The sequence below is a fragment of the Manacus candei genome, unplaced genomic scaffold (assembly GCF_025592945.1).
Source record: "Manacus candei isolate 608988 ecotype Guabito, Panama unplaced genomic scaffold, ASM2559294v1 h1tg000026l, whole genome shotgun sequence".
Classification (NCBI taxonomy): Eukaryota; Metazoa; Chordata; class Aves; order Passeriformes; family Pipridae; genus Manacus; species Manacus candei.
This window is the reverse complement of record NW_026138074.1, coordinates 3,743,464-3,869,511: the sequence shown is the minus strand read 5'-3', so window position 1 is coordinate 3,869,511 and position 126,048 is coordinate 3,743,464. Positions and strand designations below refer to the sequence as shown.

Sequence of the window (126,048 nt, the reverse complement as noted above, 5' to 3'; positions counted from 1 at the left end):
CCATGCACAAACAATGCGGTGATTGTAATAAATGTTTTGATTATTCTTTGATTTAAGTTGTCTTTAATCAATGGAGACTGCTGAGACTGACTCAGTTTTCTGTAGAAGACCTGCCTTTTGTTTCCTTTAAACTGAGCTAGCTGCTGTATCTGGCAAGCATAAGTAGTAAGTTCCTTTATGCCATCACTCTGATCTGAGCAATATTTAAAATAGATGCAAATAATTATTGAAGTAGTGGGACTAAGAAAACCCCATTTAAAAAAAAATTTTCATGTGATTTGGTGCACTGTGATTAAAAACTCTGATGTTTAATAAAGTAGGTACTTGGGCTAATGCTTTTCCTGCAGTTAGGGAATCCTAAATGCCACTTTTTGGTGGGTATTCTCTGATGTCTCCTACTGGAATTGGACAGTATTAAGGGATGATGTTAATGGGCAGTGCCTCAGTGAGGACATGACTATGGAGTGTCTATTGGCTATTTTCATCAAATTTACAGAAGTGTGAAATTTTGAGTCATCTGACATTTACTGTTCTGTCAAATTTGTTTGATATCATCCAGTGTCTTTGACAACAGGATAAGACCGGACAGAAATCCACACAGGTATTGTGCCTAAACTGTATGCATGGATAATCTTTCTTTCCTTAAAAATATGCACCACTGAGAATAAACCATTTGAACTTTAAAGCAATGGTATCAGAGCAGATTTTATGTGGTTCATTTGATAGCTAAAAGGCTATTTCTGTGCATTTTTCAGGTACCTGAAGGTTCCTTGGGTTGCAAAGGCCGAATATTTAAGCAGTTAGTGCAATACTACAACCATGGTTGACTGTGCATCATTTCTATGAAACCAAGTGCTATAAAAGTGGGACCTGAAACTCCAGCACCTATAAACATCAGCAGTCAACTATAAAACATACAGCCTTGGTCTTGTGGGTGAATACTGGTATATGAAATCTGAAAGGTCATTTATATTGTCATTTTTTTTGCTTGATCTGTTGTATGGTTTATACATTCTCAATGAATATATTGAGAGATACAAATTACCAATTAGGAAGTGTTTTATGGAAGAGTCATTTGAAAGATACATATATTTGGAGAAGATATTGGAGCTGAGTATCAGTATGTGAAGGAAAAAAGTTAAGATTATGTTTAAGTTACTGGGGAAAAAAGCATTTCCCGAGTTTCACAGACCAGCGATGATGTACAATTAAATGTGTTGTTCATCTGAGAAGTGCAACTTTGGAAATGAAAGCCTGCAGCTTCCAAAATTAGACTAATGTTACAGGGAGGCAGAAAGGTGGCCTCAAATTGTGTGTGATATCAGTAATACATTCAAGACTCTGTGCGAAGCAGAATTTTATATTGGAAAGATATTGTCGAGATACGATTAGTGAAAATAGGTAAGTGTTTGTTTATGGATTTTTACCTCCCATAGTATAGCTATGAAGAATTTTTCACTGGTTATGCTTGTTATTAGGAATGATTGTGAGCCATTTCAAATGCTTGGGAGCAAACATTTATTAGTTATACATTCTGCAAAAACATCTGGCCCTTGGGTGTAGTAGGTTCAGGATATGATTATGTTTGCTCTCTGTGTTTGTAATGTGAGTTCATTTACTAGAACAAAGGCAGATGGGGAGCCTACACTGTGGGGAGGCACACAGAGGCATTGCTTGCAAAAATAAAAGTTATTAGTCAGGTAAGATGTTCCATTAGAGAACCTTTTTCATTTCCACCTCCTGGGCTCATATGCACCGTTCATTGTGTTTGCAGCAGGGAGAAAATACTGGTGCTGTGAAATCAGGGAAGGCAAGGGCTCAAGAAAAAGAACGTGATTCTTCCAAACGAATAGTGATTTTGTGTACCTCTACTTAAATGATTCTGTTTGTGAACATTCAGTCTCTTTTCCAGCAAGTCTTAGGCCTCATCCTTGGATGAGGCACCTGCAGCTTTAGGATTTCCTTCAAGCATGTCTAACCTTCCTGGTCTGCTTTGCCCTTCAGGACTGCCTTCCAAGGGACTCTATTAACCAGTCTCCTAAACAGACCAAAATCTGCCCTTTGGAAATCCCAGGTAGTCATTCTGCTGATCCCCATCCTTACTTGTCTGAGAATCAAAAACTCTATCATTTTGTGATCACTGTGCCCAACACAGCCTCCAACCACCACATACCTACCTGTTCCCAAACAGGTCCAATGGATGCATTCCCTCGTTGGCTCACTCACCAGCTATGTCACAAAGTTATTTTCCACACACTCCATGAACCTCCTAGACTGCTTCCTCTCTGCTGTGTTGTATTTCCAGCAGACATCTGGTAAGCTGAAGTCCCCCTACAAGAAATGGTACATAAGAAACCAGGAGCAATATTTGGTGTGAGTTCTAATTCTTCTTATTTTCCTGCTACTATTACCACTGAGTCTTCAAAGTCTAGGAGATGAAGAGTTAACCACAATGGATTCTTGAAAAGGAAAGGACTGGGTACAAAAGCAAAACTGGAAGTACTTTCCCAGATAAGAAAAGGACATGATAAAAGGCTCCTTCTGTCAAAGTCAAGGGGAGAAGTTCATCTGACTTCCTTGAGAGCTGGTTGCAGATCTAAGATGGCAAAGGGACTCACACTTTAGAATGGGAAATCTAATGCACCCCTCTTCTTGATGACCCTTGAAAAGAGGATCCACTGATACAACCAAATCTGATCATAAAAACTGATGAAGTAGGTACTCAAAATCCATGAGACGGAGTGAGTCAGGGGGAGAGGAGGTGGGCAGGGAGGAGAAAAAGATATAGAAGTGCCTTGATAAGGGATACAAAATAATTTGGTATTGTATTGGATTTTGTATTGGATTTAGTGGAAGAGTTTCAGTTATAATTGCATAGTGCCAGTAGCAGACACTGTAATAAAAATTGTTAGAGAAGCGTCAGTGTTGCTCTCTCCTGATCTCTCCTGTTTTTCATGGCTGCTCCTGGTCAGAACACTGCAAATCCAACTCTTGTGAGGTCCATAGGGAGGTTGGAGAGTCGGTGACCCCTGTGTTTGGCAGCCTGATGGATTTATAGCATAAACTCCTTTATATTCAATAGTGTTAGTGCAACAGTCTTCTGCTGTTTGAGGTTTTAAAAAGAAGCTGACCAAAAAAAGGAAGGAAGCTTGGTCTGTCAGTGTTGGTTAGCAAAGGCTGCAGCTGACATGATGCGCATTTCTTGAGTGAGAGTAACATTAGGTATTGTTTGCAATGCAGTGAGAAGGAATAGCTTCTCCTCCCATCAGCTGTACTGTAAAGTATATATCTTCTTTATAGACTGTCTCTACTTTATCAAGCTGGCCTGGTTGGAGGCTTAGTCTCATGTTTTATTCCTAAATATGGAGCTCTTATCATGAAGTTACTTTTAGTACAAAAGTTGGATTTCTTTTTTCTGTACTCTGCTGCATAGGTACAGTTTGGCTAAAAGGGTGAGGGAAGGGTGTTTGGGATTTTGTTCACAAGATGGCACTAGCCACTAAGCAGTGCTACATTCCTTTTTAATCCCAGCACTGAATTAGCTAAATCTTTAACAGGGTGGTGGGGAAGAGCTGGTAATGATTAACTATAGACAAGACAACTAGAGTCTTTTCTTATATGCATCAAAGGCATCTTTTTGCCTACTTTAATAGGTCTTGGATATCAAAGAAAGAAAATCCGTTTGTTTTTAAATAAAATATAATTGTACCTCAGAGTTAATTGTTAGTTAGAGGGAATGTTCTTGGCACAATGTGAGGAGTGTAAGGTGAAATAATATTTCTGTTGATGGTGGCTGAGATTCTAATTGTCTTTACCCATGAGGCAACAATTTGTTGCATTGACCACTTGCTGTTTGTTTAATTTGAGTATCACTAAATTGTTACCTTAGAAACTGCAGTGACTTATACAGATTTCAAAATGCGGTGCCTTAATACAATATTTCTTTAGCTCCTCAAAAATATTAGACAAATTTCTGTTTATATTACCTGCTCCCATTTTCTTCCTACTTCATTTTTTGTTTTATAGATGAACTGCTCTCCAGTTGAACAACCATTCAAGCAGAGATGCATAAGATGCACATGACCAGAGAGGCTGCGTCTCTCTCATTAGTTACTGTGTGAAGTCAGCTGTAGTTTACATTGCCATTTTACAGTTTTTTCTGCTTTAGTAATCCCCATTTTGTCTCCAGCAAGCACATCTCATTTCAAGGGAAAGAGGGAGAATAGAATAAAATTACATTTTAATCTTGCTGGCTTTATATCTATGTAACACACTGTGGTGTGTTCAGTATAATCCATTACTGCTAATAAGCTATGTGTAAAATTGCCTCAGCTGCATTTTATGCAACAGTAATTCTTTCAGATATTAAATATTTGAATTAGTGTAAATGGTAAGTAGCTGCCAGTGCAGAAACTGATTTGTAAGAACATAGCTCCTCTCCTTGCTGTTCTTACACTTTCCCTTCTCTTTATTTAGGACTGGCTCATCCTTTCCTTTTGCTTGAGTGGGACCTGCCAACTCCAGAATAAGTGACTTCATGGAAAGGCTTCTATGAATGAAATCTGTAACCAAGCAAAGTGCAGAGGCTGTGTGCAAGTCCTTCCTTCCCAGCAACTGGATGATAGGCAGAAATGGAACAGACTGAGAGCTGCTTTTTCCTACTTCCCAAGACACTGGTGAGTGGGACTAGTGGGTGTGTTCAACTCAGAAGTGTCACAAAGGACTTTCTTTCCATGGGCAGCCCTTCAGGCACAGTTCTTTCCTAGCCTGTCTCCAAGGGGTATGTCTATCTACTAAATCTTCTTGTAGGCTTTCTTGCCCAGAGCCACCTTATTTGTTATCAGGGGCCTGATTCTACAAAATGCTGAGTTGTGCCATAAGTTTCTACTGACTTTTATGGAGGGACCGTAGCATCCTGCAGTTTTGGGCCTCGAGACATTTCAAGAAAAGAGGACCTACAATAAGGTTGTATAATAATACAAAAAAATACCAGTGAGTTTTAATATTGTGGTACTGGCCTCGTAGTACATTATATTATTCTTCCTTCCCATTCCACCAAACTTATTCCAAATTCCACCATGTAAAAGTATTGTCTGGCCTACTACTTCCTCTCTAAATAGCAAGTGATCAAGAAGAAAATGTGTCATTGTCATATCAACATTCATTTGTCTGTACAGGCTGAGAGCTCGGCAGACCCAGAGACAGCATCAGCTGAAAGTGTACTGGTGTGGTTAGGCAGGACAAGAAGTCTTCCCTGTTTGGTTAACACAGGCTGCTGGGGTGGCACAGAGCTGTGGGACTGGCAAGTTGCCTCCAGAGGTGGAGCAGGGGTTCAGGGTGGTACTCTGGACTGTAGTGTTTCTGTTGGCAGGTTTGTGTGTGTCACTGCCTATGGCTCTGAGGAGCTTTGGCCCATTCATTAGGGAGAAGGGTGAGACTGGATGCTTGCGTTCTACAATGCTGGCATCAAGGTGTTCAGAGCCAACAGCTGTACAGCCTGTAAGAGGGGTACTAAAACTGGCATCTGCCTTTTTTCAACAGGTTAGATGATCCTTGCACATACTTATTGAGACTGCATCCAATACAAAGCTAGAGAAAACACCATAACCCCAGCCTTCCTGCTCACTACCCCTCCAGCATTCTTTAGCAACAGCCAAGATAGTAGAATCACTCAGATAATTTGTATCCAGGATGTGCAGTGCTTTGCTCAGCTCCCAGTCCTACAGTCTCTTCCTTTCTGCCACGTTCTCAGCATGAAACTGGGAACAAAGGGCATCTGTAGGCCTACAGAATGGTTGCTCCCTCCTGTCTTCAGAGAAGTTGAATGGGAGCATGACTGTTCTGTGTTGGAACTAATCGGTGGTCACAGCTGCCTCTGAGACTGAGCTGGAGTGTTGTACCCCTGAGAAACCACGGCACGAGCAGTTGGAATTGGATGCCGTGCTATGTGGTGGCTCACGTTGTGCCAGGCCAAGCAATTAGGGCTCATCCACTGAATAAAGCTGACTGTGACCAGGCTTCTTGGCAGTGTATGACTATTGTACAGCAGATGGTGCATGGAGTATAATGGACTAAGAAAATACTCTGAGTGGGGAAAATGTCACGGCTAAAAACGGCACCACAGCTGACGTTGCTCTGGAAAAGCAGAGGCCAACTGAAAAAGCCTTTTATGCAGACAGTGGGTACCAGCAGAAGATGAAGACAGTCACGAGACATGTTTTTTTTCTCCTCCCATTTTGAATCAGTTGATATGTCTCAGACTTTCAAGGCGGGACCAAATTAAGATAAGAGGGGAGAGTGTGGTTTTTTTGTTTTGTTTTTAATATGGGAACACAAATTGAAAATGCAAACTGAAGCACCAGCTTTTTCCATCAAGGGAGTTAACATAGCCTCTGTTGCATTTCTATACACTGAGTGGGATCTGAAACAAAGCTATCAAAGAAAATGGTTACTAGATAACACAAAACTAATTATATTAAACAACTGTAATTTGCAAAGCAGAGGAAAACACCCAGGCGGTCTTATAAAATTTAAGAAGGTCGAACAATTGTCCAATACCGTGGAGGTACTAGAAATGAAATCTACTGGCTACAAGTAATGCAGAAAGGAATGCCAGAGCTCAGAGTGTGTTGATGCAGAGGCTCTGGCAAACATTGTTAGCCAAGACAATGCAGCATTTGAAAGAAGGATGCAAGAACACCCATGGGTTGTATTGTTTGCTAGTGGAATGCAGTGAGTATAGGTTGGAGTGGTAGACAGTGAGCTTCAGGAAGGAAGGAAAAGACGATAGTGCTGCTGCAACTGAAGCAAATCTCCCCTAAACCAAATAGTTGTGTTAGCAATGAGTTAGCCAGTGTGTCACAAACTGATATGAACCTCAAATATGGGAATATCAACATAGAAACAGTGCTGATATGACTGAAGAGAAACAGATAAAGCCTAAGTGATGATGGTAAGAGATGTGAGTTGACTGTCTTGGTAAGTTGTGAGTGGGCACTATTAGTTTGCTGGGGACAGGAGGTGGGAGGATAATAATTGTTATGGGAAACTGGGACCTAGCTAGTTGCTGACCTCCTCAGATGAATATGCCCATTTGAGAGGCAGGAGGCAAAAAAAAAAAAAAAAAAAGTCATTTGAGAGTGTGTGTTCATAGATCAGCAGTATTTGTACCAAACAGCACCAAACAGAGACAGTCCAACTGTCCCATACCATTAGTGTAGCTCTCCTTGCCCTGAGGCAAAAGTCTGGAGAGAGACAAGCAAATTGATTACACTATGAATCACAAAATCAATAGGGGAGCTAACAGAATGGATACCCATTTGTTCACTTGCTCACTATTGTGATAGGGCAAAAACCCAGAATCATCCGCTTCATATATGAACCCAAAGAAATTTAATTGAGAAAGGAGCATTCCCCATGGCCTAGAAGAAAAATGCTTGAAGATGTCAAACATTTAAGCATGGTGCACCAGCAAAGTTCTGAAAGCCTAAAAAGTGTGCATTTGTATATTTAAACCTGCATTCCTATGGCACTACTTTCTCAGATAAACTGTGGAACTTGGACCTGCACTCTGGTCCTGGAATGAGTGAATGTTGGGATAAGACTTGTTTGTGCATCATTTCCCATCCTCTCTCTTGAAGTCCTGGTTTTCATTAAGAAGGAGAATAGCTGTGCAGGCAGGGGGAGAGCCAGAAAGGTCTCTGTGGGTACTCCCATGTGGCTGTATTATGGAATATACTTATCCTGGATAGCCATAAGAAGCCATTGTTGATTTCTTTGCACTCGAAGGATTGCTTTTCTCAGAGACATTTGTGAGATAGATGTTTTACTAACTGCTAGAAGCTCTGAGTGATCAGGCCTGTGCAGTGTGTGGATGCTGAGGAGTACTGACTGTGCATGGTTGGGAAGGGAAGCAGTGCTGCACTTTCTGTGAGGGTCCTCTGCGGTGTCCCACGTGCACAGGGGTGTGTGGTTGCAGCCTGCAGACTGCACAAGGCAGACCTCTGTGCCTGCTTGGCTCAGGGTGACTTCTGAAGCAGGAAATTGAGCCCATAAGCAAGCCACCTCCTATCCAGCCCTTCTCCCCATTTTCCATAATGCTCTTCTTTATAATTATCCTTCCCTTAAGTAAATTGACTTTCCTGGCTTCTTTTTCCCTTCAGTGATACCAGCTACCACGTAATAACACGTGCCATCTCTTTGTGATAAACATTTCCTTCCTTCTCTACTTTTATTGCCTTTATACTGCAAATATTTGGGGCCAGGTTTGGCTTCTTTTATGTTTATGTGGTACTTAAAACAACAGAACTCAAATTTGGGCTGAAACTACCAGAATTTACTCACCCCCATTCTTCTTTATCATATATAGAAGATAAGTTCTACTGGTAAGTGCTCTGGAAAAAGCACTGCTGCCTCCATTGGTCTTGGTTCCTGATGTGCCTCGTTTGTGAAGAGGATGTGGTGGAGGAAATTGCTCTACACGCAACATGGAGTTAATTGCTCCTTGTTATACTCTTATTCAACATCTCTCTTTTTTATATGTATATTTAAATTTCTCCTTTTTCTATTGAGCACTAACAACAATGTATACAGTTCAGATTATTTTTTCTTTTATGAGCAGTAATAGCCTTCTCTGTCTCCTTGTTATGATGACTAGTGAGTTCAAACAGTTTCACATCACTCTTCACATATAGCTTAGCAGAGTATGTCATCTAGCCTCTTCCCTTCAGCCATTTGTTCCCATCTCAGCAAGTTCTTAGGCTAAAAAGGTTCCTAAATTGCCTTAATTGGTCTGTGAGCCACATATAATGCAGCCTGGATTGTGATGCTGCACAGAAAGAGAGGAAACCTCATTCATTGTAAGTCAGTGTTGTTCTAATGTCTTTCAGCCAAGTGCTGCTTGCAGATATTTATGCAAAGAAAGCACCTGTTCTCTGTAGAGCCAGTCCTAGTGGCTATTTCCCGATTTTGGATCATGTTTCCTTCAGAAAATAGGGGTGAGAGAAAGAGCAGCTCAGCTGAAGAGGAGAAATAAGAGATTTGTGGAGAGGAGAATCATGTTTGAATTCCTGTCTTGGGCATGTATGAGAAAACACACAGAAGCTGGTGGGCTTCTGGTTTGGTTCCAAAACCCAAAGGTTCTGGGATCTTGTAATTACCAGAGAAGCATGGGTAGAGAAAATCATTACCTAGAGAGTTCTTGTGGTAGAGGATCCTCACTATAACATGAACACAGACAAAAGTCAACAGTGGTGCAAAACAACCTGAGTGCTACTGCTAGCTGTGCTCCAAGCAGTTTGCTTTGTTTGCCAGTGGAATTTACACTGGCCAGGTAATTCTTACCTGACTAACTAAAAACTGGCTAGCATATGCATGGTAGTGTCTTACACAGACAAAATCTGTCTGGAGAAACTTAAAAAGCAGCTCCTGTTTCTTGAGGTAGGGGAGGATTAAACTGCAGAAAGTGATGGACAGGCTCACTAACATATGTGCATCACTAAGCTTGTACACTGAGACTGGCTAGGCCTAAATGGTTGCTGCCCTGCAAGGGCATGGACAAGGAAGAAAATGCTGGGTTAAGCAGCTCTGGAGGTATTTTGACCACTCTTGCAGTCTGTTTAGAACATGAAAAAAGGACCAGAGGGAGGTGGGCTCTGGTTTTCCTTGAGGCTGGAGTTTCTTGTCTGTGTTTACTTGCTTTCAGCTCTGTGGTTCTCTGTGCTCTCAGGCAGAGTGTAGCCTGTGTGTCAGGCTGGGCTGAGAACTTCAGGTGACTCCCCTCTTCTTGTGTTTCCCAAGCATCCCTAGCTGGCTCAAGGCTCTTAGCATAACATACCATACAGTAGCATGAGGCTCAAACTCTTAGTATAAATAGTGAGGATTGCTCACTTGGCAAGAGTTGGCTTTAGCTCTCAAGAAAGCTTTCATTGTCTTGCTCTGAGTTCCTCAAGTCCCTACAAAAAAAAAAGTTGTTCAGGTGGCCTCAAAGTAGGGAACACATGCAGTACAGGAAAGGCAAAATCTCAATTTTGCATTTAGAAGAAAAAGTAAGCAAGGAGTGTGGAAATAAGGCTTTGTGTGCAACCTCAACTCCTTCCTCTATGCTGTCTTCCCAATATGCGGCCCACTTTTATTGTTTTTCTTTTTTTTTCTTTCAGTCCTGGTTTGGGCTGTTGTATTACGCTCAGTTTTCATTACCAGAAATACAACATCAGTTCCCAATCCTCTGAATTACAGAGCTTGAAACAATGGCATAAGTAAGATAGTAAGACCCCCAAACCAAGAATCTACTGTAAATCTATTTTAAGCCATTTTGAGGGGAAGAAGGAGGATTTCAGAATCAGCAGAATTCCCTTCCCACACCTGCATTTCTTGTAGAAGAGGTGGGAAATGTACCAGATCACCTGGAGTTGATGAGGGAAACCTACTTAGGATTTCTTGATTTAAAAACTACTGGACTTTTTGTATTGTCACAGAAAGACCTTACAAAACTCTGCTGTGTTTCATGTGTGTCTCTTCTCAGTAATTTTTAAACATGTCCTAAATATAATGCACATAAAATATGTTTTGGATACTGCAGACAAGAATGTGTGCATATAATGGCTGTTAGTATTTGCAGGATAGGAATCTAACTCAGCAGGTGTGCTAGAAACACCTAGAAGAGAGATCTGCTCATCTGAGAAATCACAGAGAACTGCAGACTAGAAAGCAAACTGTGTGGCAGATAAAAGCAACCAGTGCCTTTCGAACTTCGTGATGATTTTTTATTGCTATGTGTAAAACAGCTATGAGAACGTTTTAATGCATCTTTTGGAAGGAAGGGTAGTTTTAAAACTGAAGTTTTATTTCTTTCTTGCATTTATTTTTCTGTCTCTGTGCCTGCTCATACTGCAATCTTCCATTGCAATGCTTGAGGCAGGGGTGGCAGCAGCAGGCTGGCTCTTGGTCAGGCTGTGGCAAGCACAGGAGGAGGTATCTGGCAGATCATACACTTGTTCTCCACCTCTATTTTGAAACAGGCAGTGGGATGGCTCTAGCCAACAACCCTTCAGTTAGACCATGTGGATTTGTGAAAATACCATTTAAAACTCCTGTCTGAAAACCATGATTTAGTAGAAAAGTATGTCAGTGTTCTTACTGAATTATACCAATGTAAAGAATTCTGGCAGTTCTAACAATAACCTTTCTTTACGTATCTTTAAAAAAACCCCTCTACTGTTCCTTTTCTACTTATTTTTCAAGAAGTTCCTAATTGTGAACTACAGAATACAGCTTTCTAGAGAAAGCATTTCTATTTTTCTGCTGCCTAGAAGAATCAATGTTCTTTGTTGTGAAACAAGCCTGTAAATATGTAACTCCTGAAAGCTTAAAGTTTATCTCTTGCATGAGAAAGCAAATTCAGGAGTCCAAATTTCAAAGTTTTCTTTATCTTAAGTTTTAAAGATTAGGATTGTGGAGAAGTAGGAGGATATGAACTAATAACATTTCAGAGGAGACTTCTGAGCTCTGAATTTGGCATTCATCAGCAGTGTTGAAGTTCCTGAAGTTTTTCTTATTTTAAGCCATTTATTTACTTTGTCTGTAGTCAAATTATCATAAAATTAGGAAACACATTAACCACACATCTGTTATCACAGTGGTTCTATCAAAGCCTGATTATAGTAATTTTTAAAATCAGAGCCCGTAAGTGAAGTCTGTAGTATCTGTTTTCATGTGGATAAAAAGCCGCACTCTTTTTGAAGAGAAATTGATCTGACTCTGCACACTTGGATACCAATTAGGAAGAAATTCTCACTGCAAAAGCACAAGGAAGAGTGGGTGGAAGGTTGTACATCTCTTTAAAAAGGAACTGTAATAATACCCTTTTTACAGTCATCTTAATCTTACCATATGAATCACGAGAGTATCTGAACACAGATATCTGAACACAGGCTTCTGGGTGTGGGGAAGGTGCACCTGAAAACAAGCCATAACTGATGAAAGGGTGCTGTGCTGTGCTCTGTTCCAGCAGTGAGATACTCTTAAATGTTAATGCAATGCATTTCTTGCAGGTGAAGGTGTGATGTGCAGTTTTTGTACCCATTTATGTCTTTTTGGTAGAGAACCTGTTTCCTCCCAAAACAGCTGCAGTTACTGAAACCCTGTGTAAAAGGTGTCATTAGCTTAAAAAGAGCTGTTGCTGTATCCTCTATGGGTGTAAGGTCAGATCTATCTTGCACATCCTGCATGATGAGACTTAGGTATTTGAGTCTCAGGTGTGCTCTGCTGTGCTGCCTTTGTGCCCAGCCTTGTGTGTGACTGGGATGGAGGAGAGGTCACAGTGTTATGGTGCAACTGGGGTAGGTTTTGGAGCCGAGGGACCTCTTGCTAGAAGGTGATTTTCTATCAGTAGCTTCATACCCGTGGTTCTTCCTCCATCCTGCACTTGGGAGTCAACTTTGTGCCTTGCCATGAGATGCATCTGGTGATGCTGGACTGAAAGAGGATGGGTAAGGTGCCTGTGGACTCAGAGGGACAAGCAAGCTTTAACGTGTGGGTGGCTTGGCAGCAGTTGTCCATGGGCATACTTCTGTCCTTGGGGAAACATGGGGGAATCTGAGCTAACTTTACCCTTCTTCTGGGTTTCTTTGTCTATACAAAGATGGTTGTACTATATTACATAATGGCTTTTTCATGCAGGCAAGTCATGACTAACCCCCTTACCTCTGTGTCATAAAATTGTCTCTGCTGCTGCCAAGGCTATGGGCAAGCCTTCTTCTCCATAAGTGATCTGAAGGAGGTTACTCTGCACCTTCACCCTTTAGGGCTCCTCTGGCTTCTGTTTCTTCAGGTCTGGCATGTTGAACTGGCTCTTCAGCTAGGAAAGAGGCACAGCTCCGTTGAACTCAGCTCTACTAACCAGTGTGGATGGTATGTATGATCTATTATTATTAGTGTTCCCAGAGGGTGATAGGTGTCCAGATGCTGTTACTGTAGGCAGGGAATAACAAGCCACAGTTTTGTCCTTAATCTGTATCTTTGTAATGCTATTGTGGAGGGAAAAGGTGAAGAAGCATCTTGCCTTCTCTCACTTCTGCTAGTATTTACTCATGGATGTGACAAGCTGTCATTTTCTAGTTTGTGTGAAAAGTGACACTTATTTCCCTTCCCCTCATTGCAACCTTGCCAATGTATTTGCTGCATGCAGATATAGACTTGTGTTCATTTCCCTAGCAGATGTCACAGTGATTCAGTGCAAAATCTGCTCGGGGACATGATGATAATTGAACTGCTCTCCAGCAAGGGGAGATGAATGTGTTGGTATTTTCTGCTTCTGTTACAATAGTAGAGCTTTATATTTCAGATCCTCTATTTAGAGTTTTAACTTTCCATTTTGCTCAAGAAGGCGGTAATGTGTGGAACTGTTTTAAACACTTCAGACTTCTGTAGAACCAAATGTAAATAACTAAAATATCTGATCCTAAAAAATAACAGATCTCTGCAGATTTCTACAATAGGATTCTGAATATCCAGGCATATAGCAAACTGCTATTTCTAAGTTCTTTTAGGCAAGGCTGGATGAGATCTACTGACATACTGATCTGTATTCAAGGTCATGTTTCAAGTGTGCATTGTCTAAAGTGTTTAGGAGCTGACTTTACAGCCAGTGCCATTGTGAAGTGACAGTTTGATATTTAGATGCAAGAAATGTCTATGAATAGAATGTAAATGCTACTGTTATTTAAAGTAGGGTTTAATTAAATGCTGGCTCCTATTAGTCAAAATTTTCTGAGAATGCTTATCCTTTATTTCACTTCTGCATCCATTTACGTGGAAAAATCATTCTCTGCCGAGGAGGTGGCTCAAGAAGGTTTGGTATTCTTATGGTGACAATCCAGGGGCACCACTTCCCTCTTCGGAATACAGGTTGATTATATAGCTGCAGCAAAATAATAGAGGAGCCAAATTAAAAAAGAGTGAAAAGCAGTAACTAGCTGCTCACATTGCTTCTGCTGCTGTGCTAGTTTTTTGATAGCTGTATAATTGATATGTGTGGCTGGGATATGCAACATCCAATTAGTGTGCATGCTCGATGCCTATATATTCTTTCAGGAGTTCCCAACTGCCTGCTATTTTCTGTTGTTACAAGTAGATGCTTACACAGAGTGCATCTCCAGCTGGCACTTGACCAAGCCTTCTCGGGGCTCATGGAAATACCCCTCCTTTAATAAAGTTAATGTCAGTGGAGATTGCCATCTTCAAGCATTTTGATATCCTTGGCACAAAGGAAATGCGGTTTCCTCCCTCTGGAGGATTAGACAGCATTAAAGCTGCTCCATCTGTGAAGATTAACACACTGCTGGGTGGCTGCTTTTTCTCCCCTTCCCCCCCTTGAAGGAATTACTGCTCCAAAGGAGTGCCTGCAAGAGGAGAGCTGTACTGCAGACTGCCTGACATCTGCTTTGTTCTTTTTGCTCTGTCTGCAAGAATGCCTGCATCTGAAAAATCAGTTTCATCTCCTGCTGTTTGGAGAGGATGTTCCTGTGCTGGTATCCCACTGCGCATCCCCGGCACTGTGCAATGGCAGCTGGAGGACTGAGGCCGCTGCTGCAGCTGTTGTTATACTGGGATGCCCTCCCAGTCCTGCTTGCTGGGACTGGGGAGTGGTGCAGATGCCAGACTCAGTTGGAGCAACTGCCCTTTTAGACGAAAGGGAGCAGTTTTTAAATCCAGTTACCTGCACAAAGTAATGGAAGAATTTGCAGTTAGTCTTTCCTAGGTTGAGCATTTTTTCTGTGGCAAAAGAGACTCTCCTTGTCTAAGGAAAATCAAGATACTTCAAACGGTACTGCAAAAATTCTCAAGTCTCTGCAACAGATGAGCAAACCTAACCCCAGATTGGGAGGCAGAATGATGAAGCTGCATCATTTTGACAAATGGCGGTGTTGAACCATGGCTAATGGCAACTGCTATGTAACAGTTTATATATGGAAAAAAAGTCTGTTTTTGAGAGAATTTATTACCATAGAAAGAAGTACTTTTTTTAGTTATGTAACTGATGCTATGGAAATCTTAGTGAGTTTTCTTTTTTAAGGACTGTGCAGTAAGGCCTGGCTCCTAAATGGGTAATTTTAATTCAAAATGAGAAAAGGCCTTTTCCAGAACTAGTGGAATAGAGCAACAATGAAGCATACCAAAAAAGACAGTCCAAAAGAGTGGTTCAAATAAAATTTAAGAAATTATTCTTGGGGTCTGCTTTTGAATTTTGTTGTAAGGTTCTTATGTGACTTTTTGCACTTATTTGGCCTCTTTATTTGTCTTTGTCTGAAAAGCAGATATAACAATAATACAGATCTTCTCTCAATCTCTTGCTCAAAGCTAATTCTGTTGTCATTCTCTGGCACAGCACTTGCTTCTACCATGCAAGGGAGACAACAGCTAGCCTGCCTTGGGAACAGATTTTTGCTCGTATATTGAATTAATATATATAAGCCTAGGTCTGGAACTTGTCTGCAGCTGCTGGTGAAAGAGAAAAATCTGAAGCAGTTCAAAATAGTGAGTCCAGAAGCATGTGATGCAGGTATCTGTAATCTGGTAGCTTTCAATGTTTGGTCTTGTGTTTTCAGAGTCTTCCATTGATAGAGCTCTAATTACTCAGTGTAACAAAACTCTGAAGACCCCTTTCTCCCCTACTCCTGCATTTCTACACTGTACTTCCCAGACATAATGTCAGTTTGTAGAAGCTGTGAGGATATTCTCTAATCCTCAGAAGTCCCCAAAGCAGTGGGCAGTTTTTCTTTTTTACTTTTTTTTTTTTTTCCACAGAACCTAAGCTGAGCCTTCTTGCTGCTGCCTTTATTCCTCCCTAGGTCACTCAGGCAGCCCCAGCAGCCTCCACTTTATGCCTGCCTTGCCTAAGGGACCTGTGGGGAAGAGCTGATGAAGGGCAGGATGGGAGAAGGTCGGCCTGAGGATTGTTGTCCAATCTGGGCTGCAGCACTGAGAGAGTGCTACTCGAGACTGTGTTTTGGTGGTGGAAAGTTGGGGTGTGGGGAAGTGATTGAGAGTTGGGGTGAAACAAGGAAATGAGGGGAAAATTTTCAGTAGGGGGAGCGAACATCAAATTCCACTTCTAGGGGAGGGATTTCCAGCACATAAAATTGAGGCGTTTGGAAGAGTGGGAAGAGAAATTAAGGCCAAAGACAAATTAAAGAAGGAGAGAAGCAATGGCTTAAATGATACTTGTGATGATAGAAAGAAGGGGAAAGTATTATGACTAAGGAAGAAACAAGGCAGAGCTCGGAAGCTGAGGGAGAAATAGAAGTGACAGAACTGAAGAGTGGAGAGCAGAGGTCAGAGTGTGAGCCTATTGTCTGCATTGCAATCTGATGTGTTTATTCAACTCTTGGAGACGTGAGGCACTTGCTGCTGGCAGGGAGGCTTCCCTGTGTGACTGACTTTGGTTTCACAGCCTTGGTGCTGCTCTGGGCTGCTCTTAGACACCAAGACGGAAATGTAGGGATATGGCTCTGCAGCAGCATGCCCCTGCAGGTTATGTCATGGGGAAAGGCAGGAGAGGGAACACAGTTAATCACTACTTCTCCTGATATATAAAGTTGGGTGCTAAAACAGACTCCACTCCTACACACAATGTGCTCAGTCACTCCATTTTTATGTAACAGGAAGCACTGAAAAATATGATTTTGCCAGGGCAGAAAATTTTTGTATTAATGGTAAGAGAGGGAAAAAAAGGCTTTGTACACAGGAAGCATTTCTGTGCTAAGACAGAGCAAAGCTCTGACAGATTTTCAAAATTCAAGTATTTTAAAGATTTGTGGATTTCTATACATATCTGGAAGGAGACACTTGAAGTGTCGACAATTTTGATCTTGCAGGCATCAAACTTAAATTTGTTAAACTGACAATTTTTTCTGTATCTAGATGCTTGATAAGCTCCTTTTTTTTTTTTTTTTTTTTGACACAAAGTAAATTAGGCTATAACCAGCCTGGAAAGGAAACTAAAGACAAGGGTAGAAAAAACATTTCCTATTTCTTCTGTCGCTGCTTGTGGGTAGTTGAGTGTGGTTAGGAAGCTAAGAGACTGTGCAAAGAATTTTCTTAATATCTTGCTAATGAGACTTGGCTGTGGAAGGGTCTGTCCCAATCTGTGGGCTTCCCAGCTGCTTCCCTCTTGGCTGTCAGGCTGCCCTTCTCTACTTGAAAGCAGGAATTTCCCTTTGGATGCCAGCCCCTGTCTATTGTTTCGCTATATATAGACCAGGATTCTGCCTTTCTTTGCTCTTGAGCTGGTCATGATGATAATGAGGTCCCAAATCTTTCTGTAGCCACATGGTCTACTCAGCCCCCTGTTTGGAAGCTCATTTTGAATAGGTAACTGTTGCCCCAATCCTCTGGGCCATCCTTGTAGTTGAAATGTCAGCGCTGTTTCCCTTTGTTTAATCAACCTTTAAGAAAAGGGATTTGTGCTGGAAACCAAAGGAAAAGTTTCCCTGGATAGCCAATGCTAGAAGGAACACTGACATCCTCTGAGGAAAGGTGTTCTGGAAGCTCAAGGTGTTCATGGTGCGTGCTCAGCAGCTTAAAATAGGCTGAATTTCCTGTCTGAGAGCAAGATTAGTGAGAAGCAAAGTCTGTGGTTGAGGAGCCTTCAGCGGTCACCAGGTTGCTTTTGCACAGAGCTGTGCTCCAGCCTGCACACGATGGGTACCTTTGCTCCGTAGGAGATGACTCACTGGAGGTGGGAAGATGGCTGTGTCACAAAGCATCTGTCAGGAGCATTGCCTGTGACCGGGAGGCATAAGGAGAATCTTTCCTGGTGAGCTGCAATGTGCCAAGTGCATAGAGTAACCATGCTGTGTGAAGAAAAGGTTGTGGAAATTGCCACTTTTGGGCAACCCTTCATGGCTCTCTCACAGAAAGTGCAGCAGATACATGAATACCCTGAACCAGACCCCCAGGAACTTCAATACCTCGAATTTCTTGTTTGTCATTGCATTTTCATAGTGCAGGGACTCCTGCCTTCATCTGTCAGTGTTGCATTTGGTATCATGAACAGTGTGGGCTAGTGGCAAGAAACCAGTGAAGGGACTTTATCCTGTAAATTTACCAGTGAGAAACCTACTGATACAGTTAAATAGCCACAAATATGGAATCAGTCTGAACATTAAGCAAAATGAGATATATCCTTGCATGTGAGTAATGTTATTTAAGAATGAAGAGGTGGTTCTTTAAATAAATGCTTTAAATGTGGTTTGTGTAGATGTCTAAGTATAAAGAATAAAAGATGAGGGTGGGTGTTTTTGTACTGAATAGCAATGATGTATCCGCACTGCTGCAAAGCATTTGTGAATTGTTGGGCTAGGCAGATGAGAGTGGCACCTGCATCTCATTTTAGCTCTCATGAGGCAATGCCTCTTGTCTAAGGCCTTATTTTGAGTAAGGACTAATACCTTTGCATTTGATCCTGCTGCCATTGAAACTGATGGGAGACTGCTTATCAAGGAAAGCAGATAGCAGGACCAGGAACCTATGGCAGATATATTCAACTTAAAAGGATGCAGTGTAGGGTTTTTCCCTGTTCAAGTATCAAGCACTGTAAAAGGGATCTTCCTTATCAGTCAGCAGCAGATCTGAGGAAGATTCTTATGTTACTCTGTTATTTTCTAAATCTGCAAAAGCAGCAAACGCTCTATGTTGGCCAAAGGAGCAGCAGGACTGCTTTGCTCCTCTGCAGTGTCATTGCACTGATGGTTTCCAGTGGGAAATTCCACCACCACCAGCCTTGCCAAAGATAGCCTGGAGGAGGAGGAAATGTCCCGTGATAATGGTGGTTCTTTCCCAAAGAAATAACAACAAGCAGGGAAATCCATCAAGCCGTTAGTCATGCATTTTATACACATATATATATACATAGCACAGTGGATGTGAGTGTGTAGCTCATGGGATATAAATGTATATGCTGTAGAAATTGGCCCAGCAGATAATTTTGCTAATAAGCTTTGTATTTAGTTTTTATGAAAGATATTAAGATTAGTGCGGCTAGAAAATAGGTTGTACCTCTTTAAATGAGCCTCCTTTCTGTGAAGCCTGAAGGTTATTTTTAATTTTAAATGGTGCTTGTTGAAAAGAAGTGAAATCAAAGGGTATTTTGGAATGTGGCTTTTTCTTTAAATACATTCCTTGTAGGTGGGAAAGTCTACAATTTTTTGTACCACAGATGCTCAAGCTCCATTAATGTCTTTGTGTGCAAGTTCATAAGGCAATAACATCTTCCAAACTGGTGTAGGAGAGATAATTGATTTTTAGTGCTTTCTAAAATGCAGAGCACAGACATACCACAACCATTGTGAGTATGGAAGCGTGAAAATTTACTTGAGAAATAAGCCAGGGGAAGTTTTGATTCTGACCACTTCTAAAGTGTTTAGTACCCTGCATATGCATTCAGGAAATTTAAAATCTTCCATAAACGCAGGACATAGCTTCAAAAAAATATGTCCTTGCCTCTTAGATTAAATTATGGGGGGCCAGATCTTCAAATGTACTGTGACTGTGGGTGAGATCCTATTTAATGTTTAAAAATGTTTTGAACACGTGCAATATACTTCTGAAAACCAGAAAAGCATATAGGATTTGAACGGTGACAGAGCAATGTCTTTGCTGCAGTTTGGAAGATGGAGATGGTGGCTTTGTTTTTAAACGAGACATTCCCTGAACTAAACTAATTTCTGGTGTAACACTGCAAAAGTCAGTGTGGTAAACTGGTCTTCAGGGTTAATTCAGTTAGGAAACTACATGCTGGATTTTATGCTCATAAATATATTTGGGGAACCATGTTTTATATATATATGTTTTTTTTTCTCCTTAGAATTGGACTGTTTATGCTTCTGTGTTTGTTTGATGGTAAATTATTTAAAACCAAATTGCAACAGTGCTTCAATTGTTGAAGGGAATTGGAAGTTAGCCTCTAGCATCATCATCGATGGAAGCAGAAGAATTTTTCCGAGCAGAACTATTTCTCCAGTCCCCTTGTGGAGAGGGGCAGTGTTCTGTAGGGAAGGCTCTGTCTCTCAGGCTGTTTTCTTCTCAAAGGTTTCCATGAACTGAAATGTATCTTCAGTAATCAAATGTGCATTAATTAGTCCTGAACACTGCTCAATATGCTATCAGTGTTCAAAAAGAGAAGATACATGTTTCTGAGGAAGGAAATTAAACTTTGATTTGTATTTTAGGCCCTTGCCCCTAGCGCTTGGGCAGAAGCAAGCTCTGAGGGCAAGCACGAGCAGAAATTTAAATGTAAGATGAGATTTGGAAAAAAACCCAACTCTTCTTTAAAATCCATTCAGAATCTACCATTATCAAATATATGTAAAATTACACTATCCATTCCCTTTGAATTTTACCCCCTAAATTAACTACAGTAATTAGGATGTTTCCTCAGGCAGTTCTTCACTGATGCATACTTCTTCCCAGCTGATTTTATTTAAAATGCAACTTCTAGTTCCCCAATGGCTATTCAGAAATGTAATACCTAATCTACAAACCATCCTCCAGAATGAGGGAGAGAATTCCTCTCTGTATTCCTCCCTCGAAGTACAGACATTTCAGTCTTTCCTCTGCCAAATGTTGTCTGTACACTGAGAATTTCCATGGGACAAAAAAAAAGAGATTACCTAGTGACTTCCCCCAAAAGTATGACTGTAGCAGTGCTCTTGGCCAGAGCATCACCCTTGTGCAGGAGTTTCTGTGCTCCAGGATCTAATGTTAATGATAAGGCTTGTACCCCAAATGTTTGCTGTCATGTCACAACACAGAGGTGTTGCCTGTTGCAATTGAATTGGTTGTTGAAGCAACTTGGATCATGGCTTTTCCTGCACCAGAACCTCTCCTTGTGCTTTTTAGTTGAGCTGTACCATCTCCAGCACAGCTCATGTTAAGCTGCAGCCCAGCCTGACAGGTCTGGGCTAATTTTCTGCTGCGGCCACTCTGGAATCCCATTAGTGAAAGAGCAAGCTGTTTCTTCCTGCCTTAACTTCAGAGTGCTTTGTTCAAATATTGAATACTTGGGACCAGGGTTTTGAAATATTGATACAGGAGAAAGCACAGACTGTCTCGGTCAAGCCTCGTGCAGGCTTTACTCAGACGCCTTGGCGCATGTAGGACCTGTGGGGGAAGCGAAAAGGTCAGTATGACTGGCTTTCTGGGGGTGGGGTGAGGTTGGGGAGGTGTCTGGCTTTTAACTGATTGTGTAGGAGAGATTTGCTGGGATGAGATCACTCATGATTTGGCAAAGATAATACCCAGATGCCATCATCCGGAGTTGACTTCGCGCATAGTGTTACCTTTAAGCGGAACACAGAATAATAGACTTACAGAACTGTTTTGGTTGGAAGGGACCTTAAAGATCCCTTCCAACTCCCCTGCCACAGGCAAGGATGCCTTGCACTAGACCAGTTTGCATAAAGCCCCATCCAACCTGGCCTTGAACATTTCCAGGCATGGAACATCCACAGCTTCTCTGGACAACCTGTTCCAGTGCCTCACCACCCTCACAGTAAAGTATTTCCTCCTAATATCTAATCTAAATCTACCCTCTGTCAGTTTAAAGCCATTTCCCCTTGTTCTATCATTACATGCCCTTGTAAAAGTTCCTCTCCAGCTCTTTTGTAGGCCCCTGTTAGGTACTGGAAGGCTGCTATAAGGTCTCCGCAGCCTTCCCTTCTCCAGGCTGATCAACTATCTCAGCCTGTCTTCATAGGAGAGGTGCTCCAGTCCTCTGATCATCTTCATGTCTCTCCTCTGGACTTGTGCCAACAGGTCTATGTCCTTATTTCGAAACCCCGAAGACTGGCTGCAGTAATCCCGTCGGGGTCTCACAAGAGCAGAGCAGGGGGGGAGAATCACCTCCCTCGACTTGCTGGTCACGCTCCTTTTGATGCAACCCAGGAGGCATTTGGCTTTCTGGGCTGTGAGTGCACACTACTGAGTCATGTTGAGCTTCTTGTCCGTCAACATCCCCAAGTCCTCCTTAGGGCTGCTGTCAATGCATTCTTCTCCCAGCCTTTATTTGTGCTTGGGATTGTGCTGACACAGGTGCAGGACCTTGCATTTGGCCTTGTTGAACTTCATGAGGTTTCCACAGGCCCACCTCTCATGCCTGTCAAGGTCCCTGTGAATGGCATCCCTTCCCTACAACCTGTTGACCTCACCACACAGCTTGGTGTCATTGGCAAACTTTCTGAGAGTGCAGTCAAACATGAAGCCTGCCAATGTGATGTCCAGGATTATTCCCTGGATATTTGCGAGGTTCTGCTGCCCTTTGCATGTGACAGTGGTTTCAGCCAAAACTATTACATGAGGAAGAGAAAAAATGGAACATGTAAATAATAGTCTTGAGTCTTTTATTGATAATTATGTGTACTGAATAGTCTCCTTTTCCCTTTTTTGTCAAATCTTTTCCAAAGGCCACTTTTCTCTTTATGCTTTAGTGATGTTTGCAGTGATGACAGACATACGACGTGTACATTCTTCAGTGATTTTATTATATGTAAATCTTCCCAGTGTATTAATTTGATATAAAATGATCTCAGTGGCCTCTGGGCTCTGTTAGAGATTTCAGAGCTGTGGGGAAAGGGGCTTGTGTATCCGTACCATCTCTTGCACTACACTAAGCTCTGCGGGCAGCTCTCCCAACTTGCTAAATCCATAGTATGACTGAGGAACAAGACAGCTTGCTTTGCCTTGATAGTAGCAGATTGATGAATTTGGCTGGAGATTTTTTCAGCTGTAACAATCACAGGAATTGTCATGGTGGCAGTGGAAGAATGGAATCCTTTGTGCAAACATCACAGACCCCTTTGGGAGAGCACGTCTGTGCAGGAGCATTTCTGTACCCCAAGCAGTGGGCAATGCTTTGTGTGACATTGCTGTGGGTCAGCCTGCGTAAGTTTTGGAGAAACATGGCACAGCTGTAGTAGCTGTTTTACATAGCCTCGTTTTCTAGAAATGAAAGTGATAACAGCAGGATTGCCAGCATTAACTCTTCCACGCGCAGCTTTGTGTTTTCTGTGCTCTTTCAGGATGATGAGAATGTTGGACATTTGGCCTCTACAGTCTTGGCGTGAGCCACAGCACACTAGGGATGAGAGACGCCAGGGCCCTGGGAACCTCTGGCTGTGTGTACACGTTGAATTCCCTTAATGGACAGCAGTAAGAGTAAACACTTGGCTTTGGCTGATTTGTTTTTGTTTTTGATTTTTTTTTTTCCTTCCCCTTTACATGATTTCTTCTGCTGTGAGAAGTGACGATGTTGCAAACAACCCATCTGCGTTTTTGCAACACCTCCTCTGTTCCTTGATTATTTTAGTTTGTTGGTGTCATTTTGCATGTTTATACTATTTTCAAATGTTTGTGTCACTTTCCTCCCATCTTTTTCTTCCCCTGGTTGCTTTATAGTGTTTGGAAGAGCTTCACTGCTTTTCTTTCGCCTCTTTTTTTACCTTAGTTACCTTAGGAATGTGAATTTTTATCTTATGCTTTGCTGAGATTTTTTTCACCTTCAGTCTCATAAAGGAAGTTTCTTTCTTCACGGCATCTAAACTTTCATTTTATTTTTTCCTGTTATCTTTTGAGGAGCTTTATAACAAAAATAGGGTTAAATCAAAGGTGGAGATATATTCTTCATCTGTTTGAAATGACTTGTTATCTTCCCAGAGGGAGTGAGGAAAGTTCAGTGTGGCTGGTGTGAATTGGGGAATGGCCTTGGCTCAGTCAGTTGCTGCTTCTTGTCTTGTTTTTCCTACATGGGTTGCTTGCTCCATGTGCCTTGGTGGGACTGTCTTCTCTGCATCTTGAGGAGGCAAAAGACAAAGCATGTTGTTTTTTCTTTTCAGCATCAAGGGAATGTGCTTTTAATCTCTCATAGGAGTTGCTGTGAGAAGGGAAGAAAAAGTAATTTCTTAAAATTTTATTTCTTTGCTGCAGACCACAGAAGGGGTTTCAGCCATGCCCAAGGCCAGTAAGGTAAAGAGATGCTGGCGCCCATCCCTGCTAGTACACTGCTCATCAAAAGGGTTGCCCACTCTTTTCCCATTAGTGTTTAGGTACCAGTTTGGGCACTGCCCCTGTGATTAAGGAAACCCTACTCGGAAATGCTCTGCTAGACAGGGGCCATGCATGTACATACTATCGGTGCTTCTTGCAAGAAGTTCCTTTTTACCGACAACAAAGGAATGTGTCTTCAGTATGTCTTTTGCTGCTGCATGCAGTAGCTACAATAGTTGATTGCCTAGCTGCCACACAGTAGAAATCTGGGTTTCATTTGAATTTTCAAGGTTGTTGAAAGCGTCTTTAGTATTTTTCTTTCCTCCCTCTCTCTCTGCTTTTCTTCTCCATAGGCATGTGTGGTGGTTTGGGCTAGGCCTTCCTTGGTGACTAGTTTGTAACCAAGGAAGGGTCCAGATTTACCCAGTATTCCCTACGATTTTTACGTAAGCCAGATTATAAGAAGAAAGGAGGAGAGGCCTTCGTTCTCTTTCCTTCCGGCGGCTTGGAGGTGCAGGTTCCCTGCTGTTGAGTCTGCCGTGTTGGGGAGCGAGGCCTGGTTGGGCCTTGTCGACCTTGGGAGACAGAGGTTGCCGGCGATCGTTCCGGAGCGACCCTCGGTTGTCCCAGGAGAGTAGTGAGCTATTTCTTTGCTAACTCTTTTAGTGGATAGATATTGGGCTGCTAATTGGGATATTTATATATATAATATTTTGGTTTTGTTCCTTTTCCCTTCCCCCTTCCCTTTCCCTTATTTTTTAATTGTATATAAGTGCAAATATATTTATATATCTCATCTTTGGTTGTCTCTCTCTCGTTTCGGGTTTTCTTTCGTTTTTTTTCTCCCTCTTTTCCCTGAGGTTTGGGGGGGGGGGGAACTCTGGTGGTAAGGTTTGGAGACTTGGCAGGGAGCCAGCTTCAAACCATATCACATTATTTGGTGTTTCCGCCCGGTTATCTCTGGTTATCTCCGGTTTGTTTTGGTTTTGCCACAGTTGTTTAGGAACAAGTCTGGGAAGGGAGCCAAGTTGGTGCAAACACTGCCCATTGTTTGGGAACACTACCGGGAGAGCTGCCAAGAGCCTATTGTTTATATAAATATCGCTTTGTTTGGGAACAAAGAGAGAAAAAATATATAAACATGGCCTTTTTATTCATTTTCTTGGTTATTTTGGCTGTTTTTATATATGCTGCTGGGTATCCAGTGAGAACTAACCCAACAAGCATCTACCAATACCTGCCTTTCCTCAATTATGACATCAAAGGCCTAGTGACTGAGGTCCCTGGGATCAAAATTGTTCCCAATCCTTACCTAAATTGTTTGGCAACGGTTCTACTATTTCTAAAAGCCATGGAAGTGGTGTTTAACATTGGAAAGGTGGTGTGGTACTGCTTTTCTTGTTGCAGGAAACGTCGAAACTCAAAGGGATTTGCTGGAACTTTGGGAAGGGCCTTGAAAAAACCAGTCCCTGGATGGCAAGGAATCTGGGTCAACTTTGGTAAATTGGTAGGGCGTGTGACACCTCCCATTAGTTGGGATTTCACACCAGAGCAGGTGTTTGATCCTGATGAGGTGGCACGTCGTCTGGCAGAAGGGTGTTTTTCTTACGAGGACCCAAATATGCAGTTTTTTGCTTTGTACTGGGGCCTGGCGAGTGCCTATCGAGCTGCTGTGGATTATACTCGGAGGACTAAGGTTGAGGCAGAAACTCAAACCCTGCCACCTGAGATACCACTCGCCCCTGTAGTGAAAAGGAAGTCGTGGGTACCAGCGCCCGACACTTTAAGCCTACGACCAGATGGAGAGCAAAACAGGTCAGGAGATGACGGAGAGGGAACTGATACTGATGCCAGTGCCAGAACTCCACCTCCACGAACAGCAACACCCCGAAAAATGGAAACTACAGAGTTGCGGTCAATGACCCCATCAGAACTCCGGGACTTACAAAAAGATTACACTCGTTGGCCTGGTGAGCGAATTCTATCGTGGTTGCTCCGATGCCGAGACCGTGGGGCTAGAGGTCACATGTTGTCAACTGCTGAAGCAGAACAACTAGCTTCCATCTCCGGAGATCGTGAACTTGATCGCTTATTCGCAGAGGAGAAACCCGACCTCAGTCTTTGGGCGCGACTTGTCTTAAGTGTGAGACAAAGGTTTCCATTTAAAGACTATTTACCGTGCCCCGTGAGGAAGTGGACCAAGTTAGAAGACGCCATCCAGTACCTAAGAGAATTGGCATTGTTGGAGCTTATGTATGAGGACCCTCATTACGATCCCGTCACTGATGACCCAGAGGTTGCCATTTGCACAATGCCCATGTGGAAGAAGATAATCCAGGGTGCTCCTGCATCATATGTCCATACCTTGACAGGAGTAATGCTTCCAAACATGCCAGAAACGCCTGTGAGCATGTTGTGTACGGTTCTGCGACATATGAAAGAAACAATAGAATCTAGGAATGAGTTTTCTAGAGACTATTCTGATCCTAGTTACAGACAAAGACCTGAGAGAGATGAGCCTTACGGGCACTTTGATTATGAAGATGACTACGGAGACCACAGGGACAGACGCTACAGAAATAGATCAGCAGACCGGTCTCAACCACGATCTCGATCTTGGTCCCGGTCCCGCTCGCGATCTCCTTCCGTCACACGCAGAAGGAATGAAAACCCTAAGCGTAGATCTAAGCGCAATGAACTGTGGTCCTATCTGCGTGCCCATGGAGAGAACATGAGGAAGTGGGATGGTGAACCTACTTCTAGACTTGAGGCCAGAGTGAAAGAACTAAAACGCAAGGAAGATGATAAGAAAGTTGTCTACGTAGTAGATGCAGACTTCTTTGAAAAGGAACTGAGATCTCCCAGACGCAGAGGGTCTGGAGTCCGTTTCCAGGACGACAGGAAAGCCTCTGCCAAGCCAAAGCAAAGATCCGACAGTGAATGCTCCGACCAGAGCCAATAGAGGGGCCCTGCCTTCTGCCAGGAGAAGGAGAGGGACGAGAAAGACAACAGGGTTTACTGGACTGTGTGGGTTCGATGGCCTGGCACATCGAATCCTCAGAGATACCAAGCTCTAATAGATACTGGCGCGCAGTGTACATTAATGCCCTCAGGACATAAGAGTATAGAGACTGTTTCAATTTCTGGGGTGACAGGAGGGTCTCAAGAGCTGTCAGTGGTAGAGGCTGAAATAAGCCTGACAGGAGACCAGTGGGAAAAACATTCCATTGTGACAGGGCCAGAAGCCCCTTGCATTCTGGGCATGGATTACCTCAAGAGAGGATACTTCAAAGACCCGAAGGGGTACCGATGGGCTTTTGGTATAGCCGCGGTGATTGAAGAGGAATCCAAACGATTATCTGCCCTGCCTGGCCTCTCAGAAGATCCTTCTGTTGTAGGATTACTGCGAGTCGAGGACCAGCGAGTGCCAACAGCCACTAAGACAGTGCATAGGCGACAGTACCGGACTAATCGAGATGCTGTGATTCCCATACATAAGATGATTCGTAAGCTGGAAAGCCAAGGGGTGGTCAGTAGAACACACTCACCCTTCAATAGCCCCATCTGGCCTGTACGCAAGTCCGATGGCGAATGGAGACTGACGGTGGACTATCGTGGCTTGAATGAAGTCACGCCACCATTGAGTGCTGCTGTACCAGACATGTTGGAGCTCCAATATGAGCTGGAGTCCAAGACCGCGAAGTGGTATGCCACCATCGACATCGCCAATGCATTCTTCTCCATTCCCTTAGCAGCGGAGTGCAGGCCGCAGTTTGCTTTCACGTGGAGAGGTGTGCAGTACACGTGGAACCGACTGCCCCAGGGGTGGAAGCACAGTCCAACAATCTGCCATGGACTGATTCAGGCCACCCTGGAGAAGGGCAAGGCCCCAGAACATATCCAGTACATCGATGACATCATTGTATGGGGGGACACAGCGGAAGAAGTTTTTGAGAAAGGAGAGGAAATCATCCAGATTCTCCTTGATGCCGGTTTCGCCATTAAGAAAAATAAGGTCAAGGGACCTGCCAGAGAGATCCAGTTCCTAGGGGTGAAATGGCAAGATGGACGACGTCAGATACCAACAGATGTCATCAATAAGATTGTAGCCATGGCTCCACCCACCAACAAGAAGGAGACGCAAGCTTTCCTGGGGGCCATAGGCTTCTGGAGAATGCACATCCCTGGGTATAGCCAGATTGTGAGCCCTCTTCACTTTGTGACCCGTAAGAAGAATACCTTTCAGTGGGGTCCTGAACAGCAACAGGCATTTAAACAGATCAAACAAGAGATTGCACATGCCGTGGCTCTTGGACCAGTTCGAACGGGACCAGACGTAAAGAACGTACTTTACACTACAGCTGGAGATAAAGGTCCCTCCTGGAGCCTCTGGCAAAAGGTGCCTGGTGAGACGCGAGGGCGACCACTTGGCTTCTGGAGCCAAAGCTACAGGGGTTCTGAAGCCAACTACACTCCTGTGGAAAAGGAAATTCTGGCGGCCTATGAAGGCATACAAGCAGCCTCAGAAGTGGTTGGCACGGAAACACAGCTCCTCCTAGCACCCCGACTACCAGTCCTAAATTGGATGTTCAAAGGGAAGGTGCCCCCTACACATCATGCCACGGATGCTACATGGAGCAAGTGGATAGCCTTGATTACGCAGCGTGTACGATTGGGAAGCTCAAATCGCCCTGGAATTCTGGAGGTTATCACAAATTGGCCTGAAAGTGGGAACTTCAGCCTGGCAGAAGAAGAGGAAGAACCAGTGAGCCGAGCTGAAGAAGCTCCACCATTTGATCAGCTGCCAGATGAAGAAAGGCGTTATGCCCTTTTCACTGATGGTTCTTGCCGTATCGTAGGAAGGAACCGGAAGTGGAAAGCAGCCGTTTGGAGTCCCACCCGACGAGTGGCAGAAGCTGCTGAGGGTCAAGGTGAGTCAAGTCAATTTGCAGAGCTCAAAGCTGTCCAATTGGCCCTGGACATTGCCGAACGAGAAGGATGGCCAAGGCTCTACCTCTACACTGACTCGTGGATGATAGCCAATGCCCTATGGGGATGGTTGGATCGATGGAAGAAGATGAACTGGAGGCGTGGAGGAAAACCCATCTGGGCTGCTGACTTGTGGCAGGACATCGCTACCAGAGCGAAGAATCTGAATGTGAGAGTCCACCATGTAGATGCCCACGTGCCCAAGAAGCGAGCTAATGAAGAACACAATAACAACAGAGAAGCAGACCGAGCTGCACAGATAGGAGTTTCACAAGTAGACCTAGACTGGCAGCAGAAAGGAGAATTGTTTCTAGCTCGATGGGCCCATGATGCTTCCGGTCATCAGGGCCGAGATGCCACCCACAGATGGGCACGAGACCGAGGGGTGGATTTAACCATGGATATCATTTCTGAAGTTATCCATGATTGTGAGACTTGTGCTGCTATTAAGCAGGCGAAAAGACTGAAGCCCCTGTGGTATGGTGGACGATGGGATAAGTATAAGTATGGAGAGGCATGGCAGGTTGATTATATCAAACTGCCACAGACCCGCCAAGGTAAGTGCTATGTACTTACCATGGTGGAAGCAACCACCGGATGGCTAGAGACTTTTTCAGTGCCCCACGCAACGGCCCGGAATACCATTCTAGGCCTTGAAAAGCAAGTTTTGTGGAGACATGGGACCCCAGAACGTATTGAGTCAGACAACGGGACTCATTTCAAAAATGAATTAGTCACCACTTGGGCGAGGGAACATGGTATCGAATGGGTGTACCACATTCCATATCATGCACCAGCTGCTGGGAAGGTTGAGAGATATAACGGACTGTTGAAGACAACTCTAAAGTCATTAGGTGAGGGGACTTATAAAAACTGGGACAAGAACTTAGCCAAGGCTACCTGGCTAGTTAACACCAGGGGTTCTGTCAATCGAGCTGGCCCCGCACAAGCAGAATCCCTTCACATTGTTGATGGAGATAAAGTTCCAGCAATCCATTTGAGGGGAATGCTAGGGAAAGCTGTTTGGGTTACCCCTGCCTCAGGCCAAGACAAACCCATTCGTGGGATTGTCTTTGCTCAAGGGCCAGGAAATACGTGGTGGATAATGAGGAAGGATGGAGTCATCCAGTGTGTGCCTCAAGGAAATTTAGCCTTGGGGAAAAACTAATTGTATGTCCTGAGTGTTTTTACAGGAAACCAGTCACCAGATGAAAGAGAGAGAGAGACCTGAACTAAGCTGGTGCTGGTATCCAGTGATGAGACAGTCCAGTGATGAAACAGCCATAAATCAGAACTGTAATTGTGACTGAGGAGACCAAAGATCTGGACTGAACTGAACTGACATTGGTATTGATTTTCCAACGACGAGACAACTGCGCTGAGAGACCAACAAGGACTATATATATATATATGTATATGTGTATATAAACGCGCGGGATGTAGGCGAACGTGAGACATAGGTGTTACGTAAAAATAGTATGGAATAAGGGGTGGAGAATGTGGTGGTTTGGGCTAGGCCTTCCTTGGTGACTAGTTTGTAACCAAGGAAGGGTCCAGATTTACCCAGTATTCCCTACGATTTTTACGTAAGCCAGATTATAAGAAGAAAGGAGGAGAGGCCTTCGTTCTCTTTCCTTCCGGCGGCTTGGAGGTGCAGGTTCCCTGCTGTTGAGTCTGCCGTGTTGGGGAGCGAGGCCTGGTTGGGCCTTGTCGACCTTGGGAGACAGAGGTTGCCGGCGATCGTTCCGGAGCGACCCTCGGTTGTCCCAGGAGAGTAGTGAGGTATTTCTTTGCTAACTCTTTTAGTGGATAGATATTGGGCTGCTAATTGGGATATTTATATATATAATATTTTGGTTTTGTTCCTTTTCCCTTCCCCCTTCCCTTTCCCTTATTTTTTAATTGTATATAAGTGCAAATATATTTATATATCTCATCTTTGGTTGTCTCTCTCTCGTTTCGGGTTTTCTTTCGTTTTTTTTCTCCCTCTTTTCCCTGAGGTTTGGGGGGGGGGGGAACTCTGGTGGTAAGGTTTGGAGACTTGGCAGGGAGCCAGCTTCAAACCATATCAGCATGTCAGCCTCCAACAGAGCTCGAAAAAGAGGAAAGAGGAAAAGAGGGGTGGTGGGGAGGAGAAAGCCAGCAAGGTGTTGTTAGCATTTCCCTGCACCTGAAACTACTCGTTCTGGTTTCACGCAGTGCCATTGCGGGGGGCGTTGGGGGGACGGGACAGCGGGGCGAGCACCGAGCGCGGCAAAACCCATAGGCTTTGGCATACCAAAAAAAAAGGGGCGTGAGGAAGGGTTTAAAAAAAAAAAAAAAAAAAGAAGGAGGAGGAGGAGGAAACCCCGTAATTTTGCGCCGATTTCCTCGTTGCGGTGCGAACGCACAAAGAGACGGCGGGGCGCTGTAGGGAGGGAGGGGTTCTCCCCGGAGGCGGGGCCGGCCGCGGAGCCGGAGCCGGGAGCGGCGGAGCGGCGGAGCGGCGGAGCGGGAGGTGCTGCTGGAAGCAGCAGGAGCCGCCGCCATGGAGCCGGGGGGCCGGCGAGGCCGCCCCGCCGAGGAGCCACCGCGCCCCGAGGAGGAGGAGGTGGACCCCCGCATCCAGGTGAGGGCCTGCCTTCCGGGGGGGGGGGGTAGGAAGGGGGGGCTCAATTTTTAAATTTATTTTAATATACGTACGTAATGTATATAATAATTGCATAGAATAAGGATCGCCTTTTATTTTGTGCTGCATATGTTCATATATATATATATATATCCACACATATATAAATTTTTGTTGTCTCCCCACCGTGCCGGGCGGCGGTGCGGAGCAGCCCCGGGGGTCTGAGCTCCCGCCGGGTGCGGGGGAAGCGGCTCCGGGGCGCCCCAACCCTTTGTTACCCCCGGCATCGCTCTGCGCCGGGCTCCGTTCGGCGTCCTTCCTTCTCCTCCTGCTGAAATCCCCCCTCCCCTTTTTATTTTTGACCATGACGGCGTGACCTTGCTGGTGGAACAGGGCTGGTGCTCAGAAATTCGTAAATGCGGGAAAACGTCGATTTTTTTTAATTATAGTTTTTGTTTCTTTAAAAAAGGAGCGTTCATGGAATATGGTGTTTCCTCTGTGAATACCTTCTGCGATGATTTTTTAATTTTTGCATGGTTTCTAAACAAAGCTTTTCTCCCCCAAATTGTGTCTTGACCAATAGCCTAGTGCAAACTTCAGCACGCTGTGGTCCCCCAAATGAAATATATTTTTAGGTCTCTGCAGATTTATGGCTTTTGCCTCCAGCATTGCTGGGATTGTTTGTCATGAGTGAATATAACGTGTGTACATTGCTGAGAGGATCCCTGGCGTAGGTCCCTGCTCGCTGTAATTGTCATTCTTTTCTCCATCATGAGCATTTCTTTTTCCAGGGCTGAGCAGAGCAATTGCAAAATTCACAAAACATGGTTACATAGAGCGAGGCCCTCAGCCAAAAGCTAGCCTGTTACTGCCCTGATTTTGAGAAGCTAAGCTCAGTTGGTGCCTATTGATATAGTTTTGTCCTTAAGTTCTTCAGCTTGCAGCGTCTTTCCATGTACATGATTTGCTCATTTTTGGCAAAACAGTGTTTTTGTTAAGTTTTCTGTTTGGTTGAAAAACCAGGCTGCTGTGTCTGCTTCCCTGACAGCTGTAAGGTTTTTAGCTTTACAGTAAGAGTCAGTTAGGTAATTTTTGTATGAGTGTCATTTTTGGAGAACATGGATACGCAAATAGGTTAGGAGCGGGAAATGCAATCTGACCTCTGAGAATAAGAGAGCTAAACTGTTGCAATTAATTCTTTTCTGGTTGTAACCAGAGTCATTCTTGTAATCTAGTGGGAAATGGCTCAAGTGACAATCAGTTTACAGTGTTCAGTTTATACAGCTAAACACTTGAAGGCGGATTCTGTTACACTGGTTCACAATTAGATAATGTTTGAACACTCCTGTTGAAATCATAGGATCTCACATGGAGTAATATGTTGCTCAAATAAAGAACGCTATCGGAGTCTGCTCCTCAGGGTTGCTTTTTGTGGTAAGAAAGTACTTAAGAATGAGCTTTATTTTTACAGTAACTTCATTCATGCCAACACCACCTCTAGTACATATTTATTCAAGGGATTTAACACCTTTGTTTTTGCTGTTAAGAGACCAAAATCTTGGCACGAAGGCAAGCTAGGTAAACATAATCGTATGTCCCGTTGACTGGTTGTGTAGTGAAATGGTTTGCCAAAAATCCAGAGTAAAATGTCTCTCGTGCTGCAAGAGCATTTCTTATCAATTCTGTGCATTCACTGCATGTCTCCTGTGATAGTACTAACTTGGTGCTAATCCTTCTAGGGTGGGTGTGTCTGTTTCCCTAGTACCTCGCAGATACTGACAGAACTCACTGTACCTTATGTTTATTTGTAATAGTGAAGAATTAGCCAGAACAGGAAATGTATTGCCTTCACATAAAACTATAGAGCTTTTCTGATTATTTTTCATGTAAGTAGCGAAGTTGAAGACCAGTGGCAAAGTTAAACTAAACATCTCAAGGTTTCACGGAATTTGTAAACCACAGCCCTTGTGAGCTTTCAATGGGGATGCTGAATGAGCCTTCTCAGGCACATTTTATCCCCAGATTTCTTATTATGCATCTGACTTTCTTTTTTTCTTTCTAGGGGGAGCTAGAAAAACTGAATCAATCCACAGATGATATCAATCGCAGAGAGACGGAGCTGGAGGTACAGCATTTATCCTTTCATTTTCCTTTTGTGCATGTTCGATTTTGTGAACAACGGAACAGTATTTCTGAGTAGGTTGCCCCTGAATTGTGCATCCTGTGGTAATTTGGCTTCAGGAGTCTGGTGATGATTTTTTTTAAGGATATGAATTGAGCTAACAGCTGGAACAGAAAGGGAGAAGGTTGAGGTATGCTGACAGTGTAAATCTCTCACACCCCACCACTCCAAACCTTATTTTTAGGTTTTGAAACTAAGCTTAGACAAGCTTCATTTTTACAAGTCACTGTTTTGAGTTTGCATTCTTGTAATTATAGACAGGGAAAGTTTATTTGATTAAGAGGTTTTTGCCATACAACTGTCTGCCAGGATCTTCACTTTGGTGGCTGTTTGGGGTTTTTTTAGCTTGTTAACTTTGCCTTTTTTGTCAGTACTTTCTGATCAAGGAAGGTAATGAAAGAAAATTTACCTAGTTGTAAAAAGAGGTTTTCTTGAATACTTAAAAATCTGATAGAAAGTTCTGAAGAAATTGTTTCTAAATCCCCAAATTTGAGCTTCAGCTACTTGGTAGTCATTCTAGAAGGCTCAACATGATTGATCTAATAATGAAGCAAAACAAACTGGCCTACTCGTGTTTCTAAATTTTCTTTTGTTTGCAAAACAAAGAAGATATACCGAGTGGAAGTGTAAGATGAACATGCTGCTAAATAAAAACTGGCATAAAATACGACTTTGCATCCTAAATAATTTTGATATCATTACAACGTTTTGAATACTGTATCAAAACATGCTGAAGTTGCAGTGATGAACATACTGAAAAAGAACCTATATAGATGTACTTCTGTCTGCAACTTCAAAATATCAAAGTCTGTGTTTTGTTTTATTGTATGTGTGTGTTTTCATGAGATGGATACCTGGAGCATGGAATGATTCCTGGTAGTATTTTAAAAGAACTGGAGTATCCACTGGGTGCACTGAGCAGAAAATAGTGTTATGAACTTCTTTGGAGACAAAGCAGCCTTGTCGTGTCTTTTTTCTTCTTCCCACTTGTTTGCATTTTCTGTCATTTGTGGCATGTAGATCATGCATTTATTGGCAAAAAACCGTAGTGGAATGGGAGAATATTTGTTATACCAAATTAAACGATATTTTAGCTGTGGAAACTATTCAGTGTCACTAGCTTGATTTAAATTTTATGAATGAACTCTAAAAATCAGTATGCTAGTCTGCAGCAATACCAATTAAATGGACTTCAGGACCCTTTATGTAGATGTGTTGAAGAAAATAATCATTATATTTATCTTTTCACTCTCCTTATTTCATGCTGAGGTACTGAAATTGAAAGGTGGTACTATGGATAGTTGCCTGGATTTCATTAATTTTGTCATAACCCTTCAACTAGGCCATATTATGAAGCAGATGGAATAGTAATAATAATGCAAAGGTGTACTCGTGAAATAAGTCCCAGTGACTTTAAGATGGGATTTTACTGCTTGATTAAAATTATTCATGTGTTCAGGTGTTTGCCTAGCCAGCAGATTTGTAGCTGCTGTGTGTGTGACACATGCTGAGGTGTAAAGGCTGAAAGGCTCCTGGATATATTACTGTAAATAAAAGAGCGATATTTCCACATTAGCTTGATCTCACATTGTTGCTTACTTTATGCAGTCTAATAAATACTAAGTGTCAGATAGTGCAGAGATTACATGATTTCTGCCTCTATGTCATTAAATGTTTACTGCAGATCTGTCTGTAGTACGTACTATAAGCAGTCTTTGATGGAATTAAATTGAAATATCATCAACAGTATGCCTTCATGAATGTTTCCTCTTCATTTTTCATCCAAAAATCTTACTGGATTGGAGCCAGTTTGTGATACCATGCAACTGCATAATTTCTAATACGTAAAGATTTTCATTACTTTTGATCTGCTTAAATTTTGAGGACAGATGCAGTTGGATGATGTAAGCAAGACTTAATTTATGTACATGTTGATAAATTCATTTTAAATGGACTTAAGACTTTCCTACAGGAACCCCACAACACCCACCACTCATGGTTAGAAGAATATCTCTGCATTCATACTCTGAACAAGAAAAGAAAGCTTTGCCAAGCAGCCTTAGAGGGTGAATCCAGAGTTGGGAAGGAGGAGTTTGGAACTGGGGTCATTCTGCTTCAAAGACTTCCAAAATCCATGAATTCTGCTTAAAATGTGGGCTTCTGGGAGAGCCATGCTGTGTTTGCCTTTGAAGATTTGCTCTTTTGGCTGTTATTAGCTGTTTTGGGTCCCTCTTGCTACGCCTTCCTAGTTTGTTGTGTTCCTGCTATTGCAAGATATTTCATTAGAAGAAAGATGTGTGTCGTGGTTTTTAACCAGACAATGGAGTTATATTTATCCTGAGTTGCTAGTATCATTTTCTTCATCTTTTCAGTATCTTTAATGGGAACATAGATGTATCATTATGCTATTTACAGCACAAGATGCTGACTGCCAGCTTCCTGTAGCATTACTTTGTGGTCCATACATTCCCACTGTTGATTTTTTTTTTTCCCCCCAGAATAATCTGGAAGAGCAATAAAGTGTTTGAGTAGAAGGTATATTTCTTTGAAGGAGGTTTAGAAAAAGACACCCATGTTTTTGACTCTCTGATAATACCTTGTGGCATCTGAGTTTTGCAAGGCTATTCTGGACTTCTCGAGTGTAGCTTTGTGTGAGTTGCTTTAAATGGGACTGCTGACTGTCTCCAGTTCCCATTAAATGGAAAAAAAGGCTGTTAAATGCCTCCAAACCCCATGCTTTTGTTCTTGTTGTGCCTCAGGTCTACATGTGTAAAATGGAAGTAATAATGCTGCTTTACCGAATGGAAATGTTATGGGGCTCAATTCAGTAGAGGCTTCTAGGATTTTGAGACTGCACTGTCTTGGTGTTGCCACAGGTGTGTCCGTGTTTGAATGATGTAGAAAATATTGGCATCTGCCGATTACAGAGGTGATAAAATGGGGAATTCTGTTTTAAGTTGATCAGCCTGACTTTTTTTTTTTTAAGTTTTGCACTGAAACTGCCATGTGATCTGTTTTTAAGGTGACCGGCCTGCCTTTTTTTATCTTTTAAAATAAGTTTTGCACCCAGACCACCTGTGAGAGCAGTGGATATACATACATGCATGGTATGACTTGGACAGATATGTTGAAGTTGGCTACATCTATTCTTTACTCAGAAGAATTACTCATTTTTTGCTCTTTTGACCTTTCCTATTAAACCCTGGAGAAATATCCTGACCTGATGATGGTTGCAGCCTGTTCAGGAGTTGCAGGGCTGCTAAAGGGCACTGAGTAGCTGGTAGTTATATGTTGCGTTAATGTATTGCCTGTTAATGAATCTTTGATTAGGCTTGATTTAAAATCCATAATGCTGCTCATACTAAGTGCAACACTGAGTGTTACTGACACAGCAAAAGGATGATAAGGGTCCTCTGAGGGATATAACACTTGGCTTCGCTAATGTCCCTGTTTATGTTTGAAGTGTCTGTGAAGAGGTGGGGGAAACATCTTGCAGGGGAGATACAAGTATGTTTTGGCCAAATGCAAGTTAGAGCAGCGCCTTGCTATTTGAGCTTTTTTCCTGTTTATTGGAGATGCATCTCCATCTGAACTCCCATCAGGAGTCGCAAATGTACTTAACAAATGTTCATGACTCACCAGTCCAGCCAGCTTATACATGGCTTTGACTGGCTCTTGAAAGTACAATTCAGATGTAACAAATTCACCCAGAGACCCTCTGGCAGCATTGCAGGGAGGGGAAATGCAGCACATACCATTAAAATTACCACTGGAATCCCAGCTATCCCGAATGTGGTTTTTGTTAGAGGGAATTTTATATGTTGCTGGAGCTACGAGCTTGCCAGTGTTTGTTCAGGGGAGATGGCTGCACATGGAAAGTAGAGCTGAACAGTGCTGCTTTCAGCCATGCTTGTCATAAGAGGGCCTGGTTAGGATCCTTCTCATGTGCTTGCCTAGATCCTCTAGTCCTGATCTGCAATACTTGGTGTTGATTTTGGTCCTAGATTTATCATAAAGGTCACGCTGGGTTAGTGCTGGATCGAGTCAAAGGGAAGGGGTGTATCAGCTGTGGTGCTCTTTCACATGTGAGCTTTGTCAGCATTTGAACCCCTCTCACGCAGGGAAGGACTATTTGTCCCAGCACAGCAGAGTCACTCACTCCCCGAGGGTGGGATGGGAGAGAGAATCAGAAGAGTGAAAGTGAGAAAACTTGTGGGTTGAGATAAAGACAGATAAGTAAAGCAAAAGCTGCACGCACAAACAGAGCAAAACAAAACAAGGAATTTATTCACTGCTTCCCATTGGCAAGCAGATAGAAGTCCACCAACTATTTAGAATTGCTTCCTCCTTCCTCAATAAAATACTTGGGTTTGGGGTAAAACTCAAGCTGGTGATCCTATCACATGTAAGAATTTTAAGTAGACTTAAAAAAAAAATAATCCTCCATCTTTCAGATTTTAGAGAAATGACCTGTGAGTGGCGGGAATCTCATTCTGAGCATGCCTGCTTGGCATCTATCTGTAGAAACATCCGCTAACTTATCATACCCCTGTACAGTGTTTTCCGGTGTTCACAAAAGAATACACAGATAAGGGCAAAGCAGCTCACTGGCTGGTGTTCCTCGTGGTTTTTGGACTGTGATATACAAGCATGGTGTATTTGTCCAGCACTATCAGGACAAATCTTTCCGTGTTTCTTAACAATCCACTTGCTTCCATAGGAAATGGCTCCTGTGTGCAAATTGCTTGTTGTTTTGCCTTCTGCTTTCATCCATGGATGAGTAAGGAAAAGCTCCTTCCTCTGCTATGGCTCTGGAAAGATTTTGTCACCCAAGTGGGTTTCCAGCCTGAGGGAGGAAGGGTTAGGCAGAGAAATCTTGTTTTGAAAGGAGCACACTGTGCCCTCCTTGGCCTGCTTTCCTCTCTCTTCTATGAGAACTAAAAGTATTTGTAGTAAGAAGTATTTGCAGTCTCAGTTTGTAACTGTCTTCAAGCAGGAAGTTAGAGCAACTTTCAAATACCAATTTTCTGTTTTCTCAGATGGCAAATTAGTAGCTGCCTAAAAAAAAAAATCAGACCTTTCCCCATGCTTAAAAATTAAGCAAGATACTACTTATGCCCTTCCTTGCACTTTGTTTTTAAGGTTTGGTAGCCAGCCTGGTTTACTTAACTGCTCAGGGACCAAATAGATGTTAAAAATGTTTTTAACCAATTCGATGCTCTGAAGGCAGATTTCTGAGCACAGCATATGCATCTGTCTGGTGTGTATGTATGATGCTGATGCTGTTTTAGCTTATAGGTCTTTGTAGCAGAGAAGATGGGTATGGATACTGCCTCTTGGAAATAGATGAAGCCTGTCCCTCAGTCAGCAATTTAATTTCCCATGCACCTCCCAGGCTGTTTTAATGGCTTGTCAGAGGTTCTGCACACCAAACTGGCAGAAAGATCATAGGACAGCCTTTGTAAATGAAATTTAAATGTGTTTGGTACTAAGATACTTCATACTTGGGTGATGTGTTAAGTTCATTTTAAAAAGAAAACTGTTTGAAAATACATATTTCATTTGATGGGCAGAAATAGTTATTTGCCTGTCATCTGGCATCGAACACCAGCTCATCACCATCACTCCTGAGGAAGGGAAACAAGCATGTTTTGGTCTCTGACAGGTGCAGTGTAATCGGAAAATTGTATTTTAGTTTTTTCCTGCAGTTAAGAGTGGATCTCCCAAATGCTCCTGCGTGGATGGCCTGTCCTTAAGTGTGATTCCCTCTTTTGGTGCAGTATCAAATAGTTGCCCCACAGCAAGTTACTGGAAACAAACTGTGCTTTAATAATGAACTATTGCAACATATACAGGGTAGAGGTCTGGCATTTTCCCTAAGACAGAACTAGTGAAATCTGTTTTGGGAGAAAAGTGTGAAGGATTTCCAGGAAGAAAGCTAGTGATTGTGGAGCTATTACAGCTGTAGAACAAGATGTTGAAACTTAAACTGCAGCTGTTCACGAGGTGCACTAGCAGGCATAGCACTTAGAGCTTGTGTATGACAAGCACCTAGGTAGTGAGAGTCTAGTTTTAAGGCTGTAACCTTGTGACACACACTGAGGATAAAATGCCTTAATCGGCTTTTGTCCAGCTCCAGCTTGAAAAAGGTTTGTCATCATCTCATTTGAGCAAATAGAAAACATTGAAAGCTGACTGGCTGGCATTTTCAATGTCACCTTTTTGTTTGTAAAATCAGCAACAAGGTATTCTTAAAAAGGATCATGGAAGATTAGGAGTGAACAGAGGGGAAAATATGGTTTAAAAATGTTTCCTGGGTGTTTGAGATGTCTTTTGTCAGTTGCATTGCTTCTGTTCGAGTGTATCTGGTCTGTGAATGTATTCTATTGCAGTGATGAGAAAAACAAAGCCATGTGCTTTTAAAACAAACAAACCAACCTCCAAAACCTAAAAACCTGCCTAGAAATGGTGAGTGTGATGCACAGGGTTAGTACCTAGGGCTGCTTTTATCAATAACTAGCATTTCTGCTGGGAAGGCACTATCTTTCAAGAAACTGAAATACAGACACTGGGGATTGAGAACTGTGCTAGAAAATTTGTATGGCATATGCTGTGCTGTCTTGGTTCTGCTCACGACAGAAAGTTGCAGAGATTGACGTATTTGCCTTTCTCTATTATCCATGTGTGCTAGATAAAGGTCTAAATGAAGCAAGACTTTGGCAGTTAAATAGTAACACTTGTATGGAGGAACATCACATCAGGGGATTTGATAAGTAAATTGAAGGTGGTGTGGTTGTTTTCCTAACAGATGTAGGGCTTACCTTGTGCTAGGGACCACGGATGAACTGCAGTTCCTGAGCCTCTAAGCTTTTGATGCGAGTGTCCTTACAGAAAACATCATTAAGAGGATTTATAGGTTTGAACCACTTTACATATGGGTTGCAGTATCTCACTGACAGTAACATAGAAAGCCAGACATAAAGCAGTGAATTAAATCGATTCCCAAGTCTTGACCACAGGCCCATTCTTCCCATGAGCCACAGATGCACTTTTCATGCCACGTCAGTGCACCAAGCCCAGTCCTACTGGTGCAATTGCCTTGGTACTTCTGACCTCCCAAGTTTCACGTGAAGAGTAAAAACAGCTGCTGCACCTGTATTTCTTACTCAGACTTCCCCAGGGTTACCTGCCAGGGGAATTTTGCCCTGTCTCAAGGGTGATGTCTCTTACAGATGCTCTGCCAGTATGTGGCAGGGCCAACACATAGAGTATGGCAGGGGGAAACTGTGACCCTGCTCACAGGAGATGTTACCATAGCTCCCAGACAGGAGATGCAGTCACTGAGCCCATGAGAGCTGAATCAGTTCAGATTGAGGAGGCTGGGTGGTGTGAATGCACTGGATTGCCACAGGAGCACACATGGTGCAGATACATGATGTGGGATCATTTGCTTTTGTAATGTAGTTGGGGCTAGTGGAGAGTACTGTAGTGCAGGAGAGGGCATGTGTTCAGCATTACACCTTCTCAGAGACCTCAGCATCTTGTTGCTGTGTCTGAAGGAGATGGCTGGAAACCTTTGGTAGGGGGACTGATCCTAGCAGAGAATGAGCATCTGCTTATTCTCTCATGCAGAAGGCGTTGGAGCCTGCAGGCTTGTGTTTCTGACAGTCAGGAGCCTGAGAATAAATGTCACTGAAAATAAGTCTTGTGGTGGATGATACAGATGTAAAGTTCTGGGGTGTTTCGGTTTTCATTATTGTTCTTCACTGGAATAAATGAGGATGGTCAGACCCAAATAAGGCCTCAAAAGAGGAACCAGGCATGCTTGGGGTAAAATGACAAACTGGAAGTTCACACCAGTATATTTTTCAGCTGAAGCTCCCTGTTCTGAGTAACTAACTACTGTGCTGGGTGGGACTGGGCTTGTGGGCGCACATGTGCTTAACCATTTGCAAGACTTGTGCCTCAGGTGCCAGTTACAGGAGTAGTTACAGTTTAGTAATTTGTATCTGCTTCATCTGAGTGAGTGGGAGATGAATAGGTACAAATTAATAGTTGCTGTTCATTTGACCGCTCTGTCCTTGGTGTTTTTTAGTTGTTTGTTTGTTTGTTTTTTTTTAAGCTCTAAGTAGAGACTAGTCATCTTTTTCCTACTGGATAAGACTGTACACAATTATTACATGAATAAATTTGAGGTGGGTCTCTAAGCACAGATTTGTAGTGATGGTTTCTTTGTTCTAAGTGCTTATCTTACAAACATGGGAACTGATTTTTTTGATGAATCACTGCATAGGGCTTTTTTGCTTGAACTATTTGCTTTGCATAACTAGTATCATAATATGTTAGCTCTTACAAAAAAAGTAAAACCAAACCTTCAGGCTCAATCATTTAGAAATGAGCTTTTAATTCTGTTCCTGCACTTACAGGAATATTTTTTTTTTTATTAAATATACTTCAGTACGTAATATTTTTCTTGCAATACAGTCATCATGCTTGTAGCCTTATTTCAGTTACTTGTGAAACTCATTTTGAGCAGTGAACCATGTATCGTCCAGTCATTTAATTGGAAATATTCAAACTCCTCTCACTGAGAAAAATCACTGACTCAATACATGAAGTTTAAATGATACATTTCAGGCTTTCACTAAGCAATGAGATTATTGACTGGATTTGGGTTAATGAAATAATAAGTTATTGTCTCTTTAGTTCTCCATTTTTGAACTTGTTGCCCGTTTGAATAATTCCTTAGAATAAATTAGACTACCTTAAGAATTTTGCACTGAAGCTATTTGCACTGAACTAAAATATTACCAATGCTGGTTCAGGTTTTAGATAACACTAAAAAGGAAGCAGGGAAGCTTTTACAGAAGTGTCTCGCTTTTTCTGTAAAGAACTAATATATTGTTGCATTTTTTTTCCACCTTTGAGAGCATAGTGGCAGGTTCCAATGTATTTTAAATCTTCCACTGAATGAAGAGTTTTGCATTCTAGAAATCCTCAGCAATAATGACAAACCCCTCCTGAATTAGGGCACTTTTTCAAGCCAGCTGCTTCCTGATAATCAGCATGTCACTCCAGCAGTCTGCATAAATGCTGCTCTCTAATTAGAGTTACAAGCCTTGTTGAGAGCTCACATGGCCCTTCCTCTTCATCTCCTTAAATCCTGGGCCAGGTCCCAGCCTGAATTTGCATCACTCTGCAGTAGTTTAATATATTTAGAATCCGTGTTGGTTTCTGAGATTGAGATCAGAATCACTTTGCTTACAGGTGTGGAAATTTCAGTGGAGCATAGAAAATATTTTGATTGCTTTAGCTAATAATTTAAGGAGGGCAACTTGTCCAGTTTAGAAGTGACTGGAATTCACTTTTCTTAAATAGAGTAAATACTAACAGTGAAATGGAATGTAGGTGCCCTTAGCCATTGCTACAAACCATAGCTGAAAAGATGGGCTTTTATGGAAGGAACTCCTGCTATGAGAACCTGGAACCTTTCTGCTGCTATCAAAGTAAGTAGGGTGTGTTTCAGGAGCTGTCTTGAAAATATACCATGTGGGAAGTGTCCAGTTCTTCCTGTAGAAAACATCCTCATTTGCATTGTGAAATGGTTCTCTGAGGGGACCAGTACTAGGGGCGGACATGCTAAGGTTTAGGAGATGCCAATTCCAGCTCATTTTCCAGCCTACCGTGGGATTTTGGCCTGCCTGTTAGCATTGTCTATATGAGATGTCTTTACCATTGAACTGCCTCTCAGAACTTGTTACCCTGCTGTTTGCCTCCTCACTGAGTAATTTACAAACTATTCCTCTCTGAGAAACACTGCCAGAGATGACATCTAGAACAGACTGTTGTAAGCTTTGGGTAAGAGCTGTCTCTGAAAGACACTTGGTGCCTGGGATGCCAGCTTTCAGATGCAGTTCTGGGTTCCTCTACTGAAGAATTCTGGCTTAGTCCAAATGCCAGTAACTGTGTTGAATGTGTCAGCTCGTGTGTGAATCTAAAGAGGAACCTGAATAAAGGTAGGAACGAACAGGTAGAAATAATTTTTGAAGTTCTAATCTGTCTTTGTCCTTTTTTTCCTTTCTGCAACATTTTGAAGGACGCACGCCAGAAGTTCCGCTCTGTGCTGGTTGAAGCAACAGTAAAACTGGATGAACTGGTAAAGAAGATTGGAAAAGCTGTAGAAGACTCTAAACCTTACTGGGAAGCTCGAAGGGTGGCCAGGCAGGTAAGAACTTTTGCCTTAGAAGCTTATGCTGGTAGTTGGAGAGCACATAGTGATTGCATTGCTTTCCTGCTATTAATAACACTGTAAGCATATACACTTGGCTGATGCTAGTCTGTGTCTTCAGTTGCATGTCAGCCATGGGAATTGATGGCAAAAGTGTATTTCTTCACAACCACAGCTGCACATGTTCTTCAGTCCAGGAACAGCTACAGCAAACACAATAGCAAAAGACTGGTTCTTTTCTCCTCTTGTTATCAATGGTCTTTCAGAACCCTGCTCTTTCCTATCAGTAGTTGTAATTATTTGAACATATAGTGTAGACTTTGTGTTTCTGCTTTTTCTTCTTGCTTAGCAGCCAAATGGCTGCAATTGGAAGCTGCTGGGAAAGAGGCTGGAGTAGGGCAGACTTGGGGCAACCTGCAGGGTTTGGTGCTGATTAGGCTGTGATGAAGCTAAATGTGGATATAAAGTTCTGGGATGAATGTGCTAAATGTGGCTCTAAAGTGTTTTGGTCTGGGGAGAAGCTGACCTCTGCTTTCTCTACTGCCATCAAGACCTTACCTCCCTTTCCCCAGCTACTACTTGATTATTGATAGGCCTGTGTGGCTGAGGTAAGGAAGGATGAGGTGCGGAAATAAGGGTGTAACCTGCTGGCTGAAGGGAAAGCAAGAGAGCTTGTGAGATATCAGGCAGCTTCTCATTTAGGGAAGAAGCTGCTGAGTGTTGAGTGTGTGGTGGCTTAGGCAGTGCTTCTTCTTGGTGTCTGTAGTGGGGTTTGCTGGTGTCTGAGGCTTTTTGTTTTTTCCCCAAGGGAAGGCTGTTCCTGGTTGCTCTTTGTGTTTTCTCTTGAGGCAGGGAGAGTCAGGAAGAACTGCCTGGAGCTGCTGCTTCTGTGCTTGGCTGGAAGGATGTGTGAGGTGGTGTCTGTGGCTGGGTAGCCAGGATGTGATTGTGTTCAAGGGGAGAGTGAGAGATGGGGTAGCATGTATGAAATACATGAAAATTACAGAAGGATTTTGTTTGAGAAAATAGGTAAGAGATGAGGCTGAGGGATGAGAAGAGTCATGTAGATATGTGCCAGATGGCACAGGGTAAGAGAAGGGGAGAGAAGAGAATGCATCCTCAGAACAATGCACAGGAAAGGGAGGCATAAACACAAACTTCATTTGAAACTTGATGAAGCAGGAATTGGGTTGATGGGATGTGTCGTTCAAGATAATATGTGAGTGTGTTGATGCTTTAAATTGTGCAGCATTGTTTTGAAGCCATTGTCTCAAGTGATGGGGATGAAGTGGAGGGCTTTTATGCTTAATCCTACAGACTAGTAGTGCAGCAAATAGGTAAACTCTGCTTCAAAGCACAGTAAGTAGAGTATCTGCTTCTCTCTGCTGGCTCTGAAAGCAAACCCTGCTCATGGGGCCTATGGTGTGTTGATGGGTGATGTGCTAGAGATATACCAGTAGTGACCTAGAGAAGTTAATAACAAAATAAAGTGCAATTTGAAAAAAAAAAATCCCCAAAACCCTGCCTTGAGCATGACCTTATACTTCTATTACTGTAAATAGCTATGTAAGGCACAGCATGCATAGGACTGCAAGAGTTATACTTGGAAAAGTCAGTGGTAGAAAAGCGTACTTTGCAGTATGATAAAAAAAAAGTCCATTGACTTTGAGGTTTGTAACATCAAACACTGAGAGCGATGAACTTTGCTCTCTGTCCTGAAGTTGGCAGCCCATTATGTCCTGGAAATGTAATTTTGTATTGTTATGTCTTTGCTACTTTTGAAATCCATTCAGTCATTCTGGTTCAAAGGTGCTTTGCAAGACCAAAAAGAAAAAGAAGAAACCCAAACCACTGAAGGTCCTTAAATTAGTAGAATTGCTGCTCTGGTATTTGGCTTGATAGAGAGAGCCATATTTTTCTCCCAGTCCATTCTGTCACTAGCTAGGTTTAAATGCCATTTATCCCAGATCTGCTGATTTGCCACACACTCAGTTTTCTTTTAATTCCTTGATAGAATTTTATTTTAAAGCAGGAATTCCCCTTCTAACTGCTCATTTCACTTTTTTCCACTTTGTGTTAGGGAGCTGGTCATGGAACAGAGCTCCCTGGAAGATGGTCTCTGGTTTCCCTTTGGCTCTTTGTCTAATCTTAAAATAGAAAATGTGAGGGCCAAGAGGAGTACTAGCATTGAAGGACAGCGAATCTATCTGGAAACTGGGAAGATTGTAAAGATTAGTATGAGCCATCAGTAAAGCATCTGCCTAAGGAGTTTTTTTGGTTTTAATTTAGCCTAGAAAAGTTCCATTTATCTGGGAGCAAATACACTGTATTAAGGCAGGGAGAAGGGCTGAGTAGATAAGGAAATGTGAAACTGGAGGAATGTACTAGAATATTAACATAGTTAGATGCCAATTCCCATCTTTCTTTTTACTTTTATTTGTAAAACTGTAGAGAAATGATGGCAACAGCTTTCTATTTTTTCAATATAAATTTATAATAACATCTAACCTATGAAGAATTGTCTTCCTCCTCCTGTCTTTACAGTTATTTTAGAGCCATTAGGCTGCCTCCAAAAACATAGGCATAAGTTTCTTGGAGGTTAAAACAGCTTTAATTAAACAATAAGGGAAATATGCATGACTGTACTTGTAAGGGAAAGGGAAGTGTAAGTTCTTGTTTGTTGTTCTCAGTAAAGGGAAGTAAAAATATGGCCTATAAATTGTAAGTCTTTTGGGACTAAAGAACTGCATAATTAATGACATTTAGTTTGGCAGAAATGCAGGAGTTGTCCAGAGTGACTTGCATGTAAGATGTCAGTTGCAGGGTGAGTTGCCTGATACAAGTTGTATTAAGTCACATTGAGAAGCTTACTTTCACTTGGCACCAGCATGATTCTCTTTTGGAAATACCTGTTTGATCTATTAAGATAAAACTCAATAAAAAAGGTATGAGGGCAGTGACATGGGGGCAGCGAAAAACAGGTCATCAGCTCAAGTGTGACACTGGAGAAGCTTTAGGACCTTGAGCCCTTTTATCTACCCACCCTTATCCCTGCTTTTGCAATCCTGTCTTGGCAGAAGATGGGGAATTCAAAACAAATTAACTCCCCCGTGCAAAAGTCCTGTAGCATCTTGTTTGTGTAATGTTTGCCAAGAGAGCCTCACCTTGGCCTTTCTCAGGATGAAACTTTGTTTTAACAGAACAATGGCCCTTTAGCATTAAGATTTGAGTACTTTGCCCTCCAAAATAGTGGCACAGGGAATCAGGATGCTGTCTGTTGGCACCAAAGCAGTAATACTGGGCTTTTGCTGAGATTGAAGTGAGAGCTGGCTAATACTCTTACCCCTGTAGTTTTCTGCCAAGACAACTTTGTTGTGATTCCTCATCTGGTACACCAGTGGACCTTTTGTGTTGATTGCAGGCACTCATTACTTTTAGAGCATTTTGATTCAAATGTGTTGTTTAATGAAATTTTAAAGTATTTCTGCTGCAAGAACTTTTTTGTGGTTTGCATATTGTCTTTTCATGTTATTCTTTAACTGATACCATAATGCCCACGTTTAATGGAAGAACCCTGGCATATAGCAGAGGATTGTGCATTTATACAAGTAGTGACCACATTGCAGCAGTATGAAATTCCTGTAATCCAGAAGGTGGTCCAGGTTCTAAGTGTTCAGAAGATCAAACTTCCCATGTCTGTTTGGTGTGGGTGTTGGTTTTTTTCTTTTCTTTCTTTTTTTTTATTTTCCACTAGTAATCCTTCTCCGTAGCTGACTAGTCAAAGAATTAGACTTTTCTTGCCTAAAGGTAATGGGGAAAAAGGGTGAAGTTGCCAGGAAACATTAATAATGTAAACAGAAGTCTTGAGCCTCTGAAGTAAGGAGTGTCTTAAGCCACTGTTGACTTAACATTTTGGAGGGCTGGGGCTATAGAGTGCCTGTGCAATAGTGTTCACAGTAGTGTCTGAGCGAGTGATAGAGCTGGGAGGTGTGTTACCTCCGCAGTGACAGCATGTCCTGGGACTGGATGCTGTGCAAAAGCAAGTGTGGTCTGTTGCATAAATCACTGGGCTGGTAGGAGCTGATTTTGTGCTCCTGCCTGGCACAGATAAATGACTTCGTCTCTCTCTTAGTTCCAGTGTAAAATGAAGCTGTCAGGCTGCTGTGAAGCCGAGTTCATTAAGCGAAGTAAAAGCACTTTGGGGTCATTGGGTGAGAGGTGCCATTAAAACACTGTTATCTGTACATCATCACTTGTGAACCCATGGACAAATTGAACAGGAGAACTTGCCTTTCTGCTGTGCTTCTGATGGAAAAAGAAGCTGATAAAAAATGTGTTCCCACCCCCACAAATAAAACAACCCATGCATTTGTAGTGACCCTAAACTGAATAAAAGCCCTGGGAGTATTGCTTTTAATTAAGTTTTAGCATTTATTGGCTTGTTTTTGGTTCTTGTTTGTTTCTTTGTTTGTTTTTGGTTGGATTTTTTTGCAGGGCGAGGAGTTAATATTTTAGTCCTCAGTATTGGCTCAAATTGGGAGTAGGTGAGGATGCTTTGCTCAACTTTAGTACTGAACTTGTTTGGGAAGGACCTTGTTTTGCTTTGTGATAGTCCCTTCATCTCCCCTGTCTCGTTTAGGTTTTGCAAAAAAGTGTCAGAAAACTTGCTTCAGGCAAAAATAGATGAAAGATCTATGCTAGGTTACATCTATGTGTATCTCTTACTAAGGGACCCATCTGTACCATGTATTCATACAACAATATGTTGAAGGATATGCACGTTCTGCTTCCTCTTGAGTCAAGTCTTCCTGGTTTGATTTTACAACTAATTCTTCTTTTCATGTTGTTGGCATACTTTCTTAAGCAGCACTCTTTTATCTCAAAAGGCTTGGAAAAACACACTGGAATCAGTATGTACAAAAGGTCTTCCCCACTGGTGTCTAGGCATATCTGAGAGAAAGTGCAGTTGATTGTGTTCAGCAGAGACAGCTAACCTGTCCCATTCACTGCAACTTTTTATGTAGTGGTGCCCTTTCTCTCACCTCACTAATAATCTTTCTCTCATGTAATATTCTATGCTGGATTGCCACATCTGTGTGCAGAGATCAGCTGACAGAGCAAAGAATTATTGGGAATGAGCCTTCAGGTATTCAGATCCTGGGTCTCCATTCTGCTAGTCTTCATGAAACTGAGGAGAGCCCAGTTAGCAATGGGAAATCATTTCCTCTCTCAAATGTGAATTTTGGTTGGTTTTGACCAGTGGGATCAGAAGTTAATAGTGGACACCAGTAGACCAAGGTGGGTGGTTAGCTTTACCTACTGAAGTGTTTAGTGTCTGGTCTAGGATAATAATTTGGGCCTTTAATCACTAATTGTAATTAGGGGTGGGAGGTAGATGCATGTGAAAAGTGTTCTGATATGCATCCCTTCTCAAACGCAAGGGAGTTCAGGCATCTCATCTTGGGATGTTTAGCCATTTGAAAGTTGTCGGGTGAATCCTGCACCAAGTGGTTCAATGGATCTAACATCCGAAGTGAATCAGGATCAAAAGTAGCTGCTATAATCTTGCAGAACAGGAACTGAGGAGGAACAGAGCCACTTGATGGTGAAGGTGGGAGGAGTATAAGCAGATAAGCACACTTCCCTAGTTGGAAGAGTCTTCCTCAGCAGATGAGGCTGATATCCTTCTTTGCAGAGATCAGGACTGCAGTGCCACTAAATGAATAAAACTTTCCAAAGTGGCCATGGCATCTCATCTTCTAAGTGTTCAGCTTGAGATGTCTGAAAGTAGCAAGTATGAAAGTTACAGATGGTAACTTCCTTAGCTCAGAAGACAAAAGCTTTTTAAATCCATGTAACTTGGAGGTTCAAAACTGCCAATCACCCTTAAAAATTAATTAGGAACTGGAAACTATGGTCTTGCCAGTGTCAATTCCTGCAGCACCCAAGTTTCCTATCCAAATTCGCTCCGTGAGTGAGAACTGATAGGATCACAGCACCAGCTGTCTCTGTTGTGGAAAGGAGGGCAGCATTGAGTGTGGATGACAGCTCCTGGATCCAGTTCCAACAGTGGTAAATATCCCTCTGGTTCCTAGCCTCTAGATGTGTTATACTTCAGTATATTTACTTCTCATATCATAAGGAATCTCCTTTCCCATCCTACTTTTATCAGCTGAAGTCCTGATGCTCACATTTAAGACAATAAGGAGTTAAGACTGATTTGTGTTATCTGGTAAGCTTATCTTGGCAAAAAAAAAGGTGGAGGGAGAGGGAACTTGAGAAGCAAAAATTAAATGTCAGCAGAACTGTGACAGACTTGCATTCCTGTTTTGCAACTTGCCATGGAGCTAGTAAAAAGCAAAATTATTGGCACAGTTACAGTGGAACAACCAACTGACCTTTCCTGGCTGAAAGTGTGTTTCTGGTTAACTATTTAGAGACCAAATAACTATCATGTGAATTTGCATTTTCAAAGGAAGGAATACAGAAACTTGAAAATTAACTTTGACAAACCTTCTACGAATCCTCCCAGCCGTTCAAGAAAAACTCAAAGACCCAGAGTACTTGACTGCTTTCCTTGGCTCTAGTTTGGTGCTGTGTTATTGTTAAGTAATCATACAACCATGAAATGGTTTGGGTTGGAAGGGACCTTAAAGATCAATTAGTTCCCACCCTGCTGCCATGGGCATGGATGCCACCCACTAGATCAGGTGGCTTAATGCCCAATCCAACCTGGCCTTGAACGCTTCCATGGGTGGGGCATCCACAATTTCTCTGGATGACCTGTTCCAGTACCTTCTGAATAAGTAATTTCTTCCTGACATGTAGTCAAAATCTCTCCTATTTTACTTTAAAAGCATTCCCCTTGTCCTATCAGTAGGACTTTTTTTCTTTTTACATTTTGTATTATTTGTGTTTTGTATGGATGTTACTCCTCCAGCTGTTTGCAATAACCAGTCTGGGCTGGCAGTATAGGTTGTGTTGTTTGTGCTCTGCTTGTGCTGATAGTTTGCCCTTTTAACTGGAGATGCTGTGTGGCAGCTGCCCTGGTGGCTCTTGGGGAGCCTCACAGCACTGTGAGATGGAGGAGGGAATGATGGCTGGATAAGGAAGGTGGGGTTAATGATGTGAGAAGCAGTTTACTCCCCAGGTCTGTAAATCAACCATATGGAAATTGCTGTGATTTTCTTTTTAGATTACTTGGGTTGGTGGGGTGGAGAGGTAGGGGAGCAGCTCCCTTCCTGAACTGGGACTTACTGTTAGTGGTTGAGAAACTCATCTGTGGGATGGAGGCTGATGTGATGACCTTGGCTAGCACTGCGGCAGGCCAGGCACAGGAGAGAGGGAGTCAGGCAGGCAAGACAAGCCTTACCTGGGAAGAGATGGCTGGGATGCTCTGAAGGGAAGAGAGACGTGGAAGTTGCTATGTGGGCAATTGGGAAGCCCAGAGCTGTGAAGAAATGGTAAGGAGATGAAATAAATGTAGGTGAGCTGTGCAAGAAGTGCCTGAAACCATGAAGCATGGAGGCTGTGGGTTGTACCTGATGGCCTATGAAGTTTTGTGTGTCCTTTTTTCCTTTTTGCTCCCTATGGGCCTGCTCTAGGCCTGAACCCCTTCTTCCCACAGACTTTTTCATTTTTTTATTACAAAACACATCATTAAATCTTGGGGAAGTCATGTCGATGTGACGTCAGTCCTCTTGAGAAATACGGAGTTCCCGTTGCTGTGATCCCAGGGGGTGTTCTCAGTATATTAATCTCGCTTTCCACATGGCTGCAGGGCCAAGCACCCATCTGAAGAGGAAATAAGCCAAGCAAGGGAATATGTAATTTTATTATTGAGGGTGAGGAGTCATTTCCTCGACTTCCACCAGGGAATCCACTGAGTTTCGTAAACTGTATTTCTAAAACAGGATGTACTTTGGGTTCAGTCAAGAAAATGTTTTGCCACACTCAGAATTTTGAGTGGGGGTTTTTTTGTGCTCTCTGATCATGGTTGCACAGTTGTGTTTGAACCCCCCTGAGTAGTGTGTAGGAGTTCCTACCTTGCATTCAGCTGCATGTGCCTCTGTGTTTCACTGCTGCCGGACGGAGCTTATGCTTAATGTATTCTGTTTGCTCCACCTGAATGCTTAAAACCTGGAAATTGTATTTTAAGTCTTGAATTACGATTCTGTTGCATTTTTCTTCAGGCCAAAATAGCAACAAAACCTAAGAAGCAAGGAGCTTAGGTAGACTTACCCGGGTCAAAAAGCGAGGTTTTATCTGGCTGATTTACGTTATTTATTAAAGTTTAAGTATGACTCAATATGACTTCTGTATTCTGGTTTTGTCATCTGGTTGAGCAGTGTGATATTCAAGCATCTCAAACTAGCTGTCCTTAAACTACTGAGAAGATAACAGATGTTGTCTAGTCAGATTTGGAAAGTTCTGCCAAAGATCTGATCTGTGAAAGAAAGCTCCTTAATGTGTTTGTCTTCCCATCAACCCTACTAATGCAGGATAGTGGGTCAGTGTGACTGGAAGGTTTTTACCGTCTTAATCCTGGGCAGATGGAAATTTGCCCCACGTTTGGGAGCACTAACAACTGCTAGTTCACAGATGAACTGAAAAAAAAAACCTTACCTGATTCAAATTTAGTGCTTGGTTGCTTATAGTTCCTGCAGACTAGGTGGCATCTGTAGCAATATCATCTGTAAATACTGTGTTCTTGGATAGTAGGAACTAATTTTTAACCACTTGTTTGCTGAAATACCTGTAGTGTCCCTCCTTTAAAAATCAGATCTCTTGTGTCTCTCTGTGCTTTCTGTGCCTCAGTGAATGGGTCTAGTTATTTTGGGTTTGTATTTATACACCCTACATTTTTGTTTGATGTGAGGACTACTCTGTTGATGGATGATTAGTTTGTATAAGCTATTGATGCAAAAACTGTAACTGGTTTTCTCATCGTTACTGGTTGATGTGCCTTGGAGGTTTCCATTACGGAAATTTGTTAGCTGTGCACTGTAAATTAGAGGTTCTTCCTCTTCTTCTTTTGTTTGTAGAAATAGAAGAAAATACTGTTTTGTTTTGAAGAATTATTTGTTTTACTGTTTTGAAGAATTTATCTAGAAGAGAGGGAGAAAATGACTCTTGTGGTGTCTCTTTCTCCCACTTTCCCCAACCACCCCAAAGCCTATTTCATTTCTCAGCTATGAGATGGCAGTAGTACAAAGCCAGATAGCTGTTCAACCTCCTCTCCATTAATTGTCAAGAATCCAGTGACCTAATTATTTTTCCTACCTTCAAGAATGTTTTTTTTCTTGTTGTTTTTCTTCTGTTGTGAAATACTAAAAGTGTTGTGCAAGTAGGTCTCGAGTATTGGAATGCTGGGGTAGGTAGGTGTGGAAATACTCTCTGTTCTTTTGAGTAACAAGGAGAGGGCTAAGACAGGAAAACTTGGGTTTTTTTTATATATGTCAGCTGATTTAGGCAGAAAGCAGTGATACAGGTGATCTGGATACTGTGCTTAGCCACAGATGCAATGGCAGATGCTGGAAGTGGCGGGAAGGTATAAATAGCTCTCAAAGGGTGCTGGAATGTGAAAATAGAAGTGAATTCCTTTTTCCTCTACTGTTGTCTGAAGATTTGATTAACATCATATTGCATCCTCTTCAATTTGTTAAAACCCAAGAGGTTAGATAGTGCGTTCCTTTGTGTAGCTGTAACACTCGCATAGCTATTGCCAAAAGGCAAATGTACAGGAAAAAAATAATTTAAAGGAAAGACTGCCTTGCTTTGTTCTCTCTCACTATTTCCCCTCCCAATTTTTTCTGTTCACTAGTTAAGGCTATTTTAAGAGATTGTAAGCCACAGACAGGATAATCTGTTAAAAATAGGAGTTGGCATTTGAGCCTGGGTGACTTGAGGTCAGGGTGATATCCTATGTACCTGTTTTGTGGGTAATTGCTCAGGGGTGACTGCTGAAGGCAGTACAGGTCCTGCAACCTTGGGGAAGTTGTTCATCTAACTCGGTCTTTACTGTGTATAGTGGTCTAAATAGGTGGGAGTTTATTATGAAATGATAAATGCTCATGCTAGGGGCTGCTGCCAAGACAGATATGATATAGATGTTGGTTACTGCCTTCTAGATGTACTTCATTATGACTTCTAGTAAAACAGTATGAATTTATGAGCTCTTGTTTGTTCTTGCTGGAAAAGATTATCTGAAGAGCCTAATTCCTGTGCAGCATGTGTGGGAATGGCTCTGCATCGACAGTTTCTGTGAGAAATATCTTTCAGTTGCAGTAGAACTTGAAGTTCTACTATTAAATGAGAAATTTTGCTGCCAGAATGTGGAAGAAATGTCCATCTCTTTTAGATATGTCTGTGTCTGGTGGGTGGGTGGTTGTGGTTTTTTTTTTTTTTTTTGCTGTAGTATGGTTTGGGTTGATTGGTGGGGTTTTCTGTTTTCATTTGGTAAAGGGTGCTAATGGTTTGTTCTCAAAGGAGAATTTTATTGCTGTGAAGTGGAATTGACATTTTCTCTATTCCTGCTGCTACCTAGACTTTTCCTTCATGGAATGGATTTAGCACTTCATTTGTCCAGGGTACCACCTGCAACTGTTTCTTTTAAGTGAAGCAAGCCTGTGAGTCACATGTGCTATGGTGTCATATAATTCCATTAGGGAAAACTTTAAAGGGTCAATAGATAGTTATCTTCAACGTGTCCCTTAAGAAAATGACTGTCTTAAAAGTAGCTGTGAGCATGCAAAGATGTACAAGGTTACCCTGGGGCTTTCTTCCAGAGCATATCTCTGCTCTTGAGGATGGGCAATTGCTGGTGGGTGTGAGGCTTTCTGGGAACTGGGAAAACATGTCCAGAGCAGCCCATCAGCCAGGTGAAACTCCTACCCACATGCCTTGTCTTGGTTTCTGCCAGTATGCATATACAAGGTGTGCTTTCAGAGCCAGGCTGCCAATCCCTTGCCAACACTCTGGAAACTTCTGCTTAAAAACATTTGCTGCTTTGGTGGCAATTATGTGAGACAATGATTCAGTGTTTCTCCTGAATTTATCTGTTGCATCTGTATGTGCTGAATATTTATTATCTAGGATAATTAGCAAATCCACTAAGGCAGGCAGTGTACCTCTTGCAGGGTGCATTTGTGGGAGTTTGTTCCTTGCTTCTATATTTAATTCCAGCAAAGGAAGCTGATGCCAGGTGTAGATGAGTATGTAGAGCCTCTCTAAACCTAGAAACCAGCTATAAACCCTAGGCTCTCTGAGTCACTGCCTGAGCTCTCACGCTGCAGGTGCATATTGCCCGGAGGATTATCTTGATGTTTTTCTCTCTTAATAAGATCTTTTACCTTGGAGAGAAAAGCTTGGACATATTCTATGATCCCCTCTTCCAGAAGGCAGCAGCTTAATAATTTTGGCCACAAACAAGTGCACAGCTAACAAGCAGATGGCAGTGAGTGCCCAAGAAGGCTGTGCCTGGATGGTATTAGGCTGAATAAAATGTCATACTCTGGTGCCATAGACTTGTTAATCACTGTGAGTAACTCCAAGCAGACCAGCATCTCTCAACAACCGCATGAAAAACAAAGGAGGGGCAAAAGGCTTGGGGTAGTGTTTCCCATACAATCTCAGTGCCCAAATGAGCATCACCTCCCTGTTCCTGTAAGGCAAGGAGCTAGATCAATTAAAACCAGTGAGAAGACCAGTAAGTTTCAAATGACTGACTGCACAGTGGCAATGGTTGGCTCAGAGGTGATATTTTTGCCCTTGTTTTGCAAGATCCTAGTGTACAGCCTAGATGGGAGCCACCAGAGAACAGAGAAGGATTGGCAGCTGATTGTTCAGTCCAGTCCAAGATTTGCCTTAACAGCGTTTAGGGAAATTGTATGTTCAGATATTTATTTCCCGTTTCCTTCCATAGCTCCTAAAGAAGTGAGGTGGGATTCTGTCTTTGAGGAGTCTAACTGTCTGTATGCTGGTAACAAGTAGCTAATGCTGGACGTGCCCTGAACTCTTGGAACATGGCTTATGATCCTATCTTAAGGGAGTTACACATATCACCTAACTTTAGCATAGAGCTGGATGTCTCTTGAAATGTGCTTTGTAGGTCTACTCTTATTTCCTGGACCTTTTTATAGACTACAGGTTTACCAGGAAAGTAACACAGAACCAGGACTCAGGTCAGTTTTGTGACAATTAATTTGTTAGAAGAGGAGGGGTGGGTGCATGTACGGGGCCAAAAAGCCCAGCACAAGACTAAGACACCTAATCAAAAGCAGAGACTAAGGGACATATGGCTGTAGTGTTTCATAGGGAGCATGAAGGAAATGGTTTGTCCTTCATAAAAATCTAGCAAGGCTTGTTTTCACCTTTTCCTCCTCCTCCACCTTCTCCATCCGATTAAAAATCTTCAAATCTGCTTTTGAAAAAGCATATTTTAAGCCATGTACAATTGTAGAGCTTTACAATAAACAGCTTAAAGAATGAAGGGGTTTCAGACTCTTGAGAGACTGTATTTTCTGTCAGTAATGCAGTCATTGCAGTTTAATGTGTAGCTCACAAGGCTTCATAGGTCTGTCAAAATGAGGTCACTCCCAAGGCTTTGGATTTGCGAAGTTGTTTATAAAACTTTGTGCATGGCCTATAGCAAGAAGGGGTTTCTGGTGGTTTTTACTACTTCTCAGTTCTGTTTTGGCTCAGAATTTTTAGGCTGTTGGGAGAGAGGAAAGGAAGGTCATGGTCCTTAAGAAAAGCAAACAGAACCCCTACCCCCAATTACACCACTAGTCTGTTTATTCAGGAAAATATGACTGAGAACCTAGGAGAACATTCAGCGTCACTGCAAAGTTTTTGCAAAAATATTATTTAGACTTTGAGAAACTGTAAGAAAAAAGGATGGTATTTGATATAAATACTGGTTGTATAGGACCTCTGAGGTCATCTGAGCCCAACTTCCTGCTGAAAGCAGAACTGTGACATTGCTGGATTACATCAACCATGACTTTACCAAGTTGTGAAAACTTCCAGAGATGGATATTTGTAAACTCTCTGTGGGTCACACTGCCCTCCTGATAAGAAAGACATTTTTTAGTGTGCACCCTGAACTTTTAAGCTGCTGTCTGTGGCTGTTGCTCCATCCAATACTGCCGAAAAACATTCACTTGACTCTCTCTTCTTTACAGCTCCCCTTCAGATTTAGCTGGCAGCTAATTACATTGCTCCTTAGTCTCCTCCTTGGCAGACTAAATAAACCCACATCCCTCAGCACTCCTTGTGGGAGTCATTGTAGGCCTCTACCCTATCTTGACATCCATTTTGAACTGAGGGCTTGGATGTAGTATTCAGTATGCAACCTCACCACTACTCATTTGGGAGGAATGATAATTTCCCAGGATTGGCCAGCTATAGGCCTCTTAATGTAGCCTAGGGCATGGTTCACCTTCCTCCCAGCAAGACTGCACCTTTTCAGCTTTTTCAGCCTGATGCCTGTTGTAATGCACAGCTCCTCTTTGGCGGGGCTGACCATGGGATTATTCCACCCCAGGTGCAGGACTCCACAAGTCTGCTTGTTGAACCTTGTAAAGTTTGTCTTCAATCAGGCAGGTTGCACAAGGGCCATCTGGGTTGATGTTCTGCCATTTGCTTTTTCAACCATCTCCTCTGACTTAATGTCATTTGCAGATTTACCATGGATGCAGTTGTGCCGGTATCAAGATTGTTATTAGGATGTTTAGCATTATGGGCCCTTGGGCTGCCAACTGCATTGAAACAGCTTGAGGAAAACTGGAGCCAAAATAGCAGCACTCAATGGCTGGTCACTGTGAATGGTGCCTTCACCTTGTAGGCTTCTGAATTACTGAATCAACTACAGTGGTGGATAAGACAGGTATACTGTGGTCAGTGAGTGGTGATCCTGCTGTCCTCATCCCTGCCAGAAGCTTGTGCAGGATACCCTGGTGCAGTCAGTGCGATCAGAGTGATCCCTGAAGACAGGCAGGGATCAGCAACTCTGGTGAGTGGTTGATGGAGTAAAGCTCCTGTTTTGAAATATGTTCCCTGTTATAATCTGCACAGCAAATTAATTGTGGGATGCTGATAAAAGAGTAAGAGAAGACCAGAATGGAAACATCTTGCTTCCTTCTGAAAAGTGTGACTGGAACACAGTTAATCATTATCTATTTGATAGTAAGCAAGTACACGTTTGCTGGTAGCAATTAAACTTTTGTTTTAAAGATTAGTGAGTGGGAGAGAGATTGGTTTCACGGTGACAAACAAGTGCCTTCTAGAGCAAAGGCCTTGGGCCTGCACGTGGTATGCTGGTGCCTTGTTCTGAGCAGCATCTCTGTGTTCCCTTCATGTTCCAGCTTACAGTGATTTCATAAACAGAGTAGTTGTTCATGCCTTTCATTGCCAGTAACACAGAGATGCTGAAATAAAGTGGATGTCAAGGCCTTGGCAGTGCACGATGAGTTAGGTTCACCTGGATAAATGAGAAGCCAGTTTTGTAAATACTTGAAAATAGCGGATCGTTACTGACTGCCATTTCTGATGGGAAATCTGCTGGTTAGGTTAGTGATGTCCTTTTCATGAATTTATCAACACTTGTGGTCTGGCCCTCTGGTGAGGGAGGCTGGCTGAGGGGAGAAGTTCTGTATAGGCTTGTCTCCACAAAATGTACCCTCTGCATCTGTTTTTGGCAACCTGGCTGGGCTGTCAGCTGCATGCAGGTGTATTCACGTGTCAGAGACTGAGCAGTGTCTCCCAGGGTGTATTACATGTCAGCTAACCTCAGAGGAATGCTATAGCTGTGTTGTACCATGTTTCAGTGTCAGTGATATTGTGCAGAAACAAAAACATCAGAGATTAGATGAAATGGAGTATATGTCATAGATTCAAGCTATATATGTTAGGGTGGGGAAAAATCCTCTATTAGGTCAACTGGGCAAGGGCTCTGACTCTGAAGAGGGCTTGGGTCAATAAAAGCTGTATGAACCAATCAGAAAATTGTATTTCGTAATTAAAGAGTACAGGTTTTTTTCTGCTTTCAAAATGGACAAGCAGATGTCTGTATGCTGCTGCCAGTTCCAAGAGGACTACATTTGAAAAAGTGCCTGGGTTTGTTTTCTTCTGTTAGCTTACCATGGCCTAGCTTTTTTTGTTTTCATTCCTATCTGTAGTTAACAACATAATCCAGCTGTTGTTCGTGATTCCGTTCTGTGCAAGGCCCAGTGTAGGCTAAGCAGAGGAATGCCCTTGAGAGTGCAGCTTTTGTACCCCAAAAGGGATTTGTTGGTATCAAGCACCTATGAGCAATACATTAATATCTTGCAATTATGAACCCTGTCAGTACCCCTTTAATTTTACATAACTTCTTGTTTTCTAAGTTGACATGTTTTATACTGCAGTGCTCCGTTTGCTTCTGTGAGTGCTGCTACTGTGTGTCACCTCAGTCTTTGGGAGCTGCCTGGGAAGTTCAGGGCAGTGCCTATTGGAGCCTGGGCTCCATAGCAGATGAGGTCTTGGCCATGAGGAGAAGTCTGAGTGGGCAGAGCAGGACTTCTGGATGTTCAGCTTGCTGTAAGGAAGGAATTGTTGTGGGAGATGTATTTGTAGCAGGTTGCTTGCAGAGTCCTGAGTTGCAAAGGAGGGATGAACAGAGCAGCAGGAGTTGGTGTCTGTGTGGATGGCCTGTGACAGACACTGCTGTGACGGTGGGATTCTCCTTAGCTTAAATCTCTGTGGCTGTTTGTGTTTCTCAAGGAGTCCCACTTTATATTATAGAGGAAGGGTCTGCAGTGGTGAAGACATTTGGTTGAGCTTCCTGGCAGAAAGCACTGATCGTGAGCCACAATGAGCAGTGTCACTGTGGCAGTGGGAGCTGGGGCACAGACCCCCAGTTCCCAAAGTGTCAAGACTTTCTTATTTCCAATGAGGGGTCCCACTGGCCTAGCTCCTTCTAACTATTTTGAAAGAGATCCTCACTTTTATGTCGGGTAGACTTCATCAAGCGCATGTGTGACAGGCAGAAAGTTGACATCCTGCTTGCCTCCAACCTCCCTCAGAGCTTTTTGTCCTCATCCCTAGTACATTTTTGCTTATTCTCCCCCAGGGCTAAACCTCTCTCAAATCAAATACAAGTCTGTGATGAAAGAAAAATAGCCTAGTTTTCAGCCATTCATTCGAATTTTGAATTCTTATCTTTTGAGAGAAACAGCCACTGTTTTAAGTGACCAACTTCATATGCAATGTAAAGAGGTTGGATGGAGACATGAGCTCCTATTCTCTATGGTTTTAAAAGCACAGGAAGAACATGGCTACTCTCTCTTCCATCAAACAGAGTGACCTGCAGGCTTGGGACCGAGAGCGTGAGAGCAACCTGTCGGTGATGGTGCAGAACAACTTGTACATGCTGGAGGGAGTTTTAAATGAAGCCTAATTATTGAGTAACTCTACTAAAAAAGTGTTTGGGTATCCACATTGGCAAAACCACAAACCTCTTGATGTTTTTCTAATGATGAATGTATAATGCTTTACCCTAGAGTTTGGCCTTTTCTTTCTCTGGCTTTCAGTAAGTTGCTTAAAATAAAAGACTATAGATTGACTTCAGATAACTGTTGAAGCTAAATTGCTATTTGGACTGTGTTGCTTAAAAACAAAACAGTGTTTCCAAATTGCCACTGCAGAGTAGTATTCAACAAATGCAGCTGGGAGGGAGTATTTAAGTATGGTTTTGTTTCAGTTTTCCATTTGCCCACGCCGTTACAGGACATGAAGCATAATGGATTATGAGCCCAGTGTTATGGGCCTGCCTGTTCACAGCTTCATTTCTCGATGTCCTACAGGTCCAGGTGCAAGTAGAAATGTAGCTGAATTGTAAATTTGACTTCTGGTTTTCTTATAATAAAGTCTGTTTTCCTGCTGTGCAGCCAATTGTGCTTTAGAGTCTTCATCAGAAGAGCTACTAGTACTGCAAGCTACCACTAAATGTTGTTTTTTCTGGAGATTTAATAACTCAGCTCCTAATGCTCTGCAGGATTTTTCCTAGCTTAGATGTCTTGATCCCTGACCCGAGTATCTGTGCCAACAGAAACTTTCAAGTGCTGATGCAGTTACGGTGAGAAAATTGTACTTCTGTGCTTGCATTGCCCCTGGGATCTGGTTTTACTAGAGTTTCGAAAGCAGTTACTTGCTGATGAGGTTCTCTCTGTGCTAGGAATGGGTCTCCAGTCTGTTTCCATGTGTTTGTAAGTTGTTTCTTGCACGGGCAGGCCCGCTCATGCAGCGAGGCAGCCATGGAGCTGAAGCTGCCTTCACAGCCTTCTTGCTGGAAGTCACTGGGACGTGGCTCCCTCTCATAGAGTCTTTCATGAAAATCAGTCCTACTCTTCCTCCAAACATTCTCAGTACTGTTCTGCAGTATTTAGTGCAGGCTCCTATTGGAGTCTTACATTTTATTTCACTAGTTAAAACCTATCTCAAGCTATTTTTTATGGGAAACTTTTGGCCTTTAGTTGTGTTTGATTCCTTTGCTAGCGTAGGTCAAACTTACTGGAAGTTAAAAAAAAAGTTTTGAATTTTTTTGGAAATTCAGTAGAGGTTATTTTGTGCATCCATTAACACTGACCCAAAGCTTTGTGCTGCTTTGGAATGTGAAGTTCTGCATGGAAATTAACACTTAAATGCCCTGGCTCTTCACCAAGGCTTTAGGCAGGGTGGTGTGGTGTAAGCTGCCTGAAAGCAGCAAAGGTTAGATGAATTTCTTCTCTGTGGAAACACCACGAACCACTTCAGAAGGAAATGCATCAGGGACCTTGGTTGGAAGGAAATTACTGCACTGATTGTGATGAATTTTGTTTCCCTTTCTAACTAGTAACTGAAGGACCTCTGACACATAACTTCTATTTTTTCATGGTCACTTCGGGGTGAGGTACCTCTCTGTGTGAGAGGGGGAAGGAAGTAAGAAGAGCTTGCTGCTATTTCAAGACGTAATGAGGGAAACTTAGTGTGTTTTATTTCCTTTTGAGATCTGTGTTTAAATTAGGAGTCTGTCTCCCCTGCTATGGGGCAGGGAGGGAAGGGTTTTTTCCATTACCTTTACAAATAACTGTGGCGTCTCAAGTGTGAAGGTGTTTGATGCAGCTGGTGTTGAGGAGGTGTAGCCAGCTGTTTGCTGGAGAAATGCACCATTGTTGTACTTATTTTGTATCAGGGATTTTTGGCTGCTTCCCAAGTGACCACTGTTTCTTCACACTAAAACTTTTTAGTTTATTCGTAACATTTTATCTTCCTCAGTTTAGTATTCTGTATATCAGACTTATTTTCTCAGTTTCATTCTCAGACTCCTTCTATGTATATCATGATATGTAAAGTTTTATTCATTATTTTGTCCTGTCAGTCATGTCTGGTCAAAGACATTTCTTATAGGTAATGAGATATAAATAAATGGAGTAGTCCTGCTTTATTTTTGAAAAGTCATTGAAGTGTCAATGAAAACTGTATTCATAGTGCTGGATGTTCAATTAATTTAATGTAAGGCTTACACTGGAAGGGAGGTGTTTTAGTACAAAATGGTTCAAAAGTACTTCTTTAAATAGAAATTTGTGAAATATATAGTGTAGAAAAATTCAGGTTAAGATTTTACTTTTCAGCTAAACAAGGTATTTGTGTGTCAACCTCAAAAGAGCCACAGAGCAGTAAAATTCTGATATAGCAAATGAACACAAAAGCTTCAGAAATTAAAAATTTCTGATTTAGGAAAACAATGTGAAATATGCATGTTTGAAGGCCTGAATGTTAAAATTGCTACTCATTCAATGATAACTAAGAGAGGATATCTCTATCTTTTGTTAAAAAAACACCCAACAAACAACCCAGACAACACCAGTAATTTTTTAATGACTATTCTTTGTCTATTTACTGTAAAGTCACCTGTTTTGAACACCTAAGACTTGTTTACACTTGGTACTCAAGTGTGACACTACTGAACTCTGCTATGATACTACTGAAACCTGCAGTATAACTGGCATTATTTCTGCTTTATTGGCTATCCCCTTTTGGGCTGAATAGGCCAGAGTTTGCTGCTGGCCCTGGAGGGCTGATGTTCAGCTGTGAAAAAGGGAGGTGGCAAGATGGGATGTGAGCATTTTACTTGACGACTGTTCAGAGTTGGATTTGGGTATAGTGAGAGCCTTGTTAAAACCTTCAGGAGAGATGAAGGTGGTCTGTACATGCAGTGTCACTGAGGATTTTTTTGATCTAGAACAGAAGAGATCACAGCTCACTGATTAGATGGCTTGTAAGCAGTGCTTGCTTTGCTGGGAAGGTTGAGGTATATTGTTCTGGGGGAGTCTTTCTCTCACAGCAAGAACCATATAGTTCACCAGAAGATTGTTCTCCCCTGCTTCCATGAAGACACTTGAAAGTGTTTCCTTCAAGCTCAAACTTTGTGTTACTTTGCTTAAAAGAAGCAGCAGTTTCCAAAGGACATAGCAAGGCCTTCATCCATGTTTTACATGCGCTGTAAATTCCCTTGATTACCTTTGTGTCTGTGTGCTGGGGACTTACTGCACCAGTTGTGTCCCAGCGATAGCAAAGTAGAAGAATGTCCAAGGAATTAGTGTCCACTGTCTCAGAAAACTTGTTTGTGCTTTATAGCAAGGTCATACTTCCAGAACATTTATTCAGTGTGATTAATGGTGCATCAGATAAAAATCCACCCTGACTAAACTCAGGGAGTGCCATTCTCAATGTACTCTTGACATGCTACAAGTTTGCTATTGCGTTTTCTTTTGTTTTGTTTCTCAGTGATTAAACCTACATCAGAAGGTATTTATCTCTCAGCCAGATGCTTATTTGTAGGCCATCAGCTGTGTGGGTTTTTGACCATAAACACTATGAGGCAGTTCTGGGCAAATTAGCTCTTTGTGTGGGAACTGCTGTCTTAGCAGTACTTACTCCAGTGAAAAATATGTGCCACTTCCAAGTAAAAGATTGGGAAACAGTGACGCTGGTGTGGTGCTTTTAAAGTCTTGGGATTAGTGTCGTAGATCTTCTAAACGTGACTGTTTTAAAACTTTTTTTTTATGTTATTTTTTATTTCTTTAGGCACAGCTGGAAGCTCAGAGGGCAACTCAGGACTTTCAGAGGGCCACTGAAGTGCTGCGTGCTGCAAAAGAGACCATTTCACTTGCTGAGCAGAGGCTCCTGGAAGATGACAAACGTCAGTTTGACTCTGCCTGGCAAGAGATGCTCAACCATGCTACTCAGAGGGTAATACAATTGCCCCAGCACCTATCTTTTCCATATTTTGTGTTCTCCTGTGGTGTATAAGGCTTAGTTTCTGTAAGAATAAATTTTTGTTTTGATTCAGATACATGACGTAGGAAATAAAGCTATGAAAAATTATGAAGCCTAAGGTTAAATGATCTGGGCCTTAGGCTTCTTCTGGGACAACTATATTTCTCTGTCTGGCTGTGCCAATAGCTAGTGGAGTAGCTCTGTACAGAAAAAAATAAATTACCATCTATATTATAGGGATAACAGATAAACTTCACACATATCTGCATTTGGAGTTGTGCCAGAATAATTGCACGGAGATGGCTATTCCTGAATACATGTGTTATAGGAGCTCTTACTCTGGAAAAACAGGGACATGTTCCAATTTTAGTATAATGGGTTTGTAGTATGGAATAATTTGAACAAGGCACTTTGCTTCAGAAATGCGTGTTTGAATGTAGAATTACTTGAAAATGTGTGTTGCGTTTTAAGCTCGCTTTCTGCTTTATCCTGAATTAACTTTCAAATTTAGACAAGATCTTACCTCCTTCGTAAAGTCTTTTTAAACTTACAGAAGAGATGCATCATCTAACAAAGAAAGACGGTATTCTTTCTAGCAGCTGTCAAGAAGAATTTTCCTGTCTTTTGCTGTGTCTCTTTTTTTCCTGTCTATTAAAAAAAAAAAGGGCAGGAAGGTTTTTTTAACATGGAAGAACCAAAAATCAAAGTTAAAAATCTTTGTTCTGTCAGAATTTCCTTAATATGCTAGTGAAGCTGAACTTGCTATTCCAAATATGCTAGCATGCCATACAATGTTCATATTGTCTTGCAGTCCTCAATGCAGTAGCTCTGTTCTGTAGCAGAAGCTTCTGATTTATAAGAAAGCCTCTATTTCAGGGTGAATTGTAAAACCCAGCTGCCTGATGAGGAAACGGGGAACAGAAGGGATGTTGGCTGAGTGTAGGGGAGAGATGGAAAACCTGGTACATTTTAAAGAAAGAGAAAACGAACTCCAGGGTATTGTTTGTGTTATTGTCCCTGTTATCATTAGGTATTTGCAGATCAGGTAACCACTGTGTATTTCTGAGAGGAACCTCCCCTTTGCATTGTGTGTGTGCCAGGACACCAGCAGCTGTCATTTTCCCTAGTTGTTATCCCAGCTCAATAGGAGCAAAGTCCAGAAATGCATCCACAATTTTTGATTTATCAGAATTGATAGGTGAGAAAACTATAGGTGGAAGCATCTAAGGAGTTGCTTAGACCTCCTTACTGCTAAACTGCTGAGTTCTGGTGGAGAGTGACAGCAGTCACATATTGACCACTTCTCTCTGGCTGGTATACTGCAAACTTGTGTTGGGGTGGGTGAGAAACACTAGCAATTTTGAGAGTTCAAACAGATTCTTCTTTTCATTGGCTATCTCAAGGGGATCTCTGTGTCCTTCTACAACCCTTAAGCTTTCCCTGATGGTCTCTGGTAGGTGTACACCTGAGATGAGCAAACCCGGTGATTTACAGCAGATGATCTCTGCTGACAGTGTTAGGAGTCATGCTGGTGGTGTTGATATGTATCATCACTGAATGCAGAATACCTGCTTGTTGGGGACTGATCCAAACCATGATGTCTCTGATTTGTTACAGCTGAACAGTAAATAGGAAACTTAGATTTACTTACTGCAGGTGTGAAGTATCCTAGGCACTGACTGGACTGCAGCTGAGGGCTCCTGGAATGGGAAACTTGTAACCCAGCAATTCCTGGTGCTTAAAATAGCCTGGGTAAGCTCAGTTCCCAGAAAACACCCACCTGAACCTTTCCTGGGTGTAGCAGATTTTGAGAGAGTTACATGGAAGTTTATCTCATGATTTTCATGAGACAGTACCTCCATAGTGGAGGTCTTGAGACTAGGGCCAGAGCCAAGGAGGGTGAGAGTGCTGTTGGAAGTCCTGACTGAACAGACCCAGCATTAGTTTGTTTGGAGGGCTTGACTGAGTTTTATATCTTCTTTAAGAGGGGGTGAAAACTTCCTTGTCTTCAGTGCACGCAGTTAATGAAGTTCTTAGTGTTCAGTGAGGCAAAGAGAATAATTGGGATCTCAGGGAGCAGAAAATGTCATCATTCCCTACCAAGATGTGGGTGAAAACAGATTGGAGGATGAGATCTACTAGAACAAAAGTTCTTCTTGACTGCCACAGCGTTGCTGATAACTCAGATCATTAATTGTTAATTACATTACAAGTCACTAATGGAAAATGGTTCTGAGAGTGAAAGCTGAGGGTTAAGAAATAAAATTCTACTTATGCCTATAAAATCATTCTTGGAGAAAGCTTTTGCATTCTTGTTATTTGGATCTGCTAGCTTTTTTTGCATTTGTTTATAAATGGCAGTTGTACTGGGCAGAGAATAATTTTGCAGTGGGCCTTGTACAGCAAGAGCTCAAGTGCAGAAAAGCACCTCTGAGCCAAATGTTAAAAAGTGGCTACTAATTAATTTGTTTCTCTATTGACAGAAATGTCAGACAAGAGTAAAGGGTTTTTATTTACTGTTTTTGGGCAGAGGCAGCAGGCTTTTTTGAATTAATCTGAAATTTGGAACAAAACTCGAGCCCTGTAGCAGCTCGGTAGCTGACAAACACCACAAACAAAAAGCATAAAGAAAAAGGGTAAGCAAGAGAACAAACAAGAAACTGGTTTCTTATACAGCTGTATGTGGAAATGCTGCCAGGTTAGTTTTGCACATGACCCAGTGGATATGGACAAAGACTTGGGTTCCAGAGTACCAGACAGGAAATGCTGTTTCCAGACCCTCACTGGGAGGAAATAGAGATAAGGGTTACATGTTGTAATTGCTTTTTGGTGTCTTGATAGACTGAAAAGCTATTAACACTATTTTTAATGTAACTATCTAACAGAGTACTGTAAACAAGGCTTTTGTAGCCACTTATGCAGAAAATCATATAATTCAACTGATGCAAAATGGAAGAGTTATGGAAATTTTGTTTATCCTGGGTGAGGTGGGAGCACTGCATGTGGAAGGTCTTTCTATTCATGGAGCAGACAGAAACAGCATGAACAGGTACAGGGAGTACAGGCTGTCACTCAGAATTTTTTTACACCTTGTAGTTTGAGCTACATTTCCCAAGGAAACTGGGTGCATAAATAGGAGCTGGATGCCTGCCTGCCTCTCTGTGAAGATGCAACTAATCCCTATAAATGTCTGTGCTTGAGCTGTGTGTTGACAACAATGAAGCACTGGGCTGTGGTGCAATCCTGCAGATCAGGCAGCTTCTTTACCCACTTCTGTTCCTAACATGATGTGTATTTTGGGGTAAAGTCCTGTGTTTTTTTTTTCTAGATGTCCATTTTTCCACAGATCTGAGAAGTGTAATGACAGGCTGGAATTTAGCTCGTCAGTGTCATGTATCTAGAACCTGACTTTGTATCACAGAACTTGGCAAAAGTTCATTATAATGAAAGGAGGTCTGATCAGTGTGTTGATGGTTTTTGGAGAACAAATCATGTGAGCAGAGGGGCAAGTTCATTTTAAAATAAATTGTCTGTTGATTGTAATAGAAATGTAGACAATGTAGACAGTGTGATGAGCTTTTAAGCTACCTAGAGAAGAAATCACTGTTCACTCTTAGCCATTGGCTTACTGAGGTTTTGGTGTGTCTTTAAAACTTGGAGATTGTGTTTTTGGGAAGTGGAGGTGTGTTGCCTGTCTGCTAGTACCTTGAATATAATGCTGCAGTTTGGGGTGCAGAGAACAGGGCAATGAAAGGGCCAAAGGATGTTGAATTTTGGAGGGATGGAGGAGAAAGATCTTCACATTTATAGTCCTGTTGAAAATAATTCATAAAGGTCTACAAAAGGATGCGTTACTTCTAGTTTGAGAGAAGCTGGAGCAAGAAGGAAGATCCTTCATAAATTTCAAGAGAAATTGCTAATTTCTATTTGCTGATGCAATCCGCAGTCTTAAAAAGGTTCTGCTTTTACAGTATTTCCTGAGATATGTTCAGTTCATAAATTCTGGCAGGAAGAAGAAATGTTTTGGCTCTTGATCATGAGACATTTTAAGAAGGAAAGGATGAGGGGAGAGTAAAGAGGGAGGAGGCATGCTCCCTCTTGGATTAATTTGGCTTGTGCAGCTCCCTCTGATATTACACTGTGAAGTGCCATCTGTCAGTGTAAAATGTGTGGGTGCTTTCATGATGTAGAGAGGAGAGATACTTCCTGAAGCTAGAAAAACTTTGAGGAAAAAAAGGGTGAGAAGAAAGTCTATGAAAGAAGCAACAAAAATACTACATCCTTCCTGGTCCTAATCCCTCTGTCACTTTATCTGGGAAATGCAGGGATTCTATGCAATCTTTTGTATTGTTGATTCTCTCCTCCTGATTTACCCGTCTTAATTGTCTCTTTCCGCTTTTACAATCAATTTAATTTTTTTGAGAAAGAAACAGTTGTCCAGAGTAATCTTCTGGCTTAGATGGTCAGCTTTGCTGAACTCCATTGATAAAATTTTTCTTTTGCATCTGCTGTTATTACTGAGATTCTGCCTGGAGTCCATTTTTTACTTCAGGTCATCGAGCTATTTTGGGTGGAAATAGCTTCACATATAGACTTAATCACGATAGTGATAGTCTACACTGACCTTTCTTTCCCAGGCAACGGGTTTGGAAATAAAGGGTTGGGAAACAGAGAAGAGGAATTGATCAATACCTGCATTGGGGGGTTTGACTTGTTTTGTTTTCCCATAGTTGTATCTTATAGCCTGTGCTACCTAGGAGAGTGAGTTCTGCCTGAAATAGGTGATCCAGTAGTTAGGGATAGGTGTGGGCTAAGAAATGTCCAGTGAATGCATGGGCATCCTAGAAGTTCATCTGCTCTGGATGTTTTCATGCAAGAGTGTGTCCCTTGCTCACCCCAAGGGTATGAATGGCAGGTACCATGTAAGGAGGAAAGATGTGCCTTGAGCAATCTTCATTTGAAGAAGTGTCATCCTCACTTTTATCCCTGCCTTTTTCTAAGTGATGCTCTTGCATCTGTGATGGCTTAGGAGCATCTACAAGGCAGGTTGGTGGTAGAAGTGACAGAAGCACTTTTATTAGACAAAACAGCTTATTTGGTATCTGTGATCAAAAGTTTGTGTACAAGTCCACATAACGCTGCTTTTTTTCCCTCCCCAAATGTATTAGGGCTGATAAAAAGTACTTCTTTCCCACACAAGCCTGTCTGTCTTTTTCTAAGCCCTTTTTAAGAGGTGAGGCATTTCCCTAGCTGGTCTTATATTGAACCTACCAGATGAAGAGGTGGCAGCATTGTTTGCAGTTTGTCCACCTGCCCTGACGGAGAGCTCAGCCTTGGGTGTGCACCTTGAGCTACTGTCCCAGGGAAAGGGGATGGGGTGTCTCTGCAGACTTGTGGGCGTAATGTGAGTGTGATGACAGAATTGCCCATAGGAAAAAACAAGGATGTGTGGGGAGAGAGTTTTTCTTGTATCACTGGTTTCTCAAAAGGATGAAATATATAGCTTTTTTTTTCTCTTTTTTCCTGGAGGGGGTAATGAACGTGGGTATATAAGGCTGACAGCAAATGTCATATTTTGTCAGATATTTTGAGGTGATTACAGTCTATCATCCTCAAATCCCAGTTCTGCAGGATTCAGCATTTCTGTGATGTTTGATATGAAAGGTATGAAAAACCAACATGATACTGGACACCTGACCTGCTTTATGACCCTGATGTTGGTAGCACTTGTCATGTGATTTATCCCAGATATCAAGGTTTATTCTAATTTAGCCCCAAGAATGGATGTGAGGGATTGAAATGTAATTGAGCATTGGCAAATTCCAGTCACTGTTATTTTGTAGCTTCCAGCATTTTTAAATTGCAGTTTCCTTCCCACACTACAAAGGTGAACCACCTTCTGTGCAGTCTTTGGAGACTGCATTTTCATTTAAGATACTTCCATGCTAAAAGCAGCCTTGTCTGACATGTTTCACTAAGGAAAGTCATTGCAGCAGCCTGGCTTTCAAACAGTTGTTTGAGATAAGAGGCTGCAGCTTATTTTCAGCATGCAGGAGAGAGTCTGTTATGAACCTGATAATTTCTTTTCTCCCCTTTTTTTGAAAGTGGACACATATAAAATAGTTGAAGGGCATCGGAGTTGAGTTTATTATTTTATATCTGATCAAGAGATCCCTTGGAAATCTTTCTTTCTCATAGTTTAAAGTTCTGTAGCAACTTCTTTGTTTAATAGTAAGTGGTATGTGTAGATAAGCAAAAAGTGGTAAGAGCTACTGGTTGATGCTGATGCAGTGCAGCTTTGGCAATTTCACACTTTTCATTTAGGCATCAGAAAGGACAACACGACAATTTTCCTGAGAGGAAGGTCAAAGTTGACTATACATTTTCCCTGTTCAGCCTGAGGGCCAGGAGGGCTAGCACACTTTCAAAAAAAACTAGGGCTTTGTGGGTGAGGTTATTTAAAATTAAGATACCTTGAATTTTCTTTCTCTCTGCATCTGAGAGCTCAGATACACAGTCTAGTGGTGGAAGCCAGTTGGAAGAAATTGGCTAGAAGTTGTGGAGTAGTTGGTATCACAGCTGAAACATTGCAAGAAAAGAAGATTGAAAAAATTGCCTGCTTTCCCATCATTGCCAGACCAACAGTGAGGTGTCACCACTTTTCTTACTTTTCTTACTTTAAACAAATCAATCACCTCCCTGTCTGGATCTTGACTGCTAGTACATTAAACACATTTTCTGACTTACACCTCTGACATCTCAAATTTGGACAATAAAAGTACCCTGCATAGAATTACTGGCAAAACATGAGCATGGGACATCAACAATGCAGCTAATGGAGAGACATTCACTTTTCCTGTTGCTTTTGTAGACTCCTTATTGCTGTAAAATGCCATGGCAGTAGGCATGTTTGTGAAACTTTGAAGAAATGATGACTTGAAGAATTTGTTAGCTTGTGTGGAGGGCTGCAGCCTGACTGGCTGGGGAAGGTCCAGGCTGGCCGTGGAAAGCAGCTGACATGCTGGGCCTGGAGTGCTGCACGTTAAGCATCTGCCTCTCCAGATAGAATCAGAGAATTGTTAAGGTTGGAAAAAACCTCTAAGATCATCAAGTCCAGCCATTAACCCAACACTGCCAAGTCCACCACTGAACCATGTCCCTAAGTGCCATGTCTGGGAGTCTTTTAAATACCTCCAGGGATCGTGACTCAACCACTTCCCTGGGCAGCCTGTTCCAATGCTTGACAGCCCTTTCAGTGAAGAAATTTTTCCTGATATCCAAACCAAACCTCCCCTGGTGCAACTTGAAGCCATTTCCTCTTTCCTGTAGCTTGTTGCTTGGGAGAAGAGGCTAATCCCCACCTTGCTACAACTTTCTTTCAGGTAGTTAGAGAGAGCAGTAAGATGCCCCCCTGAGCCTCCTTTCCTGATCTCCCACAGCTGCTTCTCATAAGTCTTGTGCTCCAGACCCTTCACTAGCTTTGTTGCCCTTCACTGGACATACTCCAGCACCTCAATGTCTTGATACATTAGGATAGTGGTCTGGTCATCATGGTAGGTCTACTGGTTTGCATGATAGGGGTGTCAGCTCAGGGCTCCAACCTCTGCATTTTCAATGTTGAAACTGTGATTTGAGGCTGGCCAGCTGTTTTAAGAGAACCATCTTGGACATGCTGTTTTCCAGTGTTTTAGGCTGTCTTCCCTCTGCTCAACCCTTTCCAGAGGGATGGGACTGCAGCCAGGGGCTGAGCAACCTGCCAGCTCTCCCCTGGGAAGGCCAGGCTCCTGTGAGAGAAGCAAGAGGGAACAGAAATGTAATTGGGTGACTTCTGCTAGCGCTGCTCCACTCGTGAATATCTAACTTGGTTTAAAAAATGGGTGATCTCAAAATTTGAGGCTCTTCTTAAACTTCCTGTAGGAGATATGTGAGAAGCTGCAACACCTCTGTCATAATAACACAGTGGTTGCAAATCTGACATATTGCTGCTCTTTTCACAAAAGATTTTTAAGAAGGTTCATTGAAAGTAATTTTTTTCTATACTCTCCCAACATGAGCTGATTGGAGAGATTATGAAGTTGCTGTTAATTAAAAGGATAAGAAATGTGTCTTGCCATTCAACCTGTTTCTTTCCCTCTTGAAGGTCATGGAGGCAGAACACACCAAAACAAGAAGTGAGTTGGTTCACAAGGAGACTGCAGCCAAATACAATGCTGCCATGGGAAGGATGAAACAACTGGAGAAGAAGCTGAAAAGAGCCATCAATAAATCAAAGTATGTTTTACATCTGGAGATGAATTTATTGGTGAAATCTGTTTGGGGGAAATACCGATTCTGTGGGGTTTTTTGAACTTGTGAAAGGGTATTGCTCTTTGGGCTCCTGTCTGCACAGAGCAGCCTCACAGCACAATTGGTACTGGTATTTGTCTTTGCATTTGTTGTCCTTTTAAGTGTCTTTTGAAAAAACTGATTTGATAGTGTGGGATATGAAACCTTTCCTGGGTGGAATCTTGTTCTAGTGCACTGAATCCTTTGGTGGCACATGACTTGAGAAACAGGCCCGTGGCATCCACACAGACGCTGTCTGCAGAGCATCACAGCTCTGTGGGTAGGTGTTTTGCAGCTTAGGATTGTTTGCAGTTTAGTTCTTATTTTTAGTTAGGAGAGCAACAAAGCAAGTGACAGAAGCCTGAAAGGTGTGAGACTGTACTGGTGTAGCATGCTGTACATCAGACTTGTTTACTTCCTGATGCTGCCGTGGCAAAGCCGTGTGAGAGCTGTTCCTGGGGAAGGAAACACACTTCAGAGGGCATAGCTAAGCAGCATAAGTGTCATTAGTAATTGTATCTGCATTTGATGTACATTTGCTCTGTTGCAGAGAAGTGAAACAGCTTTTTGCTCAGAACCTGTTTAAAATTTTGGCTCTGTTTACAACCAAATCTTAATCTTCTTTATATTTCACAGCCTTTTTTTTTTTTTTTTTTTTACATTTCCAGACTGTAGCTTGTCTAAACAATCTGCTTGCTGTATTTAGCTTTTAATCCCTCCATCTAAAAATGACTTTTTGGTGAAATCGGTCAACAAAAAAATCTATTTTGATTGGTGTTTGCTCAATCCCAGAGAGAATTAGCATTCTCAAGCAAGATTAAAGCATGTTTGCTGAAATGGGGTAGCGGCTTGACTTCCTAGAATGAGCTGCATGCTGTTTGTTTAGCGCTGCACAGGGACTGTGAAAACCATCATCAGATCGCTAAGTGACAGATTTCTCTGGATGAGAGCAATATCTGAGAAGTGCTTTGGCTGCTAGGAGTTCCTTCCTTACAATAAGATTTAAAATAAAAGCCCTGATTAAATTGTCAGTGGGGTCCTACATAGCTTTTTATAGCCACGATAGTGCGCAGTCTGATGCCCCAGCTGCCTCTTGTGTGATTTGCTTCTGAGTCTTCATTTCCTTGCTGAAACTACCCTCAGAGGGGTGTTGTCTTGTGTCATTCTCCTCAGGACAAGCTGCTTTTCACTTGTGTGGAAGAATTCCAGCGTATGCCTTCATCTCACATTAGGGCTGACTGCAGTTTAAACCACCTATGTAGGGTGTTTTGGAGACCCTTTAATAAGGGGTGTACAGAAATGCCACTTCTAACCTAGTATTGAAGTGGAAGACGCCTGATGGCACAAACAGCCACGGATGTGTTTGAAGTCACGCTACATAGGGATGTTGGAAAGGTCAGTTGTCTCTCAGCATTGCAGTTTTCCTGTAAAGGAGAATTGAAACTGAACTGAAAACATCAGTGCTGTCAAGTGGCTACATAAACTGGGAAATGAGGCTCCTGAACTTGCAGCTGTTTGTATTTTAGGGTGTTGCTGGCTAGTAGCTGCTTTTCAGGAAGGATTTAGCAGCATCCTGCTCTGACCTTCTCCCTGGGTGGTTTGGGAGCGCTGGCTGTAATGCTTGGGTCTTTCAGGTGCATTTGTCCATTGTCTCTCACTGTAAACTTGTGGATAGACATGCTTGAATGAGTTGCTCTCTTTCAGGAAAAAGTTAATTGCATTTGCTCCCCACTTCAGTCTGGATTAAGATGCTTAAAGCATTACTGTTTTGAAAATAAGACTGGGACAGCCTAGAGAAAAGTAATTTAGATTATTTGCTGTGTAAAGTTGATGAGCAAAGGATTATTGGATAGTTTTGGTTTGGTTTTGCTTTTAATTTTGTTTCTGGGTGCTTACTTGCTTGTAAGCTATGAGTGTGCGTATGGCTGCACGTTCTTAACAGTCCCCAGATCTTCTGGCTCAGTGCCTCTGAGCTGTAGGATAATGAACTTGCCTGTTTTAGCTGGTTTTTGGAAGTCACTTTCTGCTCCGGTGACTTGGGCAAAGTGCCTTGTACTCCTCCTGTCATCTACTTAAAAAGCACTTTGACTGTGCAATGCCTTGGACTTGGACAACTCCTGATGCAGGACACTGATTGCATCAGTGAACGGTCCGCCCGCCCTGCTGAGTTACAGACAAGCTTTCAGCAGTTACGGGGCCGTGGATGTAAGGGGATGAAGTGACCCAAGGAGATGTGGGTCCCTACCCTTCCAGCACACTGTTTTCTGCTGGCATCAGGTGCCTGGCTGTGTGTCAGCAATGAGTGAGCAAGAGTGCTTATGTATGAGCTCCGACATGTCAGCCTGTTGGCATCCTTCCTTGTGACTTAGGTGGCATTTTTCTTGTCTGTTATAAGTAAACATGCCTGCTCATATGTGCACATATATGTATTTGTGTGTAAACGCACACACGCACACACACGCATATACATATTGATTTTTTTCACACCATGCAAAGACACCTGTGCTTGTGGCTGATAGAAAGGGGACTTTTCCCCCAGGCTTGTGGAAGCTGATGGAAGGTTAGGACGGAAGCCTGGTTATTCCCTCCCAATTGGTGCCAGGGTAAGGAAGGAAAAGGATCAGGTTATTTGAGGTGAATGGGTTTCTCTGTTTTCCCCGTACATGTTTCCCTGCAACACTGTTCTGTCAGTGTATGTGGCTTCTCATTGCTTTGGGGTATGGCTGTAGGAGTCCTTTATCTGTTGGATCCAAACTCTCAACTACAATGTTTTATCCTGCCTGGCAGGTGCATCTGTGTAGCCTTTGGCAGGGTTATATCCCAGTGAGGAAAGGCAGAGGTACAATTTGACTGGATCAGTGTCCCTGGAAACATCGAGACTTGGCTGTGTGCTCCTACTGATGGTAGGGGGGCTGATTAAAAGTATCAGAGATGGAAATGACCTACTTTTGGGGAAACACAACTCAGTTATTTTGTGTGTGACTGTGTAGTGAATTCAACCCTTCAAAGAATATAGGATCAGAAAGCCACAGTTCTGCACTCCTGAATTCTAGTGCACAGTCCAAAATGCAGCTGCAGTAGGACTTGCAGCTCAGAAGAGGCTTGCTGTCAGGATAGAAACAAGACAAGGGTAGTTGACATTCTATTTCATGTAAAACCATATCTGATTGTTTATCTCTCCCCTAATTTCCAGCTTCTGAGAGATGAGGAAGGTAGTGAGCTCTGCTAAAAAATCAGGGCTTTTGTTTGTTTGCTTTTTTTTCTTTTTGCGTGTTTGTTGTTTTTTTGTTTGGTTTTGGTTTTTTTTTTCCTCCTCAGTGTTATATCAGATGATATTGGCTTGCGGGCTTCAAATCTTTGAAGCTGGAATGTAGTTTCTAGGCTTTTTACTGCACCTCTTATACCCCTGCCCTCCTGCAGCCTTATAAGCAAATTTTGTTGTTTTTTTGTTGTCAGAGGTAGGAAACAGACCGGGTGTGACACTGTGTTCTGTGTCCAAGCAAAATGTTTCAGAGCCGTGCAGCATGAGGGAAGTGCCTGGCGGGCTGCTGATGGGAAGTGCTGTGCCCTTGTATGTGGTGCTCTGACCTCCCTTCATCCCCTTTCCTTCACTGAAAAACCCAAGAACTGTGCCTTCAACCCCCACATCTGAACCCAGGGAAATCTAATGTTTACCTTCTTTGGGGAATTTACATGTGCTGTGGGCTGCTCAGAAAATGGACACAGAGAGGATGCCTATGCCTGAAGCTGGATGCTGCATTTAAGTATCTTGCAGAATCTAGGCCTGAAGGAATTGTGCTGTCAACTCCAAAAATTGGAGTTTTACAGTTTTTATTTAGGTCAAAAGACCCATGAGAAATAGAAAGAGCAAGACATTGAGAGCAGGTAGGTGTCCTGTCATCTAGATAGTTGTCTCTTGGGGTTTCAGCAATACACGAAATAGCTGTGTTAGTGCTACAAAGAGAGCAACTCCCACTCCAGTACTCTGCATTCAGTCCCAGTGATTGTAAACAATTATTCTTTGTTTTTCCACAGGCCTTATTTTGAACTCAAGGCAAAGTACTATGTCCAACTAGAGGTACGTATGTAATTCAGATCCATCTGAAACTCTTTACTGCTTATGGTAAATACTGAAATTACATCTAAAGTGCTCTGACAACTGTGTTGTGTTTCTGTAAAAAACCAATTCGAAACCTCTTGAGCAATTTGCTAAGCACATTTTAAAGATAAAAGACTAAGAGAGGCTTTGTTTCCTTGTGTGAAATCAGAGTGTTAAACCCTGCTGCTTGCTGCCAGAACCAAACAAATACAGTTTGGCTGTGTTTATTTCTTGTAGTTTAATGTGTCTGGTGTTTATTTGTTTGTTGTGGGTTTTTGTTTCATTTTTTTCCCCTATTGTTTTGTGCTTCAGACTGTTTAACTGTCCTTGGGGTGCTCTTTTATGTTTACTAGTTGGATCAATTAACAGAAGAAGTAACCTGCTTGTACAACTCAAACATATGCAGATGTGAATTTCTGATTGGGGTTTGGGATAAGTGGGATTTGTGATTTGGCTTGATAGCTTCCAGGGCTTTTTTTTTTTTTTTTTTTTTTTTTTGGTATCTTTGCACTTCATTCTGTGTGATACAATAGTGTCTGGTCAGTGCTTGGGCATAGCATGTGCCTTGCAAGGCACAGTGGCCCTGGGGTGGGCATGGCACTTGTTCATGGGATGGTACTCCCTGCTATTACAGGGAGTCCTTAGTCTTGGAGCTGCCAGGGCAGGGAGAGCAAAGTAGCCCTACAAATTCAAGTGCAAGAATCACTCTCTTTCTACTTGAGTGACTTTTGCTGCATATGGCCCCCAAAACAAGGAGCCTGGCTCCTCTGAGTTGAAGGGTAGTGGTTGGTGCTGTAGTTGTGTGTGATGTGCACAGAGTTTAAGTGATGTGCCTCTCACTGTTGGCTGTGGGTGCAGGAAGGCTCCCGTGGGGTGCTGGGTCAGTAGGAGCCTAGCTAGAAGAAGATTCCCATTCCTTGCCTGGGATGCAATGCATGTCCCACATCTCTTTTGTGAGCCCTTCCCTGAGCTGCCTGAGATGCAGCAGCTCTTTGTAAGCCTTGGAGGCTCTGGCACACACCTTTTTCTTGCCAGGATCCAGGCTTGGATGCCCACTGCTGCTGTCTTGCCTGCCTGTGTAGCTGTGGTCAGCAGCTGTTGCTGCACAGAGCTGAACCCTTGCCTGCTGGGTGCCAGCCCAATAATCCCTTCTGGCTGGAGGCCTCTTTTGAGAAATACGCTTTTTCCCAGGGGCAAAGGCCCGTTGTTAGGGGGCCTGTTGCTTCTCCATGGCAGTAGCTCAGTGCCCTTCTGAAGCAAGGTGGTTGTATAAAATGTAATACAGAAGACAGCACAGACTGCTTTTGATGTACAATATAAAGTGTTGAGACAGCCACAGACACACAAGCAGTGTATTCCCTTGGGAAACAGGGGGTACAACACTTTTGCCCTTGCTCTAGAGCAGTGTTTGTGCCTGGGGACACAGAAACTGCTGTATTATAGCTGTCAGGGTGTGAGGCTTGCTGCTTTCTGCTCTGAAGGTTTAGTGACCAGAAATGATGGGTTTGGTGCTCAGTGGAGAGTGAGGCTTAGTGCCCTCAAGGGTGATCCCCAGCCTTGCTGTGCCCTGCAGACAGAGGCTGTCAGCAAACCTTAGGGGTGGTTCAAGAATAAGCAATGACATTGTGTTGAGAGGTGCATTCCTATGAGAGATCCTGCACATTAACTGAGTGGGGGCCCTGCTCTGTGCTCAGCCAGGGGCAATTACCACACTGCAGAGGCAGTCCCAGCCCTTGGCTGCTGTGGATTGCCTTGCTGTTGTCTCCTTCACAAGTGTCACTGCCTGTGCTAGGGTGCTTTTGAATTCCAAACTCTCCCATCCCCTAGATGGTATCTAGCCCTGGTTTGTGCCAGCTTGCCTGTGCAGAGCCAAGTCCCCTAGACACATAACAGGGAACTGCGTGCTGTGCATTGTTCACAGTGAAAGTCCGTCTAATACCTGTCTTCCTTGTTAGCAACTGAAGAAAACAGTGGATGACCTGCAGGCAAAGCTGGCCCTGGCTAAGGGAGAGTATAAGACTGCCTTGAAAAATCTGGAGATGATCTCAGATGAGATTCATGAGAGGAGAAGGTCCACTGCTATGGGGCCCAGAGGATGTGGCGTGGGTGCTGAAGGGAGCAATACCTCTGTGGAAGACCTGTCAGCAAGTAAACCGGAGTCTGACACCATCTCCAGTGAGTACAGAGCACTGCTGTGCTTGGGAATATCCCATGGGCATCATAAGAAATGCTAAGATTAGGATTCCTCTGCGTATTCTGCAGTTTTGAAATTTGCTGGCTGTCGTGGGACTGTGGCTAAGTTGTTATGCTTCTTGTTATTACAGAAGTTGATTACATTCTTTTACAGCCAATTTTCAAGGGGAAGGGTTATGAGTTGAAGTGCATCAGCTGTTTTCATAGCATCACTGTTATTTTTTGTACAGTGCTGTATGAAAGGAGCAAAATTAACACTTCAGAGCATTTTTAAGCCAATGCTGCTGCTGTTGGTGACTTGCCTGAGGTGGTCTCAGGCTGTCGCAGATCATTCAGCCAGGTTGCTGAAGTGGCAGTGCTGTTTGGAAACAGACCTTTTGGATCAAGTGCTTGTCTTCCAGTGCTGGGCCTGTGGCAGAGGAACTAAAGGTACAGCTGCAGCACTACAGAAAGGTGTGATGCTTGCACAGAAGCGTGTAAGGATAAGCTCCTTCGCACTGCAGGATCTTCTGTCAAGATGTGATTTCAGCAGAGCATGTGTGCTGCGAACAAGGGAAGTGAAGAAGCAGCAATATGCTGATGCAGTGTGCTGAGGGGCTCTGTATAAGATGGGTGGCAGCAGCAAGCTCCAAACAAGCTCCAGGCAAGCTGGGTAACCTCTGCTTTCTGGTGGTACGTGGGGACCTTGTGTTGTGAAGCCTGTTGTATTGAGAGTTTGCGTTTATCCTGGCTCTGGGTGAAAGTGGATAGATGGCCATTGCATGTGGCCTACTTTTGCCTCCCTCCTGGACACTTTCTCCAATTCTTGATGCAGAAAGTCTTTTTCTGCTGCCCAGTCCCACAAATTCCAATTTAATTTGTATTTCAGCTCCATTTCTGCAGGGAAAAGTCTAGGTCAGGATTGCAGGAGTTCATAATTGCACAACCCTGGTGCCCAAAGGCAGAAAATGCAGTTTCCCCATAGACACTGGTACATACTCGCACTGAGGTCTTACAGGTCTGTGGTACAGCCTGTCTGTGCCATGGGAGCTGGGAGGCAGCTCTGCGCTGGTGCTTGACCTCTGCACTGGCAAGACTTCTTGCATGATGTGTTGAAGCTCTCAACTCAGTACTGTGCAGCTGGGACCTTTCCAAGTTTGGCAGCAATTGCCTCTTTGGATACCTGCAAGTCCCGCCTCCTCATGCAGAAGGCCTTCTTTCTGAAAGGCTTAGCTTAACTGAGTTAAGGTTTTCTTGTGCTGAAGGAGTTCAGAGGCCTGGGGTATAGGGGCAGAAAGAGCCAGAAAAATTAAAGTTAATTCAGAGCGACCAGTTGCTGGCTCTCCTGGTCACTGCTGAGGCTGTAGGCAAAGACCAGCAGCATGGGCTCATCCTTCTCTTTTAATTGCACAATCCGATATAGGTGGAAGGACTTCAGGTTGTGTCTAGTGCCAACACAACTGGGTTACAACAGGGCAGGACTAGCAGCGTGCCAGACTTAGTAACTAAAATAGCCTGGATGAGTTATGTAATGTGTAGGGAGGTTTCCACCAAGGTCCTTTTATATCTTGATTTCTGTCTGCCGGAGTTGAATAAAACCCCTTGTCATCAGCAAGAGTTTCTTGGCCCTTGCAGATGCTCCTGTGTTTTACAGTAAGTTTAGATGGTGAAAAGTAAGCTACAGTTTGAGCTGTGCTGCTTGTAGACTGGCTGATGTCAGTGCTTCTTGCCAAGTAGAGGACTCTCTAATTGGAAACATCTTTTTTCCCCACCTTTCTTTGCTTTCACCCCCTGCAAAGTTATCTGTATTGCTCACCATATATTGATAAAATACAGCAAGTGAGAAGGCCACTCCGCAGTCTTGTATTTAACATCATTAAAAATAAAGCACAAAACCACAAGAAAAACTGTCTCTGAGCTCAAAGTGCCCTAGAGGGGGCTCAGGAAGGTGAATAATGCTGTTATCCATTTTATGTTTGAAGCCTTTTAGGTCAATTCTGCAGTGTGTAAGTACAGTTCTGCAATCTGCAGATCCAGCAGCAAGAGGCTGAACATCTTGGCAATAACCGTGTTGGTGGCTGCCTCTGTTGGCACTTTTGTGGTGCATGTGAGCCCTGGGCTGCTGGGGCAACAGAAGAACTACTTTGAAACTTCTCCTTTGAGCCGTTTTGTTAATGCTGCTGCTTTGCTTCTGCTGCTCTTCCAAGGCGGTTCTGAGCCTCACTAGCAATGGTGGGAATCAGAAGGAGGCAGAATTGAAGATAACTTCAGATCACTGGAAACGTCTTGCTCTTTGTAGGACATCTTCAGGCCAGTGTGATTCCAGCACACGCTTGTCTTGTGGAGAGTCTGATGCATGTAAAGGACCTTCTGATCCCAGCGGGACTACTTGTGTGCGAAAGTCTTTGGTTCATAGGTCCCCATCCTGCAGTGAGCCATGTCTGAAGTGTGTTGAATTTTAGCAAAATGTACACCCCTATGTTGCACAAAATGGAATCTTCTTTGACAGGTTTCTCCTCTGGTTGCTAATAAAGACCCTGCAGCTTAATCCAGACAGCTCGGAGCTGGTTTGCTTTAATTAGAACTCAGATTTGAGCAAATATGAACAGGGAAAAGAATATATGTGGGTGGGGGTTTTTTTTAATTTGATGTTGCTTGGTGATCCTCATCCAAAAAGAGATCTTGGGAGTTTGTGCTGCATTTTAACTGCAAGTGTGTGAAGATAAGGTGGAAGCAATCTGCCCTGGGAGCTATGTCTTTCCAATTAGTGCCTTAAAGAACCAGGAGTCTGTGCTAGGATCATGATGCTGGGTGAGGCAGACACAGGGGTTAGGCCCTGGCCTAACTTGTGTAGTGAAGACCACGAGAGCACAAGACCAGCTGGGCAGGGGGAGCAGGGCCAGTAAAAATCCAAGAGCTTCTTGGCATGAGGAGCAGTAGAAGGTGGAAACCTGAGAAACTGCCTGTGCTTGTGAAGGTGCAAGAGAGAGGGTACGATTACTAACTGGAATATTCTCTGAACGTTGCAGTGGCTTCAGAAGTGTTTGAGGATGATAATGGCAGCAGCTTTGTATCCGAAGAAGATTCAGAAACTCAGTCAGTATCCAGCTTCAGCTCTGGTCCTACAAGTCCCTGTGAGGTGCCCACTCAGTTTCCTCCTGCGACACGACCCGGAAGCCTGGATCTGCCCAGCCCTGTATCCCTCTCTGAGTTCGGGATGATCTTTCCTGTCCTCGGCCCCCGAAGCGAATGCAGCGGGGCGTCCTCCCCCGAGTGCGAAGCTGAAAGAGGTATGCATGGCTGGATACGCCCTGGGCCAATGTTTTTCAGTCTTATAAAGGGAGCAGGACAACCTTCTCAGCTCCCCTAGGTGTGTGCCAGCTCACTGAGCTCTGACCCACTGGCATCTTCCTTGGGGAAGGCAGTTCTCGAAGGCCCCTTGTCTCAAAGTTAACAGTGACATCTAAAGCATTTTAATTATTGTTCTCCTGGCTGGAAATGTTCCCCAGTTCTGTCTTAGTGGAGGGGGTGGAGGTTTCTCACGAAATAAGTGTTCAGTGGGATTCTGATGGTACGTTTGTTTGAAGGAAAATCTGAATTCATTTATTTATTTTTTTAAAATTATTGTCTCGCTTGCTGAAAATCTTGCTTTCCAGGGGAAAAAAAAAAAAACTCACAAAAAATAATGTGCCAAAAGGAACCTCTTGCAGGCTTTGCCAGCCCTAGCTGACTAATTCAGACTAAAGGATTACCATCACTCTTGTGTGCTCCAGCCTAAAGCTGTGTTGATTAATTTGCTGACGCAGTGCACAAGCAACATTTTGCTCCTGCTCCTGTAATTTTTGCTCGCTTTGGCAAAGGAAACTGCAGAGATGCTTGAAGCTTAACTTGCAGAATGAAATCTGGGTTTAACATCCAGTTTAATCCTTTCTTTGCAGGGGATAGGGCAGAAGGGGCTGAGAACAAGACGAGCGACAGAGTGAACAAGAATAGGAGCAGCACCAGGAGCAGCTCCACTGAAGGGCTGACTTTGGATAACCGAATGAAGCAGCTCTCCCTTCAGTGCATGAAAATCAAAGAGGGAATATGCGCGGGCAGAAAAGCTGCCCAGATTGGCTGAGTCCTTCTTGTGCCCTGTCCTGATTAATGGGAGTCTAAATATTTATACATGAACTTCTAAGTGTTTGAAGAACGTTGTGCCAATAATATATGCCAAATCTTAAGCGTTTACTCTGAGAATTTAAAAATGCACTAAGAAGTTTAATTGATGTGGAGGGCTGAAGTTTTTATTCAGTAAACCCTTTGTAGGCCTGACGAGTTATCAAATGTTTAAGCTGTGCTCATATTTCACAGACTTTGTAAATTGTTTTGTAGCAGCCTGGCTGAAGCAATAACTAGTAACGTTCCCGTGTAAATTCATGCCAGTCGGGGGTCTGAAATTCAAGCCAGACATTTGCAGAAAGCGGTTTGGCTTCGGTTTTGTAGAATGAAATGCTCTTTAGATACAGCTGATCTCTTGAGTACAAGTGGCATATTCTTTAAACATCTGTATTTGTCTGTATTATGCTGAAACTGTAGAAGTATTTTGTATACAGGAAAGCTGTTGCATGTGTGGGGTCTGAAAGCCTTCACTCTTCCCTTGGTGCTCACAGAAAGGATAAAATGAGTCATGCCTATAAAAGCCTATAAAACAGATGGATGACAGAAAGGGGATGGTGATGCTCAAGCAGAGGTAGGCCCTTTCTAGACACCTTCCTGAGTCTGACTTGGACTCTGTGGGTGATTCCAGTGACCAAAAAGAGTTGATTGGCCCCTTGCCCTTCCCCTCCCCTGAGAAGTGAAGTATTATTTTTCAGCACTTTAAGTGTTTGGGGTTTTTTTTCCCTCAAAAATGGGAGTCATAGATGTTTTCCAGACAGCTATGATAAGGGATTCACCCTTGAAATATGCATGAAGAAAAGGAATTGCCAGTGTAGATTGACAATGTGTTCTTAAGCTTCTCCGTAGGTTGTACTGTGTGGGGGTTTATAACTGTTAAAGGGACTTGGGATTTTAGTATGCCCTAGAGAAAGTGTTCAATAAAACTAGAAAGGGCACGGGGAATGTTTTGACAGCAGCTGTTAGACAGTAGTAGTGTCTGATAATTATGCTAATAAGTGGTAGTAAAAAAATCCTAGGACTCTTCAGTTTTGGTGACTAAGCATTTCTGAAAGCACCATTTTATCTAAAATGTCAGTTTATATTGTTAATTTGATGGGAATTTTAGTATTGCCCAAAGTATTTTCTATTCTATGTTTTTGCAGTCCTGTTGTATTTCATCCCTGCCACAGCTTGTGTATCTATTCTCAAAGTTAATGTAAAATTCTTCACACTACAGTAAACATTTTTGTTTTCCACATTTTGAGTCTGTGCAAGTGAAGTTTATCCAAAGCTCTAGTAACCGAATCTTCTTCTGCAGCAAGTTTAGTCTCCAAATATCCACTTCCAGCTGAAGACTGCAGTCTGGAGTAACTCTGGTATTATCATCATTGAGGTACATGGGCAACTGTTGCCTCCTTCCAGCTTCCTGAATCTCTGCATATGTGATTCACTTTTTATTCTGAACTGTGCCACAAGACCAGAGCTTTAGTCAGGTTTTCCAAAATCCCTCAGTGTGCTGAAGGAGGGAGGTATTCTGTTACACAACACCTCTGTACCTAATGCTGCTGAAATTGGCTGTAAGGCCGTGCAGAATTGGAGGTAAAGAATCCTGTTTTCATAAAAAATCGATTCAATACATTATAACTGTTACGCTGTAGTAGCTTTAAACATTTATATGTTCACATCTTCCGAAGACTTGAAGGCTGAAATCTTCCATTGCCAGCAGTTCCTAGGCCCAAAAAGTGCTTAGGAAAGAAGTCTGTGGTTCCAACTTCTGATGTGACCATTACTTGGGGAAAAGCTGGGGTAGGCAGTATTAAATATGAAATGAAAAGCAGTAAGAAGTGCCACATTGCATTAAATGTTTTTACTTAAACTTTTGTAGCTGACCTATTGTCTGTGCTGTATTCAGTTAGAAAAATTTGCAGAGGTATTTGTGGTTGAATCTTACTTTTGCAGACCTCCCAGTCAATGCCAGTTACATTTTCCTAGGTTGTTTGGATGGTTTTTTGGTGGTGATTTTTTTTTCCTTTTTCTGTTTTTTTTTTTTTTAACCTCTCTTGCTATTGCATTTCCTCTCATTTTGCCAGTTCTGACTAGAAACCCAAACTCTCTGCACTTAGGCAACAAATTAGTTTTGTGTTCCATCAGGATATAAAAATAGTTGTGTGTGCACTGCCTTGCTATGTTCTGATTGGGTTCAGCTCCAAGATTGGGTTCAGCTCCAAGAGGAAGTACAAAAGTGCGTGGAACCCACCCTGCCCTTACTTTTACACCACACTTCCATGAGATTTGTTGAAAGACCATGCTGCAGCCTTCTTCCTTTGGCGACCTCCAGACTTAGCAGGTAAATCACCCTTCAAACACACAAGCAAACAGGCAGAACTGTGTGTCTATAATAAATTAATGGAAAACTCATTTTATTTTAAACTTCATAAAAGCCATAATTGTAAATATGACAGACTTTTAAATGAACAAACATTGCTATGGATTACAAGCAAATGAACAAGCTTTCTCCAGTTACTTTTCTGTTGGAGCTCTTAAAGGATTCTGAAGTGTAACATGATGGTAGCTGCCTCCATGGGTATAAAAATAAGCCTCTGCTGTATCAAAGTATACGTGATCACTTCAGCTGCCCTGATATGAGAATGTATGAAGCAAATGTTAACCTAGGAATTCTGCTTCTCTTTGGTATTGTCAAACAATTTATATGTCCTTTTTGAAACAATGGAAACCTCTACTGTATGTACACAAACTTAATTCTAAATAGCTGGCTGTTCAAACACCATGGAGATTGTATGGTTAAGTGCATAATTACTGTACAAAGTAGTTACAGGACACTTGCAGTGTCATGGGGTAGATGGGATAGAAGCTGTTGATACTGTTCATCCATGGTACTACCTCTCACTGAGTCTGAGAATAAGGGATTGGGTTAACCAAGGTCTAACCTGTGTCTTCCTGAAAAAAAAATAAACTGGGAGGGGTGTCTCAACCTGAGCTATAAACAGCAGCATCATGGGGTCTTGGATGGAGCTTTAAAGTAGGATTTTTAAAGGGATACACAGAAAAGGCTTTGCAATGCATAAGTAAAGAGAACATTAAAACTTCTGAAGAGGCTATATCCAGTTATTCCTCTGCACTGCTGACAAGAGAGTTAAAAGTCATTTCTTTGTAGCAGTCTTCCCTTAATGAATCAGAAAATGTGTAAATCCTCTTAAAATCCCTTACAGCAACTGGCCTCCATTTCATCAGTTACCCCCTCATCTGTGGCTCTAGCCATAGTTCAAAACTGTACCCTGTGTGACAATCAACTTAGGAGTGCAGGATGCTTGCTGAGGCCTTGTATTTCAGTGTTTAAAAGCTTGAATTGTATGTTTAGAGGCAGAGAAGACTTAAGGATCAAGAGGTGCATGACTGTCTAACTGGAAGTAAAATAACAAATCCAGTATACCTCTGTTGGGCACCTATTTAAATTTTTGCATTCACAGGTCTTATTCCTTTCCAGAAGTCTTGCTGCATAACCCACCACCTCATGTTCTCTGTCACGGATCAAAAAATGCTAAACAGTATAGGGGAAAGAAAAGCTTAACTTAGACTGTGGCTTGAGGTTGTCTTAAAATCTTCACTTTCCAATAAGTTTTCCAGATTTATTTGTGGAAAAAATATTAAAGTATATATTTGACAGAAAATATTAAAGCAAATCATAAACGCTAACATTTTTTCCTAAGACAAAATGGCAAGAAAACTTTGTTGCAAAATCAATTTGCCACAACCAGAATCTGTAGACTAGAATTTATAAGAATATTCCTCTTAAATAGTCCACCTGAGTGTTCTGTCCTATATTTAAAGGAAATGCACAGTGATGGCATTCTAGTAGCCTATGCAGGTGCAATATTTGATCAGGATTTGTTTTATATTAATAAGATTGACACTTGTCTCCATTTATGTATGGGATTTAAGATAAGCCAAATCCCCTGACTGTTCTGTATATGTAAGAAATATCAGCACATCCTATTTGGGACAGGATACTTTGTCCTTAATGCCAGACAGTGAGTACATTTCTTGCTTTTAGTTCAGTCTAGTTTTAGTTCAGCACAGTATGGAAAGCTGAGCCTTATGCTCGTTTCATGCAGCATAAGCTTGGCAGTAGCTTGTGCTCAGGGGGAAAAAGAAAGAAAAACTCCTTTCTGCTGCGTAGAAACCAACTACTGAAGAACAACAACAGATTTTACTGTAGGCAAGTCTACCACCTTGATCTCAAACAGCAGAGAATTTGCAAGAACTTGGTACTGAAAGCTGGCAGTTCTGGCATCTGCATTTTGTACTGCCAAAAAGATACTCAGTTGGGACTTCCTAACTACCTCTAACGTCACAGGTGATAAGATACATGCAGGATTCCACTGCGATTCTGGTTTAGCGTGAGCTAAAAACTTCACAGAAATCTGTAGGGAAAATGTGAGCTGAATTAAAGTTTCATTTTGTAGGGATGAAGCTGTCCTTGACCTATACTCCAGAAGCCAGGGGGGTAACTACAATGAACCTAATCTGTTTCTTTGCTCAGCTTGTGCCCATGCAGAAACTTCCCTGCAAAAGAAGGTAAGTCACACTGTGACAAACCTGTCCCAAATTTCCTATCCCAGATGGCCTTTAAGAGAACTGCAGTCAGCAGGAATTTTCAAAGGCATGAGCTATCAGTGCCCTTTCAGCACTAGACACTTGTTAAGCAGCTGTCTGATGAAGGAAACAAAACAAAAGAATCTTGTACTTTCTGGAGAGGACTAATAGCAGACCTCTGTGGGAGTAATTTTAGCCCACAGATATTTCTGGTGCTCCTGTAGAAAATTGTGTGCTCAGTTTCCCAATGGCCAAGTGACACCTGTGCTCTAAAGCAAGATTTAAATGCTACCTGTTTTGATTGGAAAACTGGCAAACTAATGTGAATGGCAGCAAAATTCCCGTGGCTGTTTTAAAAACATCCTCTCTCCCAGCTGTCAAATATTATACATTTTGTAAAAAAGACAAAATTTAATGCATTTCAGGATCTGAGGCAGTTGGTATTAAATAGAAAATTTGGTTATCTTGAATCCTCTTTAGATACAATGTATACAGATCTAGAGGAGGAGCACATATAGGAGGCTTCTGGAAAAATCTCATTCTGCATTAATTCCACTTCCACTATTTTCTTAAAAACTCTAACCCTGCTTCTGTTGATGACAGTGGCCAAGTGCTCAATTCATCCACTGGTTTCAACTTACAAGGAAAAAAGTACCTTATCAAAGATGTCTGGTATAAATCAGCAAGTGCATTCCCTGCAGCTGTGGTTTATTAGCAGGAGAGGCTTAACTAATCCTTCCCTATAGGCTGAATACTTATAAAAGTGATGAAAATAAAACATTTCTTTGCTGAGTTTCTGATGGTGGGCAGTTTCCCATCTCCCCACCAGCAACTGAGACTGTGGGGATCTTCAGATGACAATCTTTCACACCTGCTCAAGGAAGTCTATGCTGCATTCTCCGCATGCTGCTGCTGGATAACCCCCTGTCCTTACTTCTGATCAGGATCAAGCTCAGTCTGGCAGCTAGTAGGAAGAAAACCACAGAGAACCTTGTGCTGTTTTATGTACTAAAGTGACACCAATATGAACTAACAGTTCTCAAAGTACATGTAACATGAGCGAAGCTCTTAGAAAAGTTCCTTTACTCCTATATACATATTCCAGATAAGTAGGCGCATGGACTACTACATGCTCAGCAGCAGTAAATTTACATTTAGAGGTGATAACCAGTTCAATGCTTAAAACATTCAAGATAGCAGCACAAATATGTAGTAAAAGCTATTTGGTCCTGAGACTGAATAAGCAGAAATACACAAGAATATTTTTTCTTACATGTTTACTTTTAAGAATAAAATCTTTAACCCATATACCCTGTATTTTGGGAGAAGGGAATTTCAATGTTAGTTTTTCTCCTAACTCACTGGACTTTGATTCAAAGTGTGGGAAAATTGCAATAAATTGAGTTCTGCTGGTTCATTTGAATATATGCATTTTAGCCTATTCCCAAGCCTGTTGAACAGTGCTCCCTCCAGTACCAGAGCAGCAAACCCCACAGCTAACTGCCTACCACAAGTAAGTGGCAATCAGTGATTCCATGCTTTTGGCTATAACTTAGAATGTAATTTTCTTTTGTGCATATGCGTAGGAAGGGTTATTCACCTGTTCTCAGCCTGTAGGACAGATCAAAACCACCTCCTTAAACAGTACTGCACAGATATGTCTCCTCACTGCAGCTGGGACACCTTAAGAGGAGTAGTACTGTTAAAATCTAAGAAAAAAGGACCCTCTTGTTGAGGCAGGAATGTGGTGGGGATAATGTTGTAAACTCCAGCAAGTATGTTCTCCACTTCCAAGTAGCAAAATCCACACCTATGATAAAGAAAACTACCTGTTAGAAATAAGATCTGAAGTATTTCAAACCTCTGTACAGATTTCATTGAGTATTATTACCTGTAGTCACCACTGCTCTTTTTGTGAAAGCCATAGGAACCAGGATCTCCTACTGTTGAGACGGTGACGAGTTCAAAGCCAACGCTGTATTGCCTGCAAGTGACATGACAGACATCATGTATCTGGGTCATCAGGATTACCACAAAGAGGGCTATTTATTAAAACCTTCACAGTAGAACAAAGACATCTAAAAGTGTTGTCACATTTGTGACAGAAACGTCAAGTCAAACTTACCACGATATGAATAGTGAATTTGGAGGGAGACAGAACACAACTCAGGTCTGGAACTAGACTACAGGGAAAATGCTTGCTAGAAGCCTGCCTCTGCATTTAAGCAGACTTCAAGTAGTTAAACTTGTGGAGACACACTCCTGTGCCACGTGGCACAGATCGTAGGGTGTGATCTGATCGCTGTGGGAGGACTGGGTGTCAGTGATCTCAGCAGAATTTCTCATGTTGCAATATAACTTGTGACACTTTGTCTACTACCTGTTAACACATGTGACAGGCATCACTGCCCCTGCCGTTCAAACTACCCAAATATGATCTGCAAGTACAGAAAAAAACGCATACAAAAAACTGCTCAATTCATGGAACAGCACAGCCACACCTCTGCACTCATCTTCATTTCATGAGAGGAGGAGTTTCCTCAAAGAGGGGAGGATGGATAGAAAAGTGCTGCCATTTTGTGGGCCCCACTGTACAGCTTTGCAAAAGATAAACATTTAACTGCAGATCAGGAGATGTTGCTCTTCAGAAGCTCTGAATACTGGTATTTTGAGGTAATCATTAATTTTGCCAAAGGAATTTGACCTGCATAGGTCTACTTCATAGGACATTGAGATTCAATACTTCTCCTGGCCTGCTAGTGGTAGAATAAATGCACTTTCAGAGATGTTTGAGATCTTGTAAGGGTTTAGTATCCTGCATAGTAGCTGTACTAAAAAAGAAAAGGAATTATGATCATAATTAGTTTTAAGAGGGAGAAAGAGCCCTTTATACCTTCTTCCCTTCTGTGCAAGCCCTAGCTCTGCTCAGACCCCAAAACTATAGAGAAAGGAAGGCTCCTGCTTGCCTTGTAGGTCAAGGATTTCTTTCAGTAGTAAACATGTAGGTTTAAAACACTATTGATGGTGAAGATAGAAACGTAAATAGTATTAAATTCAAGCCAGCTCTGATACCTTGTTTTCTGGATTTTCTGTGAGCTCCTCACCCTCCCCCCAAGAGGACACTGACCAAGCTTTATCTTTAGCTGTAATGCTCTGTGTTGATGCATGCTTATGCTCTACAAACCTCGGTCCCCGTAGTTCAATTAGCAATGGTCCATTCTTGTCTAGCTGGATTTGATAAATGGGGTTATTTTTGTAGGTGTCTCTGAAGTTTCCACATCCTCCGGCACTGTGACCTTTCCACTGTCCATTAACCTGAAAGAAGTCAAAAGTACAGAAAATACATCCTGAGGATTTGTATTGCTTATATAGACACACAAACAAGAGCAGAGACTCCTCTCACTTTAGAGGTCACTGACTTTAGTAAGCTCTCCTCATTTTTAAAGAGAAGTGAAAGACCATGTTAAGTATTCAGAGTTTCACTGCCGTCCTTCCACCCCCCTTGATCAAAGCCTTACATCCCTTGGAAGAGTACTGTACTTTTTCAGCTTATATTACATAAGTAACAAGTGACTGTTTCTGACTATGACAGATCTATATTCCCATCTATCCCTTCTAGCCTTCTAGACTATGCAGGTTATTTTTTTTTTGCTCAGACACTTCTCTGTTGGGCTAAATGAGAAGCAGCAGTGATACAGGAAGTACAACAGTAATGGTAGTGTAACCTTTGCTTTCAAAAATTGCTGCCTCCAGCCCTGTCCATCACCTCTCTGCTCTCTGAGAACCAGCACTGCAGTGACAAGATAACCATAAGGATAGATTCCGCAAGGACAAAGACACACGAGGAAAATTGCTGCTCAGACTTTGAGAAACAGGCCATCTGTTTCCAAGTTCCTCCTGCTAGTCTTTAAACTGAAAGGTTAGACTTGTAAGACATGCCAGGCATTCACATAAATTTATAGCTGAGATCCATTTCTCCTGTTACTTCCCTCCCCTTTCTGTCAAACCAACAAGGGGCAACGTTTCTCCTTGTGATTTAATTTCTTTATTCAGTGTCTAAAACCCTCAAACACAGCAAGTTTGGAAGCAAGGGGGATTTCTCCCCCTACCATGCTGCTACCCAGGAACCTAAAACTCTGTGTGCTGTTAACCTTTCCAGCCCTTTTCTACCTCTGCTACACTTAATTCCAGGAATCACACTAGGGCTTGGGAGCTCCAGAGGTGACCACTCGACTCGAGCATAGGACATCTAACAGAACTTTCTTTTATGGGTAAACTTGGAACTAGTTCTCTACTTGCTTTTAAATGTGATGACTGCTAAGCAAACATAAAAGATGCATTAAAAACAGACAACTAACTTTTTGTATTTAATCTTAAAGACAGAGTTGGCCTTGGGTAGCTAGAACATGTCTCTTTTTTCTTTTTTGAATACTAGACAGACATCTTCAAATAATTAACAGGAGGTTTCCACATACTTAATTTTCTTTTGAAACATATTACAACATAAAACAGATGTTCTTCCTCAAACAGACTGGTATCTTTAATGCATTTTTGATCTCTTAAAGCACTCCCTCAAAGTAAGCCCAGTTTTTATGAGCTATACAGGAAAATGGTTGCTTGGAAGAACTAAGCAAATCATCTCACTGTTCCCAGGAACCTTTCTAGTAACTCACCATTCTCCAGAACAGGCTAGCTTCAAGGGGCTTTTCCAGAAATAACATCTGGTATGGAACACTGTCTGAACTCGAGAGCCTCGCTGCAAGCCAGCGTGTGCCCCTGACCACACAAAGTAATGCAATCCTTGGCTTCAGGCACAAGTGTCCTAGAAAATGGACTGTTCTACTGTGGCTCAAGCTCCCTTGTTTCTCTCTTCCTGAAGAAGTTACTATTTGAACAGAAGACTTCTGATTATAGTAGATTCCCCAGGGTGTGCATGGTAGGTACAGAGCTAAAGTTGAGAGCTGCTGGCTTATTCTTTCTTGGGGGTAAAATTGCTAATATATGAAAATACATGCAAGTTACTTTATCCTGTGAGTTCTTGGCTATATTTATACTTCAGCTGAAGGTGTAACTGCAGCTCACATTGACAGCTGAAATATGAACAGCAGCTGGCCCCAAAACTGCCTGGGCTTCTGACTTAATTTCAGTCAAGTTTTTCACTCTCGCCCCTGTTGCTGTACTTTTGAGGAGCATTTCAACGTGAAATGTACCATGGATATATTGCTTTCATCATGTTTGGCAATGGGAGTGCTTATCCCAATGGTGACAGACCTTTGAGATGTCTTTGCAAAATTTAGGAACTGTATGTATTGTGATATTGCCATCTTAAGTATGTTTGTCACAGTCTTGCTATTGTGCCTTTGGTTTGACGTTGCTGATTTTTTCCCATCATGCCAAGAGTTTTCCCAAGAAAATCATGCAGTTCTCCCAAGGGGAGACAATAAATGCTTTTGTGGGGTTTTTACTCTGTAGCATTACTAGCACAGTCTGACCTCTGGAGAGAGATGACTTACTAGGGTACAGGTTCTAAAGGCCAGTCTATTCTACAAAGGCTTTGCAGAATGTCTGCAGTGGCACAGCTCCAACCACACACTCTGCAGTGAAGGTGGAGAAGTAGTATAAAAATACATTTAAAAACCTTGTACGCCTCAAATATGGAAAAGCCAAACCAGAATTATTTTCCAGTGACCCATAAAATAAAATGTTTCTTTACCCGCTTGGAAATGGTGTAAGGTGTAGGAATCTTGGAAAAGGTGAACTTGCACAAGGAGTACACCTGTGTTGTAGAAGAAGCAGCAGGTCACACATTCACCTTGCACTTTTCATATGAAATCATAACAAATTTAAAAAAAAAGAATTGCTTACACAGTATTTTTAGATACTTATTCGCTACATGCCCGTATTACCCATCAGACGATCCTGTGTCAAACTTAAAATCCTGAATAGTGCTGGGACTAACAAGGCTTAGTTCTACTTAATTTTTATTTAAACAAAAGGCAAAATGGAAACATTATTTTTAAGTGACAAAAAGAGATATCTAGCATTGAACATCACCTGACTGAGCAGTTAGAGAAAAACCCAAATACTAAGTCCAAAGACTTTGAGGAGTCAAAAAAATTTTAAATCTAAACTGGGATCTAAAATGGGCATATTTTGGATACACAGAGAGCCAATGATCTCCCTGTACACAGATTTTTTTTATTCTAGGAAATAAGAGTATTTTTCAGCTGATTTCATTACTGAAATTTCATTGCTAAATGCATGTACGCTGTTTTAACTACAAACAGAGAACCTTACCAAATACTTCATCCAGAGGTTCTGCTCCATCATTCATAGCCTCCCTCCCCAAAATAGCAATATGAACCCAGAAGTACACTCTTTAATCAAATTTAAAAATAAAGGATGTTTTTTTAGTTGCTTACATTCATTATAAAACCCACAGCACATACCCTGATGGTGTAATGGATAGTGTTTTGTTTCTCATACTGGGACACCACTAAGGTAAATGTATGGGGCCCTGGAGAGGTCAACTTTATCTTAGTCAGATAATGAGGACTGTTGATCCGAATACCATCGATATACGGAGGAGGATCAGCTGAAAAAGAAAAGGATGAACACTCTTCTGGATCAAAAAATCCCCCACCTTGGTAAACTTCTACAAAGATTAGACTGTGAACAGACCTGAGTGCTTTGAAAACAACAGAGCCTCAAGACTTATAAAAGGACATATAATCTTAAGAGCAACTGCTTTTTTCAGGAGAGGTACATCACACATGACAGAACACATGTTCTGCACTTGAAAACTACAGCTTAAATCCCAAGACCTGCAAGAACTGTTTATCTATGCCTCACCAACATCACAAATAAGACCTACATGTGATCATGTTGAAATTTCACGAGAAAGACAAGGAATGTTTGAGCACTCTTTAAAAAAATCTCTGAGGTGTCTGTTCCTTCTCTGTTGGCCATACAGTTCCAGAATGCATGCTGCCTAAATCTTTGGCCACTGGGTAAACAAGACTTAAAACATGTTCTTTTGACTATATCACACACACTTTTTCTCTCTCTCCCCAAATCCTTGTGATCATTACACAGATGTAGTTGCACCCCAGTACCAAACCACATGTGGTACTTAGAAACATCCTAAATGTTTGCTTTTACAATTAGACAATGTAATTTGTTATTTGGCCTCTAATTGGTTCTTTCCAGACTTCTTTTAATTTCAGTGAAGCAGGACCAAATCTAGCCAATTACTTCAACAGGCCCAGGATCAGGTCCTTTTATTTTCTTCCACAAAGCAACATGGGAGAGGGGAAAGGATTAATATAAAACAATAAGAAGCTTAGGAATGAGAAATCTCAGCCTTACTGCCAAAGGATTAACCTGCTTTGTTCTGATCTTATTTTAACAGATGGTTAAAAATAATACTGCAGCTTGACCAATCTATTTCCATGGAAAAAGGTTTTAAACAAATTTGAGTTCGTGAGATTAAAAGTTTTTAAAAGAGTTTGGAAAGCAAGACAAAACATATGAATCATTCAGTTCTTGCTAGTGATCCTGCTAAGAAGACTGTCTCTTTCAAGCACAGCAGAATTCCCTCCACTACACAATGTGTTTGGTTTGCCCACTTAAGAATGTTTTCAGTGAGACACACGTAAAATAAGCACTACTGCAATTACTAGCAAAACCAGAAGCAAGTCTTGGGCTGTAAGGAGAAGCAGATGCTTTAACAAAATCAGCTCTTGCAAAAACAGGTGATGATTTGGTCAGGTCTCAACAGATGCTTTCAGCAGAAAGACAGCTTGGATTCTAGGGAAATTGGTCAGCAGAGTTCACTTAACAAGACCAGATGTGAACAATGCAATGCTTACCAGCGTGTCTCAGCCTGTGTTTCAGATCTGCTATCTGTCTTGAACTAAAGCATACGTGGCTTTTTCCCAGCTACAGCAAAGCTCCAAAAGCCAAACCCTTTCTTCTCAAGGTGAGTAGAATCTGACATATAATGACCAAGACTGGTATTTTGATAAAATTTGAACATATAAGTGTTTTTCTTAAATATTCCTGGAAATATGTTGAAGTGTTCACCAGAATCTCATAAGCTTGCTTAGGTATTTTATTAAGCCAAATTCATAGAACAATTAACCTTGATTATTTTCATTTAGTGGAAGCTGCAGACCTTTAAATAATTTCACAAATGTAGGAAATAATTATGCTATCAGAGAAACAGAAGCGCAGCATCTGTTCCCTCTAAGCATTAAGTACTGCCACTGCAAAATAAACAGAAGAATAAAGAAAATGCTGTAGCAAAATAAGTGTCAGCAGGACTATGTAGATCTCTTAGTGTGCTTCCAACATGTAGCTTATTCCTTCAGTGTAGACTGTTGAAGGTGATCAGAACTAAACAACTATTTCATAAGATTGACCTCTTAGTGAGGCATCTAGTCTTAAAGCAAAAAATGCCTTTCCTCTCCATAAAATTCTTCGTAATTCCTCATTTATTTATAATATAATTTTCTTGTCAATTAAGGTACACTAACCTGGGTAGTAAACTTTTTTGCCATCAGTCTTGTACACAACCATTGTAATGAACTCCCGATTGTGTGCAAAGTCATCCTATAAAAAAACCAACCAGACACAAATCAAGCAGAGTTGTACACTTCTATGAAACAAAATTAATGCTTCATCAGAGACAAGTACACATTCTACCATCCTTTTTGATCACTGCATGATATGACCTGATATTTATATTTACTGAGATACCCAATGCAATTCTTTTTAAAATGCCTGAAATAAATCAACTGCCACTAATTTAACCTATTCAGTCCCCAGGATTGAAAATTACTTCAGAACCTCTATGGTGGAATAGAACCACTTAGCTCAAATGTTACTCTGGGTCTGTTTCAATTTTAGATATGTGTACCTGCTGAATTTAAAATTTATACACACACACACAGGCATACACACCTGAACATGAAACATGAGTAGTAATATACCAATAACAGAAAGCTTTACAGAAAGGTTTACGGAATAAGCACCCAGCACCTTGTCAGTGATGTGCCTGCTGAGCAGGACCCAGACGGCAGCACCACCCTGTGGACACTGCACTTCCAGCTTGTACTGAGGATTGTTGGCCAAGCTGTAGGCATCCTTCACCGGGCCCTGCTTTGCATCCCAGGTACTGAAAGTGATACAGACATGGTGTTAGATGAGTAAGAAACTAAATCCTACTTTGAAACTAACTCCAAATCCTACCTATACAGAGAGCTAGCTATTATCAGTAAGAAGACAGAACACAGTCTCATCAGAAGCATTATCTTAGAACACTGTTTTATAAATGAGTTCACTACAACACATGTATGATAATAAAAAATGCTAAATACAAACAGACTGGCTGGTGACTGCAACCACACAAAGCCCAGAAAAAAATGAACCAATCAGGGAGCCTGAGCTACACATATTCTAGTCATGACTGCATACACCAATATTAAATGAAAAACACCTACGCTACTGTAACTGCAGAAATCCATCTATAAGCTATGGTTAGTTCCAAAAACTTGCCAAATTTTTTCATCCAGTTTTTTTATTGAGGCAATTTTTATTTTAAAATTTGATCTGTTTCATGTCTGGAAGGTTGCCATGCGGGAATTGTTAAAGATCTTTGAGGTATCCTACTGCAGAATCTGCCTGGTGCCTCATGAACTATCGAGACAAGGAAAATACAATCTGAAAAAACAGCAAGAGCTGATGGCTGAATGCAAAGTGCAGCATACTGGAAACAGAAACATATACAGCTATTCCTAAGTCTCACTGACCCTCCCACATTTTTAAAACTGAACAGTATTTGTGGAAGGCTGCATTAACTAAGCTTCAAATTATCACCATCATTACTCCACTTTTTATGACAACTGCCGCTGTGCTAAGGCATTTCCCTACACAGAAGTACGAGAATCACTAATAACATAAGGACAGACAGACCAATAGGTGAGCTTTGACATTAGCATACACGTTACCTCATCTTACTATACCACCACAGTGTATTTTAGAAATAATTGGAACACAAACAGCCTTTGCAGATAAGCTCAGCAGTCACACTCTGGATGAAGGAGCTTGTGCAGAGCTAACACAAGCAGAAGCAGTTGTGGAAGTAGTGGCAAAGTGCAGTATAGTGGAGTGGAAAAGTAAAGAAACACTTGCTTTCCAAAACCAAGACACACTTAAACTGGGAGACAAAAAACCTGAATGTGATGGATATTTGGTAAGAGATGGGTCTCACGTTCAGAAAAAAAAATCAGCGGCAAGGAAGATTACTTATGATAGTTACAACTGGTGAAAAACAGAATTGGTTAAACTACTCTGACTTCAGTGAACACCTGTGAAGACAACACATGCTGCACAGCAGACTTGCAACTGGTCAGAAAAATTAATTCCAAATAAAATTGAGGTCACTCAAGCACTGTCTGGTCACTGCTTAGAGACAGACTGCACAAAAATCTTGATTTCTATTCCAATAGATGTGGTACTGAGGTCAAAATCTGGTTATGCAGTCTTAGGTCCACAGCAACATCACAAAGGTCACTGGAGCTTCAACTCTGTTACAGAAGTAGTCAAGAAGAAAGCCTGGGTTGAGAATTTAAAAGTGTGAAATCAGGCTCAAAAGAACATGGTTGGAGTTCAACCTCCTAGCTGTAACTAGGAAGAATGGAAGGAAACATCTATTCAGAACACTTACTGAGATTTTGACACAAAAATTTTATCTTTTGGACCAACCTGTGAATACATGTAGATTCTTTGAAAAGACTTGGGTTCCAACTCAAATAAATAACATCATAGTACTGGCACAGGTCCTCCCAGGAAATCCAGAAAATGCCTAAAAAGGAAATGCTGTTATTGTTTTCTTAGCAGATATCTTGATTTTACTTGTTTTTCAAAAGTCTCTTTCTGGGCAAATGATACAGCTTATATTAGCCAACATTTCTGCAAATCTTAGTTTGCAGAACTGCATTGCCCAAATGTTTAAATTTAAACAAACAACTTAAAGCAAGAAAAAACAAGTTAGTCTCTGCTTATTATCAAGAACTTTCTGAAGCTGTCAGAATGCCTTTCATTCTCAAGCACTAAGCAGAAGGTGTGAGAGGATCTGTTGCATTGAAAGAGACGTCATTAGGTGATTCTGACCTGCCTTCCCCTTTCCTAGGTTTCTGAAAACAAAAAGGACACAGTCAAATGGGTTCCTGCAATTCAACAACGTCCTTCAGTAATCATCCAGCACAATCAAGTATTCAATCAACATATGAGTATGTTTGAATGTATTTCTAAGATACTTCATCCAATGCCTACATCACTTGCTTTGGCACCCTGAATTTGCTTCACCTTTACAACACCTTCACCTTTACTTCTCCCTTACAACTTCCTTTACAACATAGCTCCCTTAATTGCAAGCTCCGGTAACTCCAGCCAACAAGAGTGCCTGCAAAACAATAGATTCCTAATGGAATGAACTCTTAAAATGGTAACAGCCTTATAATTCAAGTCTCTGACAGAGGCAGCTGCAGATCTTGCAGCACTAAAAAAGTCATAATAGCTACACAGAGAAAGTAAGACCAGAGTGCAAATCCAGTTAGAAGGAGCAACTCCATTAAAATTACTAATGTAATTTTATATAAGATTTTAACTACTAGATGTTACAAACTACTTACTAAATGAATTGGTAAATAAATAATGAGCCCTCATAACTTTCACAAAGCCAGGGCTGCTATTCTTATATTTTAATCAGAAGTTTTCCTTATGCATTTGCGTGAGGCTTATCAATAAATGCTCTTCATAAAAGAGTTTGGCGAAATAAACACCTGAAGAAAAGTACAAAGATCAGTGTTTACAGAGCCATTGTGCTGTCTGCTCTCTTATATGGATCTGAATCATGGGTCATCTACCGCCACCAGCTGTGTCTCCTAGAACGCTTCCATCAATGCTGTCTCCGTACAATCCTAAACATCCACTGGTCAGATTATGTGACCAATACATCTGTTCTAGAACAAGCAGCAGTCACAAGTATTGAGGCCATGTTGCTGAGAACACAGCTGTGATGGGCAGGGCATGTCTCCAGGATGAAGGACCACCGCCTCCCTAAGATCTTGCTTTATGGTGAACTTGCCACCGGCTGCCGCAAGAGAGGAGCCCTGAAGAAAAGATACAAGGACTCCCTGAAACAACATCTCAGCCTTGGCCATATTGATCACCATAACTGGTCTACTCTGGCCTCCAACCGGGAGGTCTGGAGACACACCATCTATAACGCTGCTGATGCCTTTGAGAACACACGCAGGATCACTCTTGAGGAGAAAAGACAACACAGAAAGAATCGTGTCTTGCAGAATATACCACCTGAGGAGTCCTTCTGCTGTGCCTTTTGCAACCGGACGTGTCTATCTCATACTGGCCTTTTTAGCCACCAGCGTGCCTGTAACAAATGTGGGTAGAGCCCTTCCCAAATCTTCGTTTGCGAAGCCCAGCCATGATGATGATGATGATCAATAAATGCTATAATTTAATGGATTTGGATGTATACTGTCGTAGAAACAGAGTGGCACTGAACAAAAGGGCTCCCTCATAGAGATATGCAGACAGCAACTAGGATACAGTAAAAAGCAGAAATCTCTTTCGGAAAGTAAAATGCAGCTACTGTAGAATTTCTAAACTATTGGCAACCTGTCCTTCCACCACCAAACCCACACTGACTTTCCAGATACTATACTCTGCTGCTCCCTTAGAAAGAAGGGACAACATTGGGCATCATTCCAAGTGGTTTCTCTGAGCAGGGACATACTAGTGCCACTATCTTGAAGATGGATCTCAATCTAATCTTACAACCTGAAACAGAGTGTATATAATTAATACATCTATAAACAAATCTTCAATGTAATGCAAGGGAGAAAGAACCCACTTACCTCCAGTACAGGCAAGACTAATTTAAATACTGATTACAGTAAGCATGCTGTACGTATTTGCTAATGTCATAGGGAAAACCCCACAGAAAGTCCAATGACATATTAAAAAGCATGTTCTCTATGCAATGAACTCCCCCACACTCAGATGCTGAGACAGCAACACATAAGCAAGGAGGTACTTTCTTGTCAGTGAATTTGAGATATATTTAACAGTCCAGATTACTTAAACCTCAGTCAAACCTGAAATGACAGATTTAGATACAGAAATACTTCCTAAACTTTTGGACTATTTAATTCATAGTATTTGTTTTACTCTCCTTGTGCTTAAGCATTTCTTTCCACCTTCCTACAAGGATACATGACAAAGATCTGTATTATTGGAAAAAATAGCGAATTCTCAAACTTTATTACCATTATCTATTTTCTGAGCTGTTCTTGGATCAAAGTTCAAGTATTTTTGTAAATCTGGGGTCCAATTTCTTGTGTCATTTTCACTGTATCGTCCCTTCCAACGTAAGTGGCTCCAGGGATTTTTCAACTGAAGAAATCTAAGTCCCTATAGAAATATAAAATAAAATTCATCTTGTTAGGGTAATTTTTACATATTCAAGGTATTTTTTATATGGACCAATAGCTAAAGAAAAGACAGCATCATTAAGTTTTCTGAAATTTCCCAGTGGAGACCAAGACAAAATACACTATATTAGCCATTAGAAAAAAAAATCAGTAGCTACCCACCTAAGGTAAACCTAGAAACCCACTGGAGTTTTCAAACAGGCATCTGAAAACACATTCAGTTTTATTTGCTACCTTATATTCTCTTATGTCCAAGACTGCATATGCATGGGTTGGAACTAAACCCCATTTTTCTCCTTCCTCTTCAGACATCACCCCTGTTGCTGTGGTAATAAGGACATCTCCCTTGTGAAATCTGTTCAAAAAGAGATGAAAAATACCTTAATTAAAACCTTGCAAGTTGCAAACTAATGTTTGCCAGAGCCTGTTATAGTACGTTTTTAGACTGTCCATTAGCATGCCTTTGGTTTGTGGTCAGCAGAAATCACTCCTAAAAAAGCTTAAGAAAGTGGAACTATTTTTCTTTCAGAATTAAGTATACACTTTAAGTGAAATATTATTTTTTTAATGTAACTTCATATTTTCATAAACATAATTCAGCATTTATCAACCTGAAGTTCGACCTGTGTCACTTTTTAAAGATACTCTTCACAGATCTTCAGCTGAGCACAAACGTGGTTTCATCAACACTTAGCCAAGCACTGCATGTAGTAAATTAATAACGCTGTCACACCCCCAGGATTCTGAAGGTGCTTTCCAAAACCTGAAGAATGAGAAGTTCGTGCTTCTGTACTTTTGCAGGTGTTTACACTCAAGTTTTGTGTTATGAATAGCAATTGTTAATTTTGCAACAATTATTACTCTGAAAACACACTAGCATGTTTTGCAGTCCATGCTAGAATTCAAGTACAGACTCAGTGTCCCCAGACAGTGTACAGGGTCACTGGGCTATGGATCAAAACATTTTCAGTCTAGCACAGGTAAGCAATAGTAATGGCTAGATACCATTCTAACTGCAGTCACACCTCCAAATTACAGTGCTGGAATATCTGAAGAATTGTTGACAGACATCTAAAAAGCTCCTAACCAACTGAAAAAGCACTGTCAAAAGAGTCATGCTCTTCTATCGTGAATGCAGATGTTTCAGTCATCAGAATAACACCTCTCTACTGCACTGATATACATAAGAAACTGGTTGCACAAAACCATTTTGAAAGAAATCCAAGTATTTGATTGCTGGCATTTATAAATTGCAGCTATGCCTTTCACCACAAGTAGAATAATAGAATCATTTAGTTTGGACCTTTAAGACCATCAAATCCAACTGTTATGGTATGTCTGAAGACAAATATGGCTGTTATGGTAGATTTTTGCTGCTACTCCAGGACACTTACTAATGGGGCATAATCTTGTGATATGATTAGAAATACTATATTATATCTGCTTGCTAAGGACAGCAGAGAAGTGCATAAGTTCTGGGGAGCTGTGTGAGAACAACTTTTAAACACTTAACTTATGTTAGTTCCAAGCTGCTCTTCTCTGACTCTGTGTTCTATTTTCTTCATCAAGAAAAGGGCTACTATTATTTTTCTTCATATGTAAAGAATCAAAATTCCACAATATTTTACTCTTCTGTTTTATCAAAGCCACCAATACCTCAATTTTTCTTCTTCCAGAAAGTACATAGGGATTTTATAAAGCACAATCTGTAGCAATACCAAAATGCTATCAAAGGATCTGTGATGACTGTACTGGTTTTACAGTGGTAATGCACCTACTACACAGCAAGCATTTTAATTACTTAGGAAAGAAAAAACATCTACCTCTGATAAAGCATTCTGAAAGTACTGTCTTTATTGAAAGCTTGATTGTCAGAGTGCATAGCAATTCTTTCAGGTATCCAACCAGTCAGTGCATGGAGATCAATATTCTGAAAAGCAAATATTCAAAAGAAATCAGAACAGATCCATCAGCATATGACATCTTATAAAAATGCCTTGAAAGAAATCAAGTATACACACGTTACAGTACAACTCTAGACCTAAAAGGCTCAAGATAAAGACTAACAAAAAATTCTTTGATTAGGTAAGGACAACATTTCCACATCGTTTCACAAAAACAAAATGAAAAACAACAGAAACAAACAAAACTCCCAAAAAACCAACCCAAAAAAACCCAAAAAAACCAACAAAACCCCCAAAAAATCCACCCCCCCAAAAAGCTGGAAATTTCAGAGTAACAGAAGCATAAGAGAATCATCAGTCACACTCATTTGCGTGACGTGTTCTATTTATTTCATTGATTCACAAACTCTTAAAGTACGGTCTCAAAAGCAGTATATATGCATTCTAAATAATTTAAGTTTTACTTTAAGGCTCAGGGTTTGGTTTTTTTATTCTTTTTGGTAAAGCTGACACTGACATGTATTTCCATAAAAAGATGCTTTAATCTCCCAACTCCTTGAAACATTGCTTATTCCTTTTCTTTTGCTTTTTACTCCTCAAAGCAAAAGCAGACACTCTAAATGCTTGAAGTGTCAATAACCAGCACTGCTGGGTGGGAACTTGAGGAATTACAAGTACAAGACAGCCAGTAAGTAACCCTGATTACACAAGGAAGCTAGAATATAGCAGAAACCAGAGGGGGTGGGAAGGGTGGAGATTAAATGTCACAAGTCAAGCTATTTTTCCAGATAGCAAGTTAGAGAACAACAATGAGAATAAAACACATCTATTCTCACCAGCTTCTGTCCTTCAAAACAAAGCAGCTTGACACTGACATATGCACAGATAAAAATGTGTGCTACATTTACCCCTTACACAAAGCCACATTTGTTCCATAATAATTTTTCAAGGGATGATGATTACCTAGTATACCCTCCAAGAATGTGATTAACTAGAATGTGAACAGCACCATGAAATGAAAAAATATACTATTAAAATTTTAAAGAATTTTAAAGTGAAATCAGAAGGGCTTCCTAAGTAACAAATTAAGATTATAAGGGATACTCATTTCAGTAAACTATCCCTCTTTGAAAGAATAATTTGCATGCCAGTTTAGCTGCAGTACAATCAATGACTGTTTCTTTAGTAACCACATTATAGGAACCCGATACATATTTATGTAGGTGAGTGGAACAATCTGATAAACAAACTTGCACAGATCTGCTCCCTCCATACATGTACTGAATGACTAGCCCTTTCCTAGCTGACTCCATTACCTAATGAGGGAGAACTGCCTTATTGAGTTAGAAACCAAAATCAACAGTATTGATATGGGCAAAGAAATTTTATGACTTCACCCAACACTTTCATCTAGGCTTTATATAAAACACATGTACTTCCCACCCACAAGTGTCAATTAACTCGGACCATCAAGATATCTTGCTCATTCTACTTTGATAGAATAATTTCCTTAAGTACAGCTAAGAATATTTGAAAGAAAGAAACAAAAAAAAAATTAAGAAAATGGCAAACCCAATACTTGTCTCCCCAAGCAATTCACTTTGATTACACTAGAAGGAAATTATTTGACCCAATATTATCTCTGTGGAATTTCTTCCTCTAAGAAATAATCTCATACTTACAGAATTTGATCCAGGAAAATCATATCCTCCCATGACCTTCATGTAAGCCTTTTCTATTAGTGACACCCATAATTCATTCTTATTATTAGAATAAGAGCAGAGAAGTTCCCCACTATGATCAACAGGTAACTGGTCATCTATGATTACCTGTTTGAAATGAATGAAAAATCATCATAAACCTAATAAAATAATTTGAAAGTGCTTAGGAAATAAACCAAACCCCTCATTAATACACAGCTTCTCAGATACAACCAGACCTGACCATTATTCTCTCATGTTAACGCCTCTATCAATTCTGCAGTGGTTTGCCCAAGTGAAAAAGGAATTCTGTTGCCACCTCTGACTTGCACTGGCCCAACTTAGTGTCCAGTGAACAGCTGCCTCTCTTTCCCATATGTAAAATAGGAATGACGACAGTACAGTCTTATAAAGTGTTTAATATCTATTGCAAAAGGTACGTGCAGAAACGTTCAGTGTAATAACAAGCATAAAAAAGTAAAGAAAAGCCAAACAACATTCCTCAACTAATTAGGAATCAAGAGCATGGACTGTGCTTGGTAGCCAGCAGAAAAATAAACATTTATTTGTCTATAAGGAAACAAACTGTGTCATATCACTTTCATAGCCTCTACTTCCAGATTTAAGTTTCTTCCCTCTAAGAGGGAAAACAACTCATAGCAGCAACTGTTACAGTATTAACATTTCTTCCTTGTATTGGGTAGCATATATTCCTCATTATCACAGATTGTTCCTGCATACTTGTAGTGGTATGAGACAGTTTCCCTGAATAGATTTTCAGTTTTCTGTTGGCATTAGTCCATTACATACAGGCTACCAACACAGCACATTTTCTGGTCAAATCCTGTTTGTGCAAAAATGAATAATTCTTTTCATAGAAGAGCAAATGGCCATTCATCATAACAAAAGGAAGCCATTAAGAGGTATTTTGGAAGGGGTAATAAGAGCAAGGCAAACACATAAATGATACTTTCTTGAAACATTCAGATTCCAGAATTTTGCAGCTTGAGGACTTCCTGACCCAGAGGTTATATCTTAGCAATTAAGAGCTTTTGATGAGTTTTGCCTTACTCCCCCACCCCCCATGAATATGCTCACTCTACTTCTGAACTCCCCTAAACATTCATCAGACAATATGATCTGCAATAATCAGTGCTACTATTAAGTATTATACGGAGAAATACATTATTTTATGTCCTTATTTATTGTGCTGAAAAGAAAATTAAGTTTTTTGTCAGTTTAAAAACTTCTGTGTTCAGGCATCTCCTCTCCATACTAAAAATCTGCAGTCAAGTTACTCCTCTATGGTCATTCCATATCTATACTCTGCCTGGATGTCCCCCTCTGTACTTTTAAATTCTGTAACTTCCTTTCTAAGATGGGGTGGAAAAGTGCACATCCAATTCATAAATATGGGATATGTAGTTTTGCTCCTGTTTGGTTTTCATAATTCTTTTAAGTGATATAAGGATTTTTTTGCTATGCAAGCACTTCACAGTGAAGCAGACCAAGCCTTTAAAATATATGACTTAAACAGTAATAGCACTAAGTCTCCCCAAAACCATTTACCTTTCTAGGTACACCATTGATATGAAGCTTCACCATGTATTTACCACATGGATTATACTCTGGCTCCCCTTTCTTATTCTGAGGGTAAATTATACTGTTAATAGAAAAAAAAAGAAAAAGAGGAAGTTGTGACAAATTACTTGGCTGATAACAATAAGAGTGGGATTAACACAGTTTGTTTCTGGAATTTATACTTAACATCAATATAGAATTTTTAATGAAAGAGCAACTCAAATTTAAAGTAAAAAATAATAATGTGGAAATAGGTTTTATTTTTCAGGCCTTGCTTTTCCTGCAGCTTTCTGCTTAATATAGTAGCAAAAAGAACATAAGTAACCTAATTGTTTCTCAAACAGAAGCAAGGCAAACAAAATTATCTTATTATTAAACAAATGGTATTTACATATCTCTAATGTCATTCAGGGAAGTACTGTATTTATAAGTTAAACATTTGAAGAAGAAGGCAGTGCAGAACTCACTGTTCTTGAAAAGAACACAAGTTCAGTTCTAATGAGAATAGGTTAAAATGAAGCAATCCAAAAACATTCACACACTGGTCTGGCAAGGGGCTCCCATCAAAGTCCACAAAACTCATGGCAAATTTATCATGGGATGCCCAATGAGTGGAACTCAGACAGTTTTGCTAACATTAATTCTACAATGAGTTGCAATGAAACTATAAAGCATTGTAAGTAAAATTTCTATTAAAAAAATCCCAAACAAATAAAAACCCCTTCCAAACTATTCATTACTCCTTGAAGCAGATCTAAGTTAAACACCAATGTCTGTATATGTATCTGTATACAGTTGGCTCTCCTCTTAGAAGTGCTGAAACCACAAGTCCAAGGGAGATGAAGGTGAAACAAATGCTAGTTTTTACTGTGTACAAGTGTCATGGAACATCTTGCAAAAGCTTGGCAGTATTAAGTCCAGAAAGACCTTAGAAAGCAACAGCTACTTACCTCGTGATCAATTTTTTGTTATATCTTCTTTCATATGCTGCACTGATAGCCAGTGATGCCACAAAAGAGCAATCTGACACTATTGTCTACAAAGAAAAGAAAACCAGTGAGGTCATTTACTAATAACTCAAATACTGAAAGATGAATGCAGTGTATGGAGGGAAGGAAAACCATCAGTTAGTAATTGCCTTCAAAAAGGAAAGCTTTAAACCAAGAGAAACAAAGTCACTACTAAAAAGGCAGGAAGTGTATGCTTGTTCAACACGAGTCCCCTACAAAGCAAACCAAAGTCAGAATTACTAATGACAATCAGAGGCAAGCACAGATACCTCAGCATGCATTCACACTTACTCCTTCCTCCCAAATACCATATCCAAGGGCATAATCTATTACAGATTCCAGAATAGTTTGGACCATCTGCAACTTGACACTAGGATATGTCCCCGTTCTCAATGGGCCACTGCTTCCCATCAAATAAAAATTTAAAGATCTTGTTCATTATTTTTCCCATGCACTAAATGAAGTGAGCAATTTGCTGCAGAGTACACCTTGCCTTTTTCATACTACCCTTACCACTATCTCTAGAAAACAGGATTTTCAGCTGGAATTCAAATTCTAATTGTCACTGTCACTGTTAACACCTGTTTATTCTTGTGGACAGAAAACTTATGGAATTTATTTATTTATTTAATCTCATGAGGGCCAAGGAATGAACTCTCACATTTGGGGATTCCTTTTTGAACAAGAAAGTTCCCTGGGAGCAGCACACATTTCTCTTTAGGAACAATTTACCTGCTTTATGCTGAAACTTGATACAGTGTAGATCATGGTAGGGTTATTTGTTATGTCATCTGGTCGCACCCATTTGGCAAACATTGCTTTCTGTTTGGGGGATAATGGTAACTTCCCGCATTTATCACTAGATTTAAAAGAGAAAAAAAAGTAGAAATAAATCAGTAGCAGTTTGGAAAAGCTTTTCATGGTTTGACCAATCCTATGTACGTCTGATAGATTGTGCAAAATATGTATAGAACAATTAAAAAGCTGTAAAACAATTTCAAAGAACATCACTTCTAAGTGTGTGATTTTTAGAGGAAAAAAGAATAAAAATATGAAATAAAACCCAGGAGTTTCCTTCATAAAAGATTGAAGAGAAGAGAATTCCAAAAAGCCACCTACACCAGTAGAAACTCAAATTCTGCACTTTATTTGAATATGATGAACCTAATAATAAAAACTTTCTTTAGTTTTGAAAATTGAGGCTTGTTTGATTGATACGCCTTTAGCAAAAAATTGGGAAAAAAAATGAACCAAAATAAAAAACCAACCCCAAGTGTCTTTGTCTGTTATGGCTATGCAATCTTGATATATTATTATTGCTCATGAATGAAGGTCTAGCAGTTACATATCACTCTTCCTCGGAATAGTCCTTTACAGAGGAAGCGGCTGCCACCCTCAGTTTACAGGTAACTGATGCAAAGGGAGCTAAACTCCCTGTAGAGCAGAATCAGATAATGGGACCAAGTTGCCAGCCCAGCCCAATATTCCAAGAAGTCAAATATAATGTTGTCCTTATAGGTCTGAAGGGACAACTGTAAAAGCACTATACAGCAAGGTCAGCCTACAATGAAGTCTTAAGTTCAGAATGGAAGAAGGAAGTGGTAGTATTTAAGTATCTCTGCCTGAATTATGATTAAAACCCTACCTTACCAATTTTAATCTCCTAAAGAGAAAACACAGAAATACCAAATATGGGAAAGTTCTGAAAATAAAAACAAAAGTGAAGTTCAGAAATTGAACCATACTTACGAAAAAGGCATAGGGAAAGCAAAACGTTCCCTCAGATCGACACTCATGAAAGGTACATATTCAATGCCATTAATTTTTGAAGTCTTCCTGAAAGTCATAACAAAAAAAAAATATAGTTACAAACCTATCTATCATCTTTCAAAGACTAAGTTCCAAAAGGTAATAGCAACAAAATCAGTTTTTAAAAGCTAACAAATCAGTGCTTCTGAAAACTAGACAACTGCCACTTGAAATCGATGTATTTGATAGTTTTAAAAATTCAAAATTTAGGCTAAAGGTTTTATGGATTATTTGTAGCTTATTCCACCTATAACAAAAATTTAAGCAAAAGGAACTGGATGCAACAGAAGCCACAGTCCTACAAAATATTATGCAACCTCAATTTCCACTGCAGTTGCTTAATCTATGAAAACACCTCTGTACTTTGGCTTCTCAGAGCCAGATCTCTCATGAACTCATTTTGGAAAATCTTCAACTTACCTGAGCACTTCAATCTCCTCTGCAGTGTATCTCTGACCTTGAGGTTCACTAGCTTGTACTGCTCTGATTGTCTGTGGTTTATCATTTAAAGAAAAATCAGGTCCCAATGGGAAGAACGTTCTCACTGGCTGATTTGGTTTAGCTGCAGTTGACTTTTCTTTCTGAGATGACTTTGACATAGATTCCTTCAGTGCCTCTGCTCTAAAGCAAATAAAAATGCATTTTACTTACAACAATGATAAAAACATAGTTATGGTTCAATTACTCATTTTCTTGGTTCATGTTCCCACATATATTACATGGAAAGAACAAATGCCCAATTTGTTCACCACTTTCCCTAAAAAAACCCCAAAATCTATTTCTGATGCTGGTACTTTTCTTTCCTGTTCTTGAATCAATTAAAAGATAGCATTTCCAACTCACATAAGCTACTTTTGGCAGAACTCATTAGATTTTTATTGCCTCTAAATTACGCTAATAGGAGAATTTGTGTAAGTGTTCATTATCTGGAATCTCAAAACAAGATCACCGAAACACAGAGAGAGAAAACTGATTTGCACCCTCTCATACCTTCCAGACTTATTTTGTCTAGCAGCTACAACAGCAGTAAAAACCCACAGGCATTCTCACAACCGAGCATTTCAACTGCTTGAAGACTGTGTATTCAGGAGCCATATTTTGTTATTGCTGCATTAAGCTGGTGGATGGTCACACATGCAAAATACTGATTTCTTTCTGATCACAGACCAAGCAGTGCTAAAAACCAGCTTTCATACTGAAACTTTGCCCGACATAGCCCATGATTCACCATCAAACAGCTGATTTTAGAAGAGGTATCTTGAACTTATACTTGTGCAAATTGTTTCAGACAGACACTTTATTACACATATACCATGCAATTAGATTGCTATTATCAAGATAAGTGTTTCCCAGTTCCCATCTGTCTTCCTTATGAAGGGACAGGGACAGTGACACCTTAACTTCATGCTGGCTTCAATTCAGCATTTTTATAGAAGCTCTGATATATACCTCTGAATACTGAAGTAGTGCATTTGTTCGAGCATATACACAGCCCTTTCCTAATTCTGCAAGATTCCCAGAGGGTTGGCACAACAGCTGCTACATTCAGCAGTGTAGCAGCTGGCAGCTAGCTCCAAGGAGAAGTCTATGGGAGTTTGGTCTACCCAGAAACCATATAGACATGCAAGACTGAGGACACAACTCAGAGGGTGCACTTAGACCTGACAGCAAGTATATTTACTAACATCAGCAGTACTCACCTATCCAGCGCTTGTCGAGCCAGCTGTTTCAGTTTGGACTGGAGGCCTGCTTCTGAAGTTTCAGTAGCCTGAAGTACAAAATAAAAGCAAGAAAAAACAAAGCTACACATTGAAAGAAACCCAGCATGTTTTAAAAGCGCAGTTTGTCATAACTCTAGATTACACTGAAGAGTAACTAGCTATTTTTTCCAATTCTATTTTTAAATGGGCAAATATGTGGGGCTTGTAGGGTTTTTGCTGTTCTTGTTTTTTTAATCTCATCATAAAAACCATATGAAGTACGTAAATATCATTTTGCTGTTCTAGTGAAATGTTCATAAAATGGAAGTGATGTTTAAAATTTTTCAGCATGGGAAACATAACATACAGAAAAAAATTTGCCAGAAGAATTAACTGTATTAAAACACTATGGGCAGAAAAAACACAAAACCAAATGTAACATACGCTACTGAGCTTGGATGTGTTCTCATTCTTTTCCCCAAATGAGTAAAAAATAATCAGGATAACTTAGGAAAAAAAATACATTTTTGAATGCTTATTTTCATAAAATACAAACTAACAAGACAGATGTGCAAGAACAACATTTTTAACTTGCAATCAAAGGCATAAAATAAACTATGACAGGGCAACGAAACAGGTATCAAGAGTGCTAACTTCTGTTCCCAGTTGGGAGGTCAGCTATGACAGTTTACACTTTCCTTTTCCTTACAGGTGAAGCATGGCTTCTGCTGCTAAACAATCTGCAAGAGGCACAACATGACATGTGGCTTCTCCTGTGACACCCACAAGTGTGACAGGTTTCAGGTTCTAGCTTTGTAGCTTGACCAGGTCAGCCAGGTCAACTGAGGATACAAAAAGCAAGCTACTTTCACCCCAGGAAACAAAACGAGAAACACCCTCTACAAGCTACTAACTTCATTTGCAAATAAATTACACACTGGAGTTCCTGGTTGGAAAAGATTCTGAAAGATGTATGAAGGTAAGCAATGGAGATGGAACACCAGCACAGTCATCTAGGAATCAGCCACAGAAGAGGAGGAATGGCTGCTCTATTAGTACTTTAAGGGTAAGGAAGAAACAAATTTCTCCACCTGCATATTCTAAGGAGAAAAATAGAAGTAAAGCTTCAAGATAGCAGAGTTCCTTCAATCTTCTTTCATCCTGGGAAGAAGGTGGTACTTTTGGGTCACCCCAAGGAACAAAGCTTACCATCATGTCAACAAAATAATATGCTAGTCAAGATTAAAAGAAAGTTCAGCAGTATCTTGTACCTCATGAAGTACCCGATGTTATATATGCATATATATATGCAGTTATTAATAAAAATATATTCTTTCAGACATGAAAAATACATGTACAAAATATGTACTTTCAGACTAACTTCAGTAATAGTTTCATGCACTGACACAACAGAAGGAGGAACACAGCAGAGGAAAAACAGTACACTGCTGCAGCAGATGTTATGTAATAGACTGAAAATGTTCTGCTCCGACAGCTCAAGTCAAAAAACTAGAGCAGTTCTACTAACTCTTGATCTGGTTACACTGCATCACCAGGGGTTTTTAGCCTAGGTATAACCTGTTTACAGAATTCAGAGAAAAGAACTTACTCTAGCATGTAGCAACAGTAACATACCACTCTCAACAACCCACATATATTTTTACATTATAAAAAGGGAAAAGAAGGGAAAAAGAAAAACAGACTTGGTGGAGTTACATTATGATGGTGAGCTCTTCTTATAATGAGTTAGTTAAGGCAACTGGACTTAGGGGAAAAAAGCAGTACCTGTAATTATATTCTTCATCATTTACATAATGGCCAATTTGTCCTTATTAATTTCAGTGTGAATTGAATTCACTCATAACAGCTTTAATGTTGAGCAATCAAGTACTATTTTTACTAGTTTTGGCATCAGTAGACTATTACATCTTCAGAAAGTGTCACACACAAAAATTTCACTTAAATGACTTCCTTTAATGTAGTCAGAAAGTAATACAGCTGACACATTAGCAAGTCATCTTCAGTTTTAACAGTTTTTAATTTGGTTTAGCACTGTATTTGCTCCAGGGCAAAAATTAACATGAAAAACGTTCCAGAATATTTCCAGTTTTTAGTATGATCCAGTTCAGAAAAAAAAAAACACACAGAAATCACAAGACCCCAAAAATTTACAGTGTTGTATAGCAACACAACACAGGCTGGAAGAAATGCTAAAAAAAAACAGTGGGGAAAAAAAAGATTAAAAAGTAGCTTTTAGAAATACAGGTACTCCATTTTCAAGCCAGCCTTTAAGAGTCAGTCACTTGTGTAAGTTGAAGAATTTCTTACCATCACATAATTCCACCAAGTTAACCTGTAGCTTAACATACTGTTTTCAAACAGAGTTCCACGGCTTCTGTGTACAACTCTATAGCTTCTTCTGCATTGCCTTTATCATCTTCATCAAAAGCCTGTGTAACTAGGAAGTGAGCACGCTCCAAGTCCAACTGTTGTTTTGACTTCAGAGGGTCTGTTTTCTGTGACTGAACTAAACGAAAAAGAAAGTATTTAGCCTTCTTCAGCAGCAGACATGTAAAAACATCCTTAACATGGTATGGAAACACTAGCAACCCTAATCAGATGAGTAATAACTATTTCTTGTCTGGAAACTAATCTTTCTAGACTTCGCTAAAAACATCTAGGCAAGGACCACCCCTTCCCTGAAGCAGAGATACGCTCTCAGGATATTTCAGATGTCAAATAATGTAAATAAAATCTCTTTCATACTACACTGAGAACAAGTATGTTTATGTCAAATATTGCATCATTTGTGAAAACACATCACCTAACAAAATATACGAGTTCCTTAGGTGTCCATTTCATTTAATACCTTTATTAATGACCTGAAGGAGAAGGCAGAGTGCACCTTCACCAAGGTTGCAGACTCCACCAAACGAATTCATTCAAGCACACAGCTGTGTGAATGAACACAGCTGTTCAAATGGATACAGACAAGCTAAAGTAACAGGCTGCCAAGAACCTCAGGACAAATGCTATGCCCTGTGCTTGGGACAGACTAACACCCTGCAGGGTATAGGCCCATGAAGGAGGGTCTGGGGGACAGGTGGATGAACCAGCAGCAATGAAGGCTAACAGCACCCCGGGCTGCATCATCAGGAGCACAGCCAGGAGATTTGGGGGTGGGGAAACAATTGGCACCCTCTACTCAGCACTCAGCAGACTGTCTGGAATGCTGCATCCCACCTTGGGTCCCCAGTGAGGTTGAGGCTGGAGGACTTTGCCTTTAGAAAAGCTGAGGAAGCAGAGCTTGTCCAGCCAGGAGGAGAGACGGCTTTGGGGGGACCTAATAGCAACCTGCCATTAGTTGCGAAGTTGTCAAGAAAGAGCCTGAATCCATTTTCTTCACTGCAGTGTGAAGAAAGGGAATGAGAGTCAGTGGCTATGGATTGAAACAGGGAAGAATACAACTAGATATATATAAAAAAATAATCACTAGAAATACAATTGCACCCTGGAACGGGGGCTCAGGGGCACCAGGAAATTTCTGTCCTTAGGTGTTTTTAGGACCTGACTGAACCTAAGCAACTTGGTCCAAAAATCAATGTCTACCCTGCTTTCAGCTGGACATAGGCTTTCTAAAGTCCCTTTCTGGCCAAGTGATTCTATGATTCTAATTGAGAATTGCAGGTGTGCAAAAATTTAAGGATTTAGTCTAAGCAGAAACATTGAAATCAGATCAAACAAGGAAACTCTTATGAGAGCAAAGAGCTCCTCTGCCCTCCCAACATTAGTAATTATATATAAATATCAAAACCCACTTGCTTCAAATCCATCATGCAGCTAACCTCAGATGCGTGTTTTGATTTGTTCCTAATCAATTTTTATCACTATATTTAATTACTTTCTCATGTTTTCTCTGCAGATGAGATTCCTCAGAATATTTAAAAGCAAAGAATACCCACGCCCAAGTCCTTAGGTAGTTCAGTCTCCACTTAATTTCTGATGTATCAGAATTCAAAGCACTGATACGCTTATTTGTGGTTCTTCACAAAGGACAAGAAAATTAGAATAATGAAAAACAGAGCAAACACCATTGATATGTATTTCACGGCAGCAAACAACTTCCTAATTAAACCTCTGCTTAAATTAATTGAGTGGAAAGCTCCTTACCCACCTGCTGAATGGAGAGCTTGAACTCTCTCCAAGTACTCATTTATTTTTTCTTGAATATTTTCCAAGTTTGACCCAGCCATCCCAGCATAAATCAAGGCTTGTGCGGCTTCCTGCAGACAGAAGAATTTGAGACAAAGTTAATGTTTGCTGCCTAGAAAATTACTTTCCATAAACAGAGGGCCTACAACAGCCTTGAGTTGCATGAAAGCAAAGCCTCACATCTACAAAAAGACTCAGTGGCTGAAGAGAAATTCTGCTGGAAAGAAAAAGTTTCAAGTTATAAATTAGATCACGTTCAATTTCTCACATCTGGAAAAACCTATAAGACTATAAAAATATTTAGAAGTTCTGTAAGACAAGATTTTAGGCCTGTCTGTAAAGTATCGTATGAAATTAGGAGATTTTAAGTAAAACTTCCCAAGCATGCATTGAAACCAGTTTGGTTTTAAAGCCGTGGATTTAAGATTAGGAAAAAAATTAGTTACTCAAGTTATTTGCATTTAATCTGATAATAATGATAAAAGTTTTTCAAAATCAGATGCAAAGAATTTTGGGGGATTTTTAGTATTACTCAGATAAAGCTATCAAATGTGGAAAGTCTATAAATTTGAGGTTTCCTACCTTCTCAAACTTGTTTTTTCAAATATTTGCACGTACACAAAAATACTGGATGCAAGTCTACTTCCAGAAGGGAGCATAGGCCTCCAGCTCAGAAGCACAGTATGCTACCCACATTAAGGCTTGTCCCATACTGCACAAATCTATTAAGAAAAAACACCTTCAGTTGCATAAGCTGTCTATCCATTCACTAAATTTATGAAAAACATGTAAGGTTTGGCAGGGCTGCAATAAATAGCCAGACCTGACACAGTCTCAGAACCACATGGGGAATCCACGCTTGTCACCCACAAAAATGAGGACAAAAACCTTATTTTGTCCTCATTATTGGCATGGGGAAAAAATCCACAACATTCTTGTGGCAGTGCTCAACTTCTCTGCAGCACAAGAGGAGAGGAGGTGGTCGTATAGCAGGCAGGCTGGTACCGGAGAAAGCAAAATAGTAACTAGAGAGCTGCTTCACAAAGATAGTGCTCAGAGAGGCTGCTCTGCACAGGGCAAGCACAGAACCATGGCCAACAAGCCCCTCGTGTGCTTTATGGCCATTGTTTCTGTCAAGCTTTGCAGTTTGCTCCCCTACTCATCTGCCCAGTTTGCCCAAGCTTAAAACTGATCCTGACATAGCCTGTACTTGTTATCAGGATGAATTTTCACTAAGAAGCGTCACAGAACCAAGTACCACATACTCCCTGTTGGCATCCATCTCCATATTACATCACATAAAACGTCCACAGCCACAGAAAGGTAAATTGAAGTTCCATTTATATGTAGCAATTAACTACCATTAAGGTCTAGCACACAACTATTCTTTGGAGGGGGAAAAAATACACTACAGCTACCTGCTCAAAGGATAAATATATTTGTCTGTGACATACGACAAGTACAGACTGACAAATCAGGTGCTCTATCATAAAGGCGTGTTGTCTACATACGATGCCAAGAACAAATGTGGATTTTCAAACCAGTGCTGCAGAATCAACGTATAACTGATGTTGCTTCTGTACCTTCAGGAACAACTGTTTTGCCTGGTTTTAAGAGGTAAACATAATGAAAACAGTCTTTCATAAATTAAGCCTCCAAAGGACTAAAGAAGTTGACCTGCAGAGCCAGCCCGCCAGCCGTTTCCAGTGACCAGATGGACATGCAATTCAGAGTTAGCATTTATCATCTCTTCACTATCATTATTGTTCTTTGTCATGAGTAGTGTGCCACAGCCACACTAAGCTAACTACTCATTGTCAGTCTGCAAGATGCTAACTGCTGGTCAACACTCAAACTTAGCAACAGCCTTTAGCAGCTTTGCTGAGGTCATTGGGTATCCAAAAATGATCTTGACATTTCTGCAGAGCACCATTAGCAAGCTGCCCTAGGCTGGTTCACACGCAGCCCTCCTCTAGGGATCTATCAAAGTTAAGTGGCAGCAGGAAGTGAACAGCACTTGCAAGCCATAGAAATTCCATTCAGACTGGTCTGTTTCGCTGTTGTCTTATGGACAACAACTGTAGCATTTTCCATGTTTCATCCTTAAGGTCACTTTCTCGCAGAAGCCAGTTCAACATCTAGGCTTTCCCACATGCTAAGTAGTTGCACCAGTGGGCTCTGAACTGCTTAAATCAGTTGATAAGAAAGTTAGTGATGGGCCAGAGCTGACTTGCATTGTCCAAAAAGAAAAGCATGAAGGGCCCCAAAATACTAGATGATATTTTCTAACTACTTTTGTTTAATCTAATATGGCAATGATTCTTCAGGCAATATCCAGAAAGCCAAACCTATCTCAGCTGAAATATACATAAAGAATTCTGCTTTAATAGTATCTGCTGAGTTTGCTCTCGCTCCTGATCGCAATAGGATTGAACACCAACACCTTTGCATACAATCTGACACAAGCATCAATATCTAGTGTTGGATTGCCAAGAGGCACCTGTCTGAACAGCAGAAACCTTACCTGCAGTTGTGATTCAAAGCTTTAACAGGGTCAAATCTGTGACTGTGCTGCTCTCTGGCACAGCTTTTGCACGCCAGAAAACACTACCCAGGTTACACTCCTTGTCATGTGTAAGCTTCAAGTGCACCAAGATTGCCAGGAACGCGTTTTTGCACTTAGCAAGAACACTACCCATATGCAGCAACTGAAAAAGATTTTCCACACACTGTTCAAAAGCGTACGAGGGTGATTACTTGCACAAAGAGATGTTTTTATTATGTAGAGCAGTGAATAATTTCTTTCAGATATATGCAGAAATATAGGGTACTGAAGCAATACTGTGCATGGATATCAGACCATGTACACACACTGCTGCTGGTAAGTACAGAGTTTATCAGAGTTATTATGGGTAACTATAACTTTTGCATACATATGCTTTACATATATAAACTTAACTCACACTACATTAACAACCAGGCTAAAAAAAAAAGATGCCTCCCTTCCTATCCCTTCACACTTACACGCACAGGCCACCATAATAATAATACTACGCTTTTTAAATATTTCATAGACACCTAACACTCATGAAGCAAAAGGCCAGCTACCAAGCCTTTAGCAAGTTAATGGAAAAGAATTACTTTGGCAGAATAATGGAATTTGCGGAATGATTAATGTGACAACGATAAACATGGCCTTACAAAAAAAATCCCTCCTCGCAGGTGAGAAGTAAAGCCAGTGGGATATGGAACTTCAATGTAACTATGTAAAACATAAACCCAACAAAATGAGACAACTTACACAGGTGAAAAATACGTAATAGTTGCACAAGATTTACTAAATACCAGTAGTAAGTCTATAGATATTGAGCAAGACACTGAATCAACCTCATTACACCCTTGGCTACACCAACCTGAAGCTGTACTTAAATAATAAAATCTGGTCCCTAATGGAAAGAATATTCATACGTGGTTAAAAACACATCACTGACAGCTTATGATCTGAAGCTGTCTTACTGCTGAGTATCTCGTATTTCACCACAGACTTTTTTTTTTTTTTGGTGACCAATTGTACAATAGAGTTGTTTCCAGCTGCACACTCAAGAGCAGCAGCATTGCCGACCTGTGGTTCTCCAAAATGCCCAGCGCTACATCTCCAGCATAAAACTGATCAGCCTTTCCGGCCTGGCGGGGGTGGGGGAGAGGCCAGGAACGAGAGCGTAGAAGTAGCGAGGCAGAGACGTTTTTAGGTTACGACGAAGCTTCCGAGAAGCACCGAGGGGGCTGTGCTTCCAGTAGCTGGAAGAAGCGCCGGCACCCACTTATCCAGCACAGCACCTGCGGTGCCACCCCTAAACAGCAGCGCAGGGGCAGCGCTCCTTCCCACCTAAAAACCAGACGCAGGGAAAAGGCATTTCGCAACCCGCCCTGAGGGACGCGGCTCCTTCGGAGACTGACGGACAAACTTTGGAGGCGCACGGCCGGCCTTCCGCTCTCCTCCCCGCGGGCACGGCCTCGCCTTCCCCGGGCCGAGCGGGCCGTCCCCGGGCACACACCCCGGGCTGACCCAGCGCGCCCTCCCCGCCGGCAGGACCGGGCCGGGCCGCGCCGGGCCGCGCCGGCCGCCCCTCCCTCCCTGCCCCGGCCCTCCGCTGGCTGGGGGGAAGTGCGAACCCTCCGGTAGCTCCGGAGCATCAGCGCGGTGAGGGGACGGGGACACCGGCGCCCCGAGGGAAGCGGCCCCCACCCGCCGTACCTTGTAGTAGAAGACCGCTTCCTGGTAGCGCCCGCTCTGGTCCCGCTGCACCGCCAGCTGCGCGAACTTCACCGCGTCCAGCTCCAGCGTGGTGGCGTCCATGGCCGGTGCCCTCCCGGTGCCACCACCGGCGGCAGCGGCAGCAGCGCCCCTCCAAGCCCACCCCGTCCCCGCCGGCAGCTCCCCGCCCGCCCGGCCGCTTCCCCCGCCCCCCTGACCCCGCCGCGCCCGCAGGACACGCCCCCATGTCTGGTTACGCCCCCCCGCGCATCTGGCCACGCCCAGCCGCTCTGACAGCTGCTTTGGCCACGCCCACCGCCCCGGCCACGCCCACCCACCCTGGCAGCGGCCGCCCGCCCGGGGCTGCACTGCGCGTGCTCCGGCGCGCGGGGCTGGGTGGGGCTCGCGGGTGCCGTGGGGGGCGGGAGGGAGTCGGTGAGGGAGGGCCGGAGGTGCGTGAGGGGCGAGCGCCTGACGATGTAGCGCGTAGTGCCGTGGTCTAGTAACCACGGCGGTAATGGATCAAGGGGTGGACTTGATGATCTCAGAGGTCCTTTCCAAGCCGGCTGACTCACTCTATGATTCTATGACTCACATAATCACAGAATCAATTAGGTTGGAAAAGACCTCTGAGATCATCGAGTCCGACCTATGACCGAACACCACCATGTCAACTAGACCGTGGCACTAAGTGCCATATCCAGTCTTTCTTTAAACACCTCTAAGGACGGTGACTCCACCACCTCCCTGGGCAGACCATTCCAGTGTCTAACCAACCTTTCTGTGAATAAATTCTTCCTTATGTCCAATCTAAACCTCCCCTGGTGCAGCTTAAGACTATGCCCTCTTGTTACTTGGGAGAAGAGGCTGACTCCCACCTGACTACAACCTCCTTTCAGGTTGTTCTAGAGAGCAATAAGGTCACCCCTGAGTCTTCTTTTCTCTGGAATAAACAAGCCCAGCTCCCTCAGCAGCTCCTCATAGACTTGTGCTCCAGACACTTCACCTGCTTCATTGCCCTTCTCCAGACTCACCCCAACACCTCAATGTGCTTCCTGAATTGAGGGGCCTGGAACTGAACACAGTACTTTAGGTGTGGCCTCACTGGTGCCAAATGCAGGGGAAAAATCACTTCCCTAAATTGCTCCCCATCCCACCTCTCCCATGGTTGTCAGCCATGGGCAAGGGGAGCAGGCACAGCCCAAGGGTGCCTCTGCGGTGTTTTAAAAACAGAGTGGTTTTTTTTTCATTCACTTTTTGATGGAGGTACTCATGGTTAGCTCCTGAAGCTGGGTTTTCTAGCCTTAAAGAGAGCACTTTCAGTGTGTAACCAGTTCAGCTTTTTGTTTATGCTTTCAGAATTTCTCCTTAATCTCTGGGGTGGGATACTTGAGGACTGGGGTCCTTCCACAAGGAGCCAGATGGCAAAGGCAAGGGCAAATGGGAACAAGTTTTACAGCAGAGGTTTCATCTTGACATAAGAAAAAAAGTGTTGATAGTAAGATCAACTGTTCATTGAAAGAACCTCCCCAGGACATGGTAGAATTCCCATTGCTGGAGGTTTTCAAGAGTGCTTAGACAAGGTGCTAGATAATCTCTTTTTCCCACAGAAGGTTGGACCAGGGAATCTTTCAAGGTCCCTTCTAACTTGGGCAATTCCGTGATTCTGTGGGCATTTATTTCTGCCTGAAAATACAGCTTATTGCAAGGCATTGTTTTCACCTTATGTGCCTTCCTTCTTAACCTCATGTAATGCTTGCTTTCTTATCTCCCTTGCCTGCCTTTTGCAGTCGATATTCTCTGAGAAGATCATAGCTCTATATGTTGTCTTAATCTAATTCCCTCCAGCTCCTGCCTTTTTGCAGAGGCAATATCAGATGAAGAAATTCAGGTCTCTGTTTCTGTGTCATACTCCTTTACTACTAACGAGACAGAATCAGCTCATTCTCATTTGTCGTTCCTCTTTGAGACATTTTCATCCCTCTTTTCCTTTTGTCTCCTTTAATGCTATAACTTGCCATCTCCCAGCTCCTCTTCCTGCCTCCTGATTTTGATTCTTGCTTCTCTCCTTCTTCCTCTCCTCATTTTCCCAAATATGGTGTAGGGGTAGACATTTGCATGTTGATGATGCTTTGTACCTAAATTTTGCTTATGGCCATACCTATTTTCATTTGACTACAGCCAAAGCTTTTAATGCTTTTTAATGGTTTTTTAATGCTTTTAATGTTTTTTTTCCCAGGCATTAAAAAAAACAAAGATCCAAAACTTTGATATAATCTATTCTGTGAATTCCTCAATGGTTACTTTCACTCTCGTGCCAATACTGAGTCAGAACAGGAGTCACTCCAGTCCTGTATTCCTCTAACTGGAGTGTAGTTGATGCTTGTTGAAAGAGTACAAGAATAGGTCAAATTTATAGTATTTTGTCTCAGCTTCCTGTAGCCTGGGTTGAAGTCACCTTTAAAAAAGCCCCAAAACATTAAACCAACCCCATCCCTTTTCTCAGTGTAATTTTTTATCTCCCCTGCTTATAAAAAATTATGATAACATCTCACACATCTTTTATTTTGCCCATAATTTTGTGTTCTTTGCTATCTCTTCCGTTCCTTCTTTCATCATTCATTTAATCTCTTTTCAATCTCCTCTATGTTTTCTTCTATATGGAGCGACCAGAATGGTGTGCAGTATTACAGTTGTATCATTAATTTTTTATCCAGTGTACTGCTTTCTTCTGTTTCATAATTTTTCCTAACACTTGTATTCGCCTTTTTAACCACTGCTGAGCATTTACTGAAGTTCTGAGCACCCTCCAGAATGACTCAGCTTTCCTGGGAAAGGATAGACAGTTTAGCATCTGCCATTATGTACCTAATGTGCTGTTTCCCCCCTGTGATTTGGCAGCATTTAATTTCACAGGCTGTTTACTACATACACAGGAGAGATCCCTGCACAACTTTCTGTAGTAGGCTTTCACAAACCAGAGTATTTGTTAGAAGTATAAATCTGGTCCTTTGAGGAGATAGTGAGGTGCAGTTTTAACATGCTGATGGGATTAGACTATCAGGTGGACATCAGACAGCCTTTACGGCTGCCTCAGCTGTGTGGAGTAGGAAGTGATACTGAAGTGTCATGGTTCTATTCTGCCTTTGATTCAACTCTAAGTCCTATAGCTCAGCTTGACCGAAGGTAACCAAAACTGTCATTGTCCTTCCTTTACACGTGAAAAAATACACCCATCAATACGAAAATGAGAAAGAGGCTACCCCTTCGTCTATGATGACAACATTTTACCAATTATATTTGACTACAGTCCCACTTCCATTTATCCAAAAGAATAAAATTGATATCTGGAATCCTTCATGTAGAGGATGAAAATATGATCACAGTTCACGAACAAGTAGGAAAGACTCTTTGGTATTTGCATCTCTGACTGTGTCAGAGCACACCTGGGTGAAACCAAGCTAATTAACAGTGAAGTTAAGCTTAGTGAAAAGCTGAATTTGTTAGTTTGGTTTGAACTGTTAACTTAGCTTAATAATCATTGGCTAGCCTTAATATATTTAGCGCTAATGCAGGAAGTATATTTATCAATGGCTATTCCAAATCTTTATTTCTCTTGCTTCAATAAACCACACCGGTTGTGACTTTGTGATTGGGAAAGTTCTTATCGAACATGATTAGACTTATAGTGCTACATTGGTTATAATCAGAAATTCAGCCTAGCTGCACCCAGCCCCTCTGATCTCTGAGGACTAGCTGGAATGCAAGGGGGGTTAGTTTCTGCCAAATTTCATACTCTAATGCAGCACTGTCATACCTCTTCTCCCTATTATTTCTTGCCATTTCTAGGTAACTTCTGAGTTTTTACAGTAGTTGACCACTTTGTTCGAAAACAGAAGTTGGATATGCTGTATTTAAGTTTCGTAGAGGCCTCCCCTTTAACACTTTAAGAACTGGCATCCCATGCATTTTACCAATGATTTCATTTTCCTCTACTTGCTAGAGAAGGGCACTGTGTGGGAATCTCTAAGTGTCCCTTTACTGAACTGCCTTCCAAATTTTCACTTTCTTATGAAGGACGTAAGAGATTATCCTTTTACAAGTTGCTTACCAAAACTTCTACATGAAATGTTGTTCATATTCTGACCCTATTGCTTAGCCAGGACAGTGTTATCTCATTGCTTCCATGGTCTGTATTATTTCATGTTGAGTCAGACTATAGGTAATCTCTTTCTATTTTTAGTTCCAAGTAGAGCAAAATATGATAGTTGTCACTACTGTAAAATAAATAATAAAACTAATCACTGTATTGGCCTCCCTCCCTTCATGTAATTTTTATTATTTCAGTCATTTAAGTATGTTGACTAATCTTTTTATTCTACATTAAAAAGTTCTATCTTTGTGTTTTCCCTTTTGATTCAGTACAGTAAGTGCCAGGTAAAATTATTTTAGACATATGATGGTTAATATTTTAAAGACTGAGACAGACCTTAGAGCATGCACTGAAGTGACAAGAAGCTAAGGAAGGTAAAGTGTGTTACTAAACAGTGACTGCTATTTGTTCAGAACATCACTGAAAATCAATACCTGTTTCATCAATAACTTGTTGGACGTGTACGCACAATTGTTAAATGGATTCTGCAAAACTTTAGAGAAATGCTGCCTATATTTTTCAGCTACGTAGGAGAAACTCCTTGTATCTATATTTGTGGGTCTACTTTGGTTGGGCTGTTCCAGAGCAAATCTGTGTTAACAGATGATTGGAGTCTGTGTATATTCTCTAGTGCGTAAAATGTTTTCTTGAACAGACTAACTGATCTTGGCTCATTTTTCTGTGAAGTACCACCAATTTATTGTTATGTAGGGTACCTAAGTATTGTATTTTCAGGGGTGAACCCTTACGTGTAGAGTATGTGGAACTCTTTGCTAGAAAATTAAATTTTCCTTGATTGAGGACTTCTGAATATGAATCCAGACCCCTGATTGCTTCTGATGCTGCTTAATGGTATGAAATTAAGAAGGCAGGTAAAGCACAGCTGAAAATAAAGCCTTAAAGTTTGTATATAGTATTTTAATTTTTCATATGCTAGAAATACCTTGTATAAATAGGACTTTGAATATATGAAACTACTTGAAAAAAAGAATCAATTATATTATACCACTAGATGTCCATCTACAGTTAGATTGAAGCTAGAAGTTTTTACATGGTTAAAGGAACAGAAATTGAACAAATACATTTTTAGTTTGGCTCTGGTTTAGCTACAAGTGTGGTTGAATTTGCTTTGGTTAATTTTGGTTTTGAAGTTTTCTTGACTCAGTCACAGAGATTTAGATTTGTTTTTTGCAGTCGAAACTGGTCAGAAATTTTGGGTCCTGCTGCTCCCCAAACACTAAAGAAATAGCAATATGAAATATAAAATCATGTAACTGTAGATTCTGTAGATTTTTTTAATTAAGTAGCACAATTTCAGCAGAGATTATTGCAGTTCTCTAAAATTTCTTTAACTAGTTTCATACAAAAAGTAATACAATTTTCTAAAAGTAAAGATTTCTTCCTTACACTTTCAAAACAGTGGTTCTCAACTTTATGGGCTGTAACTTGTGGTATTTGTTTAGAAACAAACAGTTATGGTGATAGGAACTGTGATCCTAACTATGGAAAGAGGGAAGAAAAGGAGAAATATATCTTGATAACAACAATATTCTTCACCTTTGTAGTTAGTGAACGCACTTCTTTTGGGAATTGCATCTGCAGATTCTTTCTTCTGACTGTGTTGACTGGGAAGAGAAGACTAATAATGAAATAAAACTTTATATAGAATAAGTTTGAGTGAAAGGCACCAATGACACTATGAATTAGGGCATTAACTAAGAGATCTCCACATGCTATTTACGCATATATATATATATAATTATTTATATAAATCAAAGTTTTATGCAATCTTGTATATAAAAAAATATGCAGTGAATTATGGCAGGATGGTGTTTTTCAGTTTACTCAAAGTATTACTGGGTTGCTGACTCTTAGAAGTTAGTCATCAGAAAATTGTAGAAAATGTTAAATTCTGACACTATTGCAGTGTTCTCCCCTTTACTTAGATTTCAAAGATTAATTCTGTGGTTTTATAAGGAGTCTACAAAACTTGGTTTTGGTTTAGGAAAAAAAGCAGACTATCAACCAGGATAACCAAAGCCAGAACCTTTGTTGTGCTTTGTAAATGAACTAATATAAAAATGCTATGGAATGTGGGAGGAAGAGGAATACAAGTTTTGTTCGAGCCTCATACACATGAGCTGCGATATGTTAAGACTTCATGAGCATATTAAACTGAGGTGGCATTTTGAGTCTGTTGAATGACTTTGCCAGGGACAAGATTTCCCTTTTTAGGGACTGGTGGGAGAAGCTAATATAACTGTGTTTGATAATCAAAGCTCTAGCTGGCATCATTAGTGCCAAAATAAATTGTTAAACACTATTATCTCTCTTAAGTGTGACACGACAAGTGTGATAGCGATAGAGTCAGTACAATATAAAGGTGAAATGTGATTCCTATGTTTTCTTTCACTTATTTATGCTGACATGGAACTAGAAAGGTTACTCTGTTGTGCACCAAAAGGTATCTAGCACACTGGTCGGTATGCTCTTTGTAATTTAGTTCAGTT

The 126,048-nt window shown here is 41.5% G+C and overlaps 2 protein-coding genes across 5 annotated transcripts; one reads left to right on the top strand and one right to left on the bottom strand.

The window, feature by feature from the left end:
* The first annotated feature begins 31,472 nt into the window (after positions 1–31,472).
* On the top strand, positions 31,473–84,338 carry SH3BP5 (SH3 domain binding protein 5). The gene is made up of 9 exons (XM_051789041.1): positions 31,473–31,636; positions 33,699–33,761; positions 43,915–44,043; positions 64,153–64,317; positions 72,485–72,615; positions 76,705–76,747; positions 78,724–78,943; positions 81,970–82,230; positions 82,879–84,338. Exons 1-9 carry the CDS (start codon positions 31,556–31,558, stop codon positions 83,058–83,060), a joined length of 1,275 nt encoding a protein of 424 aa, XP_051645001.1. The 5' UTR covers positions 31,473–31,555; the 3' UTR covers positions 83,061–84,338.
* A 1,141-nt stretch (positions 84,339–85,479) lies between these two features.
* On the bottom strand, positions 85,480–119,579 carry CAPN7 (calpain 7). Of its 4 annotated transcripts, XR_007904755.1 has the most exons (22): positions 119,386–119,557; positions 115,093–115,201; positions 113,288–113,445; positions 110,919–110,986; positions 109,639–109,839; positions 109,159–109,245; positions 108,142–108,268; positions 107,350–107,435; positions 106,388–106,481; positions 104,801–104,947; positions 103,038–103,144; positions 101,449–101,569; positions 101,050–101,194; positions 98,462–98,561; positions 96,737–96,872; positions 96,232–96,307; positions 94,144–94,289; positions 93,408–93,470; positions 90,879–91,009; positions 89,586–89,678; positions 89,295–89,504; positions 85,480–88,658 (listed from the first exon to the last, which is right to left on the bottom strand). XR_007904755.1 is itself a non-coding variant. In XM_051788976.1 (21 exons), exons 1-21 carry the CDS (start codon positions 119,485–119,487, stop codon positions 89,360–89,362), a joined length of 2,442 nt encoding a protein of 813 aa, XP_051644936.1. In that variant the 5' UTR covers positions 119,488–119,579; the 3' UTR covers positions 85,480–89,359. The 4 variants fall into 4 exon arrangements, 3 of the variants coding, with proteins under 3 accessions (XP_051644936.1, XP_051644938.1, XP_051644937.1); XM_051788976.1 differs by having other exon boundaries at positions 85,480–89,504; positions 119,386–119,579; XM_051788978.1 differs by lacking the exons at positions 94,144–94,289; positions 96,737–96,872 and having other exon boundaries at positions 85,480–89,504; positions 119,386–119,558.
* Positions 119,580–126,048: the final 6,469 nt, after the last annotated feature.

Excerpts from the sequence above, each read along its gene's own strand:
- SH3BP5 (XM_051789041.1), top strand. The coding sequence starts at position 31,556 with ATGGAGCCGGGGGGCCGGCGAGGCCGCCCCGCCGAGGAGCCACCGCGC. Across the intron at positions 33,762-43,914 it reads GCAGAGAGACGGAGCTGGAG|GACGCACGCCAGAAGTTCCG; the intron begins GTACAGCATTTA and ends AACATTTTGAAG. Across the intron at positions 44,044-64,152 it reads CTCGAAGGGTGGCCAGGCAG|GCACAGCTGGAAGCTCAGAG; the intron begins GTAAGAACTTTT and ends TTATTTCTTTAG.
- CAPN7 (XM_051788976.1), bottom strand. The coding sequence starts at position 119,487 with ATGGACGCCACCACGCTGGAGCTGGACGCGGTGAAGTTCGCGCAGCTG. Across the intron at positions 98,562-101,049 it reads AGCTCAGAAAATAGATAATG|GCATTTTCTGGATTTCCTGG; the intron begins GTAATAAAGTTT and ends TTTCCTTTTTAG. Across the intron at positions 96,308-96,736 it reads GCAGGCACATCACTGACAAG|GATGACTTTGCACACAATCG; the intron begins GTGCTGGGTGCT and ends GTTTTTTTATAG.